This window comes from Melitaea cinxia, chromosome 23, assembly GCF_905220565.1.
Source record: "Melitaea cinxia chromosome 23, ilMelCinx1.1, whole genome shotgun sequence".
NCBI lineage: Eukaryota > Metazoa > Arthropoda > Insecta > Lepidoptera > Nymphalidae > Melitaea > Melitaea cinxia.
Window position 1 is genome coordinate 9,137,561 of NC_059416.1, and position 144,179 is coordinate 9,281,739.

The window sequence follows — 144,179 nt, forward strand, 5'->3', positions numbered from 1 at the left end:
TCTTCGCACCGTGCCTCGGAGAGCACGTTAATCCGCCGGTGCCGGTTGTTATCATGTACACCTGATAGCTATCGTTCCTCATAGTAGGGAATATATCCGCCAACTCGCATTGGAGCAGCGTGGTGGATTAAGCTCTGATCCTTCTAAATGGGAAAAAAGGTGTGCTATTACAGGCTGAAGTGATCATTCTCCTTCGTATCTTCTCTATTCTATGTGACATTGGTAAAATCACGGAATAAAAAAAACTAGAGGAAGTGTCATTCGGCTAGTTTATAACCGAATCCGGTGTCGCTAAACTCAAAGCAAATAGTCAATAATATATTGCACTACTACAAAACAATTGTGATGATTGGCTAAGCGTAATTGAGCCTAAAATAGCTTAAATGATGTAGCGGAAATAAACCGTTATAATAAGTATGTTGAGATAGAGATTACTTTGCTTCCGTACAAAAGTATTCGAGACATTTATTATATGTTGAGTACATGGGTTACCGTTCTGAGCCTTATTTCGTTAGGTCGGGAGTGAGCCAAGGCAGTAATTTAGGGCCGTTAAAATTTATAATAATGATTAACGATCTACCCGAAATCGTAAGCGAAGCCAAATGTTTACTTTTCGCAGACGACCTAAAGCTGCTTCTAGCAATTAAGGGGAAAGATGACTGCCAGCACCTTCAACAGGATATCAACCGTGTCCTGGAGTGGAGTAAAAGGAACAAGTTACAATTTAATGTCGATAAATGTTCCATAGTAACATTTAGCATTTAGAAATCGGTCCGCGATCTTGGTGTTCAGTTTGATGCCAAATTAACATTCCGCGAGCATATCGTAAATATATGCAAAAGAGCGTTCAAACGATTAGGTTTTGTTATTCGCACAGTTAAGGGATTCACTAACATCAAAGCAATCTCTTTACTGTATGATGCCCTGATAAGAAGTCAGCTTGAGTATAATGCGGTAGTATGGTCTCCACATGAAGTCAAATACAGTCTCATGCTGGAACGTATTCAAAATAAATTCACCAGGTTTCTTTACCATAGGCTTTATGGCGTGTATCCCTTGTATCCCTTGATGCATCCAACATTGTTTGTATTGGGCATGGTTGGATACAACAAGTTGGAGACTAGGAGAGAGCTGGCTCTGGCAACTTATATTTTAAAATTATTCCGCGGTGTTGTCAATAATCCAGGGGTACTACAGTGGATAGGTTTGAGCGTACCCGATAGGTATCTACAACGAAGGCGGCGACCGAGCTTATTTGCAGTACCCCACGGCAGAACCGAGCTAGTGCGCAACGGCCCCCTTGCTCGTTCAATCAGAACGCTGAACTTGGTGGCTGACACACTAGACCTTTTTTCTTGTTCGTGGAGTGAATTCGCAAAAGTTACTTTGTACATAATATGTTATGAGAAATGAATTTAATGTTTTATAGTTATTAATGTTACATTGTTTTGTTTTTAGTGTTATGCTCAAGTCAGCTAATTCTTTTTAATTGTAGTTTAATTTTTTTTTTTTATTCCTTTTGCTTTTTGTCTCGTTTACTATTTCTAATGAATTGGGTTATGCCTATAATATTAGATGTAAGAAATAAAATAAAATAAAATAAAATAAAAATAAAATTTTCAGCTACTTACTTGCCTTAACCTAAAATATTTACTGCTATTGCGGAATCACTACTAATGTGACGAGTACCAAAAAATATTGTTTTTGAAGTAAAGTTTCTAAACGCACGCTTGAATATGGGAGCAAGCTGGTGAATGCGGGACGAGAGCGTTATGAAAAGTGTGATAGGGTGAGGCGAACGGAGCAAGAGAGAGAGGTGAGAGCCCACATTTTCTTTTTCTCTACCCATGGTGCGTTAGGTATATCTAAGACACAGTGCAGGCCTATTGCGCAGAAGATTTACTCCAGTCGTGTGGTCTAAAGCACACTCGTTTTTTTTTTAATTACAATTGAGTCGTCAAACAAGGGTACGGCTCACCTGAGGGTTAGCGATTACCGTAGCTTAGACGTCTGCAACACCAGAAGCATCGCAAATGCGTTACCGACCTTACCCCTAATACCTCCGGAAGCTCTGGTCACCTTAATCACCAGAGGAACACAACACTGTTTGTAAAATTAGTATTATTTAGCTGTGATCTTCTGTAAGGTCGAAGTACTAAATCGAAAAAAAAAATCTTTTTCAAAGATTTCTTAAAAGTAATAGATTTATCTAATTTTTAACCGACTTCAAAAAAGGAGGAGGTTAGGAGGTTACTCAATTCGACCGTATATATATATTTTTTTGGTATGTTCGGGGATAACTTAGTCGTTTATGAAACGATTTTGATCATTCTTTTTTGTTAGAAAGGAGATATCCCAAGTGTGGTACGATGATAAAGAAACCAGGATCTGATGATGGGATCCCAGAGAAATCGAGGGGAACCCTCGATAATCGTAGTGACGACTTTATTTATTTATTTATTCCATCGTCTTACATCTAACATTACAGGATATTATCCTATGCGTTAGTGTCGTTGTCATATTATTTAAATACATGTCACATAGAGATAAAAATAAACTTGTGCGTTAGTTAATTTTTTTTCGTCCACTTTCGTTGTATATATCACCAAGTGGTTATGTAATTGAAGTCGTTTTTTTTTCGTTTGCAAACAAACACAATTATTTTATTTACTTACGCAATTTCATGATACAGATGACAACTTTTTTATTTCATGATTGAAATTGAAAAAAAATCAAATAAGATATATTCTTGGTAAGTAGTTTTAGTATTTTCTGCAATTTTATTATTTATACAATGTTATGGAATCAATTTATAATAAACGTTAATGTTGTCATTTAATTATTTACTTCTATGATTTTTTCTTTAAACTAAATTATCAACCTTCATACTATTGTGTAAACTTGCAGCAGCTTATAATAGGTACTCATTTAGACTAAATATTAAATTGAATCCACTTTATCAAATTAAAATTACTAGTTGTGGCCCAGTGGTCGAAATTCAACCAAAATTAATTTAAATTATGAGTTTGAACATTAAACAAACGAGTACCTATATAGTTATGCGTGTGTGTCAAATACATGGTACTGTGTGTAATACTTTTTTACTGATTTAATGTATGTTTCATGCATCATTTAAAAAAAAATATTAGCACTCTGCACTCCTCTGTATAAACTATAAGTGTGCGAAATTTCATACTTCTCCGTCCACACATTTTTCGTAAAAAGGGGTAAAAAGTTTTTGCTTCACATATTAATACATAGATAATTATTACAAATAATGGACGTCTATATGTCGTCATATGATCTTTTATTAAAAAAAAATCCCTTAACAATAGATCTTAGAAATTTAAAAAAAGACATCCCTGCTTTTGTTAATTGTAAATGAAACACAATATTTATAAAAAAAATTATTCCAATAAACTATCTTACATTGACATACGTTTACAGTGTACAGTTCTTAAATCTAAAGTTAATTATTATACCTAAAAAAATGGTAACATCACACTTCTTAAATCTATATATTTTTTTAAGTCTTTTTAACTTTTAAATGCATTATAATTATTCAAATGTTTAAATTAAAATATGGCAAGTTCACAATGATGTGACTGTATATCAAAAATTATTTATATATAACAAATTTAATATTAAAAATATCTTAGTTAGTAAATTTTTACAAAATTATTAGCATTATTAAACATTTATATAAAAACACAGTGGCTGATCTTACTTACGATTTTAATAATTACTCATAATACACAATAATCATATAATTACAAACCTATAGGTGATAAAACATCAAATATAATTAAGCAAGACCATAAACTCTGAAAATCATAAATATCTACTACCTTAAACAGTACTGTATGCAAAATATTTGGACCTATCATTTGTTTAGTAAAAAAATCAAGAAATCCAATAAGTTTGTTATATGTTATGTATCACATTTTGCCAACAACTAATATAATTAACGCAATTGATTAATCAATATTTCCAGTCTTCAATAAATTTGTACACAGTTAAACAACATTTAAACAGCTAAGTCACCAGGCATCGTAAAATAACTAATTAATTGTAAAATATAATCATAACAATAAGTAAAGTTATTTTAAATGTATATTTAAGTATTATATATATAGCTATTAATAAAATACAATAAAACAACAAATGTAAATATAAAGTTACATATAGTTATTGGCAACTTTAATTCTTTTCTTGCTTATGAGCACTAAATAAAAAAGAATTAAATAATATGATAAATTCAATTTAAGTAAGGCACATATTTTACTATATAGTATACTCTTTTTTTTTCTCTAATTGCAATCATTACTTATTATATAGTAATTGTTAAAAAATTGTTATGAAAAATTCTTATTTCTCACAAGTGATAAAAAATGTTGACTAGCATAATAGATTATCAGTTGTTATAACATGTATAATAAACATTTGGCACATTATAATAAATTCAGCTAAAAAACATACATATTCTACGTTTTGCATTTTACATTTTAATAAACTATTGTACTACCTATATTTTATTACACGATAATTTTCAATACTAGTCAACCCAAAATATATAATATTCTTACTAAGTTATTCATTCGAAATTTTTACAATTCTATCTAAGGCAACATTTGAAATTGAAATTGTTTGTTTCGGCTTTTTAAATTTACTTTAAGTATTGACTTTTATAATAAACTTGGTTTGAAGGGAAGTGAATTAGTTCTACATAAGAGAAAAAGCTTAAGAAAAGTTTTGTTCTAAAATTTTAAATTTGCATAGAATAGATAGATACTTTAGAAAATCAATTCCTAATGTATTGTGTATTCTACCAATGTATTAAATGAATTTTAGGGTCTGTTGCCAGTTGCTATTAACACTATTTGATAGACATTGGTATCCAAGAGACAAAAGTTTATACTTAATATATTATTTTCTTTCACTATTAAATTCCACTATATTTTTATTTGCAATTGTGAATATTGTTCTATTTGTTTTAGTTTCTTAATTGTTTTAAATAGTCCTACTATGGCAGTACAGATACTACTAGCCTGTTCTACCTACTGCTGTTAAATTATATTTGTAACATGTGCAAGATAAATTTTATCTTCAACCAGTGATACAGACGCTTAACAACAAAATTAGGGCTCTTGATAACAGAAACTTCAGTCGCTACAATCGCAAAAACAGCAAAAACAACTATCAGCATCAGCACTATCACTGCAGTTCTCGCAAGAACCACTGATACAATCGGCACAACCTTCAAAACATTGATCTAAACAATATGCCATATTGCGAAAGCACCACGCAAAACATTGGCAAAGGCACAAAAAATCGCTAGTTGACTCTAATACACAACAGCAAACCTCTTCAACTGCTCTCTCATCTTCTGCCTTACGAGCTTCTTTTAGCTTATGAACTTCTTCTTCTGGAGCAGTCAACGGTGTGGCACTCTGTATATCATCTGCATTTTCTATTATATTTTCTTGGGGTTTCTCGGCAAGAGGTTGCGATGTAATAACAGTGGACATTGTTTTTATTATTAGTGAAAACTATTTGAATTTGTGTAGGTACTCTACTGTAAACTGTCAGTCATTGGACACCGAACAGTTATTGCACGCGCACAGTCGCTTTATATTTAAAAAATTAAGATAAAAACCAACAAAGAGCATACTTGATTCTAGAAACAAATTAGTATTGTGCTCTGTGGAAACAGAGGTAGGCAAAGGGTAGAGTAGGTATATAAGTAAAGAGGCGTCACTACATAGACACGATAGAGCTCCGGGTTCAAGGTTTTGCTATACCTCAGAGTACCAACTTTAGGAGGTAGGTATATAATTATGGCCGCGTTCCATTAAGGGTCAGCATTGCCCGCAAAGCGACTCTATCGTTTTTCTGTAAGTATTACTATGCTCTGCAAATGCTCTGTGCTATCGTTCTAGGCCACTGTACAGTTTTACACTGTGTTCAGTGACACTTTGTTTAACAGTCTGTTATTGCCATCTATTGTAAAACCTATAAATTAAATCAATGCTGAATAACAAGACTGTCAATAATTTTAGATATACCCCTTTGTTATCTTATCTTAGGTTATCTAATTTTAGGAAATATAAGGTTAAGGTGACCATCCAATAATTACACTCACGTGCAACTGAATCGACTCAAGCCCTATATTGGTATAAAAGTTCGAATTTTAGGAAAATGGCTTATCCGATTTTCTTGTTTTTTTTTTGTTTGAAAGCCTAATCTTTTCTCTTAAAAAATGATATTCTAATGAGAAAAATTGGTTGAGTATTTATCGATAAAATTTAATTTGACAGAAATGCATAAAAATGAAGAAAAATGAAAACAACACCATAATGAATAAAAACATTATTTTTGATAAAAGTAAAGAAAATTAAAATTTTCAATACTTTGTATTGCCTCCCCTAGCTTTTATAACGGCTTGCATGCGATTTTTCATTGATTTTGTCAGTTCTTTGATAAAATCTTGAGGTATCGTATTCCGTTCTTCCTCTAGCGCAGTTTTGAGCTCGACGATGCTTGATGGAACCGTATCTCTAGCTCGCACCCTCCGTTTGAGCTCGTCCCATAAATGCTCAATGCAATTCAGATCAGGACTGAGGGCTGGCCACATCATCGTCTCAATTACACCTCTTGAAGAAACTGACGAGTAACACTTGCTGTATGGCACCGAGCATTATCATGCATCAATAGAAAATCTTCTCCTATGTACCCTGCATAAGGTACCACATTATCGAGGAGAATGTTTTCCACGTACTTTTGAGCTGTTAGACCACCACCCCGACCACTACCAGGCACGAAAACAAGCTCGGTCAAGCTTCATACCTCATACGATATTCCAGCCCACATCATGACTGAACCTCCCTAAAGACATTTTTTAATTTTTTTCCCGACTGAAAAAAAGTTACGAATTTTTTGGAAATCGAAGGAGGTCGGGTAAAAAATAGGTCGATTTGGCATGGAATGACCCATTTACATTCGTTGTTTTAGTGTATTTTATTAATAGCTTTTATACTTAAGTATTAAAAATGACTTATTATTATGATTATATTTTACAATGACGGGTAACTTATGCTGTTTAAATGTTTTTCAACTGTGTACTTTATTGAAGACTGGAAATGTTGATTAATGATTAAAATATGATGGTGTCGTTCCACTTGGCAAAGATATTGACTGGACACGACTGCTTCGGTCGCTACCTGTGCTGAGTGCTAGGGCGGGAGCCGACGGCAGTTGTTGGGCTGGATCTCTCGCTGTCGGCTTTAATTGGGGCTATGGTCGACAGCGAGGAAAAATGGATTGCACTTTCCTCCTTCTGAAAATCCATAATGCTGCAGAAGAAAGCGGCAGAACGGGAGCGAAAACAAGACCCAAACTCGCTCCCAATTCATCACGGAAGACGATGCAGGGCCTGCCTGGCCAATCTGCCACCGTAACGCCGGACCAGCGGGCGATAGATCGGGGTATGTATTGTCCTCATTGCACGGTCCTGAGAAGGTGGGCGACCTTTGTGTTCGAAAGTACCTCTCAGGAGTTATTAATCGCGTCGAGCTTTTAAGGCAAGCGCTAGCGGTATCGCGGAAGTGCAACTGCGTCCCCGTGATTCCGCCCAGGCGTGTCGAAGGAACACCCCAGAGGTTTTAGTCCGTGCGAATCGAATATACCCTCCAGCTCCCCCAGGCTGGAGACATCCGTTAGGGATTTTCTCTGGGTAAAAAAAAATGTTACACACCATAAGCGTATGTCAATTAAACAATTTATTGGAATAACTTTTTTTTTATAAATATCGTGTTTCATTTACAATTAATATTTTTAAAAACCAGGGATGAAAGTAAGTTTTTTTTATTCATATCTATTTTAAGGCCTTTTTAAAATAAAAGATCACATTGGTTAACATATCTGAATTTTAATCACATCACAATAACTAAAATGACTAGACATCCATTTTTTGTAACAATTTATAATTTTAATTGATATAGTGGTTTCAATTTAATATCTAATCTAAATGAGTATTAAAAGCTGCTGCAAGTTTACAGAATAGTATGAAAGTGGATAACTTAGTTTAAAGTAAAAAAAGTCATGGAAAATAATTAAATGAAACATCAACGTTTATTTTAAGTTGTCCATAAATTGATTCATTTGCCTTAACATAAACATTGTATAGACTTGCAGAGTACTAAACTACTTAAAAATAATATATGTAATTTTTTTTTTCTTGAAATTTCAACCATTAAGTAAAAAAGTAAGTTGTCATTTGCATTATTAAATTACATAAAAATTAGCTAAATTTATTACTTTTAAGAAATCTTTCAGAAAGAGTTACTCAAATTAACATAAATTTTATTTATTTATTATTTTTATTATTGAAATGAAATAAAACTTCAAGTTTAACAAAACTACTCTTTAAGAAGAAACATTCAATTACCAATTACAAGACTTCAAAGCCGGCTATTTAGCATAAATTAAATTCGATTTACACAAAAACCACATATTCTTGAATAGCTAATGTGTACGAAATTTTTTAAGACGGACTACTTACATACTTTTCTTCTGTATTACTTTCAAAAAATGATTAGACGTGGATTAGACGCATAAGCAGTCAAGCTTAACTAATAAATTTAACATAAATATTATATCCACTTAAAATAGCAATATTTATAGAAAATAGGTATATAATTAAATATATACATTAAACTTTTAAGTAAAAAAAAACAATTTGGAAAGTTACCATGCTACATTTTTTATTATTTTTCTGATAAAAGAATGAAAATTTAAGAACAGAAATGTTTTGATAGTTGAAAAAAAATATCGAAAAAAATTCCTTTACCCTTTTATTAATTAATTTCTAATCTAAAAAATATAATTATATTATGTCGTTTGTCTAAATTTAATTTAACCATACCATAGGAAAGGCATTCCATTGTAGTCGGAAACGTAACAATTATTTTTGCTATTCACAAATAACTGAAAAAAAAAATGTTTGTTGTGATGTAAAAAATGTATTTTATTATTTAAGTAACTGTATGAATAAGTGTCGCTTTGTACAAATGCAAATCTTATCTTAGTAGGAACTAATGATAGCGTATTTTGTGGTCGTAAATTTTTCCAGATAAAATATTTTTAAATGCAGTAACTAAAAATAAATTAGTGCTATGTGTAATATGATTATCATTAAAGTGATATAACTGTCTCATATAATTCGGTTTGCTAGGAAACGAAAAAAATCTACATCGACAAGTAATAGAGCGTATAAGTAAATAAATACGATTTATAAGAGGTAGATAACTCATAAAGTACCACTACAGAGATTCGATAAAATTAAAATTGGACTACATGACAAGTATCAGCTTTCGATTAAAAAAAGAATTATCAAAATCAGTTCACCCAGTAAAAAGTTATGAGGTAAATACAAAACAAATTTAAAAATTAAAAAAAAAAAAACGCAAAACGAATTGACATTGTTCTCTTATTTTGAAGCCTCAATGTATAAATATAAATAATTATTGATATCTCAAAATCCCGTTTTCTGATATTTTGGAGACTTACAAGCCTAATTTAGTATAATTCATTACTAAAATAGTATATAATTTGAGATTGAGAATCCAAAAAAAAAAATTGTTGATTTTATATATGTACTAGAGAAATAGTATATTCTCTATTAAAAATAAAAACGATCGTCTGTTTGGATGAAAATTTTCAGACGACATGACAGGACAGGACACACAGGATTTACATATATGGCGAATGTAAGAATTTTCCTGACGTGACCGATATACATAGTGTTAGAAAAATCGTGACGCAACGTGACAGAGAGTAAAAAAGGTTCAAAACGTAAAATTTAAAGTAACATATTTTAAAACTGGACTGAATTATGCCAATAATAATTCATAAAACGTTTAAAGTAAATATAGAAATACAAACATTTCTAAGACTTAACGCAACGGGCCTAAGCCCTGTTTGGTTTTGTTATCGTCATTAGTGATTATTTTCCAAAGCTATATATTAAAAACCTTTTTAAAACTTCTAAGCATGTTTGCAAGCATGTAATGTACGTTCATAACAATAAATATTGAGAGTACTTTTGTATTACAATTTTTCGTATAAATAATTAAGGAATAAAAGAAATAAATTTAAAGAGATTAAATTTAATGTTATGTGTTAAATACTAACCACATGACTGATAAATAAATATTACTCATATATAGCATACAGAAACATATTTTTAAGTGTTAGTAATTTAAAATCTTTCTCATAAATCATTAATCTAGTAATCATAGCATGTGCTTATAACATGGCACATTTTAATAAAATATTATAATTTAACACTCAGAAATTTAAAAAAATAATAATTTGTCTACTAAGGCAAGCTTGATGGTCGAACTAAAACACATTATTATTTTTTTTACTACATCTAACTTTTTTACTATTTCAGTTCCTAAAAATATTCTATTAATCTATATAGCATGATATGATTTTACTAAATTTAAAATAGTACATTGAATAACATTGAAACACAATTTTTTTAAAATAAGTCTACTACTTTGGAATGAAAACATCCTAAATTTACTTGTAGTACTTATATAAATATATTGTTTTCTTTTTTTACATTACATAGTTATCTCATTATTTTATGTATATTTGTAGAACAGAAAATATAACAGAAGTGGCAGTTCGTCCAATTGTTTCTTAAATATACATACTTTTATGATTTATATTCCTGGTATTGTCTTTGTGGTTGTAGAAAATAAATATCTCTGATCGTAAATATTATATGATAACACTTCTTATATACTTGCATATTCTAAACATCGTATAACTACTTTATAAATTGACTACTTCTAGAAGATAATTTCCTAATTTATTTTATTATTAATTGAAAAGGGATATAATTTTTAAAACATTAATTTTCATTTGTATTCTTAACGCTATAACGCACAAAATACATATTTTAGTCGTATTGTAACAGGTACTGTGATAACGGTTTTAAAAATATTCTTTAAGTCATACATAAATTATGTCACATAATAAACCACTACGTCACACAGCGTGACAGGTTATGAAACAAGTTTTAAATTTTGAGACCACAACATTTTAAATTTTAATTACATTATATCAGGTCATAATTTCATATTACTTAAACCACTGTGTGACGTGTGACAAATTATGAAATTCGCGTGACACAATTTATGCAGAACATTTTAAGACATTAGAAATAAGATTATTTTTTTATATTTTTACTACCTAAATATTATAATACTAAAAGTTAATTATCTCAGAGAGAAAGAGAGTTTAAGAGTATTTTTTTACATAAGTTTACTACTATTCTGGTGGGTCATCTTTATGAGTATTATTAGCATAAACATATCATATATTCTTAGTAATCTACAGTAATATTTGGATATAAACTATGCATTCATGATGAACCTATCTATTATCAATGGAGCTAGAATCGTCAAGCAGAAAAGCCAGATCACATGTATCACATATTTAATTCGCAGTTTATTTTTTTACACTGCGTGTAGCATATTGGGGATATTTATATAATCTTAAAAGATTGAAAAGGACATCAACGATTTTTTTTTGTATTATTTCATTCTCTATGATCATAAGAATCGCATATACAAATAATAGTCTTAACATTTGACTATATGACACACTACTTTTATAAATGTATAATATACTAAATATATTGAAATTCAAAAAATTTAGTTTAGTCACTACAGCTAGGAACAATTATTCGTAATATTTTTTTGTAACTTTCAACATTAAACAACATTAGGGTACTACGGACTTTCCATCGGCTCAAGTATTATTTAAAAAAAAAAAAAATACATCATGAATTTAAATGTACATTTGTCAATTATTTAGGTGCCCTAAATTTAAGACTTTTTTTCGTTCTGTGGCAAGAAAATTTATAGTTGCGGCCATTTTCTATAGTGTTTGAGATAAAATGATAAAACAAACGCAAATATTTTTCCCGCCGATGTTATTATGATTTTTGTATCCCCCTAAACTGCCAAGGTATAATAAGATATATCTTATTTACCTTACCCTATCTATTAAGGTAATTTATTCGTCTGTTTCAAACGGAAGATTAGGAACTATGTTTTATATTTAAAAAATTAAGAAGCTTTAGCTAAATTAGGTACTAGTCTACTAAACTAACGAGCGATGGTAAGTCTGTAATGTGAGAGAACTTAGATTATTTACTACAAATTGAAAATTCTTTTTATCTATCTATCTATGTTCGATTTTCAATTTTGATAATTTTTTTGAAAAAAAAATTACCCTGTGAGGTTACTTTGGCTTCATTTTGCATAAGAATCAAATTTCAATAACATTAAATTCGAATTAATGAGTTTTAAGGACATAAGCAAGTGAAATACGTTTTTTATTAATACTATAATTTAAACATTTACGTTTATATATTATATTTATATATTTTAATTTTATCAATTTTTTATTAATTTTATTTAACCATAGACACCTATTCAAAAATGTACTATTTAAAGTTGAAATATTCAAATATATATTTTAATTTGTAAGTACATTAAAATATTTATAAACCCTACAAACAATGATAGAATAATTCACTTATAATTATAAAAATCAGTTAAAAATGAATTAATTTGTTTCTTAAACAAAATATAAAAGAAATAATCATAATCACTTTTACCAGTTTGCTAATCTATTCTGTTAGTTTAAATAATACAAATTTTTAAAGTTGGAACTTTGAAAGATTAGAGTAGCGACTAAATAAATTTTAAATTTAACAAGAATACTAGATACTTTATAATGGCTATTAATAGATGATTTGAAGAAAAAAAAGTAAAAATAATTTAATAAATCGTAATTTTATATAATAATTAATAAATATTAAATATAAATAGTTTAATTGATTTATAATAATATAATGTACTTGTCATGCTAAGACTAGAAGCGTTAAATAGTTTTTTTTTTTTTTTAATTCATTGAGTATACTAGAAAAGTTGACTAGGAAATTGCTTTTTAAGTACTAACGCTATTAATCCGTCTATTAGTTATTATAAAATTATAAATAAAGATATTTTTTTTATAGTTTATTACTATTTAAATAGTTGTATTAGTCTAAAATATTTTATAAGTAATTTTAAAAGGGATTTTATAAAGATAATTTTATAAGGGAAAAATTACACAAGTAAAAGCAAAAGCATCTGACATAGAATTGATATAGCATAATTATGTAAAAATAATATAATATCTAATATATAAAATTCTCGAGTCGCGGTGTTTGTAATTAAACTCTCCCAAAACGGCTTGACCGATTCTCATGAAATTTTGTGTACATATTGGAGTAGATTCTGAGCATCGAACAACATCTATTTTTTCATCCCCCTAAATGTTAAGGTGTTCCACCCCTATTTTTTTTAATTTTTAGATAAATTACTTATTTTTTATTTTATTGTGATTTGGCGTTAAAAATACATACAACCTTCTACCACCAACCCCTATTTCTTAATAGCGTTTAGCGGTAAGACAACGTTTGCCGGGTCAGCTAGTAATTTATGGAAATTAGGTTCAGACCAAATTCAAATTGATTGTTGTAAACATCAATACAATAACGGTATGTCACATACCCAGTTATATATCAGATTCCTTGAAAATATTATACGGATTTGCATTGAAGTGTATATATCTTGATCCGGGTGATTCCAGCTCCGGTTCAGATTCGTCTGTTGTAACGTGCTTAGGCGACGATTCTGAATGATACTCTTGACGGAAATTACCTGAGAATTTTAGGAATTTGTATTTTACACAAAGTAAAAATGTATGCACATTTATTCATATATACACATAATATTATATGTTATATTTTGTATAGTAAAATTTAACGTTGTATTTTGAAAATATATAAAGGCCTTGGTTTTCTTATTGTATGTATGTTATAAAACGTCACAAATGAATATATTACATAAAAAAAAATTGGGTAACGGTTATACCATTAATAATTTATGATTTTGGAATTATCAATTTTTGCAATATTTTTTATAAGTTTGACATGACTTAGACAATTTTATGTTTAGGTACATTAAAATTGATTATTTTCATCTACAGTTAAGGTATTGTGAGCTATAAAAGCAAGTGCAATATTCTAATCACTCAATAAATATATAAAGTTACTATTATGTTACTCTCATCAAAGACTTGAAATCTTATTTTTATCAAATTATTTTTTGATGAATATATTTGTAAAAAACATTGAATACAATGCTTTGATTGTTGTCTTATTGAGAATTTACCAGAACATCAAAAAATTATATACACACAGTGGGGTTCCAGACTAGCAGTACACATTTTAATATCATTAAACTTTTACGACAAAATATATTAACCTTGTAAACGATTAAACTGTTTGTTGAATTTTACGTTTGTCTAAATATATTGTTTCAGTTTGATAAAAATTTTCATTGACTGGCATATTTGACAACAAATTTACTAGTAAACAGCGGTTTGTAATCAAAATCTCAGTCTAGAAACGTTATAATAATATTTGACAAAATTGTTTGGTTTGACGTTTCTTCATTTCATCTGACATGTGTGTTTATCTGTGCAATTCTGGCACTATTGGAAGCCTTCGTTCCTTTCCATATAAATAAATGACAAAAACATTTCTACTTACAATTTTAATCGTTTACAGGTTTCTTAAATTTACAACATGACATCACAACTAAAACAAGATACTTACAAGCCAAGCGTCACACAGATGCGGGTGCTACAGTGTAATCTGAAATTAACTAAACTTCAAACTAAAAAACAAAAAAAAAAATAAGCAAACACTACAAATTAAAAAAAAAAGTCTAAATAATTGCAATCACATATTTTAATAGTGTTTATTATTATTAATTATTGCTGTAACTAATATTTAATATGAATATTTTAGTGTACATGTCAACATAATAAGCTCTATTTACCTGCCCAAATCACTTTACAGTTATTTTTTCAAGTTAAAACTTAATTTATTTTTTGTAAAATTGTCTAATAAGTTATTAAGGTTTCTTTTTAAATGCTTTAAATATAATACAACACAGTATTATAGGTCTAAGTTGTTACATATTATGTTAAGTTGTATTACTTTTATCTTCATTTATAGCACATTCACTTTACTTGGTTAGTTGGAGCATCTCAAGAAGTATAAGAAAACCTAATTACATGTTTTTTTGTTTACAAATAAGGGACAGTTTACATTAAATGCACTGACGGCTAGGGATGTTAAATATTATGGCAATTACACAAAAAAAAGAATTTTAAAAATGTTAAATAATATAATCAAAATTACTAGAGGTGATAATATATGTAACATCAATACAAGTTACGGTTTTGGATGTCTATCAGTTGTTTTATTAATGTAAAACTTGCTGCTTTTATTTTACTATTTTTTTTTTGTCTATAGCAAAATTATGTGAGTACAAATACTTCATTCATATCATCAATATGGCATATATAGCGTGTTACTAAACTAGCGTCCTCCCATTTAACTGCGGTATCAGCATCGATATCATATCGTAAATATGCAATTTACGTGCCCTAACGCTTTAATAAAGATAATCGAAATGTATATATATAAATGATTGTTTGTCTCTATGTCCTTTATAGAATCGTAAACTATGCATTTGACCATGTCATGATCTTCAGCAGTGTTGTGCATGTGCCCTCAAAGGTTTCTGAGTAGGTACCACAGAAAAGAAGCGTAGCAACGCGCACAGGGTACAGCTAGTTATTAAATAATTATTATTTATAAAATGACCGTCGTGTGTACGTTAGTGTCGTGTCAATGACCGAGTCACTTGAGTTTTACAGTTTAATAATTTATTTATAGTCTCTTTTCCCATGTCTTCTCAGTTTTTTTTTTTTTTTTTTTTTTTTTAAATCTGTCGATATTAAATTTATGTATGTAGTAACGAGGTGGTACAGACTAATGTTTAATTTTTTCACGTATAACTTCGGCTATGGTATATGATAGATGGCGGAAGGAGGCCAGTTTTAATAACACGTTGTATAATTAACAATATGTAAGGACTGGTTTGGTGTCAACAAAAAAAAAAAAAAAAAAATCTGTTGAGGAATGTTTATTTTTATCGGCAAAGCAATCGTGACAGGGAGATTTTTTTAAAAATAATAAATAGGTCTGCGGATATTAGGATTTAGAAATTACAATTTGAAATGAACAAAATATGCATATTGATGAATACAAATTTGTATGACATCGTAAGTACTTGTAAGCTACCTAAATATTAACTCTGTATAAGACAAAAATATAATATCAAGTAGTAGTAGGGTCGGCAACACGCTTACGTTGCTTCTGGTGTTACTGGCGGTCATAATCTACTGATTCCTAACAATTCCTTTTTTGAATTAGAACATCATTATCACCATTCCAGTAAGTAACAAAAAAATATGAAATCCATACATTCTATGAATGATCCTGAAGTTCTAATAGATTGGTTATTTATTTGGTTAAAACTGAACACACCTGTCTCTTTTACACGTTAAGAACAAAATATATGTTAAAAAGAGTAGGATATGTCTTAGCATTATATTATTTAAGATCCACTTGAGCAGAACTAGACTAGATTAATAGACCATTTGGTATAAATTTCACTTTTATACAAAAGTTTTTACACAAGCACAGCTTGGACTCTGTTTCCTTACAATTATTATGTACGTAGAGATTATTATAAATTGGTTAATTAAGTTTTAAGACAGCCGTATTGTCGACTAGCTATGAACTAAATAGGAGTTTACGATAAAACTAAACAATATAAAAAAAAACTAATCAAATCTAATATTGCAACACAAAATGCATGCGTTAAAAATAATTAATACTATTGTAGACGAACATGCCTCGATCTTTATACTTTACAGTAAGCGTCAAAAATATGGTAAACTACCATTTGTTCGTAACAAAAAAAAAGTTTGACTAACTAATTAAGTGCTACATCAAAATACAGTTCAACAAAGCGGCTTTCGTTTTACAAATGAAATCGAATTTCAAATTTGAACGAATGGAAACGTTTCTATAGTTAGAGTAGCTATTTTAAAAAAGTCAAATTACAATTATATACCTGTGCAAACGTAAATGTCAAACTCAAATTTAAATCTGTCAGAACTGAAAACGAATGCGTCATTATAATAATATATCAGTGCAAACGTCCATATCAAATTCGAAATTTCAAATTTCGATCTGTCAAAATTTAAAACAAAAGCGTTTTTAAGTTAACGTTATAAACGTCATGAGGTGCAACATTTCAAGCCACTACAGTCACATTTCACGGTACGCGCCCTCCGCCTACAGAACCCGTAACATTTCAACGCGAAACAACACAAACCGCTCTTTTTACTACCGTCCGACTTAAAAGACTCTCGACTATTCAGTCTTTGTAATTCAGGTACTTCTTTGTCTGATATTCTATGCTTTTCTTTTCTATTTTTCCCGCTTAAAAGCATATCTAGTCTAGACTTTAGCTGAGTGGGCGATACGCTTCTGTCTCTCGTAACTTTCGATTTGTCGATCGGTCTCAGAACATCGATTATTTCTGTTAATTCATCGGAATCGTTCGACACTTCCGCGTTTGGAGAGTGAGATTCTATACTCTCTGGGGTGTACGGGCCTAGAAACTTCTTAGGACTCAGTAGTGTTGTATCTATATCGTTAACGAAAATTCCATCGTAGCTAATGAAGTCGGCGCCAGTGATTTCAACGAACGGAATTTTCGATGTATTCTCATTCAAAGAACCTGTCCTAGTACGTTTTAGCCTTTGGTCGTCGGACAGTAGTTTATCGGGATGGCTTGACGAATATTCGATATTTTTAAGTTTTTTCGTGAACAAATCGGGATCTGTAGGGAGGCGGGGTAGTCTCTGAGGGGTCATTCTAGCTGCGCAAGCGCATAAGGCACAAGACATACACTCACAACACTTTACGATACCTCGATCGCTTTGCAGCATCACTCGGAGATAAATCGGCTGTGGAGAGAACATTTTTTTTTTCATTCGATTGGTATGTGTACCCTTAAAATTAGCTACATTTCATGATCGTGAAACTATCGATATTTAAGAAATACTAAGCACGCATGTACAGCACAATATAAAGTACCTTACGCGATAGTAGAAAAAGTTAATCTACATTAAAATTAATTTAAGATTCAAATTCAGTGATTATAAATGTAAAATAACAAATTCTCGAACATGCAGTGTTTTACCATAAGATGAATACATTACTTTGTAAATTAATATTAGGCTATATTACCTTATGGTCACCCATGCAGGCCGCGTCGCCTATCATACCGTACTCGTTTCTACGACGAGTGGGAATGTCTACTAAACGTCGTAATTCAGCCGAAGCTTCGCCTGATTTAGGCGAACCTTCTGATTGATTTCTTACTAACTTACGACGACCTGGGTAAGCTTCGGAATCCGACACCCTGGAATCATTTTCAAAACTAATATTCAAGTTTAATTTATCTTGACCAGTTAAGATTCTTGGACTATTAAAATTATAGTAAATATATGGTCTACCAAGTGACTTTCACAAAATGTATTACAGTAAAATGTTGAACACTAAGCATCCCTTAAAAGTCTTAAAGATCCCCCAGAATCAAAATTGTTTGAAGTGCTATAAAAGTTTAAAAACTTATAAGGACAACAAAGTCAAATGTACAAAAACATCAATAAAAATACACATATAAAAAAGTGCAAAACGTTTCGACATTAACCAGATGTGACACAAAATATATTTAATGAAATGGCAATTCCAAAATGATGATATTTTCGTGATGTATATTTTAAAGCTGTGAATTGATGAATTTAAGCACGAGACAACATCTACATTCTGGAGAAAATGTGTTCAACAATGAAATATATATATATATATACTTCGTCAGCATGAGTTATACTGCTTTTGAATTCTTACTAAACCTAAATGACTTTTAACTATATTTCTGTACATTAGTTTAGCGTGTGTGGCTCATACTTGTAGGACTAACCAGGCTTTCGGGCTTTTGCCCCCCTCTGCCCGAACAAAACCTTACGGATAGCAACAGCTACCGGACTTATTTTTGACCCGATAGGCCTGATAAGATGGGACATACCTGTATAGAAAATAGTAAATCACCTGCCACTTAGCTTAGCCACGCCTCTTGATCAATTAAATCGTAATAAATTAGAACACCGTATTCAAATTTACCGATTTTAGTAAGCCCTTCAGACAGACAATAGGCGTCGGCCTCAGTGTTTGTTGGAAATGTTAGATGTTAGTTTAGTTTCATAATTACTTAAATTCACAATTAAACTCGATAGATGGCGCTGTATCGACTACCATAATTTTTTGCAACGGAAACAGAAACGGAATACATTAGAAAACAGTTTATATATGGTCTGAAAAATAATAATATCATACGATGGAATGAACGAAATAAAGTCAGTCAGTGGACTCATTCGTTCAACTGGTTGTAATATAGAGGTCATGTTCACAACCGTTCCGTTACTTACTGTTTTTTATTTGCCAAGCATTGCACTTTCAACCTGCAAGCGTCATTAAAACCTATTTATTTTCCGTGTTAAATAATTTCCCACAAAATTATGAACGAGTGACCGTGGATTATCAAATATAATAACAAATTAATCTGAAATTCGAAACTGATAAATATTTAAATTTTTATAGAATAGAAATGTTTTTTTTTTTTTTTCTTTTTAAAGTTCCTTTATTCACGAATTAAAACTATTCGAAATTATACAAAATAATGTCTCGTGCAACTGTTTAATGATTTATTTAATATAAAATATTGACATTTACACATTATAAAAGTGTGTGAAAAAAAAATATGATATAAAAACTTAAACAATTTGCAAAGGTGGTGGTTTGATTTGATTGAGAAATTTCTCATAACCTTCGAATACTCTTAGTTTTTACATTTATAATGTGTGTTTGTCCTAAAAAAACGGTAATGATATATGACTTAATTCACGGCTGGCCAGACAGAAAAAAAGCCAAGTGCACCAGTCATGTTTTCGTAAATATTAGCCATTTTTTGTAATATATATATATATATATATATATATATATATATATATATATATATATTTAATATTTGGCTCATCCATGTTGTTTTTTAAAAAGTAACAAGTGGTTAAATACAGTCACAATTTAATAACTTTAATTTTTTTTTGAAGTATTACTTTTGAAAGTCCAGGATTAATTTAATTAGGTCTATTTCGTCTTTGACATTTATATACCTATATAAAAATGCAGTAATCATTCTAATTAAGGCGTTAAGTGTGCATAAATATTGAGATAAGTAATTATAGGTTTACCTAATTCGATTATTTATTTTTTGCAAATCTTACTTTTTTTGTTTCAAATGACAAAGAAAAAGTAACGCGAAAATTTAGTGCTTTAACTGATTTACTTATAGTGTAATAATTCTTGTCTTTTCCTTTCAGGTTTTTAGCGGTCTCTAGTTCAGTTTAGCTCAAAAGGGCAGAGGTTCGGTTGTTATCATGTACACCTGCTAGCGATCGTTACACATAGTAGGGAATATATCCGCCAACCCGCATTGGACAGCGTGGTGGATTAAGCTGTGATCCTTCTCCTACATGGGGCAAGAGGCCTATGCACTGCAGTGGAATATTACAGGCTGAAGCGCAAAAGGTCAGAGTTTCGTCATTTCATAAAAGCTGAAAATTTCTCTCAACACCGGTAGAAGCGATGCCATTATGAGTTTAACTCTATATTTGGCCATTGCTTTTACTTGTGTTGGGAGCGCGAGCTGAGAAACTTTCAGCTTTTATAAAATGACGAAAATCTGGGCCCTCGTATGCTCTTGGATTATATGTACTAGTGACCGTCCAGTGGTCAAAATTCGACCATAATTAATTTAAATTATAATTTTGCACATTATTAAGGTTCTGTTGTCAAAGACTATAATTTCTATAATAATTAACAACAGGGTACATATGCGTGTGTGTGTCAAATACATGGTAGTGTGTGTATTTTTTTTTTTTATTGATTTAATATATTTTTATGCAAAATTAAAAAAAAATATTAGCTTTCTGCACTCCTTTTCTATACAAACTATAACCGTGGAAAATTTCATACTCCTCCGTCCACGCAATTTTCGTAAAAGGGGGTACAAAGTTTTTACTTCTCGTATTAATTAATATATATATATATATATATATATATATATATATATATATATATAATATTTAGTAAATAAGCTCACCTCGCATTAATAGCGTGCTGTAGACCGGTGGGGTCGGCGATACTTTTCCGAGCGACTTGTGACGTCACAGCCGGCACTTCCAGTTCAGCGGCGCTCGACTTTTTCTCCAAAGTCTTGCCAGGGCTCATCTGTATAGAAAAATGGAAATGGTAGTATATATAACGAACATAACCATATTATATTTTTAACTGTCCTTAAAAAAGGAGAAGGTTCTCAATTCGAATGTATATTTTTTTTTTAATGAAACGTATTTTGTTTATAACTTAATTTATTAGGTAAAAAGGTAACAAATGGTAACGCAATGACCGTCCCATTAAAGGTTCTTGTAATAAAATACATGAAATTTAAATGGAAGAACACCAAGATATGCTTGTATTTCTCAGATATAGCACGTGAGCTTTATTACTTATTCTTGTAATTTCAACTCCATACCATTGAGGTAAGTCACAATAGTAATCGCCGGCCGATAGTCGGGGGTCGACCCCACAAGTCTGAGGGGTGGCCTTGTTGTAAGCGAGGCTACCCCACCATTGTGCCGGGGTCCGGAAGCTTTGCCCGGGTCTACCGCCGGGGCGAGGTGGTTAATCAGTAGGAGGGTGACGAACCCTCTGGCGCCCCCGCGCTGGATCATGATGGATTTTCCCCACGTAAAAAAAAGGTTACAATAGTAATATCCTGTCAAAATATGGAACAGCCTGCTGAAGACACTTCCGGAGATCTTCAAGAAGCCAAAAAGACTTCTGAAGTTTCTGGAGGAGCTTGGGTGGCAGGAGTGAATAGATCATTCCCACACACGCAAAATAGGCGCAGTCATCGAGTTTTGGAAACCAGCCCGTGCTTACCATACCATACCATGGAACAACCTGACTGGGGTAGTTCCTCGACCATAGATCACAGCTGAATAATACTGCTTTCAAGCAGTGTTGTGTTCCTGTTGGTGAGTAATGTTGGTGACCAGAGCTCATGTGGGGAATTGGGGATAGGGTCGGCAACGCGCTTGCGATGCTTCTGATCATCAGGTGAACCGACATATTTACATATTTGCCGACGTCGTTGTATCAGATAAACTAACACTTTTGACTGGAACACATATCCGGTAAAGTATTATTATATAGGTTACCTGACTATTTTGTCTCGCCGGTGAACCGGATCTAGCGGGACTACTGTCTGATGACGACATCCTCCCACTGCCGCTGTCCGAATCCGCTACTGACTTTCTACAACACATATAATTTATACAAAACTTAAATTTAATTTTTAAGAAGATTTTTTTATTGGTTGATTCATTCAGCCTATAGGATCCCATCGCTGGGTATAGGCCTCTGTTTTCATGTAAGCCACTCTTTAATGGACTTCCTGACAAGGAGAAATTTAAATTAATTCCTTACTTTCTTATTATTAATATACTCTCTATAATATGAAATAAGTTTATTTTTAATATTTATATATACATATACATATAAAATATTTATTTCCAGTCTGATTGTTAGTCCTTGTAGGGATCCTCCTCACCAAGCCTCGAAGACCACGTCAAGCTGTCGCTCCCAGTTGTTATCATAAATAGCTGATAGTGATCGTTACTCATAGTTAGGAAAATATAAGTCAAGCGGCACTGTCGCAGCGTGGTGGATTAAGTTCTGATCCTTCTCCTACATGGGGAAAGAGGCCTAGAGGCCCAGCAGTGGGATATTACAGGCGGAAGCGATTGACTACGTGACGAAAGCCTAAGACGCCCCTTTGGCTAAGCGTGGTATTTTTACGACCCTCCCCCCTCCCTGAAAGGTCACGTAGTATGGATAGGTTCCCTTATCTGTACCTGGAAGTGTGCCGGGCGTCTGGTTGAAGCAGTAATCTTGCGGACTGAGATAGCAATACACGGTCGCACCAAGCGGGACATCTGGAAATATTTTAATATTTTAGTTTCGTTAAATTCAAAAAACATTTTACAAACACATTTACTTTAAGGATGGATCGCCCGTGACCATAGCGTCTGCGTCTAAATCTATGGGTTACTTCGGCTATTAAATTATCTACGAAGCATAATAAAGTATATACATAAACACTGAACAACATTTAATGCGAAATTTACCGATGATAAATAAACGTACGTGTTGTTGCCAGTATTGGCCAGATTAGACAAGGCTTCCTAAATACAGAGCAATCAAAATTCGACAAACATTTGGCATGTGCGGGAATCGAATCCGCGACTGCGAGTGTAACAGCCGATTCCTGTGACTATTGAGCCTTCAAGTCTTGTTCTATTTGTATGGACAAAACAAATTTGAAAAAAAATGAGTGTGCAGTAGACCACACGACTGAAATAAAACTTACGTAACGTAACTCTCTCTCTTTCTATCGTCTCTAACTTATATCTCCCTCTCAACTTCCGTAATTCCGATCACACTTTTCGTAACGCTCTCGTCAAGCATTTACCAGCTTACTCCCCAAATCAAGCGTGCGTAAAGAAGTTTTACTTCAAAAAGTGAAACAGTGACGACAGAAGTGAAACTTCTAAAAAATAGCCTACGAGAGATTTTTTCACCGAGAACATAAAATACAGTATGTATATGTAAGTAAGTATTATGTATATGTAAGTAAATGTATTTGGTGTACATGTACGTTTGTGACTATAACATGTTCATATGTATGTTACATAACATTTTTGCGCCCCATCCAACACTTCTTATTTAGTCCTCTGCCCAAAGGTTGCCTGGAAGAGATCGCTGTATTAGCGATAAGGCCGCCTGTTGCAGCTGATGCAAATTTTATTTTTATATTTCATTTGTTATGCTGTTAAAACCTTGTATTAGTGTGCGAAAGTGTAAATAAATAAATACAGTGTAATGTATTCTATCCCACTCTCTCCTATACATTTATGTATTTGTTTCTTTGTCGTGACGCATCTTCGTTTCATCGAATTTCAAATCACAACGATTCTGAAGAAGTTCCCTTCAAAACAATAGCAACTTATTATTTTCAACTAACCTAGTCTTCATATAATGCGTGGGTAGATGGACATCCTCTTCGAAGGGGTACGAGGGGGGAAATTTAACTGGAAACTCGTATAGATGAGCCCGGAGAGATTCTAACTCCCGATCGAACTTTTGTAGCTGAAAAATATTGGAAGATTTAGCACAGTATAGGATAAATAGGTCCTCTTTGACCGGTTGCTGATAAAGCTATATGACGAATAACGGTATTCAACAGATAAAACTAATATATTTTCAATAAATACACTGAACATAATAAATTCAAAATTTTTTTTTAAAAACCTAGAGCGCAAAATTTATTCAGTTCTATTGGTGCAAATAGTTTATTGGCAGTTTAAAAGTGAAATAATGATACGCCTAACACTCAATTGGTTCTAATAAATATAACTAGACCGCGTCAAAATCAGGTATGGGCTATACAAATGTTCGCCATGTGCGGGATCGAACACACGACCACAATCGCAACAGCGAATTAATGTTGTGACCGATACGGCAGTGCGTCATCTATAAGGGCCTGTTTTACCAGTTGTGGATTATATCCTGCATATAAGTTACGATTAGACTTTAGCAGCAGGAGGTAGAATAGGCCATTAGGATCTGTTTAATCTCAATTAATAAACTACAGCTTTTAATTAATATTTGCGAATAGAAATATATCATAAATATGTGGCGAACTCGTGACGATGATTGACTCTACAATCACATCACATCATCACTACAGCCTATCGCAGTCCACTGCTGGACATAGGCCTCCTCAAGTTCGCGCCAAAAATGGAGTGAACTCATGTGTTTTGCCTATAGTCACCACGCTGGGCAGACGGGTTGGTGACCGCAGGGCTGGCTTTGTCGCACCGAAGACGCTGCTGCCCGTCTTCGGCCTGTGTATTTCAAAGCCAGCAGTTGGATGGTTATCCCGCCATCAGTCTGCTTTTTAAGTTCCAAGGTGGTAGTGGAACTGTGTTATCCCTTAGTCGCCTCTTACGACACCCACGGGAAGAGAAGGGGAGGCTATATTCTTTAATGCCGTAGCCACACAGCTTGATAGATCATAAAAATGTGAAAAATGTTTTCCCAGTCAGAACCATTAAAAATTATAACACTTTGTATTTCGGTAATATGTATTTTTAATCATTTATTTTATAAGGATACAAGTAGTTACATCCTACCCTCTTATCTGCACTTGTTTTTCAATCCTTCATCATCATAGACAGAGAAAAGGGGATTATCTTGATTAAAATATAGAAGTAAATACTTGCAGAATAATATTACAGAGTAGTAACCTGCACAATTTAAATAATTTATTTCGCTACAATACTATTTTGTTAACTTTGACCAGCTCCTTACAATGTTTCATCTTGGGCCACACGGTAAAATCAGTGTGCCGTTTGACGTATGACGGAACTACGTGTTGAACTGAATCTTTGAACTGACCGCGCATCTAAGTTTTGTATAATTATATCATTCGTAAATCTTTAAATTGTAATATCGTTCATTTCATCCATTAAAATCATTATCATATTAAATCGTATTATTCATATCTCCTTGATATATTAATCTTTTAAATCTAAGTATATCCTTTACGTAAGTTATATTAGTGAGTAACAACTATAGGCATATTCGGATAGGCTGAATGATAGCTAGACGTTCTGGTGACCCCAAAAATACAGTGGAACTCGACGGTGAAAAAGAATAATACATTAAAAACTTTTATCTATTGGGTATCGGCATCTGTCAAATAGCGTTATCCACAACTGGGGGAACAAGCCCGAATGCAGTTATTGTTATTACTATAAATAAATTATTTTCGTAGTCATTATTACAGCTCAAAATATTGATCTTTTATTATCAAGTTTATTAATAGAGAAACAGCATTTTAAAATACAGTTTAATATACGTTGACTAACCCAGGGTTCCCTAAAGATCTTCTGGTGGTCGATATGAGCAAACTCCTTCTTTCCAACTGTAAGTACGACGCGATCATCTGCTTTCGAACGATACTGCAGTTTTGACGAATCGACATTCGCGCCGTTTTGTAGACGGCACGACGTCAATTCTTCTGTCACTTTCTGGAAAATATTGTGTGCGTTTTTATGTAAATAAATAAACATTTTTTTCTTCTATACAATCAGGTCGGCAAACAACCTGCAACACCAGACGCATCGCAAGCGCGTTTTTTGCTTTAGACTATAATCAAGCATTTGAAATGAATTCAGTGGCCATTCATGGTGCAGTAGTTAAATATTTGCAAAGCATAATACATTTGACATTTTGGCATTATTGATAATAATAAAACAGAGAAAACACAGTTTATATATTATTTTCAAAAGAGTAACTGCGGTGTTTCTTGTCGATTCTTCTCTGCAGAATCTACACTCTGAATCGGTGGTAGCTTGACTTTTAAAAATAATAATCACTTTAAAATTTTAATTTGTAAAATAACGATTCGAAAGTGCTTTTGAAGCCTCTTTGAATAAAGTTATTTTTTATTTTGAATAACTGGCCAAATGTATTGTATGTATTGGACATTTGTTTGTAGAATAGATAATGGTTATTTAGAATAACAGAATCAGTTTACCTTCACCACGCCGCCCGTGTCCGTCCGAAAATTGAAATCTCCGAATATGAAATACGGCGCGGAATTGACATCAGAGTGTAAATGACGAAGAGTGTGCCTTAGTGCGCGCCTCCTACTTCGACAATACACCTGAAACATATTTTTTTACACTTAAGAAAGTTGTATTTTTTATTTTAAGGAAGTAATTATTATATTAAACTTCAAAAATACACAAGTACATTGACAGGCAAGCACGCACGATCATACTCACATACTTGCGTATACACACGCACGCGTACACACAAATTTATATTTTTTAATATTCTTTCTAGTTACTTATTAAGAAAGATTAAAGCTATTACGTAATGCTTTTAATTTGAAGCTCTAAAATAATACTATGCTATGCCCGTAAATTCAGGGCCTTAATTAAATTTAGTGTAACAAAAAAAAAAGCCAAAAGACATACTTAATAATATATTATATTTAAAATTGTTTAGTTGTTATTAGTAAGGTTGCACCATTTGTTTTTTTTTTTTTGTGTGTACACAATATAATCCATATTTAATGTAAGCATAGAAAAATATCTTACAATTAGCTCACGTTAGACAAATGTTATCCAAATGAAAACAAGGGTAGTTTAATGAAAACCAATTACTAACAAAGGGGAGCACAGAAAATAATTTTAGAATCTAATAAGAAGAATCAATATTAAGAAAACTGAGTATGAAAATGAGGGTAGTGCGATAAAAATCCAATAACTTACAGAGGGAAAAGGCTCCATAGCCAGGAGATTGGAAGCGTCGTGGAAAAGGTGAATGTTGATGAACTCGATCGCAGTGCCGCGAATCGACCACCGTGTCCGCAGGAATCCTTTACGTGACCACTTGCACTGAAAAGGAGAATAAAGACTTTAATGACCTCGTTTTTTAAGTATAATTTTTCGTATAATTTATATATTGATTCGTGAAGCAAAAACTTTGTACCCTTTTTTTCGAAAATTTCGTAGACGGAGAAGTATGAACTTTTGCACACTTATAGTTTATACAGAGAAGGAGTGCAGAATGCTAATTTTTTTTTAAATTATTCATAAAAAATACATGAAATCAATAAAAAATATATTACACACACTACCATGTACGCGCACCACGCGCCCATTCTTTTGTTTAATGTTCAAACTTAGGTATAATTTTAATTAATTATGGCAGATTTTCTGACTGTGACCATTAGTAATAATTTCATGGCTAAAAAATATTATTCGGTTCAAGATTATATGAACGATAAAGATGTGTGGTTTAAGTGGCGCTATATTTATTATTCACTTGGCAACCTTAACATTGGTACATCGTGGAACAGACAAAAACAAAAAGGAAAAGACAAAATTTATGTACTGTATAACTCTTTTTCTTAAAATATTGGATGTTCAAAATCAAGTTTTAAATTAAAACGTCGTCTAAAAATAAATTTAAATTACCACTGATTTATAGATTCTAAGATTTGGATCAAATCAAGAACATTACTCGACTTTTCTGTTGAGCGCTGAAGATTACCAATATCAACCAAATCTGCAAAATTTGGACACTAATCAAACGTATATGATTTTTTTTTATGTCACTAGGTCGGCAAACAAGCGTACGGCTCACCTGATGGTAAGCGATTACCGTAGCTTATAGACGCCTGCAACACCAGAAGCATCGCAAGCGCGTTGCCGACCCTATACCCAATCCACCCAGGAGCTCTTGTCACCTTACTCACCAACAGGAACACAATACTGCTTGAAAACAGTATTATTTAGCTGTGGTTTTCTGTAAGGTCGAGGTACTACCCCAGTTGCTCCATATTTTGAGCAGGAAATTCCTGCTGTGCCCCACCTCAGTTACAAATGATGACAGATGACAAACCTATATAAAAAATCTAGAAAAAATTCATTCATCATTCATAAAACAGAAACTAGGATTAATTAATTGCTTTTTTTAGTTAGTTAAGACATCGTCCAAATGTCAATGTCATTGCAACAATTTTTTTTTCCTTTTTTTATTTGGCTCAAAATAAATTATTTATATTATGCTTATTTAATTAATTATTTTTCGACTGCCTACGTCGTATTACTTGTCGACGTAAATTGAAATCGTTTTTTTTTTTTTTTTCGTTTGCGAACAAAGGATTATTTGAATCGAGCAATCGTTGACCTCAACCACCTTTTTATGGTCCAGCCATTGACAAATTTAATTAGAGTATTGTTTCCTAATTTAAGCGGGTTTCGTGACATTGAACGACTGCCGAATATAAGTTTTCCTGTCACACATTCATCGAACTACAATCATAGTTCTGTAATAATAAATTTTAACTGCAGACCGAGTTTTACCGCTCAAAAATCTACCTATAAAAAAAGAAACGATCGTTATAATTAATGTACGTGCATAACTTTCGAACGACTGCACCAAATCTGGTAATTATTTTTGTTAGTGTTAACGAACACGAAAAGGTTTGTATAAAAGGAAATTATTATTTACGAGTATATATTACTCGTAAATAGTCACGACAAAAATGTGGCGTTACGAAGTTCGCCAGGTCAGCTAGTTTCTAATATTTTTATGAAATTAGTAGGTAGGTTAGTAGTAGGAGAAGGGTTAGAGCTCCCACACCACCGCGTTGCTCCACTGCAGGCTGAGGAAATTGTCAATATCGAACTAATATTATAGTATTGATAAATGAGGCTCAATATATGTTTCATCATTTGCTAATGAAGCTATCTGACGTATAACGGTATTCAACAGATAAAAGTTCATCAAGACATAAATCTCTTTCTACACTGTTAAAAATTTCTTTGGTAAACTTACTAAAAATGTGTGGGAAGTTTTAACGCAAAACAATTTAGTAAATTTACTAAACAGAATGCTTCAACTCAATTTGAGAAAATTACAAAATGTTTTTGGAAATTTACCAAGCAGTTCCAGAAGATTTAAATAGTAATTTTATCATACAGTTTTGTAATTTTACTCAAGAATGTATCATGAAAATGCTTAGTAAATTTACTATGCTGTTTTGTAACTATACTACTTAATTCACTTGAATTGAGTTTGATGAAATTGCAAAATATTTTTGGAGATTTACCAAGCGGTTACAGAAAATTTGATTAGTAATTTTACTATACAGTTTTGTAATTTTATTCAATAATTGATCATAAAAATGTTTAGTAAATTTACTACGCAGTTTCGTAACTACACCAACCAATTCATTTGAATTGGGTTTGATAAAATTACAAAATATTTTTGGAAATTTGCCAAGCAGTTACAGAAAATTTGATTAGTAATTTTACTATACAATTTTGTAATTTTAATCAATAATTGATCATAAAAATGTTTAGTAAATTTACTATGTTGTTTTGTAACTATACTACATCTACACTCGAAGCGCGCCGAAGTAAGTTCAGGAGTGCTTTGTTGAGCTCTGCGAGCTCATCAACACTTCAACATTAATGATTTTTGAGCTCTTCGAGCTCAAAAATTTTTTTTAGAACTTTTGCAACAACGATATCTTACGCATCAATTGACCGATTTTAACTTTCTGAATGCTATTCGACGCAGTTTCTCGAGTACTAAAAATGTTGTGAAGAGAACAAAATCGATAAGTCTCAAAATTTCAAAGTCATCTTGGAAAAACTTTTTTTTTGAAATTTTTGAAATGCCATAACTTTGGAACGTGTTGTTCGATTTTGACGTTCAATACGGCAATCGACGAAGTTTTTTGAGGCGTAAAAATGTTACAATGAGAGCGAAACCGATGAGACGTACAGTCTCCATGTTATCCTAAAAAAACGCTTGTTTTTGAATTTTTTCGATTTTTTTGGTTTTCGATATCTCACGAACGAATCAACCGATTTCGATTTGTACAACGGCAATCGACGCAGTTTTTTGAGCACTAAAAGTGATGTAAGGAAAACAAAGTCGATAAGTCTCAAAATTTCAAAGTTATCTTGAAAAAACGTTTTTTTTGGAATTTTTGAAATGCCATAACTGCAAAACGCGTGGTTTGATTTCGATGTTCAAGACGGCAATCGACGCAGTTTTTTGAGGCCTAAAAATGTTACAATGAGAACAAAATCGATTAGACGTAAAGTCACTAAGTTATTCTAAGAAACGCTTGTTTTTTAATTTTTTCGATTTTTTTGGTTTTCGATATCTCACGAACTAATGAACCGATTTTGATTTGCAAAACGGCATTCGACGTCGTTTTTTGAGCTTAAGAGCTGATTAGGTTATGGAATTGATCGGTGCAATAGCCAAAAAGTTATTCTAAAAAAACATCATTTTCGAAAAAATTTTTTCGCGGTTTTTTTTTAAATTTCTCAAAATCTACCGAATCGATTCACTTCAAATTTTCAGGAAGTCTAAGTTGAGTAGAACCCTTTCGAATGCCACGAGTCTCGTTTCGATCGGTCAAGCCGTTCAAAAGTTATAAGAGGTTTACATGCGTACACACACACATCCACACAGACATACAGACACCCTCGTAAAAATAGTCAGGGAAGCTTTCTAGGGCCTTTAAACGTCGAGATATGATGAAAACTCGACTTTCGAAAAACGGGGTAAAACCAATAACTTCCCGATTTTTAAAAAAAATTTTAATTTTTTTAGAGGGAAGTTAAAAATGCTTTATTAATCATAACTTTACTATATATAATTTTCAAATCAAAATTTTACATATAAATATGATATAAAAATATTGATAAATTTTTAATAATTTCAATAATATGTAAATAAACATTTTTTTTTGTAATCTTTCAAGAAACTATGGTAAACCGAAATACTAACAATTTTGGTTCATCTAAAAAAGTAGTTACCCTATTATACTGTTAATTATACAAAACACTGTATAATTTTACAGTCAAAATAATAAAATTAATGAGAAGATTATTGAATTTCCAATGAATTCATTAGAATTCGAATTTAACTATTGTTTCACAATCTTACTAGACCACAGATTAAATTAAAATACGCACAATGTTTGTAAATTTACGAAGCTTGGAAACGAAAGTCGACAGCGTGTTTAGTAAAATTAAACAAGGCTAAAGAAAAATAGTATTTTTTAGTAATTTTACAATACATTGTGTAATTTTACAATAAGAATAGTAAAAATACCAAAAAAATTTTTTGAATTTTCAATAATTCCATTGTAGTTTCAATTACAATATTGTTTTGTAAATTTACAACAAAAGTAGGAATTCAAAACACAAATAATGTTCGTAAATTTAAGGTGCTTGGTATCGAAAATTGATAACCTGTTTAGTAAAATTACACATGGCTACAGACAAGTAGTATTTTTTAGTAATTTTACAATGTATTGTGTAATTTTACAGTTCAAATTGTAAAAATAATAACAAAATTTGTAAATTTCTAAACACTTCACAGTAATTCGAATTATAAAATATTTGGTAATTTTACAAAAAAATATAGTATCTCAAATTACTAAAAATTTTGGTAAATCTTCAAAGTTTGTTATTAAAATTTAATAAACTGTTCCGTGAAATTACAATACAAGTAAGATTTATACTCTAAGATTGTAAAATTAAAGCGCATCTTAGCAAATTTTCTCATATGTCTTGGAAAATTACTCAAAATGTGTTATAATTTGAATTCATACACACTGATTAGTAATTTAGCCATCTCATGTTGAGTAAAAAAATGATAATTTTACAAAAAAATTTTACAGTGTAACCATCACCTGCCAATTTATCTATCAAATATTTTTATTATACAGGCACTGGTGGATAAAGCTTATTAGTAGCTTGTGTTAGAGATAAATTTATCAGCAAGCGGTGAAACAGACTTTATATTGAAAGATTTTTTTTTTATATGAAATTCTTTCAAATATAATTTGATTAACAATAATGTAAGCAGCAAATATATTGAAACGCCTCAATAATAATTGAGTTGGTAATTCAAATTCTTGAATAAATTGGATTTCACAAATCAATTTCAATTGTGGATAAATTGTGTCGAGTCCTTACTTATTGGCAAAGCTTCTACATTTAATTTATTTTGTTGTTTTAATGTTTTTATTAAAATGTCTAGAAAATTCTTGACGATTTCTTCTTAGCAAATTCTATATTTTAAATCGGTGTTAGCTACAATAACTTTAATTATTTGATCAAAGAATATTGTAATTCTGTAAAGTAAAGATTCAATTGTTATAAAATCCTTAAAAAAAATAATTATTCCATTGATTTTATTTCTAGACGTTTATCCTTATCTTGATAATTTTGTCTTTATTTCGTTCATTTCAATCTTGTAAGAAATAATTGTGTTTGCTCGCAATTGAAAAAAACCGACTTCAATTACATCGACAAGTAATACAACGCAGATAGACGAAAAAATATTCAAGTAAATACGCGTTATCAAAGATTACTCAAAAAGTTGTTACCAAATCTCGATGAAATTTAAATGCGACCACATGATAAACATCAGCTTTCGATTAAATTATAAATCATCATAATCGGTACATCTAGTAAAAAGTTATGCGGTATAATACAACGTAGGTCGACGAAAAAATTGTCAAGTAAAAACGCATTATTAGATATAACTCGAAAAATACTTGTTAGATCTCAAATAAATTTAAATAGGAACAAATGACACGCACCACCTTTCGATTATTATTATTATTATTTATTTTTTATCGAAATCGGCCCACTCTGTCAAAATTTCTGAAGTACATACATAAAAAAAAATACTATCGAAATGAGAACCTCCTCCTTTTTTGGAAGTCAGTTAAAAATACTTTATATCTGTACTAATAAATGGAGAGTCGTTTTTTTGTTTGGTTATACTGCGAAAACTACGTCACTGATCGAAATAATACTTATACCATAAGGTACGGCGTTTCGGAGAAGGTTTTTAGTATATGACATGTTGGTGATTACTTATCATGGAAAAAAATACAGATGGACAGAGGTCGCTTGTATTCAATAAATAGAGTGGTAATAAAGGAGTCAATGAAAAACGTAGTAAAGAGTGGTTATAATCTCGATACAATAGGAAATGTAGTTAATAATATATTTTCTACATACCAGAGAAATAAATTTGGGAATTTATTAAAACAAAAGTACCTACAACTATATGTTAACTTTACTATCATAATATAAGCGAATCTCATAGAGACAATAATACACTTACTTCAGGAAAAAAGTGCTGAGGGAATTTAGCCTTTTCCTTCGTCGTGACCTTCTCAATATTCCCACTGTTGATCTCCTTGCCCACGACGTCCACGTACGACTTCAGTTCGAAGTCCCATATCTTGAGATCCGTTAGACTGGAATGCGCGAAGTACATGTTGCCTAATGCCTACAATGCAAACAAATAAGTTACATTAAAACATGCAAAAGTTAAGTGACTGATCTTAGTCGACCATACAAATTATGATTTTTAATTACAAAAAAATTATGTGGTGTCATGGGACACCAGGTAGGAACGAAGTTCCTTCGGATAGTATAGAAGTTCTACGAGGGGCGGCTGAAAAGTTCTGAGCCTAGGGCATTAAGAGTCTAGATAAAAATCTAAATAAAATTCATTTTTCAATATAGTCCCCCTGGACTTCAATGCACCTTTGACATCTTTTATAGAGGGCTTGTATCCCTGATAAAAAGTAACCCGCGTCTTTGGCTAGAAAATGTTCATTAACGGCCACCTTCATCTCTTCATCATCCCTAAATCTTCGTCCCCGTAATTATTTTTTCAAATTTTTAAATAAAAAATAATTGCTAGGTGCCAGATCTGGACTATAGGGAGGGTGATTTACTTCATCGAAGCCAGTTTCTCGCAAGGCTTGCCTCGCAATACGCGCCGTGTGAACCGGCGCGTTGTCTTGCAAAAACAAAATTCCTTTGCTGATTTTACCTCTTCTTTTTTCGACAATGACTTCGCGAACTTTTTTTAAAAGCCGAGCATAATACTCTGCATTCATTGTAGTTTTTTTCGGAAGGTAATCTATGAGCAAAACTCCTTCGCAATCCCAAAAAATGGTGGCCATGAGTTTGGAAGCCGATATTTCCACCTTGAACTTCTTCGGCGGTCTTTCCCCCTTCTCTATCCACTGCATTGACTCCTGTTTTGATTCTGGGTCATATTGTCGGATCCACGTTTCATCAACGGTGACAATACGAGTGCAAATTTCTTCCAAATTATCCTTGCACAAGTCTAAAAACTCTTCAGAAGTTTCAACGCGCTGCTGCTTGTCAAGTGGCGTGAGCATTTTTAGCACCCAACGCGCACTGACTTTATTCATATGCAAATGATTGTGCATAATATCTCCAACTCGTTCCTTACTAAAGCCAAGCTCTTCTGCTATCTGCCACAATTTTATTCGGCGATCGTCCAGTACATGTTTTGTTCTTTTTCAATGTTTTCATCGTTGACTGCGGTGTTCGGTCGACCCGAGCGGGGGTCATCTTCCAGAGTCTCTCTGCCTTGTTGGATTAGGCGTGTCCATCGTTTAACCGTGGCTGACGACGGTCCAGATTCTCCGTATACACTAGAAGTTTCTTCAAAAATTTCTTTTGCTGTTTTCCCCTTTTTAACGAGGAATTTGATGACGGCGCGATGCTCAAACTTCATTAAGTGCAGTGATGACTCAGACATGGTGATGTTTACGGTTCAATCACTCAAAGCGTAATGAAGCTAATGACGTGAAACTTCGCTTATATAGTGGGTAGATGTCGTTCAAATAGTGGCCCACCGGATAAGTAAATAGTACGACTGCAAGTACCCTAGGCTCAGAACTTTTCAGCCGCCCCTCGTAGTTCTTGATTTTTTTAATTTTGTTGGTTGTTTTTTAATTAAGTACATAAAAGTATTTAGGAAATTTAGTATTTTAGAAAGTAACAAATACCGTAAAATAAAATAAATCAAACAAAATAATAATAATAATATTTTAGTTTTACAAACGTCATATTATACAGTCGTGTGACTGCTATGACGTCACTTCCGTTATACATTTTTCTTACGGTTTTAGTATCACAATTTTGACAGTTCGGTCGCCCAGCCAAATGTCAGGCTTGCCGTAAGGAACTTCGTTCCAAATATTGGTGAAATGATCTGAAGAAATTGTAGACGACTTGCCAGAAAGGTTTCGAGTGATACTTGAAGAGCACAAAATGTAACAATAGTACGTTTCAGATTTGTAGAAAATATTCTTGTGACAAAAATATACGGTCTACTTCAAAAATATTCCAAAGAGAGAGAGAGAAATGGACCTTATATTGCACATTGAATATCAAACTCGTTTACCAAATGTAAAAGATATGACGATATTTATAATAATAAGGTTGACAATCTTGTGGAAAGTTCAGAAAAAGTCAGCTATAATATATGCTTCAGCCTGTAATATCCCACTATAGGACTCTTTCCCCGTGTAGGAGAAGGATCAGAGCTTAATCCACCACGCTGCTCCAATGCGGGTTGGCGGATATATACCCTACTATGAGTAACGATCGCTATCAGTTGTACATGATAACAACCGGGACCGACGGCTTCACGTGCTCTCCGAGGGACGGTGGGGCGACCCACAAGGACTGCACAAACACCCAGAGCACGGCAAACACCTGTATGGCCAATAGAAATGTTTGTCCTGTGCAGGGATCGAAACCGCAACCGCCAGCGCAACAGGTACAATCCATGGCTGTGACCGTTGCGCCAACGCGTCGTCGCGGCTATAATATATGACGACATGTATATTGACGATTGATTGTTAAAAGCAGACTACAGTTTAAAAGTCATCATATATATTAATATGCTAGCTAAGGTTAAGATGTTTGCCTCCCTTTTTAGAAAAAAAACCTCACAATCACTCCACATAAATTATATATCACTAGCTGTGCCCGCGAATTCGTCCGCGTGGATGTTAACAAAAAAGTTATTGTTCAGTTCACGGAGTTATAAAATAAATAAATCTCTAGAATAAAAGTAGCCTAAGTTACTCTTTTCACTACATTGCCAGTGAAGTCCCGTCGAAATCGGCCTAGCCGTTTCAGAGATTAGCCGGAACAAACAGACAGACAGACAGACAAAAATTGTAAAAAATGTTATTTTGGTATATGTACCGTGTATACATCCATATGCATTTAGTAAAAAGCGGTTATTTTATTATTTCAAACAGACACTCCAATTTCATTTATTTGTATATATTTTTTAGATAATTGGTTGCTCTACCGGCATCCACAACTAAAAAAATATTATTGCTTTTGTTTTTGTAAATTCATTAATTATATACACATAACGGCTTAAATTTTGAAATAACGTAAACATGATTGACGGCCGGTAAATTTTTTGCTCAATTTCAGGCGATTTTTTCCTTAAATCAACGCGGGTAAAATCGCAGTGCCCAGCTAGTAAAAACAATAATTACGATCTTCTTGAAAAAAGATTTTTTTTTTTGATAAATATATAAAGAACCAAAGTATAACATACCAAAATAAATTTAAACGATTAACGAATAGAATAATAATATTTATTGAGATTATCTTATAACAACATCCTTCTAACGCAGTGATAATAAAATTATTTTTAGCGATGACAGTTATCGGTTGCTTTAGGGATATTAATTTATAGGCATAAATATTTTTGTTTATATGTAATAGTCTGTGATTTATCATTTACGATCTTTCCGAAGTTATTTAAAGAATGAAAAGAATATTCCCGATGATTATCTATATACGAGTAAATAAAAATAAATAGCTAGAACGAAAACTGAGAATGAACTGGGGTAGAGCAGAGCAGGAAATTTCCTGTTCAAAATAGAACCTAGAAGATCCCGACTGGGGTAGTATCTCGACCTAACAGAAGATCACAGCTAAATAATACTGATTTCAAGCGGTGTTGTGTTCCTGTTGGTTTGTAAGGTGACTAGAGCTCCTGGGGGGATTGGGGATAGGGTCGGCAACGCGTTTGCGATGCTTCTGGTGTTGCAGACGCGTATAAGCTACGGTAATCGCTTACCATTAGGTGAGCCGTAAGCTTCTTTGCCGACCTAGTTATATTAAAAAAAAATACTGATGTTTATCGTGGTCTTAAAAAAAATAGAATATATATGCATGTACCGCCCATTACTTATTAACAACTGCAACAATTTTTTTTTGTGTGATCGTTATTTTCTGAACAAGGTTTGTATAAAAGAAGGTTTAAAAAATCATAAAAAATATGGCCGCACGATGTTCGGCGTTTGAAATCTTAGTACTTAAGCTAATTCTAGTTCTAGCCTGGAGAACTTGCTTTAAAGTTGCAACGTATAAAAATCAATAACTTGACTCGAGTGGGAACAAGAAACAGAGAGCTGAAAAAATTTATAATGTTAGAAGTTTAAAAACAGTTAAACTTTAGGAACACTTCGCAACATCTCTAACTAAACGGAGACGGAACATTTTTGGAATGATCGAGTTTTTATTGGCGCGTTAAGCGTGGATAAATCGTGATAGTCATTATTTATTTGTACCATTCAATTTATTATAAAATAATGAATATTATATAATTTTATTTTAATGTCTAAGCGTTAAAAGGATATCTCTCTTATTTTTTGAAGCCAGTTAAAATTAATTTAAAAAAAAGCAAAAACAATAATTATTCCTATACTTCGAGTTATTTTTATTTTCATTTTTTAAAAGTAAATTTAAAATATCTCTCATTCAAAAACAAAAAGAAAAACACACGAAACATCTAATTATTGTTGACCTATTTTAACATGGAGCTTAATTGTGGCTATTTTTGTCATGAAAGTGATCTCTAAACCACTATTTTTGGACGCCATTATCAACATGTCGGTCAACATGAATGACAAGGCTAAGCAACACAGCGCAATGTCTAAAATAAGTCGTTGAAATCTATAGCTATTAAATTTAGCAATGTGAAAAAAACACTTAAAATTAATATTTCAGACACAATACATAAACAACTAAATTGTTTGTTAATTTGTCGTAGGTAACTAATTAGTTAGTGTGTAGTTTAGTATTTTTAATTTGGTATTTCCCCCTTTTTTACAACGTATTTGTATGTGTTTTTATAGATGTAAGTGATGTACAAGTATCTTATATTATATCACTTCAGCCTATGGCAGTCCACAGCTGGACATAGGCCTCCCTAAATTCACGCCAAAAAACGGCGTGAACTCGTGTGTTTCGCCCATAGTCACCTCGCTAGGCAGGCGCACTGTGGAATATTTGGGTGCTTTTCGGATCAAAAGTCTATAACTTCTTAAATATTATAGATAGAGCTATCAAATTTTGTTTTAAAATAAAGTAATATATACAGATTCACATCAATCAAGTTTTATTGTTCTGGGTTCACGCGTTCTTTTTTTTTTAAGTAAATATAAAAGTCACAATCTGTTAAAATGGTATATATTTAGTTAAATGTGTTTTTATTTCAATACATTTCGTATAATATTTCTTTAACAACAATAAAGATTACTAATCCTTACTAATATAATAAATGTGAAAGTAACTCTGTCTCTCTGTCTGTCTGTCTGTCGCGCTTTCACGCCAAAACTACTGAACCGATTTAAATGAAATTTGGTACACCAATAGTCTAGAGCCTGAGAAAGGACATAGGCTACTTTTTAATGTGAAAAAAGTGGCGTAAGGGGTTGAAAATGGGGATGAAAATTTGTATGAAAGTATCGTTATTTTTAGAGCTAGAAATTTCAGACTTATTTTTTAGGCTGTTGAGTCGATATAAACAAATATGAATTTGCATATTTATTCGTGATTTCAATGGTTGAAGAAGGTGGATAGCATTTTTCATATCTTGTATTTTGTACTACGGTGGAAAGATAAAACAGTTTCTTTCATCTGTAACATTCTTGAGATAGACATATTGTGCTTTAGTCAGATCTATGTCGATGAAAACACTTAACGCTTCTTCGTCTGTCGGAACTGTTTCATTAAAACAGTTTTATTTTTTCAGCATCAGCCAACTTTAATTCTTCGACAAGTTTTGCCTCCAAATCCTCCCCTATCGAACGCAATCCTTGTAGATATGCATCCAGAATATGATCTATGCCATATTCATTTAGCAAAATAGAATTTTTCCTTTTTTTGCTTGATTCTGAAGAGTACTCATATAACACACACGGCCTCCCTCGTTTTCTAGTAGAAGATGAATATGTAAAGTCAGTTGGCACGTTTTCTGATCTCGGTATGGTCACGGAATATTCGGAATCCAACCAACTGGCATTATTTTTTAAAAATCGTTCCTTGACGCGCTGTGCTTCTTTCCAGCGTTTATAAAAGGAATATATATTATTCCTTTGAATATTGCCAATAATAAAACATACGTTGTCTTCAGAAACTTGTTTGTCTTTTAAAAATGTTGCTAGTGCCGCAGTTGTTTTTCCACCTTCTATGTATGATAATATCACGTTTAGAACGATTAAAAGTAGACATTTTAAACGATAAAATTGTCGTTAAGTACTTGACGAAACTACAACTGAATCCGTATTGGAGAAATATATTGTTACAGCGCTTTTTATACTGTTTTAAAACGTGGGATTCTTTTTAATATCTATTTTCCCACAGAAAATGATAAGAATAATAAAATGTTTTATGAGTAAAGTTATAAAAGTAAAATACAATTAGTTGATAAGTATACCACAACGTACTGATCAAAATAAAATTGGGAAACCGTAATTGATATTGATTTCCGTTCCCAGACTCGTGTTACAGTTTTTCATATATCTTCGTTAATAAGTGCAGCTAATTTTTTTATATGTTTTTCAAGAGTATCTAAGCTATAAATAAACATTAATTTCAAAGCATCGGGAAACGTCGATAAGTATTAAAAGCTTCGACGAAGTTCAGATATTTATGTTTTTCCTCCATGTGTTGTTTCATCGTAAACATATACATAATCCATCAAAAATATACATATTATAATATTTTTTACAAATCTTCTAAAAATGAGCTTTTCAAAAATATATAATCTTCAAGATTTTTAACTATATCTTTTTAAAAATTGTAAACAAAGAAGTTAAATTTTCTCATTAGTAAAACGGTTAACATTACTTCATGTAAAACAATTTATTTACGCCAAAAACATACTTAATTCTTACATAATATTAAAGTCTGACTATCGAACTATTAATGAAAATTACTAAAGTAGGCTATTTCCAACATTGGTAAAACTGATTTATGATATGCCTTTGTTCAGCCATATTCCACAGTGAGGCGGTTGGATGACCGACGGGCTGGCTTTATCGCACCGAAGACGCTGCTGTCCGTTTTCGGCCTGTGTATTTCAAAGCCAGAAGTCGGATGGTTATCCCGCCATCGGTCGGCTTTTTTTTTTTTAAGTTCCAAGGTGATAGTGGAACTGTGTTATCCCTTAGTTGCCTCTTACGACACCCACGGGGAGAGAGGGGGTGGCTATATTCATTACTGCCGTAATCACACAGCACTTATATAGTAAAAAATATATTGTTGCCGTAAATTAATTAATGAAATACGTCATAGGAGGCTATTTTTAATTTTATCAACGGTATGGCGTCAGAATTTTGTTAATAAGCGCTCGAATAAAGATTGAGAGCGTATATGTAAGCTAGTATCAGCTTATATTGATCAGATACGATATCAGAGTAATCCTTTAGTTGTTCCCTAAGTTTACGCACGATTTATATATTATATTTTTACATTGATGTTGCCGTGTTGTATATTATGTACTTCTGGAGATAGTAAATAATGTTATATATACTAATAAGGCGTTTATTATAGCAATAGGGAAGTAAATGAGAAAACGCTCCGCTTGATGATAAGTGCCATAGCCTATGAACACCTGCAACACTATGAGAATCATAAATTCGTTGCCGACTCTACTTCGGATCCTGCCAAGGAGCTCTACCTACACTGCTTGAGTACTATTTGTTTGTGATCTTCTGTAAGTTTCAGGTACTTTTCCCAGTCTGGCCATTCCAAATTTTATGCAAGATATTTTCTGCTTTACACTAACTCTTTAAAATGTATTGGCTTTTTATGCTATTTTTTCTCTAACATGAGTTGTAATGGTATTAGACGAGTCATCTTACTTCTTTGTGGTGTAATCTACATGAAAATTGCATTAAGTAATTATATCTAATGGCGAAATTATATTTGAAATATTAATAACGCTATAGAATTTTTTATAGCTTATCGATTATAAACAAATACTTTTTTACGTGTACGATCGTATAATCTATGCTGTCGAGACAACTCTGGTGACAATGATTCAAATAGTGTTTTCAACCACTGAAGTCTAATATGTGAAGTTAAATCTTTTTTTGGCATTAAGTCGAATTCTTTCATTTATCGACGGCGACTTGTATCGTAAATGTCATTAGGTACATACATACATGATTACATTTACAGAATGTTGGACTCCTAACTTCGTTCGTTTAAATGGTTCTGTAGGTGTAATAGATCTCGCTACACATGAAAAAAAAATCCTAGCCCATATTTCAATTTGACTTAATTGAAATAGACGAGCTACTGTGATAGATTCGTTCCGCATGGTACCTTTCGTGAGTGCGTAAACACGGCTATAATTTACAATGAAAAATATTCTACGAGTTAGTTAGAATTAATATTTCAATTCATCGATGTTTTTAGGGATAAGAAAAATAATACTGGACGGTTGTGCGTAAGTACGTACCGTACGTACAAGTAGCGCGTATATTAAGACAAAGAAAAATTTAAAAAAGAGCTTCTTGTCATGTGGAACGTAATCAATACACCTGCGGAACCCGCTATTTGAAGGAACGCAGTTACGAGTCGAACATCGAGTTTTGTTAGAATAAAAGTAAAAATAATTGTGTTTGCTGCTAGCAAACGAAAAAAAAACGACTTCAATTACATCGACAAGTAATACAACGTAAGTAGACGAAAAAAATTAACATACGCGCTATATACGGTCGAATTGAGTAACCGCATCCTTTTTTGAATTCAGTTAAAAAAGCTTAACATCCAACGGCTATTGAAGAGTAGGACTTGAACCCCGTATTGATCTGGAAGCCCACATCTTAAATGCTAGACCACGACAAATTGTATTTCTAAATCTGTATGGCGGCCATATAGATTTTTTTTTTATATGCGGGAACCCACACATAACCTGACATAAGTCAATTTGTGTGACTTATCCGCCAACACATGATCAAAGGTTTATTAATAATCTATTCCAAATATTTATCTATGTAATATATAGAAAAAAATGTGATGTTTCTAGTTTTATCAATTTCGGCAATACGTTGTGAATGAATCTATATTAGAGTAAAACACGCTTTAGTCAAAGGGGATACGTAATTAGCACATATACTTGAAATTGTTTCGCATTTTTAGAGGTCTGGTTGACAGAAACAAGCGAACTGTTCACCTGATGGTAAGCGTTACCGTAGCCTATAAACTCCTGCAACACCGCAAGAAGCATCGCAAGCGCGTTGCCGACCTCACCTCCCAATCCGCTCAGGAACTCTGGTCGCCATTCTCAAAACAGAAACACAACCCTGCTTGAAAGCAGTATTATTTAATTCTGATCTTCTGTAAGGTCGAAGTAGTACCCAAGTCGGCCTGCTCCAGATTTTGAGCAGGATATTTCCTGCTGTGACCTACCTCAGTTATATCATAATGGCGATGTTACATAAACAGGAAGTACGCTATGCTGTACACTTTGATGTCCCCATGGTTCGCACCTTGGTTAACCTAGATAATATTCCCCTATGGATCTATAATAACGTAATATGGATTTTTAAGTAATGCAAAATTCTTTTATCAAATTTATATGCCCAACACAACTCCCATGAATTGCTGCTAAGGTTTTCTAATTTTAGTATAAAAAGGGTGAACCGGCGAACGTCGTGCCATCATTTAGTAATCGTCGTAGATTAGAAACACGTCGTGAACCAAACAGATATTAACTCTGGGCCCCATGGGTCCAAAAAGTACAACATGGTACTTTGGATAAGCTGGCTCTAAGGGACGGTACCAAATATAAATTATTGGTACAATTTACAAGTAGTTCATATCTCTTATTTTACTATATCTCTAGCCTAGTAAAGTTACCGTAATTCAGTAAGTGTTCATATGAACTGAAACTTTAATTTTTTAGGTCCATTTTTCAAATATTAAAAATTATTGGGACCAAATTTTATAATAAAATATAGGATATTGCAGGTTTATTTAGTTATATCATACATTTATTTTTAATCTAGTACTTTTCTCTTTTTATTAATGAATAAATTGTATATTTTATATGAGATACCAAAGCGAGTGTTATACAAACAACAATAAATGCTAAATATATGCGGGATCTTCCGCGAAACGTACGCAAATTAAAATTACCGTTCAAGACAAGTCATAAATCATACATTTATATGTATATCACATAAATCATCATACGTCAATGCAATAAAAAATAAACTTTATTATCATCGTGTTAAGGAAGCTTTCACAATCGAACAATCGTTTGATTGTTATTTACGATGCAACCTTTAAAATTAACACAATTCCTTTAAAGTTCTGTACGTTCAATGGTTTTACGTCATTCGGCCATATTGGTTTTGGTCCTTCGAGCCGCATTCCTTACTACATTCCGTTTAGTACGTAATATATCCGTATACAGTCACATTTACGTCCTAGACCAGTGTGCAAATTTATATGACGCGGGAAACTGGTGCATCTTAAAAGAAAGTTAAAGTTCTCAAGCGATATTTTTAATACAGACAGATAAAATGATGATTTCAAAATTAAAATGCAGCAGAACTAATATACGGTATTATGGTATTGTTATAGGAAAAAAGTCGTTGTTACAAATAGGTATAAAAAATGTTATTTTCTTTGTTACTTAAATTTTTTTTTTTTGATTTTGTCTATGTATTTGTCTGGAATACAAGTTGGAAAATTGATATTCTTGTTAGTACTAAGTCAGTCTAGGTAAATTTTCATTGCATTTGTATAAATTTGGACATTTTCTTAATTTGTTTTTACCCATAGCATCGCGCGAACACAGCTTTATTTGCAATTTAAAAAAGAAATAAAACTATTTTGTGGATTTAGTAACTTTTCAGTGAATTGACAACTTTAACTAACGCAAAAATAACGTCGGTCCCGCGATGTTTTATGTCCATTTATTTTCAATGGCAGTCAGATTAATTTATTGTCTTACTAGCTGTGCCCGCGACTTTGTCCGCGTGGAAAGTAACAAATAATTTATTGTTCATTTCGCAGTAATAAAATAAATAAATTTCTAAAATAAAAGTGACCTAAGTTACTCCTTACTATATCAGCTATCTGCCAGTGAAAGTCCCGTCAAAATCGGTTATTTTAATATTACAAACAGACACTCCAATTTTATTTATTTGTATGTATAGATAAATTTTCGTCCATAATCTTTTACAAACAAAATAATTTAGTAACTATATAAACTAAGTACTTTTTTGTTATATTAGATACATTAAATATGGTTTATACTGTTTACGCCTATTAATAACGAAAAGTTTGTTTTATATAATATGTAGATAAATGTAATTTAGTACGTAGACGTTTTAGCATTATATCTACTTCCGTGATAATACAAGATATAGTTTAAAAAAATCTTCAATCGATTTTCTATTCTTTTGTGCGTATTTTATTGAGTTGTGATGGCAGAGTGGATATTAAACCATGGGTTGGTATTGGGTGGAATATGACAAATATTCAAAATCCTTTAAATAAAATTATACTAAAATTACCAAAAAATATGCTTTTCTAATGTTTACGCGAATTTCACTCATTATAATGAAACAACTTTTTCGATTTTATCGCGGTTTATTAAGTTTTTACATGCCCCACGTTTCATTCAACAATTTTCAATGGCAACTTTTTAGGGCCAATCCTTTTCATTCAATAAGCATAAGGTACAGCAGTGGGACATAAAAATACTCTCACTGCGACGATATACGACGAGATTTAATATATTTATGAATTTACATACTTTAGAAGGTTTTGGATAGCGAGAGGAACGTGGTGTGAAGAATCACGTCCGCCATCGAAAAGGGAGGATCCTCCGACCAGACGGGTGTTGGTGTCTGGCGGGCTAACGCCCCCACGGTTGTTGTCGGGAACTTGTATATATACTTAATCACTTTGAAAACTCTGATAGCGCGATGTAGCATACGTCAGTTTTCTCTAATTACGTAGTTTGTAGTCGTTCGTATTTCGCACGATAGATGTCGCCACATCACTCCCCTCCGAGACCGGAGGTCGATAGCAGGTTAAGTCGTCCATTTATCTTGTGATGCTTGCCGGGCCAGTGAAATGTTCCAGTGAGTCGGAACCAGATGCCGCATAGTTCACGGTGAGTCGGCACTGTCTGCGGTGATGCTGCATATGCTCCAGTGAGTCGGAGTGGTGCAGTACTGCGTAGTGGCTGCTGCTGCGTCGACCAGGAGAGAAGTGCGTCTCTGCTTGCTGACCGGCCGAAGTGCAGTGTGCTGTGCCAAAGTCGCTGAGAAGGCTGTGGGTGATGACCAGGAATGCGCGTCCGCTGCATGCTGGTGGTCAGGATACCCGTAGTAGCCGTAGATGCTGGCTGGCTGAAGCCGTAGATATTGGATGCTACTCGCTGCTCGAAAGCTTGAGGAAGTGATGATGATAATGAAGGTTGCGCTGATGTTCATGCTCGGGGTCAAGTGATGATGACGTCATGATGTCGTAGCTTGCAAAGGCTGCGCTGATGTTCATGCTCGGGGTCACCAGTTTGTAGTGTGGTGAAAAGGGAGGATCCTCCGGCCAGACGGGTGTTGTGTCTGGCGGGCTAACGGCCCCCAACGGTTGTTGTCGGGATCTTGTATATATACTTAATCACTTTGAAAACTCTGATAGCGCGATGTAGCATACGTCAGTTTTCTCTAATTACGTAGTTTCGTAGTCGTTCGTATTTCGCGTGATAGATGTCGCCACAAGGTATTAAGAAAACACTGCACATTTTACATTTTAAACCTTACATCCACAAACTTCAGAATAAAGATAGGTATTACGACTCTATCCTGTTTTATGTTTACAAAATTTTCCTAAAAGTACTAAATTGAATTTATATATCGAAACGGACGAACAGGACTTTATAAAAACAAAAGATTCCGCATTAACTACTACACATTTGAAAAGGGTCTGACAGCTAGAGAGTTCGGTCGAAATAGTTATGACTATATAGTCTTCTAATGAAGAAAATTACATATACCTATATTATAATGATTCGTATTTTTGTATTTTTGAATATTTATAAAAGGCTACATTCGAAAAATACGATTTTAAAAAGATTTTGCAGAGAATGCTATGTTATTATTGAGTGACATATTAGGCTTTATTACAAGGGAAGAAAACGAAACCGCCAAAATCGAATAATCCACACAGGCGAACACTATATCACCGATTTATAGTTGTAAACTTTACTGCATAAATAAAATAATCCACGAAGTAAGTTCTTATCCAATGATATCTTTGACACTTTGTACGTTAGGCTAATATACACCACAGTATCCCATTTTTTAGAAGTCAAAACAGGATTTACTCAAAACTAATATTATTTATTTATAAAAAAAAGTTATAAGCAGCTATAAATATACTTTTTTTGTTATTTTAATAGCTTAAGTATATTAGTTTGTTACGAAAGGCGTGAATCAGCTTCTGTCTTCAGTTCTTATCCAATTTTATAATAATTGTAATCCAATATGAAGACATTTTCTTGAATAACATCTTGTCAAAGAAACGTGACGTAGGAAGGCTTAGATTTTTTTTTACTGTATATTTTTCTAAACCAATTCAGCCTGTAAACTAAACACTGGGCAAAGTCCTCTTTCTTCGATCTAAAGACCGATCGGTAAGGGTTTAATCGAATATGACTCTCCATTTCAGGTTGGCGAATAAATTTCCCTACCACGAACAACTATTATTATCTAGTTTGTGTATAATAAACACGAGAACGAAGGCATCGCGTGCCTTTCAGGTCACGGTGGGGAAAAAGAAACATATTATTTTAGGTAAATAACGTGCATATATTTTCCGAAAACGTTATCTGTAATAAGAATACATAAGCATACACGCAGTTAGCGGGCTTTTCATAATTTTGTTTGTCACACCCACGTATATACTAAACCACGTCGTTTAATTTAATCAGCCAATAAATCTTTAATGAGGTTTTACTTATAACTAATAACATATTCGTAACTACTTTCTTTGAAATAATTTAAGTACACTGGACCGCAAAGAAAAAGAGTCGGTTAGAAAATCTTCAATATCTTCAAAAGTACGTGACCTAGCTTTATAAATAAAGACTGAAAGAATATTTAATGCCACGTAAAATAATATATATAAGCTTTTTATTTATTTTCGATAATTGTATAAAAAACTGAAAATGTAAATAATGATCGTTTTTGAATATAGAACCAAAAAATTCAAATCAATAGTTATGCATTTGTTTTAGTTATGCAATAAAAAGTTATAAATATGGTGTCTCTGCCTTATTTATTATTCTGAAGTCATTGTGCCCTTAACCCAATAACCCAGCATGTACCAGGATCCTGACAATGCTCGAAGATGGGCACAATCAGCGAAATACAGCGAGATCTGTAAGTGTGAGCCTTTCTACAGTGCAGCGAGTGTTCTAGCGTTTATAGCTATACTTATAATAGCGTCCAGTTTATATACGCCATAACATTATTTCATCACATAATATACAAAAAGGCGATAACACTGCTTTTCATGCTAGACATATGATTTTTACCGATCGATGATAAATATAATCTCGCACATAATCTTTGATAGACTTTATCGGCAGGAGCTAAAACATGCTTAAAGAAACTGTTTAAATTCAACTTATAGACTAAAGCATTAGTTCCACAGGTTGCGAATAGAAATATCTGATAGACAAAATGGATTTAGATATTAAAATAGATTTAGAAATCATAGACGTTTATCTGTTTGATACCGTTATACATCAGCTAAATTTATCAACAGCTCGTGAAACAATCTATATATATATAAATATATATATGTAATGTATGTATGTGCCATTTTATTCAATAACTTGCCACCATCTCATAGGTAGTGACAGGATTCTCTTGCTGTAGTAATTTTGGGACTTTTCATCGAAAAACCGCGGCAAGTAATTTTGAAGGTCCTCTCTTGATGTTAACTATACACTACTTTACTATAATTCTATATATATAGTCTCTACTATAATTTAAAAGCAGTTTTGCAATGCTTTAAGTGATTGTAATCTTAAAAATGACTACGCCGCGTATTACCCTCAGGTTTGTACCCTTTATAAGGGTCCCAATTTTATTTCAATCTATTTACTGCCCTTCCAATAGCGGTAGTAGTTTTACATCAACATAATTACACAATAACAAATCAAAGCCTCTTTTTAGTATATTTAAATAAACTAAACTTGTATTAATGTGGACACAATAAAATTAATGTATTTGTGTTTTGATCCGTTATCCGGTTTCAAATATCAGCTGTGACGTCATATCTATGTTGGTAAACTGTTTAGGCGTTTCCGTTTTAATTTAAACAAACATTGTGTTATTAACGAGTTGTGTTTTATTTATCCTACGATAGGAAATGAAATTTGAGCTCGGTTGAGATTATTGTAATTGCATTTACAGATAAATCGTTTGTAAATATATGTTTATAAAGCAGTTAATATAATTAATACATTTGGATTTAATTATGAATTACACTTACTAGTTTACATCCTTTTTTTTTTGTACACATTATATTACATGAAAGGAAAATATTAATATAAAAAGGCGGTAACAGTAATTTCTTACAGTCAACTCATGTCTATAAAGATAGTTGTGTTAGCTTTTCTAGGCAGTCTGCGGATTGCTGGCTGGATTGTGGCAATGTAATAAATAACCGCTCGCGCAAAAGCAGTAAAAAGCGCTAAATGTTTTAAAAAAATGTACGGGCAACATAACTATGAACCCGTGAGTGTTGCAAAATAAAATAAAAGATAACTGTGTTTGTTCTGAACCAAAAACTACCGACTTATATTTACATCGACAAGTAATGAAAAGTGAACTTCGTCAGCGTAGTCAAAGTCAAATAATACGAGATACTAGGGATAAATATAGATAGGGGGGGGGAGTACCCGCGCACACGCGTGTGATCGGACGTGTATCCTGTGTTTGCTTACTAATTTATAAATAACAATTTAATATACGGAACAAACTACAAAACATTTTATAAAATATTGAATCCTAAGCCCCAGGCGTATTACAGCGGTTTCAGTGATAAGATATCGTTGTTGATGACTGCTTTTGTGCGTTGATGTTATTTTTCTGTGTTTTTGCCATCTTGTTTGTGGAGAAGAAAGTCTTGAATATTATACCAAACTTATTAAAATACAACATTAAATAAAAATATTGAGTCCCAGGTGTTTTATATCAGTGCTCATAACAGTGCATCATTTTTGAGAAGTGATAATGTGTTAAACATAATCGTATGAGTGTTCGAGTTTGCAAACTTACCCACCATCACACAACTGTACATATCCACCTTTGTACCTACGATACGATACATACGATCCTAAGCGACTATACTGTTGGACTTTTTCATCAACATTCACAGTGGCTGTTTGGTGTAACGGCGAGTGCTTGGAACGCGCATCGCGTTGTATCGACGTTTCCAAGTTCAAACCCGCGCTATTCGTAGAATTTTTGATTTTAAATTTTCAATATTTTTCAATAAACGAGCGGTAGGATGTCTAAATTAAATTGGAACTGCTGTGAAGATAAAAATGACGGGGAATTATATTTGTCGTGTACAAATTGTAAAATGGCATATCATACTAATTGTCTGCTGGCGACTGGATATTCTCAAGTACCCGACAACATCGATCCCTCAAAAGTGTGGTACTGTCCTACCTGCACACCGAAGCGGTCAAAGGGAAACAATGAGAATATACCTGTAAATACCAAGCCGGTCAATTCGGACGCGAAACTCAATAAGCGATCAACAAGAAAAAGGATGGCACTTTCCTCACCGCCTACTCCGACTTCGAGCGATGCAATATCGCATCTTGAATACCGCGACATGCTCAGAGAAATTGTTAAGGATGAAATCAATGTAATGCTTGAAAGTGTTAAAGTTACTATTAAGTCTGCTATAAACGATGAACTAAGACTTATTAGGGACGAGCTAAACGAAATGAAAACATCGATTAACTTCATTAATAACCAATATGATGACTTTATTAGGGAACACAAGGATAATATTAATATTATTAAAGAAGTGAAAGAGGAAAATGTCAAGGCTCAAACGGACATTAAGGAATTGAAAACTCGCATCAATGATCTCGAACAGCGTGCCAGAGAAAAGAACTTGGAGATCCAATGCGTTCCAGAACATAATAATGAAAACCTACTAGCGATTATGAAACAATTGGGTAGTGTCGTTGGCTCGGAACTACATGACGATAAAATTTTAAATTGTACAAGAGTAGCTAAAGTCAATCGCCAAAGCCATCGACCCCGATCTATTGTTGTCCAGTTCAGCTCCCCTTATGCGCGAGACAGTTTCTTGGCCTCAGTAATCAAATATAACAAGAATCATTCTAACGATAAACTGAATACAACGCATATAGGCATAGGAGGCATAAAAAAATCTATTTACGTGATGGAACATTTATCCCCAGCAAACAAAGCTCTTCATGCCGCTACAAGAATCAAAGCAAAAGAAAAGGGCTACAAATACGTGTGGGTAAGAAACGGCCGCATTTTTGTCCGAAAAGATGACAGCTCTGACCTTAAAATAATTAAGGACATGGAGTTTCTCAGTTCCTTAAAGTAACCGTAACTATCCGAAGTCAGAATTCATGATTATAACTTGTGTTTGTGTATAAATTCTCGTCTCTAAATATCTTTTACCAAAATGTTCGTGGCCTGAGAACTAAGACCCATGATGTGTACCGTAATGTAAGTTCTAACAATTTCGATATTCTCATTCTTACTGAAACGTGGTTGAATTGTTCAATATTTAGCAGTGAGCTATTTGACAGTAGATATAATGTTTATAGAAGAGATAGAAATACCTGTAGGCTTGGCAATAAAACGGATGGTGGAGGAGTTCTAATTGCTGTAAAAAAAAATTTAATAGCTAATAGAAAATATGAATGGGAAAGTGAAAATGAGGATATTTGGATAACTATAAATACTCCAAACCTGAAAGAGATCCATTCGATTGCTTTCTGTGCAGTGTATCTTCCACCACCCGTTAAAAAGCTAACTCTTGATGGTTTCCTTAGCAATTGTAATCGTGTATCAGAGCTTCATAATATGTATACATGCATAATAGGTGACTTTAATTTAAGCTGTATTGATTGGAATGTAAATCTGAATAATTGTGTTAAATTGTACCCACCTGCTGCACAACTATTGTTGGATTTTATTTCTGAATGTGGCTTGCAGCAAATAAATTCAGTTTTTAATAACAGAAATAAAATTCTAGATCTGGTTCTCGCTAGTCCGCCGAAGTGTCGCGTCGAGCTATCTAGTGTTTCTGTTTGTAATATTGACCCCCAGCACCCCCCGTTAAATGTATTTATTTCTCGCATTGAATTGGATAGACTTAAAGTTGACTCGATTCAAAAACCATGTTTTTATAAAGCTGATTTTGACTCAATTGCTGAATGTTTAGAGGAATTAGACTGGAATAAAATACTAAGATCTTGTACAGACGTCAACGAAATGGTAAGCACTCTATATAATACCCTGCGAAATCTAATAACTAAATATGTTCCTCTTCAAAGGATAAAAAATGATTCCTACCCCCGGTGGATTAATCATGAACTTAAAAAAAGGCTGAAAGAAAAACGCAAATTACTGAAACGTGTAAAAAAATATAAAAACCCTATGGATGAATTGTCTCTCGTATTACTTAGCAAACGATGTAAAAAACTTATCCGTGACGCATACAACACCTATAATACTAATTTAGAAGATGAGATCCAGGGTAATCCTAAAAAGTTTTGGTCTTACTTAAAGAGCAAACGAAACAATAAAGGCACGATCCCTGGGTCTATGAGTGACGGCTCAAAGACAGCTGCGGCTGGGGGGGAAATTTGTGACTTATTTTCAAAATATTTTAGCACTCTTTATGAGGCGTCGATAGGTGTATCAAAATTGAATCCGGAGTATATCTCAAAATATCTACTACCAATAACAGGTTACAGCGACAGCTTTAACTTTGCGGAGATTGATGCTACAACTATTCTTAAGAAACTCGTAACCTTGGACACCTCTAAAGGCGTTGGCCCTGATAACATACCACCAATCTTAATTAGAAACTGCGCTTCTGGTCTGGTGACCCCTTTACACATCATATACAATTTCTCACTTCGAACTGGGAAATTTCCTGATGAATGGAAGCATGCTCGTATAGTACCAATACACAAGGATGGGAAGGAGTCTCTGGTCCAGAATTATAGACCAATATCCATATTGTCCACGTTCGCTAAGATCTTCGAGTCATTAGTGTGTCATCATATTATAGCATATTTGAAACGCTTTATATCCGAGCATCAACATGGATTTATTTCAGGTAGATCATGTAGCACTAACCTCGTTTCTTTCACAGAGTGCTTGAGACAGTCTATCGACTCACATCAACAGGTTGATGCCATATATACGGATTTTCAGAAGGCCTTCGACAGAGTACCTCACAGTGTTCTAATCCAGAAATTGGAAATTTACGGATTTATGGGCCCTTCGCTAAGGTGGCTTGCATCATACCTGAGTGACCGAAGTTTTCATGTTGCCATTAATGGATACGCGTCGAAAAGATACCCGATATCAGCCGGTGTCCCCCAGGGTTCCCACCTGGGGCCAATATTATTTAACATGTACATTAATGACATAGTAAAATGTTTTAACCACTCAATACCCTATTTATATGCAGATGACCTTAAGTTTACTAGAACTATTGGTTCACTCAATGACTCTCTCCTCCTGCAGGGTGATCTGGACCGAGTTATAAGCTGGTGTGAGATAAATGGCATGAAACTAAACACAGAAAAGTGCTTACATATAAAATTCACTCGCAAACATAACGTTTTTCAGACACAATATCACCTAGGTCAGAATAACCTATCAGAAGTTGCTCAAGTTAAAGATCTGGGAATTATTTTGGACCAAAAATTAACATTTGGAATGCACATCGAGAATGTTATGACAAAGGCTACTGGGATGCTTGGTTTTGTTATAAGAAACTGCAGGACTTTTAAACAAGCAAAAACCAAAATCCTCTTATACAATTGCTTTGTGCGGAGCAATCTGGAATACTGCAGTATGGTCTGGAGGCCGCATTATGCTACTCACTACCTAAGGCTAGAGCGCATACAAAAGCGTTTTGTATGGCACCTATCATACACAGAGGGTATCGCCAAAAGACTGGCTTCTTATGCAAGTAGACTCGAATATTTTAACATGATGACTCTGGAAAACAGAAGAAATTTACTGGACTTGATGTTTTTATATAAACTCCTTCATAACAAAATTGACTGTTCCAGCTTACTTTGTAAATTTAACTTTAGAGCTCCATCTAGATACCCACGTAGTGTAATGAAACTTCTGTCTCAACCACGGCGGAAGACACTTTTTGGTAGCCAATCTGCAGTTCCTAGAATGTCGAATCTGCTAAACAAGTACTGTGACACAATAGACATAAACGCGGTAGCCTACGCGAGGTTTCGGCGGCTAGTTATAGACAAAATTATGAGTGCCTAATTTTGTTGTGTGAATTGTTGTGTATCTTGTGGTTCAAAGATGTATCTTAATTGTAACAATTTAATATTGTTTTTATGATTATTATTATTATTATTTTATTTTTTTAGATAATTATTGTAAATTTGTAATTTTGTCACGTTTAACCTGAGTGATTGTAACATGATTTGACTAAATTTAATGCACGTATCTATTTTTATCTTGACTTAATTTGCCCTGATTTTAATTGACTTAGTTTTCTATTGAATTTGTTGTTGTTTGTTTTAATAATTAAATTTTAACTTGACATTATTTAATCTATTATACCTTAACTGTAATTGTTATTATTACTATTATTTTTGATAATTATTGTGATTCTGTAATTGTGTAACTTGACATTGTTTAATCTAATGTATCTTAATTGTAACTATTTTATTATTGTTTCTATTATTATTGTCATTATTATTTTATTTTTTTTAGGTAATTATTGTGATGTTGTAATTTTGTCACTTAATTGTAAATAATATGACTAAGAATTGATGAACTTATGATTTGATAATGATGGTTGCTTGTGTATGTGTGTATGTATATGTGTGTGTGTGTGTGTGTCTATGTATGTTTTGAATAATAATTATAATAATGTATCTTAACGGGATAACTTTGCATGTCGTGTTTGCTTTAATATGGTTGTACGTTTATAAATGTGGTCTATTGTAAAATTAATATTGTCAAGTGTAATAAATGTAACAACTGCTAGCAAACCAATTTAAATAAAATAAAAAATAAAAAATAAAATAAATCTTAAACTGAAAACAATTAGAATACAGAACCTCCTCTTTTTTATGTAGGTTTTAGATAAACGATTAAATACATTAAAATATAAATGTAAAATTAAAATATTTTTTATTACTAGAAACAAATCGTGATATCTTTTGATTTGCATTTTCTAAATTTAGCTTGGGAATCCCCCCATCTATCAAAATTATTTGATAAACAACGATACTATCTTATCATTTTATTTATAGCTTTCAATAGTAACAAAGTCGTTTGGAAGATTGCGATAATGTCTACGTGACATGACGTTCCACCAATGTTTCGTACGGCGGGGAAAACAATGTTGATATACGGTAGAGCAAGTTATATATATGGTTTCCTTTATGTTCATTTACTTAATATGTGATAGAAAGGGACATTCACTGGCAACGAGTTAGAAAACAATAACTCCCATAGTTAGGAATATAGAAGTGTCGAAGCTTAATCCATCACGCTGTTCCATTACAGGTTGGCGGATATATTCCCTACTTTTTAGCTTAATGTCATATTTTATATTAGTATATAATATCGTGTGTACTTTAGTTTTATTACTATGAGTGCTGATCGCTATCAGGTATCTATGACAACAAAAAAGACTGACAGCTTTACTGTCTCTCCGAGGCATGGTCTAGAGACAAGGACAGATACTCAGATCGGAAAGAAGTACCAAATAATAAAACAAATTATAAAAATTACTAGGAAAATTTTTTTTTCTTCAAAAGATTTTAACAGTAAAAAAAAAAAACTGATAAAATGTATACTGATAACTTATAAAATGAAAATTGGAGAAAATTAATAAAATAAGACAAAATCGTTCTTCGTTTCACTTGTTACCAATCAAAACATAAACACACTTTGTTACTGTAATTGAAGCCAATATAAATTGTGAAGCACAAACTTATTTAATTAACATTAAAAAGTAAAAAAAAAACACTTATGAATTTATTAAATATATATGCAAAGTATGTGCTTTATAAATACTGAAACACAAAAGCGAAGATTAAAATATGCCTAATATTATATTCAAGTAGCATAAATGTGTATATATAAACTTTCTTCTCTTTAATATTTAAAGAGCAATAAAGCCGGAGTGCTTTTTGAAGAGACGTTTAAATCTCTTTGTACTACCCAAGCGTTAACTTGAGACCTGCTTTTTACGATCGTTTTATGAACTATGTTTTTTATTTCACATTTATAGGACGATATTTATAGTTCTATTAAAATTGAGTTCGTTAACACTCACTAATTAATTTTTTTATATTATTAGTAAACTAGTCTTTTCATAGCAGAATTAATTAAAATTTAAGTCGTCAACGCCTTCCATTCGAACTCTAAACGAATACAAATATTATTTACGCAATAATTATAACTACCATTTTGATACTATATTTTGAAGACAGGCTAGAATATAAAATTATAATTGTTTGCTCGCAAACGAAAAAAAAAACGACTTTAATTACGTCGACAAGTAGTATCTACAACGTAAGTAGACGAAAAAAAATTAACAAACGCACTGGTCGTCACTACGATTTTCGAGGGTTTCCCTCGATTTCTCTGGGATTTCATCATCAGATCCTGGTTTCCTTATCATAGTACCACACTTGGATTATCTCCTTTCAAACAAAAAAAAAAAAATAATGATCAAAATCGGTTCATAAGCGACGAAGTTAGTGAATACGGTCGAATTGAGTAACCTCCTTCTTTTTTTAAGACGGTTAAAAAGATCGCTTTTGCTTTTTCTTTCTTGTTAATATTTTTATTTCAAGTTTTATATGTGTGCAATAAAAATATTTATTAATGCTACTCTCAAATAAACTTAAGTCCCACAAAATTTTAATTTTAGTTTTTTTTGGTATTGTGTTCAAATACTTTTTTAGATTATATATCTCTAGATGAAGTCATTATCAATTAATTAAAATTACATTTATCTAAATGCAATTTTAAACTTAAAAAAAAGAATAGTTGACAGCACTTAAAAACTCAACAGTGTTGATTTGTTCCAATTTTCATTAAAAATACTAAAGTATTCTAAATTAATGAAATAAAATGTCTTACCGTGAATTTCTCTGGAGAGCTGAAGTCTTCATCCAGGTATATCCTGATCTTGTCGAATAATCTCAGCTCAGGACAATCACATAGTCTTTGGACGAAATCCTTCACATATTGCATCGATTTCTCATAAGCCTTCCCGCCAACTTCTTGCAAATGTAGAGCTATGAACTTGGGATCCATGCGAGAAACTGCTTGGAGAAATTCCGACGTCCATATCGGAAGCATGACGAACGGCTGCGAAATAATCACAATATGTTTAACACAATGCTGTGTGGTTACGGCATCAAAGAATATAGCCATCCCCTCTCTTCCCGTGGGTGTCGTAAGAGGCGACTATGGGATAACGGATGGAACTTAAAAAGCCGACCGATGGCGGGATAACCATCCAATTGCTGGCTTTGAAATACACAGACCGAAGACGGGCAGCAGCGTCTTCGGTGCGACAAAGCTAGCCCTGCGGTTACCAACCCGCCTGCCCAGCGTGGTGACTATGGGCAAAATACATGAGTTCACGCCATTTTTGGCGTGAACTTGTGTAGGCCTATGTCCAGTAGTGGACTGCGAAAGGCTGCTGTGATGATGATGATGATGATGATGATGTGATGTTTAACACAAATGACGACAGACACAAATAACGAATTGACGACAACGGTCACAGCACTGGTTTGTGGTTGTTGCGCTGGCGGTTGCGGGTTTGATCCGCACATGGCAAACAATTGTATTGGCCATACGGATGTTTGCCGTGGTCTGGGCGTTTATGCTTGTGTATTGTGTGTTTTTCCGGACCCCCGACACAAGAGATAATCCTACTGCGGGCCGTTGAGTGTGAAGCGTTTATTTATTTATTTACTAATTTGGTCAAAAATGTTTAATAGTGTAACTGACTGAAGTAGGGCACAGTAGGAAATTTTGTGCACAAAATATGGAGTGTGACCGTGGTGGACCGACCGTGGTAGTACCTCGACTTCACAGAAGATCACAGCTAAACAATACTGTTTTCAAGCAGTGTTGTGTTCCTGTTGGTGAGTAAGTGACCAGAGCTCCTGGGGGGGGGGGTGTATAGGTTCGGCAACGCGCTTGCGATGCTTCTGGTGTTGTAGACGTCTATAAGCTACGGTAATCACTTACCATCAGGTGAGCCTTACACTTGTGCCGACCTAGTTATATAAAAAAAACCTGAGCGCGACAGCACGAGTGTAGGGACTAAAACATATCAGACATGGATAGATTATTTAAAGACAGCTTTGATAGTACATTAAAATAATTATTACAATATTCGATTTTAATCCCTACAACAAACCATACACTTAATTGTCGAAAAAGTCATCGAAAATTCTGCATTTGAGATTTATAATATTTGAATACCTAACAAAAGTTACACCAGAAAAGATATTTCTAAAAACGTTGCTAAAAAGTAGAACAATGTTATTCTATTTTTTGAGACTATCACGACACGACAAAATATAAGCCTCTAAGTGCTTTATTCGATTTCAGCTTGCCTTATACTTTATAAAATAAACTCTACAGTCGAGGGGCAAGGACCTTAGCAATATATGTATGTGTGGAAGAATATGATCGTTTTAACTTGGTTTTTGCAGCTATGTTCACGTACGTTACTACGTTTTTAAGGAGTATTTCGGCTATAAAACTTCACGCTAAGATTTAAATATTAATTACTATTGGGTAGTAGCATTGATAAACATGGATGATGTTGTTACACAAGCACGGACACATGCTCACACAAACTTGAGCCTCCATCCAAACACACGCACACACAAAACCCACTTACACACACCCATTATAATCATATATGTAGCTAAAATATTATACAAATTAATCTGCATTAAAATTTCATAACAACCCAAATAACGGAACATCATAAATAGCTGATAATAGGAACTCAAAGATTCAATTATAGATAGAACTTCTGATGCCTGACTTTGAATATAAATACATCATAATAAAGACACACATTTAACACTAATAGTATTATATTATATAAGCTGTTATTATTATTCATTGTTTTTTTTTTATGAAATGAAAATTTAATTATTTGTTGTTTAAGTATTAAATAATATTATTTACTACACTTCACATGTAGATAACCATTCTAACAGGAGTTATTTTCATTTCTATTCATAAAATAATTTTTAAAAAACTTTCAAAACTAAACTAATAAAAAAATTGTTTATGCTTAAGTAAAAATATTACTGTGCTCAAGGATTTTTGTAAAAGAAACAAATAAATTTGAGTGTGTTATTTCCTAAAAATAAAGTAAATAATACATTATATGCATATAAAAAATAAACAAATTAAAATAAAGAATGCATTAAAAAAATCTATAGAAAACAAAACAGTAAAAAGTATTAAATTTAAGAAATTATTGTAATAATATTAAATCAAAGTTATAATAAATAAAAAAAAATAGGTGATATTTTGAAAAAGGAAATATGCAAATATATAAAAAAAAAAAAACAGAATCTAAAAAATATTTTAGCAACTAAGCAATTATCAACATTTTTCCTGTTGACGTGATCCTCATTAAGTGAGCTTGATTTACCGTTGATAACGCAAGAACAAAAACATTTATTGTTTTAAATACATTTCCTAGTTCAGTATTTTATATACAACTAAAAAAAAAAAAAAAAATTGTAACTAGCACCACTGTAGACAATTTTAGGAGACATATTTAGGAAAAACAATTTACATGGCTCTTTACCAGAGCCATGAGATCTTGCCAGAGCTACCTATAGCTATATTTATTTACACTAGAGGGTTCTCGGTAAGATTTTCTCAGTTGTGGGAAGCCTAGAAACACACAATATGTAAGCATAAATACCCAGATTACGAAAAACCGTCTAATATAGCCCCACACAAGTTCAAACAGTTATGTAGTCTGTGTAAAAGTTTGACAGTAATGTAACCGCCAACCGCTTTGGTATAGTGTGCGTGTGTCATGTATGCCTAACAACCGGATGTTTGCGAGTTCAATTCCTGCTCGGGATGAATATTTGTATTTCTGCAAATATTTCTTTCTGGTCTGGGTGTCTATCTTTGTGGGTCTTCTTACCGTGCCTCAAAAAGCAGCTTAAGCTATCAGTCCCATTTGCTAACAGGCACATGATAGCAATTGCTACTCATAGAAGGGAAATATATATGGTAACCAGTAGTGGAGCAGAGTGGTGGATCAAACTACGAACCTTCTCGGAAATAAAAAAAAATAATATATAATATATGAGAGATTGTCGCTTAGTGACAAGACCTCATATTGTACATAGGTCTTTTATAGCATCGCTTCAGCCTGTAATATCCCACTACTGGGCATAGGCCTCTTTCCCTGTGTAGGAGAAGGATCAGAGCTTAATCCACCACGCTGCTCCAATGCGGGTTGGCGGATATATTCCCTACTATGAGTAACAATCGCTATCAGGTGTACATGATAACAACCAGGACCGACGGCTTAATGTGCTCTTCGAGGCACAGTGGGGAGACCCACAAGGACTGCACAAACACCCAGACCACAGCAAACACCTGTATGGCCAATACAAATGTTTGTCATGTGCGGGGATCGAACCCGCAACCGCCAGCGCAACAGGTACAATCCATGACTGTGACTGTTGCTCGTCGTAGTCATATATATCAACTTCAGGAAAAATATTCACCTACATTGCATTTTTTAAAACCTTTAAGAATGCATTACTAAATAATTTCATAAAAATACCTTTACAGTTAATTACGAGTAAATATATATATGGTTCTTACAAAGCAGTTAAGCTGAATATAAGTGCAAACAAATCTAATATATAAAATTCTCGTGTCGCGGTGTTTCTAGTTAAACTCCTCCAAAACGGCTTGACCGATTCTCATGAAATTTTGTGTGCATATTGGGTAGGTCTGAGAATCGAACAACATCTATTTTTCATCCCCCTAAATGTTAAGAGTAGTCCACACCTGAATTATTATTTTTTTAATTTTTAGATAAATTATTTATTTTTTATTTTATTATGGTTTGGCGTTGAAAAATACATACAACCCTAAATTTCCATCCTTCTACCACCAACCCCTATTTTTAAATACCGTTTAGCGGCAAGACAACGTTTGCCAAGTCAGCTAGTTATTAATATAATAATTACTGGTGACTTAGGCCTCTACCTGCCGTTGAAGAGGTAGCAATATATTTTTATATTTCATGAAGATATTTTGTAAATATATTAAGTAGGACAAATATAGAAATAAAAGTCATAGTAAGTAAAGAAAGTCATTAAATATTAATATAATAAAGAGAGCGTGATTAATTGCAATTAGTGTGCATTGATATGTAAAACACTTGTTTCAAAATTAGAACAGACTTGACATGCGCAATATTTTAATTAAAATTATGTAGGTAGGCATAATCGTCGAACGCTACGTTGGCGCGACAATTACGTGATTTAATGAAACAATACTCACGTCCTCGAATATGGAACCGACGTTAGCGGTCACAAGCAACAAGGGCACTTTATCCGAACCCATTTTTTTGAACTTCAACATCCCGAAAATGAAATGAAAACAATATCGGTCACACAAAAAAGGTTGTATATGTTGCTTTATAATAGAAATACTGGGCGGGTTTGGCGGGTACACGCCATGCCTCCGAGGATCACTGATAACATTATTATGGTTACAGTTTTTTTTTGTAATACAATTTGAACGCGATATCGCGAAATCGCCTCCTCGCCCTTTCAAGTATCTGACACTTGTAAACGAATGAATGAATGACGTTATGTTTTATGTCCGTCTTGCGATTAACTTCACGAAGCACTATTTTTTATGTTATAATTCTTAATTCAACTATTTTCCACAAAAAAATAAAATGTATGAGTAAATTTTAAATAAATATTTCTTATTCACATCTTTTTCACACAGTAATTCTGCATTTTATTAAGATTTTTTTTTGTGTAAGTCTTTAGCAAGCAAACTTTTAGTGGAACGGAACGCAGCATTCAATAACAAAACAATGTTGGAACTTAACCAATGACGTCGTTTCTAGTTTTACGTCACGCCCTGTTTCAGGGACGTACTCGCTCGAATTGATCATTTAATGTAAATAAAGGGAAATAAATAATTGTAACTTATTAAATATACACGCAAAAAGAGAATGACGACATTTTTTTTTACCTTATTTGCGTAAGTGTTACGCATTCATTGTATTAACATTAAAACGTACGTTACATTCTTTCAATGCAAAGTAGGATTAAATTTGTTAATTATCATATGAATTAAATTTACTTTTTTTTTGTTTCTCAATAAATTTTGTTTAACAGAAAATTATGTTGGGTATTTGGTGAACAGTTTAAGCTCTTTGTAACCAGCGCTTAATTTCAAATACGCCTCTGTAGGGCGTGCCTCCGCTCATGAACACTGGCTAAAGCTATTTTGTCCCTAACCTTTCATATATAATTTGTACTTTATATTTTAATATGGAAATCGATGGCTACATGTCTATTTTCATGAAATAGGTCAGATTCACAATTCACTCTACATCACAGGTAAGCTTTTATAGTATTAATAACCTCATAAAAATAAAAAATAATATCGCCGCTTTTAAAAAAAAAGGTAGCTAATTGTTTATTGTTTTATGATACTGGCAAAAATTCCCCGTCTGATATTAAGTATTAAGTGTTATTTCAAATTCTAAATTTAAATTTGAATTCCAGAAAATGATGGTAATACCATTATGGACGTTGTTATTGGCTAATGCGGTATTGGGGCATGTTTACAATGCGGTCGAGACAGAAATGTTCGCGATACCAATCAGCCCCAATTTATTTAACTGGACATACCAAGGTGAGATAACCCATTAATATTTTAAAGCACGTAATTTTTTTTTTTTATACTAAGTACTAGTAGGTATTAAAGTTACTATTAAAGAAATGCGTATGACTACGTAATTTTACTTTTACTACTTTATAGCTACGTAATTTTAATGGTATAAATTTTTCTTTGTAAAAATAATTTACTAAATATATTTATCTACACTAATATTATAAAGCTGAAGAGTTTGTTTGTTTGTTTGTTTGAACTCACTAATCTCAGAAATTACTGGGCCGATTTGAAAAATTCTTCCAGTGTTAGATAGCCCATTTATCGAGGAAGGCTATATGCTATTTTTTTTTTCAAACCAACGCGCGTAAAACCGCGGAGCACAGCTAGTTAAGAAATAAATATAAAATCAAAATTTTAAGAGGCTTTGTGGTACTTAATTTTGTTTAATTTATTAGTATAGGTAGATTTTACTCCAATTTATCATTTTTATTATAAATACAAAATTTCTTGAAGATGGTTTAAAGTTTTTTTGTCTTCCATAAAATATTACTGATCCGATAGTAACGAAAGATACTACAGTAGTTAGTTAGTCTTTACTTTTATCCCAAAAACCGCCAATCGGGAATAAGGCTGATAAAACGGCTGGTAAAATAAATAAAAAAAGCAAAATACTACTGTTTCTTCCCAGAATTCGATCAGCAGTACCGTTTCCATGCATCACTGATAGGAAAACCAGAACTACCGTCATGGCTTCGTTACATATACAGCGGAAGACACCACTCTGGGTTTATTTTCGGCACGCCACCACGCAACACGAAAACTCCTATAACTGTAATTGTTTATTGATATCTGTTTAAGTTCGGTTTGTTTTTATGTACACATTTTTGTTTATCGGTCTTTGGTGGAATAAGATGTACTATTTTATGTTAACGATGTGATATTTTCGTTCTTTGAAGTCGTGTTGAAAGATTATAAGATCTGTTTCACTCGATGTCGGTACTAAATTCGTACCATGTCTGTTATTCGACGTTGGTTTTCTTTTTTCGAATTTTACTAGAGAATTTAATGCGTTTGCGTTAACTATTGCTGATTTACTTATATACTTGTAGATGCGTTGAATTTCGCTTTTTTATATCAACATAAAATTAATATCAATTATAGCATGTATTATAGCAAATGTTTCGTACATTTCTCAAAAGCCACTTAGAGACTTTCTTCTAAATATAGAAATATTTCTTTATAGTAGGTATTCACAGTAGTACATTTTTTTTTGTAACGGCTTATTCCGCTAAACTCCTGAACTCCCGAACTCTCGACTTATTTGTCTAAAGCGCATGCTGTAACTACCTTTAAGGGGAGTTATATATATATTTAATACCTTGGCATATAACTGATTGTAATTTTTTAAACATGTAATTCTGGTGGTAGTTCTTATTAAATAAATAAATAAGACTAACTGAATCAGCCCAAAAATATTTTTCAGTTATTTTTATGTTTGTTTATTCTGGTGTGTGGTTGCAAAAATAACGCACTTTGCTTCATAGAGCTATAAAAAATAATTTGTTTTGTTAACTATGTTAAGACGGATCATTTGTATTATTGTTTCAGCTGGAAGTTATTGGCCTAAACAGACAAGACTATGAAACACGACGAGTGTTACTGAATCTCAAAGTTCAACCTAAACAGAATATGGCCAAACATGAGGTAGAATTAAAAATCGACAATTTAAACGTTGAAGACTTACTAGATGAGCACAGGTGAGACATGAGAAATATAGTCAGTAAATACTAAGAAATGACGAGCTTTTGCATGTAACTTTCTATGCGCGTAAATCGTGATGTGTATACCGGTTGTTCTTGAAGAAAATACGATAAACTTAAATTATCATATTGCTAAAAAGTAGCTCGCGTATTTATTAACGACAATTTATAAATTGATTAATTTCCAGAATGACACGTCTTAAAGATATTCTCAGGACGAAATTATGGACTGAGAGTAGCAAGGATTTGTACCCTACTTTCCTTGCTTCTGCAATTGATTTAGGAGCAAGATTGCCTTTAAAACCGAGTGATGGCGAGGGGTAAGTTACGTAAATTTCTGCAAAAAAAAAATGTTTCTGTCTGATTTAAATTCGATTGCTTTAAGAATGGAATATATTCGAAATTTTAGAATTTTAGAAATATTCTTAATAATTAATTATTCGTATTTGTTTTAGTCTTGTAGTTAGACTTGGTAGTTCAGTTCCATTTTCTTCCGAACTAAAACGGCTAAGAGAAGAAGTTCGACCACTCTCCCGTTTACCGAGCTGTCCAAGAGAATACAAGAGAACTACAGTGGAGAGATTGTTTAGAGATGCTGGATTTACTCTCGACTGGTGCAGTTTTGAATTGGTAGGCTTAAAAGCTTAGGTCCTATTTAAAAATTACATAAAATTTATCTTTTAAATTAAGTTTACGTTTCTGATCAGCGAAAATTAGAAGAGAAATTTAGATTCTTCATACACATACATTAGAACACTGTTATTGCTGACTATTGGTACACTTGGTTAAAAAATAAAATTACCCAATAATAAAAGTTGGTCAGCACATTCGGACAATTATGTCAAAACAGTTATACGAAGATACTACACACGATACATTAAAACGAATAAGTATTATGGCATATACACTACCCCAATATGATGTCTGCCGATAGTTGTATGTAAAAACGCTGTCTTTTACGTATATATTTTTTTCTCAAGAACTAATTTACTAATTTACAAGACGGGACGGGAGTCCCCGAAACTTCTATCCTCTCGAATGGTTGAATGTGTGATGGAGCATGAATGTGTAAGCCCAAGAATCCTCTGGATCAGGCTAAAAGTCGGACTCACTCGCCTTTTTTTCCTTGGGATCTATGCACCGACAGAGCTGCACGGAGGTGAGTCATCAACAAGAGAGAGAGGAATTTTGGGATAGCATGAGAGATGTCTTGAATAAGCAAGGAGAGAATGAACGGATTGTAATGTTAGGGGACTTTAACGAATGGGTTGGAGTGAAGCGTGATGGGTATGAAAGAGTTCTGGGTACGTTTGGGGATGAGAGAGTGAATGACAATGGGAGAAGCCTGCTTGAAGTATGCTTGGCATAGAATGTTTGCGTGGCCAACACAATGTTTGACCACAAAAAGATTCATTTGTATACAAGAGATGAGGGTGAGTCTAGAAGTATGATTGATTTTGTAATAATGGATGAAAGACTGAGGAAGAAAATGCTAGACACTCGGGCATACCGCGGTGTAGGCCTCGACACAGACCACTTCCTGGTCGTAGCCCGAATGCGTGGCCTCTTTAAACGGTGGCGACATCGAAGGGCCGAGCCTACGAGTGTTTTGGACAGAGTGAAAGTGGAAAACATACAAGAAAAGGAAAAGAAAGACGAGTATGTAGAGAAACTGAAAGAAAGTTTTAAAGGCATAGAAGAGATAGGTGTGATTGAAGATTTGTGGGATACATTTAAGAAAGGGGTCGTGAATGTTGCTATTGAGGTATGCGGGGTAGCTAAAAGAAGGAAAGGAAGAAAGAACTATAATATATGGATGGATAAAGATGTACAAAAGGCTGTGCAAGAAAAGAAGAAAGCGTGGTTTAATTGGTTAGCGACATAAGCTAACCAAAAAGTTAAAAAGGCAACAGATAACGAGATAAAGGAAGCAAGAATGAAGTATAAAAGATTGAAATTAGCGGCGAAAGAAGTTGGCTCTAGAAAGAAAGAAGAACGAAAGGATGATTTTGATAGAAGGCTCATTGAAGATTTCCAGTCAAACATCAAGTTTTTCTGGAAATCCATCAAAACTGCTAGAGGAAAAATCTCTACCTCGGAACTGAGTACAATCAGGAGTCAAGATGGGAGCATTATAAAATGAGAAGAATGTGTGATAAAGAGATGGAAAGAGTATTTTGAAAGTTTGTTCGAAAGAGAGGAAGTGCAGGTACAACATACGGCACCTACCATGGAAGAGAGTATAAATGGTGATGAAAGTGAGATAAGCATGGATGAAATAGTGAAAGCGTTGAAAAGTATGAGATTAGGTAAGGCTGCAGGGTATGACAGGATTACCGTCGAAATGCTGAAGGCTGGACTTGGCATAGTGGCTAGCCAGCTGTACCGCCTTTTCAATTTGTGCTGGCGAAATGGGCAAGTACCGGGAGACTGGCGCAAAGCCGTAATCGTCCCGTTGTACAAGGGAAAAGGGTCACGGCAGGACTGCAGGAATTACCGCGGTATAAGCCTCCTCAGCGTCGTCGGTAAATTTTATGCAAAAGTGTTGATTGAGAGGGTTGTGAATGAAACAGACGATACACTATGGGATGTACAAGCGGGATTTAGAACGGGAATGGGATGTGCGGATCAAGTCTTTTCTTTGCGGTGCATAGCCGAAAAGTGTTTGGCCAAAAACAAAAAAGTCTATTGCGCGTTCGTAGATTTAGAAAAGGTCTATGATAGAGTGATGAGAAATGAATTGTGGTCAGCATTGTCCGTGAATGGTGTGAGCAGTGTCCTCATTCGAGCATTGCAATCTCTTTATAGGGATTCTACTGCTTGTGTGATGATAAATGGGGCATACACTGAATGGCTTAGTATCGAAAAAGGTGTTAGACAGGGATGTGTAGCGTCACCGTGGCTGTTTAATCTGTTCATGAACAATTGTTTGACAGATTTAAAAGAGAATGAAAATGGGTTGAGAATGAATGAGTTACTCGTCAAATGTCTACTCTATGCCGATGATCACGTATTACTTGCGTCTTCGCCCGAGGAGTTGCAGGAGATGGTAACTGATACGAGTGGAGCTTTTGTAAGAAAGGGAATGAAGATGAATGTAAAGAAGACGAAAGTGATGGTGTTTGAAAGAGATGAGGCAGTGACAGACTGCAATATCGTGATTGGAGATGAACAAATTGAACAGGTGAATGAGTTTGTGTATCTGGGTTCAAAGTTTACAAGAGATGGAAAGTGTGAGAGTGATATTGAAAGAAGAGTGAATGCAGGAAACAGGGTCAATGGAGCTTTGCACTCCTTTATCAGCAGTCGGGAGGTGTCTAACAAGGCTCGTTTGGCTGTGCATGATGCTGTGTTGGTTCCGACACTCATGTACGGAAGTGAAAGTTGGGTATGGCAGAAGAAACATGAAAGCAGAATAAACGCAGTTGAGAGGAGAGCGTTAAGAAGTATGATAGGAGTTAAACTGAGTGACAGGATAAGAAATAGTGAGATAAGGAAACGTTGTAGTCTGAAAGAAGATGTAGTGACAAAAATTGAGAAAAATATGCTTAGATGGTTTGGTCATGTCGAGAGAATGAGTGAAGAACGATTGACGAAAAAAGTATATAAGGCGAGTGTGGATAGAAAGGTTGGAAGGGGTAGACCTAGGCGGACGTTCCGAGACCAAATAAGGAACGTCTTGAAAAAAGGCCAGGTCAAGAGTACCCTAAACCGATGAGCATGTATGAAGGTAATAATGAAAGTGGACGAAGCGAAAGAAGTGTGTAAGGATCGTAGCAAGTGGAAAGAAGTGGTCTCTGCTTACCCCTACGGGAAAAAGGCGTGATTATATGTATGTATGTATATGTATGAACTAATTACTTTTTGTAAGATTTGTAAGTACGGTGCTGAATTTTTTTCTTATTTTCATTTATTTTTATTAGCTCGTTTATTTTTATATAAAACGATGCAATTTATTGCACAGGCATAGCTTAAGAACAGACGACCGAGAATGTTTATTAAAGATGTTTATTATTATTATCATCTCAGTGTATCACTCCACACATCATCATTGTGTCAATCATCACATTATGTTTTACTATTGCTCCAACATTGAAATAATTTTTAGCTTATCCATATTTCCAGTACAACACAGTGTACAGAGAACGCACAACAGAGCGCCTAGAGTATCTAACGGAAGCACCCAGTAGCGGCGGGCCTCACGAGGACCGGCGGGCGGGGCGCGCGCGGCGGGCCCCGGCACGGCACGGCCTGCCGGCGCGCTCCCTCGCGCGCGCGCTGTGGGCGGCGGGCGCGGCGCCGCTCGTGCTGCTGCTGCTGTGCACCGCTGCGCTCTCTGCCACCCTCTGCCTGCACTATGCCGCTGTGTGAGTATCAATACATCCAGTAGCGGCGGGCCCCGGCACGGCACGGCCTGCCGGCGCGCTCCCTCGCGCGCGCGCTGTGGGCGGCGGGCGCGGCGCCGCTCGTGCTGCTGCTGCTGTGCACCGCTGCGCTCTCTGCCACCCTCTGCCTGCACTATGCCGCTGTGTGAGTATCAATACATCCAGTAGCGGCGGGCCCCGGCACGGCACGGCCTGCCGGCGCGCTCCCTCGCGCGCGCGCTGTGGGCGGCGGGCGCGGCGCCGCTCGTGCTGCTGCTGCTGTGCACCGCTGCGCTCTCTGCCACCCTCTGCCTGCACTATGCCGCTGTGTGAGTATCAATACATCCAGTAGCGGCGGGCCCCGGCACGGCACGGCCTGCCGGCGCGCTCCCTCGCGCGCGCGCTGTGGGCGGCGGGCGCGGCGCCGCTCGTGCTGCTGCTGCTGTGCACCGCTGCGCTCTCTGCCACCCTCTGCCTGCACTATGCCGCTGTGTGAGTATCAATACATCCAGTAGCGGCGGGCCCCGGCACGGCACGGCCTGCCGGCGCGCTCCCTCGCGCGCGCGCTGTGGGCGGCGGGCGCGGCGCCGCTCGTGCTGCTGCTGCTGTGCACCGCTGCGCTCTCTGCCACCCTCTGCCTGCACTATGCCGCTGTGTGAGTATCAATACATCCAGTAGCGGCGGGCCCCGGCACGGCACGGCCTGCCGGCGCGCTCCCTCGCGCGCGCGCTGTGGGCGGCGGGCGCGGCGCCGCTCGTGCTGCTGCTGCTGTGCACCGCTGCGCTCTCTGCCACCCTCTGCCTGCACTATGCCGCTGTGTGAGTATCAATACATCCAGTAGCGGCGGGCCCCGGCACGGCACGGCCTGCCGGCGCGCTCCCTCGCGCGCGCGCTGTGGGCGGCGGGCGCGGCGCCGCTCGTGCTGCTGCTGCTGTGCACCGCTGCGCTCTCTGCCACCCTCTGCCTGCACTATGCCGCTGTGTGAGTATCAATACATCCAGTAGCGGCGGGCCCCGGCACGGCACGGCCTGCCGGCGCGCTCCCTCGCGCGCGCGCTGTGGGCGGCGGGCGCGGCGCCGCTCGTGCTGCTGCTGCTGTGCACCGCTGCGCTCTCTGCCACCCTCTGCCTGCACTATGCCGCTGTGTGAGTATCAATACATCCAGTAGCGGCGGGCCCCGGCACGGCACGGCCTGCCGGCGCGCTCCCTCGCGCGCGCGCTGTGGGCGGCGGGCGCGGCGCCGCTCGTGCTGCTGCTGCTGTGCACCGCTGCGCTCTCTGCCACCCTCTGCCTGCACTATGCCGCTGTGTGAGTATCAATACATCCAGTAGCGGCGGGCCCCGGCACGGCACGGCCTGCCGGCGCGCTCCCTCGCGCGCGCGCTGTGGGCGGCGGGCGCGGCGCCGCTCGTGCTGCTGCTGCTGTGCACCGCTGCGCTCTCTGCCACCCTCTGCCTGCACTATGCCGCTGTGTGAGTATCAATACATCCAGTAGCGGCGGGCCCCGGCACGGCACGGCCTGCCGGCGCGCTCCCTCGCGCGCGCGCTGTGGGCGGCGGGCGCGGCGCCGCTCGTGCTGCTGCTGCTGTGCACCGCTGCGCTCTCTGCCACCCTCTGCCTGCACTATGCCGCTGTGTGAGTATCAATACATCCAGTAGCGGCGGGCCCCGGCACGGCACGGCCTGCCGGCGCGCTCCCTCGCGCGCGCGCTGTGGGCGGCGGGCGCGGCGCCGCTCGTGCTGCTGCTGCTGTGCACCGCTGCGCTCTCTGCCACCCTCTGCCTGCACTATGCCGCTGTGTGAGTATCAATACATCCAGTAGCGGCGGGCCCCGGCACGGCACGGCCTGCCGGCGCGCTCCCTCGCGCGCGCGCTGTGGGCGGCGGGCGCGGCGCCGCTCGTGCTGCTGCTGCTGTGCACCGCTGCGCTCTCTGCCACCCTCTGCCTGCACTATGCCGCTGTGTGAGTATCAATACATCCAGTAGCGGCGGGCCCCGGCACGGCACGGCCTGCCGGCGCGCTCCCTCGCGCGCGCGCTGTGGGCGGCGGGCGCGGCGCCGCTCGTGCTGCTGCTGCTGTGCACCGCTGCGCTCTCTGCCACCCTCTGCCTGCACTATGCCGCTGTGTGAGTATCAATACATCCATATATAGGAACTCAATTTTATGCCTTTTATGACGACCCGTGCTGTGTGGCTACGGCACTAAAGAATTTAGCCACCCCCTCTCTTCCCGTGGGTGTCGTAAGAGGCGACTAAGGGATAACACAGTTCCACTACCACCTTGGAACTTAAAAAGCCGACCGGTGGCGGGGTAACCATCCAACTGCTGGCTTTGAAATACACAGGCCGAAGACGGGCAGCAGTGTCTTCGGTGCGACAAAGCCAGTACTGCGGTCACCAACCCGCCTGCCCAGCGTGGTGACTATGGGCAAAACACGTGAGTTCACGCCAGTTTTAGCTCGAATTTGTGGAAGCCTATGTCCACTAGTGGACTGCGAAAGGCTGACATGATGATGTGATGAAGTATCATATAAATGTGAATGCGGGCACAGCGCCATTAATGCTGTTGCTACTGTGTATTGCTTCACTGTTTGCAATATTCTGCCTACACTACGCCCCTGTGTAAGTATAAATGCAGATCTGATTTTTATACTGGTCAAGTAAACTGTGTCCCATGAAAAATACAAATGTGAAATGAGTGCCTAATTCGATACCAAATAACACGTTTGCAAATTCAAATCAGGCCATGGTGCCTCTAGTGCTGTTGTTGCTGAATATCACTATTCTTTGCTACACTATGCTACTGTGTAAGTATACATACCCGTACATGCAATTATATAGGTCTAAACTATCAAAACTATTTAATAAAACACAAATGCGAATGCGGGTTTAGCGCCACTAGTGCTGTTGTTGCTGTGTACTGCTGCTCTGTCTGTTACACTCTGTCTACAATACGCGACTCGTGAGAGTGTAGTGTGCATACATAAGACCTAATTGTCGAAGCTAGTCAAGTATATACACATGCAAATGCAGACGCGGCGCCACTAGTGCTGTTGTTGCTGTGTACTGCTTGTTATTAATATTTACGGGAATTTCACTCATTATAATGAATCAAACTTTTTCGGATTTTATCGCGGTTTATTAAGTTTCTTAATTGTCCGGCGCTTCGAATGCTTTACAGCAACCATGATCGCGGGAGGGAATAAATAAATTATTAAATAAAAGTCAAAGAAAAATAGCATAAATAATTTTTTTAACCATTGTAAACAAATTGTTTCACATATCAAAAAAATTGGTACCTTAAAGTTGTTTACGTTACCAAGATTTTTTAATAATCATTTCATATCAATTAAATTAGTATTTTTTTTATATTGAAATGATTACGTCCTTTGAAGTTATTAGGTGAAACTCTTGTTATATAAGTATACGCGGTCTTGTTAACTTTGATGTTGCGAATTTTTGTTTTTATTTTAAACTTAGGTCATAATTCCTTAATTCACAGACGCGATGCCGTTTCCGAGCTATTCCTTGATGATATCTTTCACATCTGTGAAGATTATAGAAACCGAAGGTTTGATTTGTTCGTGTTCGAAAACTAACCTTTAACTAAACAAACGACTTGTTAGTTACTTTCTTGAAGACCGGTTCTCATAATAATACTAAAAAAAATATTTCTTTCCTCACAATGCATTCAGTTTCGAACGCATGTTCAAAAAACGATTGGGAAATATAAGAACTGTGCATATGTACATGTACATAATGTCACTAAATTTTTTTTTATATCACTAGTTCGGCAAACAAGCGTACGGCTCACCTGATGGTAAGAGATTACTGTAGCTTAAGACGCCTGCAACACCAGAAGCATCGCAAGCGCGTTGCCGACCCAATCCCCAATCCCCAGGAGCTCTGGTCACCTTACTCACCAACAGGAACACAACACTGCTTGAAAGCAGTATTATTTAGCATTGTTTATCTTCTGTAAGGTCGAGGTACTACCCCAGTTGGGTTGCTCCATATTTTGAGCAAGAAATTCCTGCTGTGCCCTACCTCAGTACTAATAGTCTAATATTTATATAACAAATGTAATATAACTTCGCTTCCTATTTTCATTACTAACTCTATGACTTGGAATAAAAATAAAGCAAATTTTTTTAATCCATTCTTAAATAAGATATCTCATGTTAATATTAATAACAGTCATACATAATTAAGTGATGTTTTTCATACTTTCTGTTAATATTTCAGAGCTCACAAATCAGCTAAAGTCGAACTATGCAGGTGGGGCACTGGCAACACTGAGCAGACGCAAGCTGATAACTGCAGTAGTAAGAGTGTCGGAGTCAGGTGAACCATAAATAATATATTAATACACGCTTTATACTCAACCTTTAGCGACTCCCCAGTAAAATAAGATTACTTGTCGAAGGTCTGAAGACGATCACGACCAATATGTGTATGGCCTGTACTGATATTTATAATACGATGGTATCGAATCCACGACGTCTAGTATAGCAGCTGTTTTCTCTGCGCTAAACTATCGTCAATGCACATTGATGAACATTTTAAGTAAAAAAGAATAAGTACTTAATTGGTTGGTGGTTGGTTTTTTAAGATACCTATACTTTAACTTTTATGCACAATAAAGTATATTTCTTCTTCTTCTTGGTTTTGAGTTATATACCTACCTAAATCAATATAAAACTGGAGATGACTAGCGCTGTTTTCAGGTGCTTGATTTCATGAAAACCATCGTACTCACAATTTCTAACTTTATTACACAGATACAATTTAAAAATGATTATCGTTTTATTGAAACTTTCTTACAAAGAATAAAACTAAAAATATTTATAATAAGTAACCAATGTTTTAAACTTTTTCAGCCCAAACAACAGCCTCGTCAGACCATACAGTCCTAAATCGACAACCAACCTCGCAGCCAACTACAACCGACCGCAGCCACCTCCATACATCGGCTCCACTACGAATTCTCTCCACCACAGGAAATCAAACGAAAAGACACCAACCTCCCACACCCCAGAACATAATCGAGGCCATTTAGCTTTAGAAGAATCTCTCAAATTACTAAACGATGCTAATATCTCAAATGAATTCGATAATTTGATACTTCGAGACCAAATAGTTGATTTGAACGACGGTACAGACGACTATGTACCGATAAAATCGGAAATGGCCGGTTATTTGTCGATGAAAGCGGATAAAACCGGTTATACCAACATGAAATCGGATTTAGATGATATTGTTGTACCGGAATTAGCGAAATATGGGATTTCCGGTATCGGACAGATTTGACATGAAGCTGATGGTTCGAAACCGCCTGTTAAAACTTGGTTTTGTTAAGGAATTAACGCCTAGTCTGTTTGAATGTTTATTGGACATATATAATCAATTAATAAAATAAGGGCATGTTTTACCGGTAGCTGATAAAGATATCTGACTTATAACGGTACCCAATAAAAGTTTGTGATAAATTTTTCTTTTTGTCATTAATTTATTTAGCAGATATTTCTATTCCTTATCTGTGAATCTAAAAGTTGTCGTTTACAGTTAGTGATGAAACAAACTAAGATTTAGTTTTATCTCCTACTGATAAAGCCTTAACTGACGTGGGGCACAGCAGGACATATGCTGCTAAAAATCTGGAGCAGCCAGACTGGGGTAGTGCCTCGACCTTATAGAAGATCACAGCTAAATAATACTGCTTTCAAGCAGTATTGTGTTCCTGTTGGTCAGTAAGGTTGGAGAGGGGGGGGGGGTAGGGTTGGCAAGGCGTTTGCGATAGTTCTGGAGTTGCAGGTGTCTATAAGCTTACCGTCAGATGAGCCGTACTTCCGTACACTTGTCTGCTGACCCGGTATTATAAAAAAAAAACTATCGGTGACTTATGTGTAAGATCAACTTTATCAGCTACCTCTGGAACAGACCGTTAATATTTGTTAAGTAACATAGAGCTATTTGTAATCATAGTCGGTTTTATGTGAAGATATTGTAGAACAATAAATGCGAAACTTTAGATAGATGTTTGTTACCCCAGAACGGCTGACCGGAACTGGAATTCGGCACAAAGATAGGTTAGTCTAGAATAGCACAAAGTTACTTTTCCTCCTGAAAAATTGACTATTCCCGTGGGATAGATTTCCTCAGGATCCTAGTGGTTGGCTGTTTGTTAACTGCTAGTTGTACTTAATATTGAAAGTGATGATTGGAATTCTGCTAGATTTGTAACTCTCATTTTTAATCTAGTCATAACTTTATTTATTTATTCAAATAAAACATTTCTACGCACGTTTGACTTGGGAGTAAGCTGGTTAGAATGCGTGACGAGAGAGTTACGAACAGTGTGATCGGGCGAACGGAAGTTGAGAGGGAGTATAGGTTAGTGAAGACAAAAAGAAAGAGAGTTACGTTTCGTAAGTTTTACTTCAGTCGTGTGATCTAAAGCACACTTTTTTTTTATATTAAGCCAACACAATGCATAATGTAATATACCACTCTAAAAATTATAGTAATAAAAATAGCGAACGATCAGTATGTAACTATGTACATTTACAGTAGTTCAGCATCTTTATGTAGTGGCCATAGGGTTGTCACATTTCTTTTTATTTCTCTATTTTCCTATATAATTGAGTATAAATATTAATAATGTTTTTTTCTCATACACGGAGAAAGAATTGATTATCACATTATTTCTTATTAGTTCAACCGATCAAAACTTTAGGAATATGGAATCGTGTAATTACATTTTATACACATCAAAAGGGGTAGATTGAAAATGGGATATTTACAGATCCCACATTTAAACTAATATTGGAAATTAATTGAAATACACATATTGATACTATTAATAAATGCAAAACTTATAGGGATTTTCTTATATTATTGTATTTTAATTAGTGGAACGTGTTATCCCAATTAGAAATGTCTCATGTGAATGTTTGGCCGCTTGGGCTCGTGGAAGAATCATTAGAAGTATTTCTTTAGACTATTACAATTACCAATACATATTATTATTAATAAGAGATTTAAAACTAATAGAGCTTTTACAATTTAGACTTGCATACATAGCTTTAAGTGTTTAGAGATTTTTTATTGTATTGTTGCAATATCACACGTCTAGTCAAATCTACCTAGTCAATATAGTAAATGTAAAATTCTTGTTTTATTTTATTATCGTCGATCACATTTACCTTCCACGTTCCTTCCATTTGTATCCGTCCATTTCGTCCTTTCAACTGTAATTAATTTGAAGTGTTATAAACTAAAAGTATGGTGAGAAATTTTTAAGCAATTCTTAAAAATTAGACATTATAAATGTCAATAAAGTATAAAAATTCTATTAAAAATGTTTCTACCTGAAACACAGTTTGTGCTTACGTAAACAGTTGCATTATTTAAAAAAAAAAATGTACCCTAAAATGACATTTTATGACTGAATGTTTTGTAATTTAAAATACAAATAATAAATAATAATAAACGAATTACGACACAGTACAAAACCAGAATCAAAGCATCAGTATGGCCTATATAGAGTAGGATATCAGGCCGCCCATACCTTTCTTATTTTCTGATGAACACAATAAATCCATCAGTGCGTACAGTAAACGTATACATACATACATGCTAACTAAAGCCGCCGGCTAATTCTCAATTATCAGTTGCTAAAAGTGCGTAAAATGGTGCTAACATAAGTTATTTTCTAATGACTGATTTTTACCTATTTTGTAGAGATTATTGTAAATAATGAGAAATTGACACTGACAGACACCTGGCTATCGTCTGCGGTATGAAACATTAATAAATGGGGAATGTAACTATCGTGTCATCATATTTGAATTATATACATTAAATTAAGTAATAAAACCAATATATTGTTTGAAACTTTTATTCATTAATAACATATTAGGATTACATTGTATTCAACAAGTCCGAAACCGAATAAGGAGACCTATCATTTCTCAGATACAAGACAAGTAATGAACACTTTCTAAATAATTCGTCTATATCTTAAAGATAATATAATCACAGTAAACCTATTAATTCTACTGACTAATCATAACTTTAAAAGTGGACTGATCTCAACTGACTATGAAATTTTCTAGTAAATTTTTCTTGCAAAATGTTTTAAAGTTTCTGTGTAAATATTGTACGTCTTTTATTACTCATTATTCTCTTCATTTATTAGTCAGCTATTTGTATAAATTAATGCATTTTTTACAGGCAAAAAGGGCTTAAAGGTTGGTGGTGGTGGGCCTGCCTGCAGGCTTGCAGGCCTACGCCTATCTACCCAGGCACTTCCTCCGAAAGTTTGAACACTTAATATTTTTTTAACTTACTACTCATAGATGGCGTTAGCAGTTACTTATGTTCAAAGTAATACCAGTTGGTATTAACCAGATACAGATTTAGTTAGATTGTTTAGATCAGACCCTTTTACATACATATTAATGATATATAATTTATAAATATATTTTTATATTAAATAATATAATTTCAATCATACTGACCAAAATTTTAACGGAATGTAATATTTTATAAATAAAAATTAAAGGATAAAACTATAACTTAAATTAAAACGTAACACACTACTTTGTACTGTGTAAACAAATAAAAATTTATCACAATCTTAAAGTTTGTAATAGGAAGATTATTTCACCTGGCTTCGTACTGGAATTGTCATAGATATTTATTATTATTCCTACAAGGAGTTTTTTTGGTGCGGCAATCATTTAAAAATTTAATAAATTTAAAATTTGTCGATAAAATATGCATTGTAACCGAATCCTCTAGCTAATACTATTAACAGGTACAACAACCGAAAAAAATCGTTTAACAATATAAAGGCCTATGACCTTTATAGGTTTAACTATTCTACTATATAGTGTATACAACTTCTATTTAATCAAAAAAATGAAGTTATATTTAGAAAACAACTATTTAAAAAAAAACCTAGAATGTTATAACAATGTCTGTAGATTTAACACGTTGGGATTTTTACAATAAATACGTATTATTTAATTAATTGGTTTCCAGCAAACAATAGCACGCATGTCGTCGGGAGCTTTACCGAAGGGCCGGTCGCCATTTGGCTCAACGTACTCGTTTATTTGATAATCCAGAAGCGTTTGGAAACCGAGGACATCGGTGCCCAATTGCTGAAAAAATAATTAAACTACAATGATGATTTAACATAAAATATAAAATACCTATCTTTAGTGTATGTCATACACTTTATACTATTTCTTATACCATATTTGGTGCCTTTTAGATGTTTTATTTATACAAAACTAAGAACTTATTTTGTACAAACTTATAGTTTATATAGAGAGGGAGTGCAGAATGCTATTTTTTTATTATGCCTAAAAATAGGTACATTAAATCAATAATAAAAAAACATTACTCTACCGTGTATGACACACACACACATATATCCTCTTTTTTTATTATTATAGAAGTATAGTATTCAAAAAAAGAACCTTAATAATGTTTAAACTTTTATTTTAAACTAGCTGACCCGGCGAACTTCGTATCGCCTAACACAAACTTTATCGTATGGTATTAAAGTTCAAATTGACTTTTAAGTATTATCACAAATCTTTTGTATGGGAGTATAGAAAAGTGTTGTTTTTAGACTTTTTCAGGAAATTTAATTTTTTTTTAGAATTTTTCTCTCCTAAGAACTATTCTCGTACTTCAAGGAATATTTTAAAAAAAGAATTAGCGAAATCGGTCCAACCGTTCTCGAGTTTTGCGCTTAGCAACACATTCAGCGACTCATTTTTATATTATAGATTAATTATGGTCGAATTGCGACAATTGGGCGAACACTAGCTAAAGTAAATCATCAAACTCACCTGAGTCAAAGGACTGGTGTTAGTGGTGAAGACTCCTCGAAAACGTCTCTCGCGCGCGACTCTCTCTGTTCCTAACTCAAGTAAACGGATAGCGGATACGTTGTCTTGTGGTGACAGATGAGAGTCTGTCGCCATCATGAATGAGTGTAGGATCGTTCCTGAAATTGAAAAACGATTATTATATTATTGGAATTGTTATACTTTGAGATGATTTTAATTTTTCCTGCAACAAAGACGCTTATAATTAGTCTTTGTAAGTACAAGTACGTATAAGTTTATAACAATAAAAAGAAATTACAAAGCAAATAAATAAGAAAATTATAATTTTAGTTTTATAAAAGAAATGATGGACACGCATTTAATAAGTGATTTCAATGCATTTTTACTTTATTTACGTTATGGCAATTAATCTGTCTAATAGAGTTCCTTCTTCAATTAAAAGGCTTTCTATCCCCAAAACCAGAAATTAAACATAAATTCAGTATACAATACATTATTCTTTGTCTCAAATCTAAGTGATATTAGCGAAATCATCTGTGTTATCTTGAGAGTTTGTATTCTTGAGAGAACAATAACAAACCCATCAAAATAGATAGAGGAAGAACAATACATTAAAGTTTATGGGGAGACTCACCCTTCCCCTGAGGCAGCATGGTGTCCCGTACGGAACCTTCAACGTATTCGAGGAATCCCATAATCCGCGCCAGGCCACCGCCGAGCTCGATGTCGGGCTCATCGCGTGCGTCGAAGTTCAGCGCCACCGCCTTCGGTTCACCCGACGCTGAGGAAATATTGCATTGAAATCTCAAATATTCCATTTATATTTTAGGAATATGGTGGACTAGCGACCTCTGTCCCTCCATATTTTTTAAATGATTACCTAATCACCAACATATCATAGGTATACTAAAACCTTTTCCGAATCTCGCTGCATCTTGTGGTATAAGTATTATTCCGATTGGTTTAGTAGTTTTCGCAGTATAACCGAATAAAAAAAACCAGCTCTGTATATATAAGTATAGATTATGATAGGATAGGAACGTTAGTCAATAATATTTGAGTATCACAATTTGCGCACTATAAAACTGTTCTCTTTAACTTTAAACTATATATTTGTTGCACTGATTATTATCTCATATACTCTTATAGTTTTATAAGAAAATCATTAACTTATACAGAATATAAACAGATCAATTAGTAGAAGTCTTGTGAAATATATACCCGTCAATCAAAACAGAGCATCATAAAAAATTGAAGTTATAATGATATAGATATATAGGTATACAATCATTAGTTCCCGTCCATACAGATAAACAATTTTACAGAGCAGTTCGGAGGATACGGATATTAAGAATATAATTAAAATGGCCGTGCTTAATGCGATAAAACATTAGGTATTTCTTAATTACTTAGTCTGAACTAAGCTTTTATATACATATGTTAGAGTACTCACGATCCTCCAATACAATACTAAGGCCAGCAGCCAGCAACGGTCCCCAGCAAGCGTCGATGCATTGTGCATAGTCGTCGCGGGAGATTTCATGCTTCACGAACTGTTCCAACTCTGCCTTCTCGTAGAACGATGACACTATCATTCTAAATATAAAACATATTGTTACATACAACATATAGCTACTTGTTTTACCAAACTATTCCAAATCTTACTGAAGGAGTATAAATCGAACCTGCACCTTTTGAAAATTAGCTTTGTTTGTGTGTTCCTGTGATGAGTAAGAGTGAGAAAGAGACCTCCTGGGCCCCTAATCATTTACCATCAGGAAGGGCGCAAGCTTGTTTACGACCTCAAAAGCTAAAAAAAAGTCCTATCTTAACTCACTCTATAACGTGCTCCTTGTGGTCGTTTCTCATCGGCCGGATCGTGAATTTGTTCTCGTCTCCTTCTCTCGAATCGTCCGGGTTGGTCGTCAAGTGTGAGAGGACCTCACCCAGGTTGCTCGATTGTAGGAAGTCGCTTATATCTGTAAGAGTGTAAGAAATACATCATGAAATATTATTTGAAGAACTTATTTTCAATTTGATCTTGTCATAACGACTTTTTTTGAGCTGTAATATGAGTAAATATTAGTAATTTGACAGGCAAGTATTTAGTTATCTTCTATATAAATAAAAATGAATGTTGCTAAGCGCATAACTCGAGAATGGCTCGACCAATTTGGCTAATTTATTTTTTTGTATGTTCCTTAAGGCCCACGGGAGGTTTTTATAACAAAAAAATTAAAAAAAAGTCATCACTCAGAAAACATTACATTTATTTTACTATTAACTATTGACAGAACGAATGTCTGTCCGGGCAGCTATTTACAAATAAACAGCTTCACATACGCGGTCGTCTATTCCTAACTTAAAATCAATGTGTGTTTGGTAACAGCCATCTGTTATATAAATATATCTTTAAACATACATACACATAGTACATATAATTATCGAGACTCGCTATGGCAATCGAATCCACAATCCTTGGAACAGAAATCAGGATAACTGCCAACAACTCTAACGGGCTAGTCTGTTGCATTATTCGGAAACTAAAAAATAATTATATTTACCGATATAATACCCCTTGTCCCTCAGTCTGGTTATTGTGTAAATAGAGTTAAGGGAATTTCCTCCCAATTCGTAGAACCCTGCTCTGACAGATAGGGCTCCTCTGGCGGCTCTGCCTAGGACCTCGCCAACGGTTTCGAACAGCACCCTCGCTACCTCTAAGTCGCAAGGGTTGACTCCAGTATAGTCTATTTCTAGAGGAATATCGGCATCGTCTGTAAATATAATAAATAGTTTTATACAACAACTTTATCTTTATAGTTTTTAGTACGTATTGAAAGCTATATAAAAATATTAGTTTTGAATTTTTGTTGGGACGTTAGGGAAAAATGATGAGAGTAAATGTTTACGATGCGCGCGCACACCGGCTCAAAAAACCGACACCCTGAAGTTAGCTAGTTAACGAAGAAGAAGTTAGCAAAGCGAAGTTATCTAGCCAATGAAGTATAACTTCTTACGTGCGTACATAAATACACACAAACTTTTTTTAAAGTAATTCCTAAATATTTCACTAACAATAAGTATATGAACAGTAGCAATTGAACAATTAAACCATAGCCTATTCGTGTTAAGATAATTGTGTTTGCTTGCAAAAGAAAAAAAAAAAACCGACAATAACTACATCGAGCAGCAATACAATGTAGCTAGACGAAAAAATAGTCAAGTAAATACGCATTATTAGAGTCTTCGGTGCGACAAAGCCAGTCCTGCGGTCACCAACCCGCCTGCCCAGCGTGGTAACTATGGGCAACACACACGAGTTCGCGCCATTGTTGGTGCGAACTTGTGGAGGCCTATGTCCAGCAGTGGACTGTATTAGGCTGAAGTAAGTAACAAGCACCAGCTTTCGCTTAAAAAAAGAATCATCGAAACCAGTCCACCGAGTAAAAATCTATAACGTAACATAAAAAATACAGCCGAATTGATAACCTCCTGCTTTTATGGAGATCAGTTAAAAAGTTAAAAAAAAATCATACTTTTAATCTTTCATTTTATTCTATTTTTATAAATAAATTATTAAACAGAAAGTAAACGGTTTATAATTAATATTTAATAATGAATAATTTAAGTAATATTTCTTTTTAATTGTAATTGACTTTATCTTAACACTTTAAATAATGTTTACAAACTATACATAAATTAACAACATTTAACATAAATTACTACTGAGGTAGATCTTTATTTATTAATTAAATTAGAACAAGTTATTAGTAATTTTTGTATTAAAATAATAATATACGCATCAGACTAAACGGATCCCTATAGAATACTATTTAATACTGTCTCGGGGGTTCAGAAACACTCGCACACACACACACAATCGCCTCACCCAAGATAAACGTATATGGCCGATACAAATGTTTGTCACTAGCGGAAATCGAACCCGCGACCGCAAGTGCAACAGCCAGTGCTATGACCGGTGCGCCAAAGCGTTGTCAACATCAAATAATCACACTACGAAGTTTACTGGCACCGTCGCCTTCCAATTATGATTTGTCTACATATAGAGTTAGTTGTACTAATTTATTTATAAATATTAATTGTACTAATTTAATTTATTAATTTATTTATTTAGAAACAAAGGAGGCTTACACACCGTTATTATTTGTATTTTCATACATCTTGAGTAGTCCCTGTCGGTCGACTTTACCGTTAACAAGTAGGGGGAACTTGTCAATTACAATGACCTGAAATATTGTAATTAAACAGGTAATGACTCTGCATTTACTTTATATTGTGAAAAGTTATAAATATCCTAGTGTAGAGCAAACATTTCTATTAGTGTAAAAAAGAAACTTTACAACATGTTGTGCTATGGTGTTTACATAAAAAATACACAAAAAAGTAAATCTAAGTGATATTAGCCCAATATTAAAGACGCGACTTTATTTTTATTGCTAGGCCATCATAATCTCATGTAAGCAATCCAAACGACTAATAATTATTAAATATATACAGTATTTATTTTCCTTTAATTGACATTACCAGAAGTTACCTCACGAAACTTACCTGTGGTATCATGTAGTTTGTCAGTGAATTTTTCAAAGCTACTTCGATGTGGTGTCCAGAAAGTCTTGCATCCGATTTTATAGTCACGAACGCCAAAATTTCAGGGTTGCCAGATGCCAATCCATAGCAGAGTACTACAGCTATTCAACATAATAGCGTAAAAATATAAATATACAACAGTTTTTAGACCTAGATAATTATAATATTACACCTACATTTTATTTCACGTTTCACTTTTAAAATCGTAGCTAGCTATATTAATTATTCCAAAATTGTTTTTCTAAGGTACAATCCGATATTAAAAAGTTGTTACAAATAAAAGAACTTTTTCCTTTTTTAAATTACTAAAATAATTCCCAATGTATTGTCAACGAAATTTCGAACTTTTATATACTATGGAAGAGAGAAGGCATTGTTAAAAAGTAATATTCACCCACATACAAACGATCCAACATATAAACGATACACATGGATAAATATTCACTTTAAACGAAATTTACCTGAACCTTAAACAAAACTTAATTATCATTTAATTTTAAAAGAAATTTACCTTTATCCACACCCTGTACGGCGCTAACAGCACGCTCTACTTCTTGCAAGTCCACTCGGTGTCCTCTGATTTTCACTTGTGAGTCAGTTCTACCCGCGTACAGGATTACTCCTTTGTGAAGTATTCCAAAGTCTCCGGTGCGGTACAGACGGCCGAAGTCTAAATAGGAGTATAAGAGTCTTTAATAATTATAGAATCGGTTCCGTATTCAAGTGTGGTCTTGACCTCAATGATATTGGACATTTGGTATGATGATTTAATTATTGCAAAACATACCAGGATGTGCAGCGTATGGATTGTCACAGAACTTGTCAGCTCCCTGTCCACCCACGTAGCCTTTAGCAAGGTTCCTACCAGATACCCAAACTTCTCCTGGTTCTGATTCTCTTGATGGATTCATTTCCTCATCCAGGAGGTACACTGCGCAATTATCAAGTGGTGCACCTTTCGGGAAATTATTAAATATAAATTAGTTTCACACTCTGAATAGTTTAATTACTTTCAGTTATGCACTTCTAACATGATTTTAAATATTTGAATTTTGATGACTATTCCCATAAAATAATAACTTTGACCACATCTTCTTGGGATGAGTATTATTCTTAAAAATTAAAATTTTTATTATGTTACGAAATGTTTGCTAAGTACTTCTATTTTTATTATGCTAGACTAATATATATTTCGACTTTGTTGATAAATAAAAAATAAAATTAAAATAGTTATTTAATACTAGTTACACTTGAAAACAAATTGGAAAGAATCAGTATTTTATAATTTTCAATAAAGATTACAAACCTATTGGTATAGTCTGAAACATATCTAACTGTCCAGCCTTCTCCAACACATAATACGTTACATCTCCCATAACCTCAGTACTTCCATAGAAGTTAGCTAGTTTGTAGCCGCTGTGATCGCCAAAGTATCGGAAAAATTCGAAAGCAAGTTCTTTGCTCAGAGTTTCTCCAGAACAGACCCATAATTTGAGGTGCTGTAATGGTCTCTCAGATGGAGTCAGGGACAAATACATTAGGATAGAACGGAGAAGGGTCGGGACAAGGACTAACCGTTGAACCTGAAATTTGCAGAAAAATATAAAAATATGAAACAAACCAGTATTGTGGTAGGGCAGGAAATATCTTGCTCAAAATGTTGAACAATCTAACTGGGTCATCATCAAAATCAAAGCTAAATAATACTATTCTGAAGTAGTATTGTGTTCCTGTGGTGTGTAAGGTAGCCAGGTCACTGGAACTATCAGGTCAACGCACTTAAAATGCTCCAAGAGTAATAGGCCTCCAAAAGTTACGGTATCCGCTTACCATAAGATGAACCGTGCCCTTGTTTACCTTTTTGTAGTGTAAAAAACTTTGAATTTAAATCTTTCTACAAATTATATGAATTCAGTTCTTTACCTGGTAGTCTGCAAAAACTCGCACTAATTTCTGGGGATCTCTTGTTGTCTCTCGAGACAGAATCAACAAAGAGCGCCCGTGCAACAGTGGCCCCCAAATCTCGCATACAGAATCGACAAACGTCAAAGCAGTTTTCCATACGCATACTGTCTCTGTGTCCGTGTATGGAAAGTTCCTGAACTGCCACCAGAGTCGATTGCAGATCGCCGAGTAGGGAAGTCTCACTCCTGAAAAGAAGGTTGAAAAGTTAATACAACTTCGTCTAGTAGTATAATTAAATAACTCTTTAATTGTAATGTATCTGTTTAAATTTATAATTAACTAGCTGACCCGGCGAACTTCGTATCGCCTAACACAAACTTTATCGTATGGTATTAAAGTTCAAATTGACTTTTAAGTATTATCACAAATCTTTTGTATGGGAGTATAGAAAAGTGTTGTTTTTAGACTTCTCAGGAAATTTAAATTTTTTTTAGAATTTTTCTCTCCGTAAGAACCATCCTCGTACTTCAAGGAATATTTTAAAAAAAGAATTAGCGAAATCGGTCCAGCCGTTCTCGAGTTTTGCGCTTAGCAACACATTCAGCGACTCATTTTTATATTATAGATATTCTGCACCTGTAGTCATCAGTATAGCTACCTTTTTTTGGCAAAAATAAAAATAAATTGTTAGCTAATTAGATTACCCTCCTAAAATATACATATAAAAATCACTATTTTTATATTGGGATAAATTAAGTTTTTGACAGAATTTTTTTTTTTTAATTTTGGTAATAATAAATTAAGTAAATATATATCCCACCAAGTTTCAGGTCATGTTAATAGGTATGATTCAAATATGATAAAAATTACAATAAAATATAACTTCGTTTATTCATATTATGTATATTCTTCGTTAAATATATTGCATATGCATGCAAATATATTCATGTTATGTAACTGAGTTATAAATTTAAATTACTCTTCAATTAAATATACATATACTAACTCATAAATTTGAAGTAAGGCTCGCTATTTATAAAGCGGTGGTAAGTGTGGGATTTATTTTAATTTTGTACTATTTTAAACCTTACTCGTAAGATTCTCAAGATTTATTCAATGAAGGTGGATTAATTCTCAACTTACTAAACTAAAAATTATTTTAGTATTAGTCACAAGTATACACAGTATTTACAAGTTACACGGCGTATAAACACTATAATGGAGAAAATATCAAAGGCTGTAAAAGCATCATAGGGTATAAAATAACTCAGATATAAAGCATCACAGGCTGTTAAAATCATGCTACAATTAGAAGTTGTGAAAAAAAGGAAGTCAACGCGCTTAAAACCCTGAATGATGTTTACTATAAATAAAAGAATTTTACGAAATGTCTATTTATTACCTTTTATGCTCCGCAAAATTTTAGTTTAAATATAAATTAAATAATAAAATGCTAAAACGAGAGTTACTATAATTATGAAAAGCTATGTTTTTATTAGTAGGGTAGTAAAACTTATATTTCTTATTATAAGTAAGTGACTATAATTGAGGTAACACTATTTGTGGGTATAGGTATCTATCTACTAAATGGGTAAAAGATGCTGATATGGGTAAAACTAATTGATTTTATTTTTAAATAACACATCAATATTGTTCATTATTAATTTTAAACAAATAGTCACGAGCATAAACGTTATAAGCAATTTAATGTAAATAAAATCGAGGTCCAATTCAATAAATTGAATTTAATGGTTTAATAATAAAAAAGGCAATTCATTGAATATAAAACGACTAATGGACACGGGTGAACCTTGGTTAAAATAATTGTATTAGACAATGAAATTTATCCGTGACCTCATAAACGCATAATACAACTTAATGCATCTTTGTGTGAAGTTTATTTTAATTTAATTAATAATTGATCTATACTTAATATTATTAAGTTAATGTTTTTTTTTTGTATGTTTGTTTTTGTGGTCTTGCATTATTTTTTATCACTTGAAAAAAAGATACTGGACTGTTAATATACTGTATATTAACAATCATTTTAATACATTATATAATTATGATATATGTATGATGATATATATTTCACTGAGATAGGGTACACCAGGAAATCTGGAGCATTCCGACTGGGGAAGTACCGAGGTACTCTGAGGCAGTGATCCTTTGTAAGGTCGAGACCTTACAAAGTATTACAGCTTAATAATACTGCTTTCAAGCAGTGTTGTGTTCCTGTGGTGAGTAAGGTGACCAGAGCTCCTAGGGGGATTGGGGATAGGGTCGGCAACGAGCTTGCGATGCTTCTGATGTTGCAGGCGTCTTATTAGCTAAAGTAATCGCTTACCATCAGGTAAGCCGTACGCTTGTTTGCCGATCTAGTTCTATAAAAAATATCTTATAACACTTAATTATAAAACAAATGAATCTATTATAATGTAAATAAATAAATATTTACGTGAGAGATTACAAATTTATTACAATTTTTAGAATTGTAATATTACTTTTTCAAGAATGTATCTTCAGAAAGTTGCGGAATCGAACCAGCCGCGAGCTGAGACGGCTATTGAGTATTGCGTTTAGCAAAATCAAAATCAAAAATTATTTCATTCAAGTAAGCTTTAAAAGCTCTTTGAATCGTTTCAATTTGTTTTAATTAATTAATTATAGTTAAAAGTGTAGCTAACACCGGGTTAGAAAGTAGATTCTTCAGAAAAGAATCGGTAAGAAATTCCGCAGTAACTCGTTTTCTATTACACAGATTGCTACCTACCTACATCTCTTTTGTATGCATAAAATTATAATCTGTGCAATAATTGTAGCTTGAATAATAAAACAAACAATTAGTAATTGTTTGATGCTAATTACTTCTCCGCTGGGAAATCTATTGATGGCGAGATTTAATTGAAAACGAATTTTTTAATAACAAATCTTTGCTATTTTTATTTTCCTTTATATAACGGATTTTACAATTATTTTAACAATAAAGATTTTAATTAATATTTTGCTTTTATGTTTATTTTTTAATTCTCATTTTTTTTCCTCTACCTTTCTGATTGATGTAGAAATTACTATTTTTATATTTTATAGTAGCATTTAGTATTTTTCATAAAATTACATATATTGAACGTTTATTATAGTTACTATTAAGCAGTTTTTCTCTCATAGAAATAATAACAAATCTACAACTTTTAGTTGAAGTAACACAATAAAACGACTTGATATAATCCTACCTTTGGGTATTCCAGTACTTCCAGAAGTGTACAGAACTATAGCAATAGTGTCTGCATCTGTCTGTACCAGTGTTTCATCTTCGTTGGGTCTGTCAGCCGGTAACGCGCTGGCTTCTAGCGACAACTCCTCGAAAGATACAGCTGGTACTCCACTGCCCGCGAACATGGCTGGGTTTGCTAAAATATAAAAGATATTATATTCTAGCTTATTTTCAAGATCTAGATGATTGATATCCTCTAAACATAATTATTGCCAGTAAAATATTATGAATGAATGACTTACCAGTGTCGTCATAAATGATAAGAGAGGGTTGAGCGTCCTTCAGTATGTGTGTAATCCTTCCTTGAGGGAAGCTCGGCTCCATGGGTACGTAGGATGCGCCTGCTTTCCATGTTGCCAGAAGGGCTATTATGGTACTGGAAAAATATATATTTGCATGTATATTTTCCTATAATATATATCTATTTATATACATTTATGACATTATACTCGTGTCATGAGGTTTTACTTGTATAAGTTCCTATCATATGTAGGTTATTTTCAATAAATCTTAATATAGAGACGGTTAAATTTTTTAGTCATAAGTAATTTGTGTTTTATTTTTGTAATACGACACTTCAAAGTACTTAAAATTAATTAACTTAAGCTAAAACTAAGTAAAAGTTTACAGAATTTGAACTTGGGCGGATATTAAATATATATTTCTATCATTTACTATATGACTCGCTAAACTGAGGCACAGCGAGATATATACTGCTCAAAATTTTCGTCGGGGGTAGGTTCGACAAAGCACTTGCGATGCTTCTGGAGTTGCAGGCGTCTATAGGCTACGGTAATCGCTTACCATCGGTTTGACCGGACCGTATGCTTGTTGCCGACCTAGTTGTCTAAAAAAAATTAATACCGACTTTTTTTGCAAATATATAATTTTTTTAATATTTTTTTAAACCTCATCTTGTCAATAAATAAATAATAATAATAACTATGAAATTAAATTTAAAACAACTACGCGAGTTATTGATTTTATGCCTAAAATGGTTTCCATCATTTTGGAAAATATGTTATTTATTGTTTTCTAATGCTTACGCAAGTTTCACTATTTATAATTAATCAACTTTTTCGAATTTTATCGCGGTTTATTAAGTTTTTTAAATGCCTGACGTTTTGGATACTTTACACCAACTATGGTCACAGGAGGTCCTATAAAATCCGAAAAAGTTGTTTCAAATAATATTATCTGTTATGCTTCAAACTGTTGGATTAATTTTTAGCTAATAAGAACTACCGCAATGAAACCTGTATTCACGTATAAAAACCGAATCAAAATTGATATATTCTTTCGAGAGCTATGTTGCCATATACAGCAGCAATTTTATGCAGACTTTTGAGTTGACGAATTGCTCTTTAATTTAATAATCTCTCATATAATTATTTATATAAACTTGAAATCATAACAATACTGTTCATTCTCTTTATTTAATGCTTTCAATAGTGCGAAACGAGCACAGATTATTTAACCAATGTCACGTAGACATTTACAATACTATTATTAAAAATATCTTTCAATGTCGTCTGTTATTAAAAATAAAATTTATTACTTGAAATTTGAGCGTTTTCAACGACCGCCTTGGTGTAGTGGTGCAAGTAGTCGTCTAAAACATTAACGGTTCGCGGGTTCGATTCCCGCGCGGGGTGGATATTTGTATTTGTACTTACAACAATTTCATTCCAGTTTAGATGTCTGGCCTTGTGGATCTCCCCACCGTGCCTCGGAAAGTACGTTTAGCCTTCAGTCCCGGTTGCTATCATAAATACCTAAAAGCGACCATTACTAAGGAACATATCCGCTCTAATCCTAAAAATAAGCTTCATAGAGAAAGAGGTCTATACCCAAAAGTGGGATTGTTACAGGCTAAATGCGAATGCGAATGCGAAAAGTGCTAAGTTTGGTTGTTTCACCATTCGGTGTTTGGTCTATCCTTTTGATCTATAGTCTATCCTCGTTGAGAAAATATTGTCACATCATGGTCACTTAGCATAGCATGTGTCATTATATTTTCTTAACGCTAGTAATAGATGTTCTATTCTTAAGAGTATCTCGACTATTACTTCAAATATATTAGAAAATTCATATTAAAACTTACTATTAATTATAATATTAGCTACAGTCCAATTAAGTTAATTAAAACAAAATGTTTTCTCACTTGTGTGTAGGCTGCATGCATACTGCGATTACATAGTCTTGATCCCGGTTTGGTCCTGTGGGACGCGCGTGCGCGGCGATAGCTCGCGCCATCGCGTTCGTACGTCCCTCCAGCTCCGCATAGCTGACGCGTACGTTGCATGTCTCGTCTGGATCAAAATTATATTACAAGATTAACTGACAATTTTTTAAAGAATAACTGCACAGTTTCTTTCTGATTCTTCTTTGCAAAATTTACATTCTGAATCGGTGTTAGCGTTAGGTGTCATATGGGGCCCTGATAGAAAACGACAAGTATTAAATTATAAGCATTTACGTAATTTAACTGTCCCAAATCTCATATTATATCAGTCAGAAAAATAAATTTACACGTTACTTCAAGCCTATCGAGGAACACCCGAACAAACGAAACTTGTAACAAAAGTGTGAGCGATTATTACGATTGATTAATGACGTTAACCTGAGCTCACTAAATAGACGCCATTGTTTAATTGATCAAGTTTTAATTATTACTCGAACTGTAAGTTTTAGCATTCACTTATGGCAGATGTAAAAGTAAATTTGGAGGCTCCCGTAAGGTCGACAGTCCTAGACAAGGGCCCTATGTGCCCTTATGATAAAGGCGTAACTGCAAATGACTATTTGTACAAGTACTAATGTCACAATAACAGAGTTGTTAACATTCTAGTAATAAATAACAAAAAGCCCACACTTAATAGCCCGAGTAGATTATTCTTGTGTCGGGGGTCCGAAAAAACATTACAGAAACACAAATGGCGAGATCACGGCCTTTCTGCCCTAACCACCCTGACACCTATATGACCTATACAAATGTTTGCCATGCACGGGGAAAGAATACGTGTCTTGTAGCTCCAAGTACTGTGACTTCTGCGCCAACTTATCATCGTCGTAGTACAATGAATGTTTGAATGTGCGAAAAAAGTAGTAATCACCAACCGAAGTATATAAGTGCAGTTTTGTCAGCGGTGCCTATGTGCTCAAGGTGCTTGGTCAGCGGCGCCGCTGCCAATGGAACCCGTTTGCCCGTCACAACAGAAACTCGCGGCAGCGAACCCATTGTTTACCTGGAAATAATAGATAGGTATATTTAAATAACTCAAATCAAAGTCGACTAGACTATAAAATACAGACTATAAAATAAATTAACTGGACTTAACAATCTAATCTGTTTTAACCTGGAGTAATAAACTACGCATTTATTTGGATTATAGTGAAGACAAAAGAACACGAATGTTTTTCCTATGTTAAGTAGAACTGAGGAAACACTTTACTACTTCTCTACCTTTTCTTTTTCCAATAACAGTCTACTTATTAGCTAGTCTATAAATTTTACTAAGTTTATCATAAGCGTTACATCAATTTTACAACCTATCAACTTAATGTCCAGTTAAACTATCGCGTTTAGAAGTCTATTAAGAACGTTCACATTGTTTCATAGACATAATTCATAATTGTATTTGCTCGCAAACGAAAAAAAAACCGACTTCAATTACATCGACAAGTAATACAACGTATCATTACATCATTACAGCCTATACAGTCCACTGCTGGACATAGGCCTCCACAAGTTTACGCCAAAAATAACGTGAACTCATGTGTTTTGCCCATAGTCACCACGCTGGGCAGGCGGGTTGGTAATACAACGTAGGTCGACGAAAAAATTTTCAAGTAAAAACGCATAATTCAAAAAGTAGTTGTTACATTTTAAATTAATTTAAATGGGACCAAATGACGCGCACCACCTTTCGATTAAAAAAATGTTTGTCGTAATCGGTCTCGCCAGTCAAAAGTTCTGAAATAACATACATTAAAAAAAATACAATCGAATTGAGAACCTCCTCCTTTTAAGGAAGTCAGTTAAAAAACGATAAAATTGACGATTGCAAATCCGTGCTAGCACTACTTAAGTTCTTTCAAATCTATCTCCTGATTAGACGTACAGTCTACAACGGTAAAATCTACACGTTTCGGAAAATATAACATTTTCTGAAACACATTCAGATTTCAGATTTTTCAGGTTTGACCGTTTGCAGATCCATCTCCTATTGGTCTAAAATATAATTAAAATGTGTAGCTGTACAAGTGCCAAATTAGAAAAGAAATTTATTATTATTACAGCCTATACAGTCCACTGCTGGACATAGGCCTCCACAAGTTTACGCCAAAATAACTCATGCGTGTTGCCCATAGTTACCTTGCTGGGCAGGCGGGTTGGTGACCGCAGTACTGGCTTTGTCGCACCGAAGACGCTGCTGCCCGTCTTCGGCCTGTGCATTTCAAAGCCAGTAGTTTGATGATTATCCCGCCACCGGTCGGCTTTTTAAGTTCCAAGGTGATAGTGAAACTGTGTTATCCCTTAGTCACCTCTTACGACACCAACGGGAAGAGAGGGGACAAGAAATTATTGAGCGTTTTTACTTTTACCATTATTTGTACATAATTAACAAATGAACCTAATTGAAGCAGTCGAAACACTTGGATCTTGGGAGTTGAAGTGCAAAAAAAATTTGAATGACTTAACTCCTTCTCATTTCTAATATTAGTGAGATTAATGCGATTGTAACAATAGTAATTTTGAACGCATCATTCATATTCATATTCCGTTATTTACGAGCGAATATCCTTTCAACTACATAACAATACACAACAGTAGATCTTGAACTATTGTATAGTACGGAATATAAAAAGATTGGGCAATTGGTCAGATTCATTGACAATGAAACTTGACGCGGAATTTATATGATGTATGACGATGACAACGTGCGCATACAAATACTATTGGCACTTATCGTGTCTCTATTCTACGTGACATTGGAGAAATTAGTCGTGCGTGTTAAAATGGCACAATTGGATAAAAGTTGAATTAATGGAGGTATTGGTACGTGAAACAAAATTGATTATGATAGCTATAAAAACCAAAGTTATCATTAATAGGAAAGTTACGACGGTGACTACGCGTTGGCGCAGCGGTCACAGCACTGGCTGTTGCGCTGGAGGTCACGGATTCTATCCTCGCTCACGACAGACTTTTGTATTGGTCATGTAGATGTTTGTCGTTGTCTGGGCGGTGTATGTTTCCCGGACGTCCGACATAAGAGAAAATTCTACTTGGGGCCGTTGAGTGTAAAACTCAAGTTTATTTATTAATTAAGGGTAAACTTATTTATGTCTTAATACTTAATTTTATTGTTAAAATTTTATGAATTTACTATATAATTATATGCATTAAAAAAGAATATAAAGAAAAAGTTTATAAACAAAAGTAGTGGAGCAGTGTAGCATCATGGGGGATTAAGCTCGGACCATTCCCTTGCATTGAAAAAGAGGCCTTTTTGGAGACCCAGTAGTTAAGATGTTACAGACTTAATCAATCAATGAATAAAAAAAATAATACGAGTATAACGTAAATAAATAAAATGTTAATAACTGTGGTTCAAAAAAAAATGTTAATTTAATGTTTTATTTTCTTAACAGTAAATAATAGCTTGGACGTTGGATTGCAATGACTGTAAATCAAAACAAATAATATTTTCAATCAGTACTAACAATATAAAAAGTAATATAAAAATTAAATTCTAGTCTTTACTTACATTTTGTAGTATAATATTAAAATCCCATATTTCTTATGAAAAATATAAATATATTTTGGATAAATATAGTGTATGAAACGCTCTTTTAAAAGTAGAAAGCTACGTTTATAATTGGCAGGAAGCAATTAATCGTACAATAACAGCGCAATCAATTGCAAAAAAAAAAACACAATCATGTGGCATTACTTGTTTACTTTTATGGGCATATCTTTTATTTTATGTAAAGATGGGACAACAATCTGATGCAATAAACAAGAACAAATGCATCATTTATTCCTAAGTAACATAAGCATAAAAAAGCTGTTTAAGCTTAGATGACTCTATTGTTATTAATTTACGCTAAGCTGTTTTGTATTTGAACTCAACAATAATTTAATTAAATGTAATAAAGATTGCTGATATGAAACTTGGATTTGTTTGTTTTTAAACTACTAAACAATAACAGATTTTTTATTATAAGGCTACATAATCCAGAAGGGACTTAGATTTTGGAATATCACTACTTTAGACATATGTAGTAGTAGTGGGTAGAACAGTATTATATAAATATAAACGGGAATAAATTTTGTGGAAGATCCAATACCTTACGTAGAAAATATGACTGTAATATTTTAGTTCAGTCGTATGTAATAACACTGATAATTACGAAAGATTCACATATATAATTAATGTCAGTAAAATATATTTCAAGCGGTAAAAGAAAATATTGTAAGTATCGTGATCTCTATTTAGAAATTAAATACAACTATTAAACATAAAAAATTAAATATTAATTTTATTTTTCATGCTGTTGTACTACAGAACGATTCCAGTCCATCATGAACAGTACAAAATAAAATAATTTACGTATATAGAAGACGTCCATCTTAGAATGTGTCAGCAGCTGTTACACCCTTACAGAAGATCTCAGCTGAATAGTACTGCTCTCAAGCAAAGCTGTGTTTTTGTGGTGAGCAAGGTAGCCAGAGCTCCAGGGGAGGGTGACGGTTAGTATTTGCAATGCGCTTGTATTTCTCCTGATGTTGCAGGATAGGAGTCTACGGTATCAGATTGCCATCAGACCATGTTTACCTCATTTATAGTCTAATAATAATATGTTTTAATGCGTTACTAATTACCTTAATATTGTTTTCTATAGTAATATTATAAAGAGAAAAGATTTGATTGTTTGCATTGAACAGGCTCCGAAACTTCTTAATCGATTTGAAAAATTCTTTCACTGTTGGGAAGCTATACTATCGTTGAATGACGTAGGCTATATTATATTAAAAAAATAGGGGTATTTTTGCAATTTTTGTTAAATACCTGTGCGAAGAATGGCTACGATATCGTTAGAATACTAAGGTCAATTTCGCACTTGTCAATAAAGTTGTAATAGCTCAGGTGGGAAATTGGCCAGTCGCGATGAATCGAAAAGACCACGGTTCAAATCGTCATGTATCCAGATCGATTATTTTTTTTTTTTTTTTTCTAATTGCACTCGTGATTTTTTATTTAAATAGCCAGATCATATTTTTTATTATTATGTCGGTAAAATCGAAAAACATTATTCATACTTTATCATTATGTATTTCGTATTTAAATATGATTCCCAAAACACACGATTTACTAAAAATACCGAGCTAAGCTCGGTCACCCAGGTTACTCTATATTACGTGCCGTTATCGCTCGCTTCGTTAGTGTACGGCGGATGATCAAGCATAAGACAATGTAACATATGGTAGTTTTCCTTTGAACACCTGTATATATATTCATTGTATATTAATTATATTCTACTAGTTATCCTATAATATACGCAAGTACATATTCAATAAACTGTGTGTGTACTGAGGCCAAGTACTTCCTTATAAAACAACACTTTGTTATTTACTTATAAGTAAAAAATATATTTCATTTTACACAAAATTGTATTTATTTATTGCCTATGCCTATGCTTGTTGTCCGTATCATCCCACTGCTGGACATAGGTCTCTTTCTTCACGTAGGAGAAAGATTGAAGCTTAATTCATCACGCTGCTCCAACGCAGGTTGTCGGATATGTTCCCTACTATAAGTAACGATCGCTATCAGGTATTTTTGATAACATCCGGGACGTTACGTTGACGTTGGAGGGTACGTTTATTTATTTATTTATTTACACTTTCGCACACTAATACAAGGTTTTAACAGCATAACAAATGAAATATAAAAATAAAGTTTGCATCAGCTGCAACAGGCGGCCTTATCGCTATTACAGCGATCTCTTCCAGGCAACCTTTGGGCAGAGGACTAAATAAGAAGTGTGGGATAGGGCGCAAAAATGTTATGTAACATACATATGTACATAGTCACAAACGTACATGTACACCAAATACATTTACTTACATATACATAATACTTACTTACATATACATACATTCAGATATATACATATACATATATACATACATACACATACATATACATACACATACATATACGTTGTTATTACTTGTCGATTTAATTGAATTAGTTTTTTCCAGTTGCGAGCAAACACAATCATTACAATCTGTATGCTCTTTACACGTCAAAACATGTCAAACTGAAGGACATACATCTGTTTGTACCACTATTATAGGTGTTAAAGTAGGTTACAGTTGTACGGCTAAATCATTATACTGTTACAAATATTTTTAATGTGATGTTATAATTCCGGTTGGGCTAAAAAATACCGAAACCGACGAAATAATATGAATAATTTCATTTTTTTTTTTACAGCATTAGGTCGGCAAACAAGCGTACGGCTCACCTGCTGGTAAGAGATTACCGTAGTTTATAGACGTCTGCAACACCAGAAGCATCGCAAGCGCGTTGCCGACCCAATCCCCAGGAGTTCTGGTCACTTACTCACCAACAGGATCACAATACTGCTTGAAAACAGTATTATTTAGCTGTGATCTTCTGTAAGGTCGAGGTACTACCCCAGTCGGGCTGCTCCATATTTTGAGCAAGAAATTCCAGCTGTGCCCTACCTCTGTTAAATTATATTATATATTCAATTAAATTATACTATTCTCCTTATCAAAGTTCTAGATGACTGAATCATGAGGTTGCAAAGCTCCCGCATTTTCAACTAAACACAACTAAGAATTTTAATTACCTAACGAGGGAGTTGTTATATACAATCTTATAGTCTAAAACTCTAAAAGGACTCAGACCATAGACTTTCGTAGTTAGTAATAATTATTTACGTAAATTAATTATATTTTATAAAGTATTATTTACGTTAGAGGCCGTTTCGATTACGGTACAGGTGGTAATGTTATATAATTGTAGGGAATTCGCAGAATAAAAGACTGTGTTCAATGCACGCGAGCTATTAAGAAAATTTCGACATTTTTTATAATTAGTTAATTTTACAGTCACGAATAGTTTATTCTTTACGGTTTTATTGTTTTCAGTTTCAGATTAAATGATAACTTTATTGCTTGTTTTAATAGTTTTTTTTTTTAAATAATTTTACAGAATTTACCTTGGTTTGTAAGATTTTTCTAGTATTTAACTCTTTATATATAACTAACTAACTAAATGCAACTTGATGCTTGTGTTATAGGTAACAGCCGACTGGTAGCTATTTTTTTTTTTGGATTTGAGCATTGTCGAATTGATTATAGTATCTATTACCTTATTACTTTTATTTATTTTTTTTTATATAAATTGCCAGGCTTTGTTATTTTTAACCGATTTCAAATAAAGAGGATGTTCTCAATTCGACGATATTTTTTATGTGTTATGTGTACCTCATAACTTTTTACTGAGTCTTATCGATTTTATGATTCGAAGGCTGGTGCTTACCATGTGCTTTCATTTAAATTTGATACAGAGCAAAGGAGTACTTGTTTAGTTATCCCTAATAATGCGTATTTTATTGATTTTTTTTTTGGCTTCCTACATTGTAATATTGTAATGTCGATCGATGCAAAATTAAAAGTCGATTTTTTCATTAGCAAGAAAAAACATTTTTCATACCTGTTACTAATATTATGAGGACAAAAATGTTTAAAATCTAGTAATGTATTGTTACGTAAGCTAACACATTAAGTACATTTCTCAATAAAGATACACGTAATGTAAAGTAACAGCTGAAATCAAGGTTTGCATGACGCGTGTCCGTTAGAACGTCTGTGACCTTAGAAACCTTTTGCCCTTCTTCATTGTTATTACGTTTGGATTTTATATGAAAACGGGGTTTTTAATTTTGTATGACGCTTACACCTATTATGTTATCACTATTAATTGAACCGTTATTTTTATTTCTATAGTGATTAAAGTGTTGTAAACTAAATTAGAAGGTTACGTACGTTTGCATGTTTGCAAGTACTATCTTAGAGAATTAAGAAACGAATATTTTTGCACTCAGTTGCAAAACAATACAAAACAATACAAATATACTTTATTCTATAACCAGAAACAATTCATTTAACATAAAATATGCAAGGAAAAACAACAAAAATAAGAAATGTACAAAAGGTGGTCTTATCGCTAAAGAGCGATCTCTTCCAGACAACCTTTAGAAAAAGGACATGAATAATGCGGTAATATATAGAATAAAGCGGTATAGATACCACTTTAAAATAATATATTTAAACACATATATATATATATATATTACTACACATATACTTAAATATATCAATGGATTAATATGAAATGAGTTTCTTTACTTTTTTCTGTAGCTATACTTTGCTTTATATAAAAACTGAATGCTGCTTTCACGTAAGTCTCTCTCGACACAAGAGTATAAAGGAAAGAAAGTGTTTGTTATCAACAAATAATGTGATCATGAATTTATTTCGCATAAAATAGTATGACGGTAATATATATTAAAAACAAAAATTGACTAAAAACTGATCCCTGCGGCACCCATGCTTTAAGAACCGATGCAAATCACTTAACAATGACTGTTTAAATTCTGTCAAGTTTGAAGTAAAGAGGGATAGTAAGATTAATATAATACCTCAGTAATTAATCTTGTAAAAATATCATACTCAAAACACAATCAAATGATTAAGACAGTATAGACGCTATAGCGTTCACGGACTTCTACAATAATGAATGTTCTTCATTAAATTCTTCACATATTTGGTTCTCTGGCGGTAAAGTACCATCTGTGACATAGTTGAATTTTACGAAGTAGCGTATTCGCTATTTGCGTGAATTTAAGGCAAAAAGTGAACGAAATGTAGACGGCAATAAATCTTTTCATTAAATAATACTATATACGGTATACATTGTGTAGATTAATCCTTAATTTTTTGATTAAAGAATACTTGTTAGTCAATCACGGCAGAACAGTTAAATATATGTGTATAATTAGAATTTGGCATAGAGATAGGTTATAGTCTGACACAAGGCTTGGTTTTTTTTTTGGAAATTATGTTACCGTGGGATAATTTTTTTTCTCGAAAAATTCGCATATAGCAAGACAAATTTTCCTTCCATAAATGTATAAAAAAGCAGAAATTGTTTTCGACAAGTTTTCAACAAAAAATTTTAAAACTTAATCAGTAAACGATGCGTTAAACCCTAAGTATGTATAGGTACACAAAAGTCATTGGCTTGGAATGTAGCACTACCTAATCGAACGCACATAGTTATTTTATTGTTATATTAATTCACTAGATTATACAGTGGTTATTATTACTTCATTCCTACAAATCCTACATGTAGTGAGATTTTTATTTATATTTTTCTTCAGTGAATCGGTTTTCTTCCATTTTTAATCGGACAAACATATGAACTTGTAATTTTAATACCATTAGAGGAATTTAATTGTCAATATTTCATAATATAACACTAGCTGACCTGGCGAACTTCGTACCGCCTTGCCTATCTTTATATAGCCTATCTTTCAAGTTGAATCAATCTGCACACGATATGCTAATTTGATTAAAATCGGTTCAAGTAGCTTAGGAGTTCTTCGCGGACAAACAACGTGACGCGTAATTTATATATATTAAGATAGCTTTAGTACAGTCTAAGCATATTTAGTTCTTAAGTTGTGAATTTTAAATATCACTTCAGCCTATCGCAGTCCACTGCTGGACATAGGCCTCCCCAAGTTCGCGCCACACATCCCGGTCTTCCGCAATCCTCATCCAGCCTACACCGGCATTTTAAATATGTATAATGTTAAATAAAATAAAATTCTAAATTTAGTCTAAGCTCTAGTCGAAGGAAATAATTACTTCAATATTATGAATAAGCGAAAACCATTATTGATTCATTTTATAAAACTAAGTAGTCATTTGTATAATTTAAATTCAAATTTAATGGGACAACGAGACTCCGGTGGGAAAATTCATTGCGAGGTTTTTTTTTTGTTGTTGTAATTAATTTGTCGCGTGTTATTAAAGGCCATAAATTGGAGAGGACTAAAATGGCACAGATTGTAAAAAAATAAGTGCTAGAATATTTGAAAAAAATGTTATATTTTTAGTGTTTTATTAAAGTGCTGCAAGAATTCGTCTTAATATTGACTGTGTCGGATTGGATTTAATCTCGGGATACACATTTGTGCTTATATAAATATTTATTTTTCCTTGTGGTTTTCCACAACGTGCCTTGAATTTTGTGCACATAATGATAGCGGTATCAGTTGTTATCAAAGACTCCTGATAGCTAGTTTTAGTCATGATAGAGAAATTATCCGCCAGTCCGCAGTGGAACAGCGTGGTGAAGCTCCAACAATTATCCTATCTGTAGAAGAAGCCAATTGCCACGATTATATTAACAGGCTTATTTCGTTCCATCTGTATGCAGTTCGGTCGGATGATACACCCGATCAAAAATATAAATTTATTTCCTTATTACTTTTCAATGTTATTTTTATATAGTAATATTGCTTTACACAAAAGTTTTCTCGATAGAAATACAAATCGGTAACAAAAAACGAAACTATCGTCTATCGTAATTTTTTAAAATTTTATATGTAAATAAAACTACGTAGAAACAGGTTTCCTACATTATGACGTACCTAACCTACGACAACCTACCAGTTTGTAACGTACAAATGATATTATATAATTATTATATATTAGTTATGCGTTTATATTTTTATTTCTGTTTATCATAATATGTAAATATTATAATAAATAATATATAATAAATAAATAAATATCTACACAATACACACACGGTCATCTTGTTCCTAAAGTAAGCAAATTAATGCTTGTGTTATAGGTAACAGCCGACTGGTGTAGCTACATGTATTTTTTTCGATAAACACACTTATAAATAATACATATATGAATATATAAATAAATATTTATATTACACGACTCGGGGTGGGAATCGAACCCACATCCCTCGGAGCAGAAAGCACTACAAACTGCGCCAACGGGCTTATTTTATTTGTATTGCTATTTAATATAAATTGTTGTGTTGGAATTTATGAACAGCTTTCATTTATGCGTATTCATTGGCTAGATTGACTTTGACCGCTCTGTACAACAGTAGGTACATAATAAAATAATAAACGTTTAACACACCATATACACGTGTATTGATGATACATCTAAAGAGTTATTCATCAATCTATATTTCATTAGAGAGGATATATTTAAGAGATTGGTTTTACAAGGTATTTGGTTCGTTGGTTCAGAAATTACAAACGTTGTAGCCTTCAGTAGCTCCAAACTAATAAAAGCTCTGAATGTACAGAATCCTACGAACATACGGTCCATCTCAAGCTGGTTAGTACTTAATATTATAAGTTTAATGAAATAGATAGTAACAGTAAATGAGTTTAGATTTTGTTGTAACGTGGGAATCGGTATACGAGTAAGTAATACCTAGGTATACCTAATACCTAGGTATATTGGTATAAGTAATACTAGGTAGGTATGTAGTTACTTACAATTAAGATTAAAATTACTTAAATATCGTAAACAAATAAAAGTACATAGATAATAAACTTAATCACAGTTAATTCAGGGATATGAATATTTATAAATTTATACCACTAGGGCTGTCGATTACGTTTCGTGAAAATACATTGCAACCTTGGGTTTCTTGTTTTCTTCTTTTTTAATCCTATGTTATAACTGACTTTGAAAAAGAGGAAATAATAACAGTTCCATTTTTTATTTTTCTGTCTATAAACTGTACATCCCACATTGGATTATCACATATTTTCGACATTAAAAGGTCAGGAAACATTAAAAAAGTGTTTAAAATAACTGTAAAAAAACTCACCAAAGTGTAAAATTATACTCTGTTTTGGCCATGGATACATATATTGTAAGTATAATTATATAGTACCAACATAGCATCTGTATAAATCTGTTAATCACTTTTAGTATTGTAATTGTCTCGGATGAATACTACATTTCTGTCATAAAAAGACGCTCAAGAGAGCTTAAAATGTTAGTTGAGTTCTTTGAAAGGCTGTTACTACGAGCGTTTAATAGCTTAGTCTTTCTTTAGAGTATATGTTTTGAGTTAGATATTGTTGTCTAAAGTCTTGTTTTAATCTTATACTATTAAACGAGCAATTCTTGTATATATATAATATATATAGAATATGAATCTCCGAAACGGCTCCAACGATTTTTATGAAATTTAGTATGCAGGGAATTTCGGGGGTGATAAATAAATCTAGCTAGGATTCAATTTTTGGTAATGTCGTTTTATTCTAGTTTTTAGACAGTAAAAAAATATCGTTAGAATACGAAGGTAATTGCTGCAAATGTCAGTAAAGTTGTAATAGCTCGGGTGGGAAATCAGCCGGTCGCGAACTCAATTCCTCGATCGATTATTATTTTTTCTTTTTTTTTTCTAATTGCACTCGTTATTTTCTATTTAATAATGTATGTAAAATCGAAAAATATTATTTATATTTTGTCATTATTAATTTTTTTTTATTATTTTTTTGATTTTGATTTTTTATATTATTAAAAAAATATTATTCATATTTTATAAATATGTATTTCGTATTTAAATTTAAATATGATTTCCAAAAAACACGATTTACTAAAAAATACCGAGCTAACCTCGGTCACCCAGGTACTTATTACTGATAAAGCTATATTATGTATAAATAAATAATTTATAACATGCACAAACGGTCGTTTTATCCTACGATAAGCAATTTTAAACTCGTGTTAAAGGTAACAACCAACCGATATAGGTAATATATTTTATCAATTATAATAATAATAATTCTTTATTTCAGATAACAAATGACCCATGAAACAATTCTTCTTACAATGGATAACACAAATAAATGACTCATTAATGATAATATTGATTCATTCACTGCATTATTATAAACTAGATATTACCCGCAGCTTCACTCGCATATTTTTTTTTAATAAATAGTATCTTATGTTACTTCTAATACCTCCAAGAATATGTGTACAAAGTTTAATGATGATCGGTTAAGGAGTTTTCACGTGAAAGCATAACAAACAAACTTACATTCACATTTATAATATTATAAGATACATAATATCTTTATGCTTTGTTTGTAACATATTTGTGGTGTACAATAAAGTATAAAATAAATAAATAATATGATTAAATAAACTAGCTAAACTTATGTAACATAAAAAATAAAGTGGCAACCCTTATAACGTTAACAATCTAACAAAATAAAAGGAAGTTTATTATTATACGCTATTGGAAACGATATTTTGCGTAAGCCTGCCCTAAAATTCAGACAATCCCATTTGAATTTCCAATTAAATAACAACCTACGCCTTGTTTACACTCATTTGTGTTTTAACAAAATAAAACACTCAATACTGACTACACTATCCGATGTTTATTACTTTATATATGTACTCGTAAATAATTACTAGGTTTATTAGAAAATATATAACAAATACAAAGAACATTTCGATACCGTAATTTTATGCGACATGTATCTACTTATGTTATGTTAATCTGCTTTTCTCACAAATTATCAATACAGCTAAAATACATTCTTGCAATATCTTTTTAATGTCTATTCATAGAAGGTTTAAAACCGACTTGCAAAAAGGACGAGGTTCTCAATTCAACTGTATTAATGTTAATATTATTTTTGTTAATGTATAATTTTACCTCAGAGCTTGACTGGATGGAGCGATTTCGATGTTTTTTTTTTTAAATCGAATGGTGGTGCGTGTAATGTGGTCCCTCTTAAATTTAATTGAGATCTAACCAGTACTTTTTTATTTTTCGCTATTTACTTGACTACCTATTTTTTCTTCTACTACGTTGTATTACTGGTCGATGTAATTGAAATCGGTTTTTTTTTCGTTTGCGAGCAAACAATTATAAAACAGCACGGACGGGCAGAAATATGTCACAGAGAGACTGTGAAGCCTGTGTGCCTGTGCCAAATTTCAAAAGAACCTTCATGCAAACGACTACGCCGCTTACTATATTTTTAGGGAAGACGGCTCAAAGATTGATTTATAAAAAAGTTAATCAAAATACCAGTTATATCTATATTAACGAAACAAACGTATTTTTTGTAGATTCCATAAATAGACTTAACTTTTTTTTTCGTTAAAGCACTATTTCGGCCTCGGCATCTTAATGTTTTTTTTTTTTTTTTTTTAAGGAAGCGTAAATTGATGTTATCTATCATGTTATCTTTATATTACTTCTTTATTGCCTTATTATGTACTTTAAGATGTTTTATGTTATTACATACAAAATGAATTTTAACTAAAATATAAACTTAAAATATAAATAAAATAACAAAATAATGACGCTTCATAATTTAAAATATGTGTTGTATTAGATGCCCTATTCTTATTTATTATTTCGTCTTTAATTAATCGACTTTAAAAAAGGAGGATGATATCAATTCGATTATACATTTTTTTTCTGTTACCTCATAACGTTTTACTGTGTTTAACTTTGATGATTCTTTTTTATTCGAAAGCTGGTACTTGTCACGTCGTCCCATTTTCGTAATTTCTGAGTTACGAGTATACACAATAATTACCTAATTGTTAAAAATAATTACTTCATTAATTCAGAATATTCATAGTATTTTTTTTGCATTCGAATCTTTTTTTACATTTTGTCTTAGTTAATTATAATAAGATTATATTAAAATTTAAATTTGATTAAATTTATTTCACGTCTTCGTCCTCTTTTTACTCCAAATAAAGTTTCAAAGTAATAATTTTTTACCTCAAAAACATTGATAAGTATATATTACCCTTATATAATTATGTATATTATGTACAGAATAAAATCTACAGAATATAAAGAAGTCTTTTAGTAAATCAAAAAGTCAATATTATCATTGAACTTGTATTTCAAGGCCGCATTATCAAAAATGAACTTGGCCTTAATACAACCATTGTTATTATTTTAGAATTCCGTAACAAACTAAGAAACTAAACTGTTATTCTTGCCCATCAACACACTTAATAGAAACACATGAAACTATCAAGGTTAGTCGAACTTAATATGGAACGTTAACATAAAAACCGATTTCAATTCATCGATAAGTAATCAAATGTAAATAGTCAATTAAATACGCAATGTTTGGGATAACTCAAAAAGTACTTATCAAATCTTGATCAAATATAAATGGGACATCATGACAAGCACCAGCTGACGATTTAAATACAGTCATCCAAAGCGGCACACCAAGCAAAAAGTTATGAAGCAATACAAAAAAAAAATACATTTGAATTAAGAACCTCTCCCATTTTTTGAAGTCATTTAAATTTCATTTGCATAGACTATTTTAGAAAAAAGTGCCTAAATTAAAGTAGAAAATAATATATTTTTGATCAAATACTTTTAAGATCCGGAACCTTCGTTTTACAAGTCAGTCTCACTTATCTTGTTTTTTCTACAAAGTTCGACGAAGCGTGCAGTTTCACTTATTCATGTTTTTCTTATTTTTTTTTTTTTGTAGGCGAAGGCCGTTCTTAATGGATTTAGCTACATTTAATTAATATTCAATTAATTATCATACGATTACGGCTAGGATTTAACGTTCCGATTGCTTGTATTAAATTAATTTACTGTCACTCTTAATTAATGTAACTAATTGGAGTAATCCTCAGTTCAATGGTCGTAATAGTTAATGGTCTATAATGCAATTAAGTATTTTTACCGACTTCGAAAGAAGCTTCATTAATTTAATAAAATTTTAATACTATAAAATATTTAATAATTACTAAATTTTATACTAAAACAATGTTCAAAAGTTAATTTATTATGTATAAATCAAACATTTAGTCTTTTGCACAAGCTTTAAAGGTATTTCCGTAAATATTTTAAGTCTTTATGAAATATAGTTAAGAAATGACAAACATCACTAACCCTAATGTAATATCCAAAATAACTGAAAATCAAAACTGTAAAGAAACATTAGAACATATAGGGTTCATCTTAACCTGGATCAAAGATTTTATTTTATAAGCTCTGCTGCTCTCAAACAATGTTGTGTTCCTGTGGAGGAAGGTGGACAGAGCTGGAGAGAGTTAGGGATAGGGTCGGCAACACGGTTACGTCTATAGGTTATGGTTACCGCTTACCGTAAGGTGGCCCATATGCTGGTGATGCGTTAAAGTCGTAATAAAAAGAATAAACTAAATAAATGAAAGGAATCGATCGTGAACGATGTGACTACATCTAGTTTTATATATGTAAGAGTTTAATGGCATGTGCATTGTTTACTGCAGAATCATTAAATTGAATAATAAGGTTCAAGCATTGGCATAACAGCTAATACGATAGTCAATACGAGTACATAAAAATGGTGAACGAGTGTAGTGTAAATATATATATATTTATTTATAATAAACGCATATAAACAATCCGTTATTGTCACGCAAGCGAGCATAGTCCTTTGTAGAACTATTTTTTAACTATCTCCTTCTCCCTGAGATGTAAGGCTTAAAAGTTCCAAATATGAAAAATGGAATATATAGGTCTTTATTTCTTTTCATTAACCATAGTTAAACACACCATGGTTTATCTGTTGGTGATAAATAAGCTAATCTGTATCTCCATGTCACCCATTATAGCAACCTCTTTTTTCACAGACAACCAGCAGCCAAAATAATTTATTGAATAAGGTTTAACGACTACCTATTACAGAGTATAAATTATAATTAATAATTAAAAAAAATTAATAATTATAAATTCAGATGAATAGAGTTTAAATGTTAAAATATTTTGACACGCAAAAACTTAAGTTCTATTTTTAAATTCATGTTTATTTTTTCGTGAGTTTTAAGCGATAGCATTCAAACTGCGATTTAATGTTACTAGTATATAAAGCAGAGAATTGCTGCGTTTTTTGTGCGAATACTGACAAATAAGGTTTACTCAATAATTAACTGTAACTAATTAATTACTCAAATTTAGTATTGTACGACAGAAATGTCAAAATAGAATAAATATGCAAAACAAATGGCTACTTATTGTCATATATTTTTACTAACTGATATTTAAGGTAAATATAATATGTGATTCCAACTAACAGTACTATGATTTAAGCAAAGATATGTTTATTATCTATACATCTTTACAAATAAATAATATTGGAGTGTCTATTTGTAATACTAAAATAACCGCTATTTACTAAATGCATATGGATGTATACACGGTACATATACCAAAATAACATTTTTTACAATTTGTGTCTGTCTGTTTGTTCCGGCTAATTTCTGAAAGGAGTAACCTAGGTTACTTTAATTTTAGAAATTTATTTTATAACTCTGAGACCTGAAAAATAACTTTTTTGTTAGATTCCACGCGGGCGAAGTCGCGGGTACAGCTAGTATATATTTACGTAAAGTATATAAAAACGAACTCGATATCATGAACAGATTGCGCCGGTCGTTAATCTCTATGAATTTAGGTTCTGCCTTTTCCAGTCTCTCGACAAGGTTGCTCTGTACCTCAGATTGTGAAATAACTTGGAATCGGTACCAAATATTAAGGTTTTAATTTACAAAATAAACACCACATTACATGTACACACACACACACACACACATATAAACAAACATGCAAAACTAAGATATTATTAATATGTTATTTTTAATTATTCTTTTAATTTATTACACAATTATATAGAAAAAACACAAAAAAATATATATAGTAAAAGAACGTAATTAATTTTGTAGGTAAAAACACTGTTACTCGTTAATACAGTTTATTTTATAACCTAGCTAGGAGTACAGTACTTCACCCACTGGATTGAATATTAAAGTGTACGTTTATTATAACTAAATAAATAAAAATACGGGTATATTTCTTAATGAAATTGACGAACGCTCTGGTGTAATTGTGCGTGTGTCATGGCGCCTAAACAACGGCAGTCGCGGGTGTAATTCCTGCCCGGCGTTGTTATTTGTGTTTATATAAATATTTATTTCCGCTCAGCTTGTCTGTTCTTGTGGCTGGATGGTTCTCCGTGCCTCAGAGAGCACGTTAAGCTGGCGGTCCCGGTTGTTATCATATACACCTGATAGCGATCATTATGTATAGTAAGGAATATCTATGTATAGTAAGGAATGTTCATTAAAAAGGACACAGATTATTTCTCCATTTTTATTTGTCACAGAGAGTAGAGTAGGCACATATTTTTTCGGACACGTAGAAGAATTCTCAGTGTTGTCAAAATTTTTTAAACTATTTCTGAGACCATTATTTGTTCTGTGGTCAATCGAGTGCACATTTAATACAGCTTAAACTAACCGTTACATACAGTACATTTGATATTCACGATTTTATTTGTTCTATTTAATAAAGACGTGCAATAATAATTGCAAGTATAATTAATTTCCAAGCGTAATATGATAACAATACATGGTATTCGACTACGGAGCCCGCGGTCAAAGAATTCGATGTTATTTTTAAAGACATACGGTTATATAGAAGATTCTGTTTGTTCTTTTAACTCGCTTGTATGATAATTGATTGATTGATTGTTGATTTGATTTTCTTTAGTTTATTAATTGACTTCAAAAAGTAGGAGGTTCTCAATTCGACTTTGTTTTTTGTGTGTTACCTCATAGAGTTTTACGAGGTGTGCCGATTTCGATGATCCTTTTCCAATCGAAAGCTGGTGCTTGTCGTGTGATCCCATTTCAATCGAGCGAGATCTGATTAGTAGTTTTTGAGTTAACGTAACTAGCTGTGCCCTAAGTATAGCCTATAGCTTCACTCGGTAAATGGGCGATCCAACACAAAAATTATTTTTCAATTCGAACCAGTAGTTTCTGAGATTAGCGCGTTTAAACAAACAAATAAACTTTTTAGCTTTATAATATTTTATCCCTCTTGATGCGCGTAATTTATTAACTACTTTTTCGACTACCTAAGTTGTATCATTTGTCGATGTAAACGGGCGTTTCGTAATTAGTATTCTAAAAAATAATAATAAAATAAATTAAAATTTAAATGTAATCCAAATAAAAAAACTAATTCATTTGGCTTTAAAATGTGCCAAAACGGAATAAATAATTTTGCTAATTTCACGTAGAAGAAGAAGAAGACATGAAGGAGACCATTTTGAAGACCCTTATGTGTTTTGTTATCAACCCCTGATCTCTTTAATACAGTGTAAGATATAGATAATTTATTAAATTGTGGTACGCTATAAAATATATAATGAGACTTATGAGTTTCAAATAATACAATTTTTACTATAAATATGTGTATGGTTAAGTCATTCAGTTAATCAATTCAGCCTATTGCAATCCACTGCTGGACATAGGCCGGCCCAAGTTCGAACCAGACATCCCGGTCTGCTCCACATCCCACACGGCGTTATATTGTAGTTTGGTAATTATTTAAAAAAAAATATAATAATATTACCCAATAGTCCCTATGTGGCTACGGTACTAAAGAATATAGCCATGCCTTCTCTTCCCGTGGGTGTCGTAAGAGGCGACTAAAGGACACAGTTCCACTAACACCTTGAAACTTATAAAGATAACCGATGGCGGGATAACCATCCAACTGATGGCTTTGAAATACACAGGCCGAAGACGATATGCAGTGTCTTCGGTGCGACAAAGCCAGCCCTGCGGTCACCAACCCGCCTGCCCAGCGTGGTGACTATGGGCAAAACACATGAGTCCGCGCTATTTTTGGCGTGAGCTTGTGGAGGCCTGTGTCCAGCAGTGGACTGTTATAAGCTGAAATGATGAAATGATGAAATTATGAATGTATAATGTTATTGCTTTGAAATTTTTTATAGTTTTGACCTTGAAATAATTGCTTTGAATAATATTTTGCTGAATTATTTGGTTTAATGGAGACCTTTTTTCTTTTTAAATTTGTTTTTTCTTTTTTTATATAAATAAAGAAGTATAAAGATTTAGGTTTTTTGTGATCTTTTTGTATACACAATACAATTTGTTTACTGACCGACCATTAATAAACATTCCAATAAAGTTAAAAGTGAACTTTTCCTTTTCTCTCCTTTATAAGTGATTGTACTTAGCGCTATTAAAGTGCAGTTGTACTGTAGATTCTGGTCAATACCTAATATTACCACTACTAGTGTTTTATTCGATTGTGTTATTAATTTTCAAAAATTATGGAAAGATCAACTCACACTTAAAAATTGCAAATATTTCAGGTATTGCGTGTCGTTACGTACTTTAATTGTTTAAAACTATTTACTTTTAAGGCTACGAATAATATACTGAACGAAATATATAATGAAGTTTTTCTTCTTATTCCACGAAGGAGGCAAAGGGGTGCTAGTTTCGCCGGATAGCAGGGGACTACCGTAGCCTATCGTCGCCTACAACACAGGGAACCGTGCAATTTGCAAGCGCAGAAATATTATAGCATTACTTTTGAGCGGTATTATTTAGCTGTGAAGTTCTTTAAGGTTAAGGTACTCCCAGTCGTGTAGCTTCGAAATTTCGAGCAAAATATTGTTGCTGTGCCTTAGTGTATGAAAACTTATATTATATAACCATGAAATTAAGTTTAACAATTATTTAATTAAATACACTCTATTTACTTCGAGTGAGAGGTTTGAAAGTGAGTATTAATCGAAAATCTATAGTAAGATAGCGAGTTTCGTAAGAAACCATTAAATTCATAAAACGCAGCGAACGACCTTCGCGTATTACACAATAGTTTTGGAGCAATTACTCGAACGGTTTACGGTTTTTGTTTACGTCTAACGTATTTATATACTCTTTGTTTTACATTAATGCAGTCAGCCTGTAACATCTCACTGCTGGGCACAGGTCTCTTTCTTCATGTAGGAGAAGAATTGAAGCTTAATCCACCACGCTGCTCCACAACGGGTTAGCGGATATATTCCCTACTATAACTAACGAGCACTATCCGATATTTATGATAAAAACCGCAAAGAAACATTTGTAGAAATATAAATATCTATCCCGAGCGGGAATCGAAGCCGCAAGCCGTCAGTGTTTTAGATGATTAATCGCACCACTAAATCATAGCGGTTGTTACTTAACATAATATAAACATAAAATATTTTTTTGTTGTAACTAAACGTTAAAATTTTAATTTTGCCCAGATCTTTAATTTAAGTGCATCAATGTATATCAATTATAATAATGGTTTGTTCAATCGTATAAATATATTTTATATAGCTAATTAACACGACTACCATAAAATAAATTAATTCAATAATTTACTAAATTTTGTTAACTGAACTTTATATTAATTCATTATAAAAAATCATTATGTGCGGCTTTGTATAGTCATAAAATTATTCCAGTTTTAAAATTTTATTATAATGAAAAAAAAATAAAGTAATAAATCATTTCTGTTTATTTTATTTGAAAAAATGTTTAATTTTTTCCTTATTATTTTAATCTATAATAATTAAAATTCTATGAAAATAATGAAAAAAATATTCTAATTAACTGTTTTAATATTTATTATATGCCTAACTACAGATAATTATGTTTTGCTCGCAAACGAAAAAAAAACCGACTTCGTATTACATTGACAAGTAATACAACGTACGGAGACAAATTTATCAAAGATTACTCTAAAAGCCCTCATCAGATCTCGATAAAATTTCAATGGGACTACAAAACAAGCATCATCTTTCGATTAAAAAAAGAATCATCAAAATCGGTATTGCCAGTGAAAACTTATGCGGTATAATACAACGTAGATCGACGAAAAATAGTCAAGTAATTATGCATTATTAGATATAACTCGTTTACTTGTAATACTTATTAGCTCTCAATTAGATTTAAATTGGGCCACAAGAGACGCACCACCTTTCGATTAAAAAAAATCATATAAATCAGTCCTCCCAGTCAAAAGTTCTGAGGTAACATGACATAACATGTATCGCAATGTGTGTCATGCGTATCTTCCGAACGATTGCAGCAATTGTACCAAATCAAGGACAAAACATTTTTTTTGCGTTCGTTATTGTCAGGAAAAGGTTGCTGTAAGAGAAAAGTACAATAAAGGTCGATATACTATAAATTATAGATTATAACCTTTCATGGTCATTACAATTGAGACGCAAAACAGGATATTTAACATTACTGTTTATTATATACTAGCTAACCCCGCAAACCTTGTTTTGCCATATATGTTATTAACACCCTTAATCCCCCCCCCCCTTATAATTTAGGGGTATGAAAAATAGATGTTGGCCGATTCTCAGACTTACCCGATATGCACACTAAATTTTATAAAAACCAGTCCAGCCGTTTCGGAGGAGTATTGTAACTAACATTGTGACACGAGAATAATAATAATAATAATAATACACTTTATTGTACACCAAAAACAGAAATAATACATATCAAAGAAAGAAAGAAAATATTGACAATATATTCATTAGGTACAAAGGGCGGCCTTATCGCTAAAAAGCGATCTCTTCCAGGCAACCTTAGGGCAAAGGAAATGGTCTAGCGTCAGCATAGGTGTACAAGTTACAACAAATTTATTATAAATATTCAAATAATTAAACATATACATACATACATACTGACATATATACATATATACCCACGTACATGCATACATACAAATAAATACATATATGTATACATTATATTTGTCATAAAAGGAAGAGGAGTGAGAAGGAATTTCAAGAAGAAAATTACTGTCAGAACGAAGACAGCGTTTGTGAGAATCACCAAGGAATTTGAAACGTTCTTTCAGATAGGAAAGGGGTAAAGGGATTAAATAAAATGGAGTAAAGTAGGGTAAGTATATGAGTATTCCTGCGAAGGCGAATTGGGAGCCACTTGAGTTTTTTGCGAAATTCCGAAATATGGTCATATTTGCGAATTTTAGAATTTTATATATAAGATTTTTGACTGATTTTTTTTTTTTGTTCGATCACAATAAAATATAGCCTATGCCACTCCTGAATAGTGTATCTTTCTGATAGTAAAATAATTCTCGTGATCGGGTCAGTATTTGCGAAGATTACCCCCTACAAACAAACAAAGTTAGGAACTTTACCTTTATATTTTTTTTTTTATTATATATCAATATTATTTACTTTTGGACTATTGCCAACATGTGGCCGAAGGTCAGAGCCGAAGAACAGGGCCGATCCTATAAACTCATAATAGCTTACTATTATCTAGATCTACCGTCTACCCCGAATCTCCAAGGAAACTAACTCGATTGATCGTGTTCAGTGCAGTTTCTTATATATCGATTTTATATATTATTCGACATTATAAATCGATAATTGCTTCATTAGTAAAGCCGTTCGTAGTAGTAATAGAAACATTTAGACACTAACGTGACGTTACGTTTACGTGGTTTATAGAAATATAAAAAAAATATAAAAAATAATAGAAAATTCGTAAAGTTCAGTTGGCATACATAGTATTCCTTGCTGTAGCGGCTTTGCCCGCATAAATATCAAGATTTTGACTGTTCCGTTTCCTCCCGTTAAATCGTAGTCTATATCAAATAACGCATTCTGCTGGCAAAAATTTTGTTGTAGTTTTAAAGAGTATCCATATCATTAAAAAATGTGCTATCCATCAATATAATGTCATATACATCAGAGATTTAAGAGACGATAGCAAGAATGAGAAGTACTTTAGGTACATGAACTCAATCCATACTTGAAAACCTCTCCTTGGATTGTCGGATTGTCGGAAGTGAGCGGTGCATAAGGTCTGTCTTACATATTTAGGTCAATAAAACAATCACCAAACAAAACACAACCCTATTTCATTAGTATTAAAGTAAGTTTTTTACACGAACGCTATAAGTGCATAGCTTGAAGATTCAAAGATTGCAGTTCTTTGATGTGCAAAGGAAATTATCTATCAAGAGGTGTTGGACTGAAATTGTATTTATTTTTAGTTATTTTTTTAAGGGTATATATTACATGGCGGGAATTCTGATAATTAAGTTCAATGTTATCTGTGATTTTGGACTTTACGTAGATACATAATATTATAATTTTTATATTTATTTTTCAAAAATAATATTATATTGTGTTACTCAAAAATGCATGTTGGATGAGTGATATTTCGATGACCAATTTTAATAAAAATCAATGAAACTAAAATAATGTTAAAGTTAGTTAAATTACTTTTTAAAAATTAAAATGACAAAAAGATTTTTAGAAGAAATTTAAGTTTTTATAAATATTAACCATAATAATAATAAAGTTTATGCATCAATCAATAATAATCATAATCAATAATAATTATTATATAAAATAAATATAATAAAGACGCAAACATAAACATCGAAGCTCATTAAAATCTATGTTCAAGTGAAATCATCTGTTTAGGGATTATTTTCACTATGTTTTCACTTTACATGGTCTATGTACCGAACCTAAATCTATAGGGTTGTCTGGAAAAAATTCGGTCTTATATTGATGTTGCAATTTTCAATTAAAAATCATTTTTTAAAAAATAATTAAAAATAGTCAATCTAGGATTTTTTTGGGCAACCCATTTTTAATATATATTATCTAATATACTAAATTTATTTTAAAGTATGTTTCATTCTATTATCAGCTCGGTGAAGGTCATTTTAAGTTCGGATCTTCTACTAATATACTTTATAACAATAAAAAGCTGCACAATGTGTTGCTATTTTTTTAGACTTATAAAAAAACACTAAATGAAAAACAAAATACTTCCTATTGTTATTATCTTAAATGTAAATTACATATTTAGACAATTATTTAAATATGAAAACACTCATCGATCCAAAATATTATAATTTTTATTTTGCATCATTATTATAATAATTCTATATTACATTATAATATAATAGCCTTGCCAATAAAACTAATTTTACGAAATATATTTTAAATTGTATATGCCTTCCTTCAGCACAAGGTCCGATTCAAGTTATATTCCAAAAGCCACGAGGCGGAGCACGTGGTCGCTAGATACTTGACCAATTTTCTCGATGGTTCTATAATTTGTATTCATGCCTCGTATTACACGACACGTAAAGTTACAAATATTAGATTATATCGTTTAATCTGACGCATCTTTATTGCGTAAATTAATTTTACGTGAAAGGACTGAAGGGCATTTGGTCATTGGGTTTGTGTAATTTAAATTGTTCTAGAAACTGATTCCTTTATATTGGGCCTAGCTTTAACAACTTTTTAAGTATTATTATTATTATTCATTGAATAAATTTTTTATTCGATTATTTTTTCTAAATCCAGAGAAATATCAGAGAAATACTAGAAATTTTACTTAGCTCAGGTTTATTTTTTAAGTTTTTTGGTCACTGTAATACGCATAAAATCAGTAGGTACCAAAATGTTAGGTATTAGTATGATTAACGATCGATAAGGTACTGTTTTGATTGACATCATAAAATAAGTGTAATTAAGTCAACATTTAAAAACCGGCCAAGTGCGAGGTCGACTCGCGCACCAAGGGCTACATACAAACAAAATTATTAAAAATATTTTTACTATATGATGTAACTAATAATTTATGCTTTTTGCAATTTTTCCTTTATTTTTGCTATACGACGTTGTTTCATACCCATTTCAAGATTCTGAGTTCACGGGAAGGAACTTGTAGGTTTTGATTCCCTTGAGAATGTCGAAAATTTGCAGCATAAACGCCTGTATCTTTTGATTTCGATGGCTTAGAAGTTTGATTTTTTCACAGCTCCAAGGGACAGTAGACTTAAATATTTGATATAAATTTTAGCTTGACACCTCCACGCGTTCCTGAAAAAAAGGGTCTTGACAGACAGACGGACAACAAAGTGATCCTATAGGGGTTTCGTTTTTTTCCTTTTGAGGTACGGAACCCCAAAAACGGGTGGTTTCACGGAAAAACAGCGCTGCTTCTTGACAGGTGCAGCATATGCTGAGTGAAGGCTTTTTGATAATTGGTATGGTATTTTAAATTATAGCTTACTAATTGTTTTGTTATTTTCTTTTTTATTATTTTAACCCGGAATAAAAGCTTTTTCCAACTTTTTTTAAGTGACCATGAGAGATTTTAGTCAATCTTACAAGTAATTAATTAAAAACAAGTAATAAATTAAAGTTAAGTCTTTAATTACTATTTGTATATATTAATCAACTAATTAATTATTATATCAAATATTGTTGACCGGATTGCGTATAAATTAATTTGACACGTGCTTGAAATATCTCGAACCTTCTTTCATTGCTATGCAAAACGTTGCGACACCGCTTAGCAACAGTAGTACCTACTTAAACTCTATTTTTGTGTAGTAGTAATTTATATTTCGATAATTATAGATCACTCACCAATTTACCCACGTAACTTTCGACACTAAGAATTTTGGCATAAAAGCCTATTTTATATTTAAGATCTAGAAGTAGCAATAATTATGCAGTAGCATAATTATTGCTTGTTATTATATTTTTTAAATATAGTGTCTAGTTATGCATTTTATAATGAATAATTTTCTTTCATATCAGTGTGATCCTATTTTGGCCATTTTTACACATTATATTGTAACATACTATTGTATTATAACGCTGTTGGATTGCCTAATAAAACAAAATAAAAAATAAAAATAATTAATTTTCATAACATATTAGAAACACACACAGATTGTAAACAAAAACAAACAAATCAGTCAAACAGCTAAAACAGTAAAAAGCGTACCTACCGTAAATCTTTGATATTTAGATGAGTTGTAGATATATGAGTTATATATTTGTTATTTTTGAAGGTAATAATTGAGTTAAGGAGAAACAAATACGACATTTAAATGGTATATATACAAAGGCAGTTTTGCAATAAGCATTGGTCAATCAGAAAGGTCAAGTTGTATGGAATTTTTATCGGCAATATTTTATAAGCCATTAAGTTTTCTATGGTAATAATCAATATTAATCTTCGTATAGAAAACGGAGGTTTCATATTTTTATAGATTTAGCTCTTCATTTTATTGCTTCCGATGGTGACCAGAGGGCTGGTGCATTTTTTGCCCAGAGAATTGCCATTGCGATTCAAAAGGGAAATGCTGCTTGCATTCTTGGCAAAATTCCACGCGGATGATTTTTATCATAACAATATGTAAATATTTTATTCTTATGTTGTGAATTCTAAATATATATACTTATACTAGCCGACCCCGCAAACGTTGTTTTGCCATATATATTATTAAACCCCTCAGCCCCCCTCTCCCTGTTACTTAGGGGTATGAAAAATTGATGTTGGCCGATTCTCAGACCTACCCGATATGCACACAAAATTTCATAAAAATCGGTCCAACCGTTTCGGAGGAGTATGGTACCTAACATTGAGACACGAGAATTTTATATATAAGATTGTAAAATTTCGAAATATATTTTATAATCATTAAAATAAAATTCGATAAGACTAAAAATATTATTACCTGGTAAAAAATCCTTTGAGCTTAGGTTAGTAATGGTAATTTTTAAAAGTTATGTCTATTTCTAAAAATTAGAATTTGATCGAGATAGGATCAAGTAGGAAATAATTTGTTATTTAAATTAAAGTTTGGAGCAACCAATTAAATAAGCATGTATCTCGACCTTACAACCCGGGGGGAATTGGGAGTAAGGTCGCCAACGCGCTTGCGATGTTTCTGGTGTTGCAGACGTCTATAAGCTACGATAATCGCTTACCATGAGGTGAGCTGCACGCTTATTTGCCGATCTAGTTTTATTTAAAAAAAAACCAGTAAAATAGTACTTCTCTCCAGTAGTGCTGTGTTCCTATGAGCAAGTCAGCCCCTTTCCCTGGGAAGGTTCGGGGATAGGGTCTGCAACGAACTTGTAATGCCCCTGGTGTTGCAGGCGTCTATAGGCTACGGTATACGCTTACCATCAAGTGAGCCTTGCGCTAGTTTATCACCCTTTTGATATAAATAAAATATGTATGTTAATACGTACAGTAATATACGCATGTAGATATTAATGTATCCTGCACCTTTTAATGGGGTTATTTTTATTTTTATTGGATATTGTGTTATAAAAAAATCACTTTAATTTTCAAGGAATATCTTTATAATTTAAATATTGAGTGTTTTATAATATTATTTCCTTATTTTAGGCCTATTAAAATACGCACAGACATGAAAAGATAAGGTCATATTTTATTTTAAAAATACAAAAATATGTGTAGGGCATTAACAATTGTTCATGTATTGTATGATATTTAAATTTATAACTTCAAAGTAATTAATGAATTAGAAATGTCTAATGTTATTCCTTTATATTTTTACATATGATTAGTTTCGGTCTATTATTCACAAAAACAAACATTGAACATATTATAATAGACATAACAAATTAATAAATAATGAAAATATGCGTAATATGTTCTTAGCTTGGCATTTATTTTATTGTTACTTTTGTTATTCATTTTCTTTTGTTATTTTTCGTGTAATAAATTTTTACGCACTACACCTTTACTTTTAAAAAGACGCTACGTAGTGCGTGTAATTAAACTATTTCTAACGTCAAGGACGTGTGGAATGTTACATTATATGTTTTAAAAATATCGATACCTACTTCAAAAAGATTTTGTTCTTTGATCAATGATATTCCGGGTTTTAGCAAATGTAATTGATAATTATCTATAATATATTCTTTATTGCACTTAAAAGCACATACAAAAAATTAGTATCGTTATTAATTAAGAGATATATATAAATTAGAGATATATAATAGTGTAGTTATTAATTAAGAGATCTCTACCGGCTTACCCATGGGAGTGAATGGTGGTTTTATCGAGGGATACAGAAGTGCGAGAGAACAAAAAAAAAAACAAAAGAATAAAAATGTTTTGAATAATACACACACTGACTTATACATGAATGTCAGAAAGGTTCTGAGAAAATGAGATGAAAAAAGTGCAAGGTGCTGTTGAGAGTAAAAAATAGTTACAAAGCCGTTCTTATCAGACATCCTATGTTCCTGTGCTGTCATTGACACGCTCGTTATACTGAACTGCGCTACTATGATTAACAATCGCTATTGAGATTTTTTTGAGAATAAAGTTCTTTAACCTTAGATTCAATGATAAGAATCGAAATCGACACCTTTACGTGATCTGTAACGTATTTCGAAGACATACGTTCAGACCATACACAATGTGTAATCAAAAATTAATCTTTTGAAATTTACTTTCAAATGATTAATTTACGATAATTTATGATTAATTTAATCTTACAACTTTTTTTTTGCTGTGAAATCAAGCCTATAATAATCTTCGTAATATTTAAATGTACGTATATAGTCGTATAATAATTAGGTAATAAAAACGTAATGTGCTATTTTTAAATTGTTTTTATTATTGAACAGTCTAGAACAATTTCAAAATACATTCATAATTTAGCGTTACGGTTTGTTGTAATCATTATGTAAATAATAATTTGTAAAGTAAACGATACAGTTAAAATTGTTTTGAAAAATGTTTTTCTTGTATAATAATGTATTCAGTCATATCAATTACAGTACAACAATGCATATATTAACATAAATACAAACAGTGCATAGTTTTTTTTCTATATTTATCTGTGTTTAACGAATTTAAGTCAGGGTACATCTTATATATGGGCTTTAAAGTTTCCTTAGGGTAGGACACATCAGAAAATATGCTAATCAAATTCTGGAGTAGCCAAACTAAGGAAGTACCACACATACAAAATGTATCCAGCAGTAAAGTAGCCAGAGATCCTGGTGAGGGTCAGAAGTGAAGTCAGCACAGCTCTTGCGGTGCTTCTAGTGTTGCAGGCGTCTATACGCTATGGTAACCGCTTACCTTCAGGTGAGCCCGTACCTACGCTTGTTTGTCAACGTAGTCGTATAAAAAATAATAAGATCTATAATTTTTAGTAGTTATAGTTAGTAACAATATGTAATAATTTTTAGTATATATTAACTGAAACGCTGTTGGTTTCCTTAATAAAAAATAAAATAAAAAAGATATCACAATATTTTTACACAAATATCTTTCTACTACTTTTCTTTTGAGATGATGATCGTTTTGATTCATATCGAATATATAATGTTTATATCCTACTGAAACAAATGCCATGTATATTATATTAGCCGACTAGTGCCCCCGTCGATTGGCCATAATTATTTTTGTGATGCAAATAGGTATATAGTAAAGTTTTCATCTCGCCCGCATTTCTACGACTTGATTTACATATACTATTATTTTCACTAAGTTTTTTTCTTCAAATACAATAAAATATAACCTATATCACTACTGTAATAATGTAGCTTTCTGTTAGTGAAAGAATTTTCATGATCGGATCAGTATTAGCGAAGATTACCTCTTTATAATTTTAATAGTAGGTATAGATTGCTTACAATACTTTTATTTTGGTAAAAAAATGTACATACTCGTAGAAGATACTTAGAGTGAATTTTTTTAATTTATATTGTATAAAAAATATTTTCTAAACTAAAAGACGAAGCACCTTTCCTTTTAAAGGCTAACAAGTAAAACTATTCATAATTATATTAAACTGAAATGTCCAATATTATTATTTTATTTTTCCGGAAATATTCATATGAATTACGAGTTACACACTAAGTATACTTGAAGAAAATTTTTTATAATTTATATGATTTCATTTAACGTTTAAAAAAATATACATAATTCATGCTATTTAATTACACAGACCTTGAAAAATAAAAAATAAAATATATAACAAAATGAAAAAAAAAAAACAACATTTAACGGAAGTAATCCGGAACCAAAAAAATTTTCGTCTTAAACTTAAAAAAAAATTTAAAAATAAATAACTACAACTTACACACACAGTCATCTGTTCCTAAAGTAAGCAACTTAATGCTTGTTATAGGTAACAGCCGACTGGTATAGCTACATTTTTTTTTTCAATAAACATACATATAAATAATATATATATATATATACAAATAAATGTTGTACAATATATTACACCCAGACTCGGGGTCAATCGAACCCACAACCCCTGGAGCAGAAAGCAGGGTCACTACGTACTGCGCCAAAGGGCTAGTCAAGGTTAAAACTTTGTTTTGTAATTAACATATAAAACCTTTCCTATTGTATAAAAGTGTTTCTTTTCTTGCTTATCTCATACAGATTATTATTTTAATGTGTTTTTTTTTACTATCCAGTATACCGGAACATGGCACACTAGCCATAGATAAACATTATTTGCTACAAATATTTACAGTAAAGCTATAATTTTTCAAATGTTTCTATGACTATAGTCTATTCACGTTAAGAAAATAGTGCCATCCGCACATGGCATTTGTATTGGCTATACAGATTGTTGCTGTGGTCGGAATCTTTCTGCTTGTGTATTGTGTATCTTTTCGGACCGAACAGGGCACCCCGACACAAAAGTAAATCCTAGTGGGGGCCTTTGAGGGTAAGACGTTTATTAATTCGTAACAGTCGTGATGACATTAACCTGAATATAATATTATTATATTTTTTTTACTTCTATTCCAAAAAAGAATAAAACTAGGATCTAAGGTTATTCATTCCTAGTAACATTTTTGAAGTAAAACTTCTTTGAATGCGTGACGAGAGAGTTACGAAACGTGTGATCGGGTGAGGCCAAAGAAAGTTGAGAGGGAGATATAAGTTAGATGAAGCTTAAGAAGTTTTACTTCAGTCTTACTTCTCTTATTCTTTAATTAAGTTTTAATACCACTCTTAATTATTTTAATATATGCATAAGTAGTTAACGACCAGTGGCAAATTTAAATTCGAATCTAATATAATAAGAATAAACCGGTCACCAACCCGCCTGCCCAGCGTGGTGATATGGGTAACACAGATGAGTTCACACCATTTTTGGCGTGAATTTGTGGAGGCCTATGTCCAGCAGTGGACTGTGATAGGCTGAAACGATGATGATGATGATGATAAGAATATTTTTTTTATTGTTTACATATTTAAGCAGTTTTAATAATAATTATATATCTCTCGCGTTCTTATGCATAAAAAAATTGATTTGTGCTAAAAACATATGCTCAGACAAAACACGTTTGATGTGTTTAGTTTAATTTCTAAACATTTTGCTGAGGTAGGGCACAGTAGTGTTAGTAGTGCTCGTGAAAAAATATAAAATTACATTTAACTTTACCAACGCACTTATCTTCTGATCTCAGAGAACTTATTAACGCTTCACACTAAACGGCCCCCAGTAGGATTTTCTCCTGTGTCGGGGTCCGGAAACACACACAATACACAAGCACAAACGCCCAGACCACGACAAGACAAACATCTATACAGCCAACAGAAATATCTGTCGTGAGCGGGGATCGAACCCGCGACCGCCAGTACAACAGCCAGTTCTGTGACTGCTGCGCTAACGCGTCGTCAAAACTTCGGATAAAAACGTTGGATTATGCCTTATTTTGAATTTCTAGTTACATAGCACTTTACATGGCAATCAATTGTATCGTTTTTGCGTGATCGAGTAAAAAACTTCCATTAAACTGTTACATATACTTGCATTACTATTGCAGAAGAAAGATTTGTATATAGCTCACATAGGTAATATTAGTAGTTTTTCTTGATAAATGTGGTGGTCAGATCCGACTGAAACATCTAGAATATATATAAAAATAATTAATTTACAAAAATCAATCGCCGAAAAGTATGTACGCGCGTAACCTCCGAACAACTGTACCAAATTTTATAAGCCTTTTTTTAATGTTTTCCTTATTGTTAACGTTTTTATAAGAGAAAATTTAAAAAAAAATCTCAAGAAGTCTCAAAATGGTAGCCTGAATGCCATACTTAAGGTTCTAATTAAAATACTAAACAAAGTTTACGTAAGGAAGACACAAACATTTTAAATATCTCAAAGGTATCTCTTGAAATTAAGGCATTGATTAAATAGTATATTAAACACGTACTTGTATTTATGTAATTACGACAACCTCTGATTAAGATTTCGATAAGCGATACACCATACGAATAGTCTAGTAATGAAATCCGGAACAATACTAACGCTCACAGCGCTCTGTTCAGAGCGCCTTGATTCTTGTCGTGTCCCGGATATTCTTTCGTGAGAACTAGGAAGCATTTATATTTCGGAAATAAAAACAAAACTAAGCCTACTAACAATTCATTCGTGACAAGTTAAATCCATGCTAATCTACAAATCATTCGCTTAATCACGAAGCTTCTAGATGCACAATTCAGCAATCTTGTTATCAAGATAGTATTTTAATTTCCATTTTTTATAATAACTTTTTTACATATACATAGGTATATTATTAATATACCTATGTATTTTTCGTCGATCTACGTTGTATTACTCGTTGATGTAATTGAAGTCGGTTTTTTTTCGTTTGCGAGCAAACCCAATTATTGAAATGCTTAAAATAAATCTATATGTGATGTTCGTTAAATACATGAATAAATTAAAATGGCTAAGCTGATTTATTAATTTTTACTTTATTGTCTAGAAAGATCTCTTTCTAATAAACTAAAAAGTTTTTAGTAGAAAAGCAGATGCTTGAAAATTTTGCCCGTGGGGACCGTTAGGGGTGGGACCGGAAACGCGTTTGCAGTGGTCCGCGTGTTTCCCAAGTCCATGAGCTATGTTGTAAGTTTAATATCACGCACTTCGTATGCTTGATTGCCAACTTAGTGGTGAAAATATACATTTTATATATACTATATTATTTTAGAATATCATATATATTATTTGAAATACATAAGCAAAGACAAAAATAATGGACGCAACCTTTTGTGCTGATAAATCAACGGAAAAGAATTTAAGGTCAGCGGAACGGAGCCCTTGGCTAATTCGACTTTCGATTGTTTATCTGTGATAGCGTGTCTGTTTATTTACATAACTATTTAACACACGTGGTCAGAATTAGTCACCGAATATCTTCTGTTGTAAAAAAGTCTGAAAGTACTAATGACTTTACAAAACCTGTTCACTTGTAATCATCTGAAACATCCTGGACTAATGTACTGGATTAAAAAAACAAAAAAAATGTTTGGCCTCATAATATACCTAATATAAAAAGGTCTTAATGGCCTGTTTTACCTCTCGTTGATACGGTCTATCACTGACATTTGGGCCGTATAAATTTTATCAGCAACCTGTGATACAACCTCCATAACCCCGCTGTCTGTTTGTCTACTCATTAGTCTGACGGCCTGTTGACCTCTAAGTAAAAGAGTTTTGACAAAACTCTTTGGATATAGAATCCTGGACAGCAGCCTACGTATTAACTCTCTCTTCAGCCTGCTAGATTGACGCTCTGCGCAAGATTGCCGGGGGAGACAGGATGAGTATTGTGAAAATCCCTGTTATTTGACGTTAACTTGAGTACTCCTATGTCAAGCAATACTGAGAAAGACTGAATCCATCGAAGCGATCTAATCTTAACAAGTTTTAAGCAGTCTTATTATGAAGCGATAAGAAATAAACGTTTTTAAAATAGTTTGTCAAAAATACACACACACACACACACAAAGTTATCTCAGAGATGTGATTAGTCCAAATTAGTTTTTGATACGAACTTTTTTATAAACATGAAAATTTAAATTTTATATAAGTGTTAATTTTTAATCTGTTCTATATTTTTAGCTAAATAAGCCGGCAGTATACAGACTGATAATATACAGACTTTTTAAATGTTCTTTTATGCAAACCTCGTGACAATAATGAATACAAAAAAAAAAAAACAAAAAAAATATTGTGCAGTCGTTCGGAAATAATCTCCGTACATATATTTCGGTGGTTATTTTTTAATTAAACATTGATTTATTACATTTAGATTATATTTGAAATAATAGTATGGACATCCTCGAAATAAAAATATGACAGACTGTGTTTTTTCCTTTTTAATAATACTTATTTTAGATATTAGGTAATCCACTCAGCTACAGCGGAGCAGCGTGGGATTATGTTCCAATCTTTTTGACCTAGGTCTTAAAAAAGTACTTTTCTCAGAAATTGTTTATTTTTTAATCTATTACGTGTCATTTTGAACATAATTTTTAATCCGTCAAGTTATAAGCTACAAGATTTACATCTATAATAAATGATAAGACATCCTAATAAGACAAAACATTTTTGTAATCCAATTTTCTTGCGTATTTTTTTATCGCACGAATAAGTTAGTGATAGGCTTTATAAAGAAGGTAAAACAGGTAGTATTACTAAAACTAATAAACTATAAGTTTTATATCTATAGGTTGCAAATAGAAATCATGGTCAGATGAAGTTCGATATTGAAAAAGAAAAATATATCATGAACTTTTATATTTTGGCTACTGTTATCCGTCAGATAGCTTTATCAGCAACAATTGAAACGAGTGTTTAATAACATAAATAATAAATTGTTTTAGTAATTAATTGCTCATAACAAATTTACGTAACATTTACTTTTATATTACCGACAATTTAGTCGTAAAAATAAATATTAAATAAAACCGTATCAAAGATAATGGCTTTTATTTTGTTTTTCTTTTAAGCTTCAGTAACTAACGTACGCAATTGCAGCTTAACGCTAGACTAACGACCTCAATTGTGACACAACAAAGAAAAATACTGTTTATAAGAATTGGCTACAAATTAAACGATTCTAGATGCAATGTCAATATTATGCTCGTGGAATCGTAAAGAAAGACACTTTTTCAGACTTCGATTTATACTTTTTTTTTTAATTTTCTGGTATACAATATATGTAGATAAAGGAGATTGTTAATATAATAAAAGTAGGAACTAAAAATTGAAATCCTGCTATTTTAAACAGTTTTATTCCGATAATTTTTACTCTCTCTTGAGTCAAGTTGATTGACCCGATTCTTAAAGGTCGTGCGTAGACGTTTGTTGACAATACACGTTCAAGGCCAAACATCGTGCTTACAATTTAACCCGTTACATCAAGAATTTTTGCGCGAAACTAAATTAAGATGGCGTTACCGACGCGTAAATCAAGCAAAAAAAAACTAAAATAAATTACGATTTATTTTAGTATATAAGTATAAACAATAAGATTAAAATATAATTTGATGTATTCAAATAATTAACCTTTAGTTATTTTACTTACATTTAGTTTAAGATAGTTTTTTGAAAATTAATTACCTATCTTAGTTTTTTTTTTCTATGGCATTTACATGTTAAGAGTTTTTTTATTATTGTTACGTAAAGTCTGTTCGAGTTCATTTTCTTATCATCGATTTACATAATTATATATTTTTTTGTTTAATATTAAATGGTTTTCTTACCTACGTATGTTCTTTGTATATGCTGTATGAAACTCATTCCATCCGATCGTTTTAATAAATAAATATAAAGTTGTAAAGACCGTTTATAAATGTTTCGTGAAGGTCTGGAAATTATTTTTTATTTGTTTAACTAGACCAGTCCCGATTATAAGTAATTCTATTCCGTAATTACTATTGCGGTCAGAAGGGGAGTTATGGAGGTCAAATAGTAATTGTCCTGTATTGAAATCTATTAAATCTGATACAGACTAATGAATTAATAGAGGTGGTTTTTGTACGGTTATGTTTGTTGTTGCATCTGTTTATCCATTAGCCTATAGTTTGTTGAATATTAAATAAAATTCTAAATAAATTCGTCCGTGTTTTAGGCTACTACTCGCACCACTACACCATAGTGCTTGTTATAATAATATGCAATGTAAAAGATTTTAGTCTTTCCTGAATTATGAATTAAATTACCTAATTCGTGTGTAGTGTAACCTAATCTTATAGAGCACGCTTTTAAAACTTTTGATATTACTTATTATTCCCTTAACTATATTTATTACTGGACGAAAATTAAATGTGAAATAATTTTGGAACGAAGTTCCTTACGGCAGGCTTGACATTTGGCTGAGCGAGCGAACTGAAAAAAAATGTGATACTAAAACAGCAAAAAAAAATATATAACGGAAGTGACGTAATATCAGTCACACGACTGTATAATATTAACTTTATTTTAAATTATTTGTGTAATTTTATACTGTCGACAAAAATAAATAAAGACATGTTTTTTTATTTCACTTAATAGTTTGAATTATTATTATTATTTTTTTTTTGATTTATTTTATTTCACGGTATTTGTTATTTTCTAAAATACTAAATTTCCTAAATACTTGATTAAAAACCAATCAACAAAATAAAAAAAAAAAATCAAGAACTAGAAAATATATATATAATTCAAAAATTTTTTTTTTTCAAATTGCGTTGCTTCTATGCTATCCGAAGGAACTTCGTTCCTACCTGGTGTCCCATGACACCACATAATTTATTTTATTTTATTGTCTGTGTAAAAACACACAATTAAATATGTATATTGTTCCTCTTCTTTGTTCTATACTTAATATTATTTTATAAATGGAAACTACCTTATTTTATTTCTAAGAATTACATAATACTAGTAAACAAAGTTTATTAGCAACTTATAATATAATATAATAATTAGATAAATAACATTAAACTAAAAAACCTTAAAGTATATATATATATATATATATATATATATATATATATATATATATATATATATATATATATATATATATATATATACATAATATAATAATTAAAAAATATTATTAATAGGGGTCCCTTTAGGCAAGGTTCCGAAGATACTGGCAGCGTTCCCCCTTTGAATAGCTAGACTAATTCTTTGTCCGAAGTAGCTGCCAGCTCTTCGGTCTCCTGTGACGTCGAATAACCTTTTCGATATTTCCTTAAAAAGTGTATAGCACTAGGACCCCACGGACCAAGGGTCTCGACACCAAATGGGACAAAATCATATTCGGAGCCTAGACCCCTGTATTTGTCTGCTTTTGTTTTTTCCGCCGCTTCACAAACCGCACCAGCTCTGTTGTTGGTTCCATGTAGATGGGAAGGGGCCAGCGTTTCTGAATAGGTTGCATCCCATACCAGCACCCGGCCCATCTTCCATGGAATCAAACTCATACCGTCCGGTCTCTTGCCATCGTCTCTTGCAATACCAGTCGGCTCAAGTAGACTTGGCACGTTGACGGTGGCAAGGGACCGGTGTATGATATCGTTAAATGCGGCATGTCTCGAGAAGCGGCCTGCACTTTTTAGGCATGACAGACCGTGATGTCCTAGCTTATCGACATCACTGCCACAGGGACATTTATGAGGAGCGCAGACCGGAACCCCAAGCCGTAGACAGGTTGCGATTCTGAGCGTGTCAGACTCAAGAAATGTTCCTGTATTTGTCGAAGGGTACGCGTGAAGCCAGTAGCCGGCCTCATGCGTACCCACGGCCAAAAGCCTAGCACGCACCGAGCCTGTACTACAGCTTAAAAGATTTTCATAAGTCAATTTGCAGTTTATGTCGTCCCAGCTCCTCTGTGAATTTGGACAAACTGGAAAATTTTGACCTGGGCATGCAATTAAGAAAGTGTTTCTAGCTTCTTCCAAACCAGCAATCTCAAAGTTTGAAGGGGATGCCCTTAAAATTTTACTTTTGAGATTTGCTGAACTATGGACAGAAGATAGAAAGGCTGGTAAAGCGACACTGGAAATTTTGCGAATTCCTAAACCACCATAACGGATAGGTAGGGATGCTTGGGTCCAAGATTGCTCGTTCATTTGCATATTAAGAATCGATTCTAAGCTAATTTTGATTAAGTCGTCTACTTGTGTTAAAAGATTTGGGTGATTCCAAAAGGAGCAGCAACGGAGCGCATACGTAAATTTAGGGACGAAAAGACAATATTTTAAGATGCAAAGTGCATAATGTGGACTAATTTCAAGGAGACGGTCAACTGAATTTTGAAATTTAGTGAATGAATTATTAATATATTCAGAAATACATTCATCAAAAATTGGAGAACCTAAAAGGTAAAGGGAATTACTGTTAACTATTTTAATATTTGGAGCCAAAATATTAAATTTTTGTTTTACATCATTTAAATTTAAGTCGCAGTTATTTATAAAAAGTTCGCATTTGCTAAAATTAAGTTCCAAACCAATGGCTTCACATTTATTTTTGATTAAAAAAAGGTCCGAAAACACAGTATCCACATCACCTCCTAGGGTTCCGTCGTCCAAATACCAGACGTTGAATTTTGAATTTAGATTTTTAATTATCGGATTTATAGCTAAACTAAAAATTGCAGGCCCAAGGGGATCACCCTGTTGACAACCTACTTCCGAGGACAGTTCATTAGAACGATATAATAATTTTGTTGGGTCAGCGTAACTGAGAAGAAGATAATTGTATAATTCCGGTATATACTGTTTTATTTCTGTCAGCAGGGTATCCCTATTTACCGAATTAATACATAATTATAAGAATTAATTATAAGATGACTAGCCTGTTGGCGCAAAGCGTTGTAGTTGCCCTGTTCTCTTCTCCGCGAGTTCGATTCCCGCCTGAGTCTGGTGTAATATTTATATTTATACATCTATATATGTATTATTTATATGTATATTTATCAAAAATATTCAAAAATATATATTTAGCCACAACAGTCGGCTGTTACCTATATCATAATCATTAAGTTTCTGACCATAGGTACAGACGACCGTATGTGATGTTATAAGATATTTTTTTATTATTTTATTTCGTAATACAATTATGTAAACACATTATCTAAATTAAAATATTCGAAATATTGTATTGCTATCTAACATACTCGAAATTTTCTGTGTCTGTCTTATTTTTGTTTTGTTTTTTAATTTACTTACTTTGGTTCTATCCCGTTTTTTTAATCTACCAATGAACCTGTTTAACGTCATTACTCATAAATGACTCCAAAAAAGGAAAAGATCATTTTATTACATTTTCAAGTAAATTTAGGTCATTTCTTTTTTGGGAACATACACAATTGCACAGGAGCATAACAAAGGCTAATGGCGGCTTTTGAAAAATACACAGGCCGTAGACAGGCAGTAGCGTCTTCGGTGCGACAAAACCAGCCCTACGGTCACCAACCCGCCTGCCCAGCGTGGTGATTACTTATAAACAATTAAATCTATTACCATTTACATATTAAACTGTTTTCGTTGGTAGGTACATACTTCATAATATTAATCTGAGATAAATTAAAATACATATGAGCAGAAACGTAAGCAAAATTAGATAATTACAAATGTTAATGTCGTGAACAAGGTTAATGATTGCTCAAAAAAATTATAAGATAGATACAGATTAATTTCTAAAAATAAATATAGACAAATTTAGACATAGTTTTTCTGATATAAATATTAATGACTAGCTGTGCCCGCGGCTTCGCCCGCGTTGAAATCAGTTTGTCACAAAGTTTTCCCAGCAAACTTCCAGTGAAACTCTTATCGAAATCGGCTTAGCCGTTCCGTAAACCTTCCTCTTGAAGCCCTCTCTGCATTGGTAAAACCGCATGAAAATCCGTTCAGTAGATTTTGAGGGAATCGATCACATACGCTTTTGGGGACTTTGTTTTATGATACATTAAATGTTGACGCCGCGTTGGCGTAACGGTTACAGCTAAAACATATGGATTGTGCCGGTTTCACTGGCGGTTGCGGGTTCGATCCCCGCACATGACATACATTTGTATTGGCCATACAGGTGTTTGCCATGGTCTGGGTGTTTGTGCAGTCCTTGTGGGTCTCCCCACCGTGCCTCGGAGAGCACGTTAGGCCGTCGGTCCCGGTTGTTATCATGTACACCTGATAGCGATCGTTACTCATAGTAGGGAATATATCCGCCAATCCGCATTGGAACAGCATGGTGGATTAAGCTCTGATCCTTTTCCTACATGGGGAAAGAAGCCTATATAGTGGGATATTACAGGCTGAAGCGAACTGTTGCCCGCGACTACGTCCCCGTGGTTAGGACGATATGCATTACTATTAAGACGCTTAACGCAAATTATTTTTTTATTTCAGTCACTTGAAATACTTATCACTCTGAGTAACTTTTTCAAACGCACAATTTGGTATAATTTAATAGTTATTTTTATATAATCTCTCTATACACCAAATGTTTAGTTTTATTTCCAGCCTGCAGTATAAATAACCTATCATGCGAACTTAGAGCTGCTGTGATATGTTTCATACAAACTACCAACCCCAATTAAACCCCCTTAGCGGTGGAATATCGCAAAATCCGTTCTTAGCGGACGTCTACTAACTATAATCTACCTCCCTGCCGAATTTCATGGATGGACTATCCAGCGGTTTTTGAGTTCTCGTGACACTTCCTCACCATCTATAGAGCATACATTTTAAATTTCAACTCTCTTACTTCAAAAACATAGGACTTTCATACAAACTTCCGATCCCCGTTTTTATCCCCTTAGGGCCGATTTTCGTAAAATTCGTTCTTACCGGATGTTTACGCTCTATAAGGAACCTATCTGCCAAATTTCAAGTTTGTAAGTGTTATAGTTCTGGAGATTTCGTGATGAGTGAGTAAACCTACCATCCCCCGTTTTAACCCCAAAAGGGAGTTGATTTCTAAAGATACATTATTTGACACCTTTTCACTAGATAGAGACCTTCTCACTATCTATAGATATAAAGCATAAATTTTAAATTTCAAGTCTCTTACTTCAAAAACATAGGACTTTCATACAAACTTGCAACCCCCGTTTTATCCCCTTAGGGGTCGAATTTCGTAAAACCCGTTCTTAACAAATGTCTACGTTCTATAAGGAGCCTATCTGCCAAATTTCAATTTTTTAGCTGTTATAGTTCCGGAGATTTCGTGATGAGTGGGTCAATCTACCATCCCCCGTTTTAACCCCAAAAGAGGGTTGCTTTCTAAAGATACATTATTTAGAGACCTTCTCACTATCTATAGAGCAAATATTTTAAATTTCAATTATCTTACTTCAAAAACATAGGACTTTCATACAAACTTGCAACCCCCGTTTTACCCTCTTAGAGGTCGAGTTTCGTAAAATCCGTTCTTAACGAATGTCTACGTCCTATAAGGAGCCTATCTGCCAAATTTCAATTTTTTAGCTGTTATAGTTCCGGAGATTTCGTGATGAGTGGGTCAATCTACCATCCCCCGTTTTAACCCCAAAAGGGGGTTGCTTTCTAAAGATACATTATTTAGAGACCTTCTCACTATCTATAGAGCAAATATTTTAAATTTCAAGTATCTTACTTCAAAAACATAGGACTTTCATACAAACTTGCAACCCCCGTTTTACCCCCTTAGAGGTCGAGTTTCGTAAAATCCGTTCTTAGCGGATGCCTACGTCTTATAAGGAGCCTACCTGCCAAATTTCAAGTTTGTAGGTGTCATAGTTTCGGAGATTTCGTGATGAGTGGGTCAATCTACCATCCCCCGTTTTAACCCCAAAAGGGGGTTGCTTTCTAAAGATACATTATTTAGAGACCTTCTCACTATCTATAGAGCAAATATTTTAAATTTCAAGTATCTTACTTCAAAAACATAGGACTTTCATACAAACTTGCAACCCCCGTTTTACCCCCTTAGAGGTCGAGTTTCGTAAAATCCGTTCTTAGCGGATGCCTACGTCTTATAAGGAGCCTACCTGCCAAATTTCAAGTTTGTAGGTGTCATAGTTTCGGAGATTTCGTGATGAGTGAGTGACCTTTCGCTTTTATATATATTATAGATAACGACGAATATAGAAGCAATAAAATTGTATCGATTAAGCCGCCTAAGGTGATTTTAGACCATTAAAATAATGACCGTATCTAATAAAATAAAACACAAGATTTTGTCTTTTTGTTGTTACTGGATCGTTTTCTAAAAAAATGTATTTTAGTGGAATGTTTTTGCTATTTCCACCGTGGTGATCAACTGTCATACGACCATCAATGATAAGCGGTTACCGTAGCCTATGGGTGCATGCACCACCAGAACCCGTTTCCCACCTTATTTTTAAGCCTTCCCAGAACCTCTGGCTACCTAACCAATACAAGAGCACAGTAGTTATACCTTAATTAGTATTTTTATCTTCCTTATAAGCAGGCAAAACTGCAAAGAATGTCTGTTTGTTGAATATATTTACGATCGATAAAAGATAAAGGAACTTGAACAGGCTTTATCGCTACATGGACTCCGTGGTACTTCCGTTTCCTATTGAATATATTTTCATCTAATAAATTCTAAATAATTCAGTAGACAATGTTGTTTGAAAGGCCATAGGATCGAATTAATTTAGGTAAGAACCGCTGATTTAAAGACACAAGTCAACGCTTTTTGTAATAAACTTTTTAGAACAGAAAAAATTATGTTTAAGCTGACTTCGATATTCATTGACAAGGACACAACGTAGGTACCGATTTGAATTTTCGTCTCGACGATTGTCGACGACGACAAGATATAGCCTATGACACCCCTCTGCTGGACATAGTCCTCTTTCTCCGTGGAGGAGAAGGATTGGAGCTTAATCCATCACACTACTCCACTGAGGATTTGCGGATATGTTCTCTACTATGAGTAACGATCGCTATCGGATATTAATAATAACAACCGGAACCGACGGCTTTACGTGCTCTCCGAAGCACGGAGGGGAGACCCACAAGGACGACAACCCGGAAAGAAATATTTACACAAATAAAAATATCCATCCCGAGGGGGAATCGAACTGTAAACTGTCGGTGTTTTAGGCGACTATTCGCAAAACTACACCAGATCAATTTTTGAATATTTGTCTAGCTACGGGTTTTTCTCGGTGTTTCTCATTTCGGGGATCGTCAAGTGTGAGGGGCCCACAGACCAACATTGCCATGAAATTGCTTGAAACAAATGGAATGGAAATTAATGGCAAATGTATAATTTTAATTAACAGTTACCATACTTCTTAATAAGAGGAAACAGGAGGAGAAAAATTCCTACCGTAATATCAAACATATATACTATAACTTTTGTACTAACCTAATCAGAAAACTCAAACGAAATTATAATAAAAGTAAAATTGAAGAAAATATTAAAAACCCAAAAAAGTTATGGTCTACCGTGAATGACATTGTTCAATACAAAGCTAATAAAGCTTCGAATCTAGAATTCTTAAACATAACTGCATTACCCCAAACTTCAGTCAATTACCATTAGTCATTATATTTAGTAATTAGTCAACATTAATACCTACTTCATTAATATTGGTAAAAACTTAGCTGAGTCTATAAATAAACGGGTTGGGAACTCATTAAATAATATTACCATTGCTGGTGCACAATCAGCTAGTTTATCCTCTTTTGTCTTGCTTGATACCGATCCGGGTGAGGTTTTCCGCATTCTTATGGGTCTGGATTCGAATAGTGCACCTGGGTGGGACGGTATCACAACAAAATTTATAAAGAACGCTAGAGACTTTTTTGTCCCACACATAACAACTTTGACAAATATCTGCTTCCGTGCTGGTATTTTTCCTACTATACTTAAACGATCGATAGTGACTCCCGTGTACAAGGGTGGGGACAGATCTAACGTAAACAACTATAGGCCAATTTCTGTACTAAATGTCATTTCAAAAATAGTAGAAAAAATACTAAATATAAGACTTCTAAATTATTTAAATAAATTTAATGTGTTATCCGACGCCCAATTTGGCTTCAGGAGACACCTATCAACCGAAGATGCTATTATAACCCTTACAACGATTATCGTCAAGGAAGTAGATAAAGGCAATAAGTGTCTTTCCGTGTTTTTAGACCTAAGAAAAGCATTTGACACCGTATCTGTCCCAATCCTTGTACAGAGGCTAGAGAATATAGAAATACGTGGTGTCGCTTTGTCTCTTTTTAGAAGTTATTTATCTGATAGAACTCAAATGGTCAAAATTGATAATTTCATAAGTGATGAAGAAACCGTTCTATTTGGGGTACCGCAGGGAAGTGTTCTTGATTCGACGCTCTTCCTGGTGTATATAAATGACCTCTGTAACTTACGGGACGTCGGGGGAACGATCATCTCCTATGCCGATGATACCACTATCGTCTTTACTGGCAAGTCATGGAAGGATGTTGGAATTAGTAGTGACAAAGGTTTAACCAAAGTATTCAAATGGCTAGATGATAATCTTATGACATTAAATATAACAAAAACAAAATATATTTGCTTTGCTCCTAATAATGCTTCTCAGCCAGGAGCGGACTTCCGCGTTAGAATTCACAGTTGTTCAAATGTCGATACAATGCCAATAGATTGCAACTGCCCGGATATTGAGAAAGTGATGTCTATGAAATATTTAGGTATAATAGTGGATCAGAGATTAAGTTGGCAGCCCCACATTGAAGCAACTGTGAGCAGGATTAGGAAGCTTGTTTGGATGTTTAAAACATTGAGGGATGTAATGGCGGTTGAACTATTAAATAAGATTTACATTGCCATGGCCCAATCAGTTTTAGGCTATTGTATCACGGTCTGGGGAGGCGCCAATAAGTCCAGCTTCCTAAATATTGAACGAGCCCAAAGATCAATTATTAAGGTGATGTACTGCAAACCACTCAGATTTCCTACTGATACTCTGTTCAATATTAGTGGCTTGTTGTCAGTAAGAAAGCTTTACATACTAAACATTACACTAAAATGTCACAAAAATTTGCCTTATGACCATCGCAAGGTATTAAAACGTAGGAAAGACATAGTTGCACCGTCATATTCTTATCGAACGGTCTTTGCCAAACGTCAGTATGATAGCCAATCCGCTTACGTATACAATTCTATTAATTATAAACTAAAAATTTATCCAATGACATTACGAAAGTGTAAGCAAGCTATAACGGAGTGGTTAAGGGAACTAACATATGAGGATGTTGAAAAATTGTTAGTTAGAATAGCATAAAAAAGTAAAGTAAATAACTAGATGAGTATATGTATACGTATGCATGTACACACACACACACTCACACTCACACGCACGCGCACACACACACACACAAACACACACAAGCACGCACGCGCTCACAGACACATTCTTGATCACATTCACTCACTTATAAAGCGCAGTTTAATTACTAACAAAATTCTGTTTTTTATAAAATCGTGTCATATTGTTACCGTTTGTATGAAATCTTAGTTAAAGACTTGGGAAGTTGCGAGTCATTCCCACAACAAGTATCTACGATAACTTATTGGGAAGACTCAGTGTAACTTATATTGTAATCAGATTTCATGAATAAAGATATTATTATTAAAAAAAATATATACTGCATACAAACTGATCAGAATACAAGGAATTCAGAAGAAATGTAACGGTTTCGAATCTGAGCTAAAAAGATCGCAATTCCATATAACAATGTGTGTGTATGCTTCTCTTCCCGTGGGTGTCGTAAGAGGCGACTAAGGGATAGCATAGTTCCTCTACCACCTTGGAACTTATAAAGCCGACCGATGGCGTGATATCCATCTAACTGCTGTCTTTGAAATACACAGGCCGAAGACGGGCAGCAGCGTCTTAGGTGCGACAAAGCCAGCCCTGCGGTCACCAACCCGTCTGCTCAGCGTGCTGACTATGGGCAAAACACATGAGTTCGCGCCAAATATGGCGCGAACTTGTAGAGGCCTATGTCCAGCAGTGGACTGCGTCTACAACACACACTCTACACTAGGTCTGCAAACAAGCGTACGGTTCACCTGATGGTAAGCGATTACCGTAGCTTATAGATACCTGTAACACCACAAGCATCGCAAGCGCGTTGCCGACCCAATCCCCAATCCCCCCTCCTGGGGCTCTGGTCACCTTACTCACCAACAGGAACACAATACTGCTTGAAAACAGTATTATTTTGCTGTGATCTTCTGTAAGGTCGAGGTACTCTACCCCAGTCGGGCTGCTCCAGATTTTGAGCAGAAAATTCCTGCTGTGCCCTACCTCAGTTAAATAAAAGTTAAAGGTAAAGGTTTGTATAGAACGCAATATGCATTTGAAAACGGAAAATATATTTGATTTTTCGCGTCCAATCACGGTAAATAACTAGTTCATAAAACAAGATAAGCGTTTATATGAATATTAATTGTACCTAAACAAAATAAATTATACAAAAATTTATCTTATGTCAAGAGTTGATAATGTTTTTAGTGATTATCTTCGAGGCTAAATAAAAAATTTTAATCGGCCTTTTTTGTATCTTTTCGGTTCTTTTTCGTGAAAAAGTTTATTTTTTTATAAATTATCTTTTATAGAAACTTTGTCTTGACAATAACGAAAATATCCTGGCAATGGCAAAGGATTTCTCTTCTACTAATGACAAGGATTAGAGCTTAGTTTACTACGTTGCTCTACCATAAACACACAGCTTCATAATCGTATATCCCAAAAGTTATTTGCTTCAGCCTGTAATATCCCACTGCTGGGCATAAGCCTCTCTCCCTATATAGGAGAAGGATCAGAGCTTAATCCACCACGCTGCTCTAATGCGGGTCGGTATATTCCAAACACCCGGACCATCATCTGTGGCCAAATGTTTGTCATAATTATGAGGAGATCGAACTAGCAACCGCCAGCGCAACAGCCACAAACCAATGTTGTGATAGTTGCGCCCATACGTCGTTAAAAGTTATTTATGAATCAGGTTTTATTTATTTTTCTTCATCATTAAACATTAAATGAAATTATAAGCTCTCAATGGTGACAAATCATTAGATTAAAACTTTGACTATTATTTGCATTTAACGCCTTGTAACCACTAAGTCGAGAGATTCGTAATATAAAAACAATTCATCGCAAATCGTGTCTAATGATAATTATAAACAATAGCAAATTGTAAAAAAAATTACGAAGGTCTAACCAGTGGCACGCTTACCATGGGTGGTTGGTTCGATGTCAAAGTTACTTTTTGTTGTACAATTAAGAATGCTGTTAAAAAAAGTAATATACGAAATAATTCCTTATACGAATTGATTTTAATTTTTATTTTTTTTTTATATATTATTTTCGCGGTAGTAATTCATTTTATACTGATTTTTTATACGAGTATATCACTAAGGACAAACATACATTGAAGATACCTATCAAGGCCTAGGGATGTGAGATTCATGGAACAAAGTCGATTAAATAAAAATCGATTTTTTCTATTATTTAAAAATGTACATGCTTTTCATATTGGAATCATAAACCTAAGAGACTCATATTAAGAATTTATCGGATTAAGAATCAAATAAAAAGTATGAATAAAAAAATAACCGATTCAAAATTAAAAACCAAAGCGAATGTTTATTTTAAACTCTCAAGGTAAGGGATAAGGAAACCCAATATCATTTAATAATGAAATTTGTATTAATATACAAATTTTCAGTACCATTAAACATTTTATTATAATAAAAATGAAACGATGAGCATCCTAACAAAATGACAACCTTATTGTCTCAAAAACTAAAATATAAAACAAATCTTTGGTTAATCTTTAAGTTTAAACAATAAAAAAATTAAAAATAGTTATTGTCACAAACGTCCACTCCTATTTGACATTTGATTAGTTAAAAAAAAAACAATTTACTTTACAGCACACGACTGAAGTAAAACTTACAAAACGTAACTCTCTCTCTCTCTCTCTCTCTCTCTCTCTCTCTTTCTATCTTCACTAACTTATATTTCCTTCTCGACTTCCGTTCGTCTTACCCGATCACACTTTTCGTGATGCTCTCGTCACGCATTCACCAGCTTACTCCCCAAGTCAAGGGTACGTAAAGAAGTTATAATTAAAAAAATCGATTTAAACGCGAAATTTATATAATCAATGTAAAAAAAAAAAACGATTAATATTACTGTAAAAATCGATCATAAAAAAAAACGAATATTTTTTCACAACACTAACAAAGCCCATTGCCGTCTTTACTCCCGCTGTCAATATAACGCAATTCTTAGACCTCTAACAACCTTGTATGAGCAGTGCCTTTGATCTCCTATAAGGTTTGAGGTACTACACCAGTCATGCTATCTTCGGCTATGTCCTACATTAATAAAACTATCCTCGATCGATAAATATTTGTACCTACTAGTTGTAAGCATTAATTAATATTACTTCGTCTGCGATCAATAGTATTTTCAATGTAGCGAATATTATTATCATTTATAGCCCGTGCCTTCATAATTAACCTTACAATTATAAAAGAATTTTAAAAATAAGTTCAATACATAGTAACATAGCTTCTATAAACACGTTCTTCCCGGTTGCGCTGATCCAGATTTCGAGCGAGAAATTTCCTGCCACGTGCCCTGAAAAAACCTCGCAGCCCATTCATTATCCCGCACGAGTCATGAGAGTAAAGCAGTAATTAATGGCGTAGGTAAAACCACCGTTGAAAATCCTATTAATCATATATTAACGACACATTTTGAAGGTTAATGACAAACAGTAAGGAAAACACGTGAAACAAAATCTTAGCCCCGGTTGATTCCCACTGCCATAAGCGTCATCGTACTTCATGCTAAGATTTACTAACAATTGTTTTTCATTTCTGATACGTACATTAAAAAGTAAACTAAATTACAACACATGTACAATAATGTTTTTCCAAACACAATAATAAATAACGCTCAATCAATATCTCTATTACCAATACGTATAATTGTATAACGTATAGTGTCACCTATAGACTAAAACTATTTTTTTTTAATCTCTCATATATGAATAAAACCAATAATCTTGAATTTTAACAAAGTCTAAGTAGCCCGTCGAACTGTCTGAATCATTTATTTATTTATTTTCTTTTATACAAACCTTGCTCTGACAATAGCGAACACATAAACAGAAAGGGTTTTAGAAGTTTGAAGATTATACGATTACATACATAGATCTAAAGTTGTTTGTAAACAAATAATAAATTTAAAAAAATCGAATAAAAACTAACCAACCTTTCACCTACATATGTGTATAGATATCACAAAATAGGTTAGTATGTATTGTAAATAAAAACAATAATATAAAAACTTTCATTATTTGCAATAATAACCTATTAAGATAAATACGGTATAAATATTATATTGGTAATAAGTTAATGATAAGAAATACTTATCGCCAATAACATTGTAGTACGATACAATGTTAGATTACTCATTGATCAATGAATTCTTCAATTTAATTAGACCGTTGGCGCAGTTGACTAGGCTAACATTAGTTAACGCTATTTTTGGCTCAGTAGCTCATTTCTGGTTCAAATCGCCTTAGTTCTGAAATTGTCTGAGAATAAATTTAAAGTTTTTTATTAATAAGAAGCTAATAGATAAAGCTTAGCCGAATAATATTCGGTGCAGTATTAGATAGAAGATGTGTGATGCTATATTTTATGCAAGTTATTACTAATTTTGTACTAAAACACAGTTTACATATTATTTTAAGATAGTAAGTTAAGAGTTTCATCATCTGAATGTACATTTCGAATCTGTGGTAGCTTCACTTTTAAAATTTTTATTTGTAAAATGATGATTCAAAAGTCCTTTTGAAGCTTATTTGAATAAGTTATTTTGATTTTGTGACCTTTCGAAAAAAATCGTTTGATAAATAATCGATTAATGTCGTATATAACTTATTATCATTTACCTTAATTTTATATACCTATGTATTTTGGAATTTTTCCGATTATTATTTCACATCCCTAGTACGTAGGCTCGGCTTGCACCACCTCTCGCGGAATATCGCCCCGGGCCGAGGCCCTTTTAACACGGCCATTTAACCCTGGGATAAATACGCCCATGCTTAACGTAAGGTAGACGGTACGACTGTCCCTTTATATTCAGTGGCACAAAATAATATAGGCTATTTCGGCTAATAGATGTTGCCATATTAACCCCCTTACTACTTCATTAGAATAAAAATAATAATTATCAAATTAGTAATTGTATTCATACTCGTACTTTCATCAACTAACCTTGACGTGATAAATCATGAGTAGCGGGAAGTCAAAACATTTGTTTTAAAGCTATAAGTCTATTATCATTGTTAATTATAATATACAAATAACATGATACCTATGTGTGGCACTAATTACGATACCCGGTAATATTTGAAAAAATATGTTTATATTTATTGCTATGTAAATGATTGATGTATATTGTTTAATAACATTAAAAAAAACTTTTTATATAGTAACATTTCAAATGTGACAAATAAGAAATTAAATAAGAAAATTTTATTATTTTTATTTAGAAATAAACGTACCAAAATATTAATATTAGACACATTTATTTTTTAATTTTTCAGTTTATACAATACAGTAATGACATGAAAATATGTTATAAAATTTTAGTTTTTTTTTTCTCACAAAACAGAAGCAATAACGTAAAATCTTTAACAATGCCAAAATAACTAAATGAAACCACGTGGTACACTTAGTATTAAGCATAACAATAACACAATACTTCCTAGAACATAATATAATAACAAATGTGATTTAAAAACACCTAGTATTTCGTCATTAAATTTGATTGAAGTATCATAAAATCTAAAAAATAATAATGTAATAAAACAGACGACGTGTATGCAAATCATTTTACTGCAAGTCTAATTAAAATATTGGAGAATTGCAAAAAATATTAGTGAGGTCAAACCTCCTTCACTTTGACGTAAGAGCTCTTAACAGTTGCTGGCCTGAAGGGTTCTGTGAAAAAAAAAAAGTTAAAAGAGCTCTAACACTTGTTCAAAATACCTAAGTTTTAGATGATTTAGTTAGGTAAGCAATTTCAATACTTTTCTTAGAAAAACGTATTTGTAATCTTTTGTCTGTTATCTAAAAGTTTATAAATATTATTCAAATTTAATGAAATGTTTAATGAAATGGTCTGGGTGTTTGTGCAGTCCTTGTGGGTCTCCCCACCGTGCCTCGGAGAGCACGTTAAGCCGTCGGTCCCGATTGTTATCATGTATACCTGATAGCGATCGTTACTCATAGTAGGGAATATATCCGCCAACCCGCATTGGAGCAGCATGGTGGATTAAGCTCTGATCCTTCTCCTACATGGGGAAAGAGGCCTATGCCCAGTAGTGGGATATGATATAATAGGATATGGCTGAAGCAAATGAAATGTGGGTGTTAAGCTTTATATGAACTTTTCACTATTTTTCTACAGATAAAAATGTAATTGTCAATTAAACTAATTTTAACAATAATAATAATAATTTTAATAACACATAAATATGTTGACATTTTCATTTTTACCCAAATCCCTTTCACACTTTATTCTGGTTCTATTAATCACAGGATTTTGTTTTATAACTTACCAGCTGTTACACGCGACTATGTTTACCAGAAAATTGTCCCACATAGGAAAAACTCATATCACGAGAATCATAACGCTCTTAGGTTTTCAGTAATTTAGCTGCTTCATCTTCAGACTTCCATAAAATGAAATGATTGTAATATAAAACTAGTATTACAATTTGAAAAAAATCTGTTTTTTTTATCGATTGGTTTTTTTTTTGTGTTACCTAATAACTTTTTACTGGATGGACCGATTTCGATAATTCTTTATTTAATCAAAAGGTGGTGCTTGTCACGTAGTTTTATTTAAATTTCATTGAAATTTGACCAGTACTTTTAAAATTTTTATCTAATAATGCGCCTTTACTTGACTATGTTTTCATCTACCTACGTTGTACTACTGGTCGATATAATTCAAGTTTTTTGTTTGCAACACAATTGTATGATCTAAAGTTTCCTAATTGATTTTTTTGCCATCGCATTTTTATTACAGTTATAAAACAAATAATATTATGGAAAAATATATTTTGTACAATACAATATTGCTACAAAACATGAACACACATTCACTAAACTGACTAATGTTGTTCAAGTGGGCAATTTGTTTGTTACTGTGAGAGGCGTGCTATTGTACGTTGGTTTGGACAGCCTCAATGACGACTACGCTCACGGAACCTGGAGTGAACACAACCTATATCTATATGTATCTATAGGTATTCAGTATTCTGAAGAAAATTAAGTTATATGTGTACATATAGTTTTGAAATATATTTAATTATTATAATGAAACAAGTTTTTCGGATTTTATCGCTGAAGCTAGAAGTCCAATGTTTCATTATAATGAGTTAAATTATAAACATTAGGAAACAATATA

General features: G+C 33.4%; 3 protein-coding genes and 1 long non-coding RNA gene across 5 annotated transcripts in view; 1 reads left to right on the forward strand and 3 right to left on the reverse strand.

The window, feature by feature from the left end:
• Positions 1-13,585: 13,585 nt before the first annotated feature.
• On the reverse strand, positions 13,586-62,181 carry LOC123665049 (inositol polyphosphate-5-phosphatase A). Its single transcript, XM_045599401.1, has 14 exons — positions 61,881-62,181; positions 57,435-57,665; positions 33,995-34,162; positions 27,589-27,714; positions 26,847-26,975; positions 26,176-26,337; positions 24,267-24,391; positions 23,098-23,178; positions 22,402-22,498; positions 21,282-21,409; positions 19,549-19,581; positions 18,308-18,482; positions 17,988-18,024; positions 13,586-13,787 (listed from the first exon to the last, which is right to left on the reverse strand). The coding sequence occupies exons 1-14, from the start codon at positions 61,959-61,961 to the stop codon at positions 13,642-13,644; spliced, it is 1,719 nt and encodes a 572-aa protein (XP_045455357.1). The 5' UTR covers positions 61,962-62,181; the 3' UTR covers positions 13,586-13,641.
• Positions 62,182-62,793: 612 nt separating this feature from the next.
• On the forward strand, positions 62,794-74,845 carry LOC123665169. Of its 2 annotated transcripts, XM_045599511.1 has the most exons (10): positions 62,794-62,959; positions 63,128-63,257; positions 63,925-64,067; positions 64,845-64,993; positions 65,185-65,316; positions 65,452-65,626; positions 69,122-69,363; positions 72,859-72,927; positions 73,602-73,700; positions 74,237-74,845. In XM_045599511.1, exons 2-10 carry the CDS (start codon positions 63,131-63,133, stop codon positions 74,664-74,666), a joined length of 1,566 nt encoding a protein of 521 aa, XP_045455467.1. In that variant the 5' UTR covers positions 62,794-62,959; positions 63,128-63,130; the 3' UTR covers positions 74,667-74,845. The 2 variants fall into 2 exon arrangements, 1 of the variants encoding a protein (XP_045455467.1); XR_006744997.1 differs by lacking the exons at positions 62,794-62,959; positions 63,128-63,257; positions 63,925-64,067; ... (4 more) ...; positions 73,602-73,700; positions 74,237-74,845 and adding an exon at positions 71,396-71,482 and having other exon boundaries at positions 72,859-73,017.
• Positions 74,846-78,085: 3,240 nt separating this feature from the next.
• On the reverse strand, positions 78,086-92,256 carry LOC123665158 (mycosubtilin synthase subunit C). Its single transcript, XM_045599502.1, has 16 exons — positions 92,136-92,256; positions 91,180-91,327; positions 89,258-89,391; positions 88,975-89,151; positions 85,760-85,986; positions 85,143-85,419; positions 84,624-84,791; positions 84,348-84,506; positions 83,798-83,937; positions 83,385-83,475; positions 81,790-82,002; positions 81,063-81,204; positions 80,679-80,821; positions 79,860-80,006; positions 79,226-79,383; positions 78,086-78,526 (listed from the first exon to the last, which is right to left on the reverse strand). Exons 1-16 carry the CDS (start codon positions 92,254-92,256, stop codon positions 78,386-78,388), a joined length of 2,586 nt encoding a protein of 861 aa, XP_045455458.1. The 3' UTR covers positions 78,086-78,385.
• Positions 92,257-138,278: 46,022 nt separating this feature from the next.
• LOC123665234 overlaps positions 138,279-144,179 on the reverse strand; it is a 13,040-nt gene continuing 7,139 nt past the window's right edge. Inside the window, exon 3 of the long non-coding RNA XR_006745011.1 lies at positions 138,279-138,520. This is a non-coding gene — a long non-coding RNA (uncharacterized LOC123665234). The remainder of the gene's footprint in view (positions 138,521-144,179) is intronic.

Bases quoted from the DNA above. Each gene is read 5' to 3' on its own strand.
- LOC123665049 (XM_045599401.1), bottom strand. From the start codon at position 61,961: ATGTTGAAGTTCAAAAAAATGGGTTCGGATAAAGTGCCCTTGTTGCTT. The intron at 34,163-57,434 runs GTAAGACATTTT...TTTGCATTGTAG, and splicing joins GCTCTCCAGAGAAATTCACG to GCATTAGGCAACATGTACTT. The intron at 22,499-23,097 runs GTACAGATAAGG...TATGTGTTGTAG, and splicing joins GACGCCCGGCACACTTCCAG to AAAGTCAGTAGCGGATTCGG.
- LOC123665169 (XM_045599511.1), top strand. From the start codon at position 63,131: ATGATGGTAATACCATTATGGACGTTGTTATTGGCTAATGCGGTATTG. The intron at 63,258-63,924 runs GTGAGATAACCC...GTTTCTTCCCAG, and splicing joins ATTTAACTGGACATACCAAG to AATTCGATCAGCAGTACCGT. The intron at 69,364-72,858 runs GTGAGTATCAAT...CTTAATTCACAG, and splicing joins TGCCTGCACTATGCCGCTGT to ACGCGATGCCGTTTCCGAGC.
- LOC123665158 (XM_045599502.1), bottom strand. From the start codon at position 92,256: ATGGGTTCGCTGCCGCGAGTTTCTGTTGTGACGGGCAAACGGGTTCCA. The intron at 89,152-89,257 runs GTAAGTCATTCA...TTTATATTTTAG, and splicing joins TATCATTTATGACGACACTG to CAAACCCAGCCATGTTCGCG. The intron at 85,420-85,759 runs GTAAAGAACTGA...TGCAAATTTCAG, and splicing joins GAGTTTTTGCAGACTACCAG to GTTCAACGGTTAGTCCTTGT.